A 144,179-nucleotide genomic window follows, 5' to 3' on the forward strand; every position below is an offset into this window, starting at 1 on the left:
CATGAAGAGACAGTCCCTGCTCGTCAGAGTTTACAATCTAATTATGTCAGACAAACAGGACAAACAAGAGATAAGGGAATATTAAAGTCCCAGGCACATTCGAACGTTGGAGGTGAGAATTATTATATAGGATATCTAAATCTGCACTACCCAAGCTGCAAAGGCCTCAAATACAAATCAACCTACGCATCCAGCTTTTCCTACATAAGCACACAACTCTGGAACACATTACCAAAAGCCTTGAAAATGACGCACGACCACCTAAACTTCCGGAAATCACTAAAAACTAACCTATTCAAAAAGGCATACCCTGCCGCTCCAACCTAAATGCCTGACCTCTGTGACACAATAAAACTAAAGTACGTAATGGACATAACTCTTCCGTTGTATGATTCCCTAATTGTGGCTATACCACACGATTTTTATCCTACCACACCACCACTTTGTATTTGTTCTCATCGGAGCCAGCAAACGCCTCTCCGATACTATGTAAGCCATATTGAGCCTACAATATGTGGGAAAATGTGGGATACAAATGTAATAAATAAATATGCAAGGAGCTCAACGTATTTGAAGAGTTGTCTGGCTTTAAAGTAAATTCGAGGAAACGCTAGACAATTTCTCCTTTAAAATGGCGAAGAACAGTTTTCAATATCTGGGCATACAGCTTCCCCGGGATCTTGCACAAATATATGGGCTAAATTATGTTCCAGTGTTTAGAGAGCTTCGGAAAGGTATGAGCAGGTGGAAAAGTGGATGGCTATCACGGTGGGGTAGAATAGCAGTGGTCAAAATGAATATAGTACCTAGGATGCTGTTCCTCTTCCAAACCCTCCCGGTGGGTATTCCCGCAGGTGAAATAAACAGAATGCAATCAGATATATCAAAGTTCACATGGGGGGGTGGGGGGAAACAGGCTAGGATATCGAAAAAGATTATGTGTGGAGGGGTGGAACAGGGAGGGAGAGGAATACCGAACATTACTTGGTATTTTCAGGCAGCGCAATTAAAACAGGTAGCCAAATGGAGTAAAGGGAAGGAATCACAAGTGGTGGTCTTAGAACAAAATTTTGAATTACAATGTAACTTAGAAGGCGGTTTGTGGGCGTCCAGACCAATGTACAATCCCAAACGTAGGACAGAGAATCCTTTTGTAGCTCACTTAGAAAGATTGTGAAATGCAAACTTAGGAGAGGTCGAGGGCCATCTACATTAGCACATATCACACAGGAATCTGAATTCCCAGCGGGGAAAGGGTTAGAAGGTAAAGTTTGCCTATTTGCGGATGATACTACTACTACTACTTCTTAACATTTCTAAAGCGCTACTAGGGTTACGCAGCGCTGTACAGTTTAAGAAAGAAGGACAGTCCCTGCTCAAAGGAGCTTACAATCTAAAGGACGAAATGTCAAGTTGGGGCAGTCTAGATTTCCTGAATAGAGGTATAATGGTTAGGTGCCGAATGCGACATTGAAGAGGTGTGCCTTGAGCAAGGATTTGAAGATGGGCAGGGAGGGGGCTTGGCGTATGGGCTCAGGAAGTTTATTCCAAGCATAGGGTGAGGCGAGGCGGAAAGGGCGGAGCCTCGGGTTGGCAATGGTGGAGAAAGGTACTGAGAGTAGGGATTTGACCTGTGAGCGGAGGTTTCGGGTAGGAATGTAAGGGGAGATGAGGGTAGAGAGGTAATGAGGGGCTGCAGATCGAGTGCATTTGTAGGTAAGTAGGAGAAGCTTGAACTGTATGCGGTACCTGATCGGAAGCCAGTGAAGTGACTTGAGGAGAGGGGTGATATGGGCATATCGGTCCTGACGGAAGATAAGACATGCAGCAGAGTTCTGAACGGACTGAAGGGGGGATAGATGGCTAAGTGGGAGGCCAGTAAGGAGTAGGTTGCAGTAGTCAAGGCGAGAGGTAATGAGAGAGTGGACGAGTGTTCGGGTGGTGTGCTCAGAAAGGAAAGGGCGAATTTTGCTGATGTTATACAGAAAGAAGCGACAGGTCTTGGCTATCTGCTGGATATGTGCAGAGAAGGAGAGGGAGGAGTCGAAGATAACTCTGAGGTTGCGGGCAGATGAGACGGGGTCGATGAGGGTGTTATCAACTGAGATAGAGAGTGGAGGGAGAGAAGTGGGTTTGGGTGGAAAGATAATAAGCTCAGTCTTGGTCATGTTCAGTTTCAGGTGGCGGTTGGACATCCAGGCAGCAATATCAGATAAGCAGGCCGATATTTTGGCCTGGGCTTCCGCAGTGATGTCTGATGTGGAGAGATAAAGCTGGGTGTCGTCAGCATAAAGATGATATTGGAAACTATGAGATGAGATCAGCGAGCCCAAGGAAGAGGTGTAGATTGAGAAAAGAAGGGGTCCAAGGACAGATCCCTGAGGAACTCCAACAGAGAGCGGGATGGGGGTGGAGGAAGATCCATGAGAATGTACTCTGAAGGTACGGTGGAGAGAGATAAGAGGAGAACCAGGAGAGAACAGAGCCCTGGAACCCAAATGAGGACAGTGTGGCAAGAAGTAGGTTGTGATTGGCAATGTCAAAAGCGGCGGATAGGTTGAGGAGGATGAGGATGGAGTAGTGACCTTTGGATTTGGCAAGGAACAGATCATTACAGACTTTAGATAGTGCCGTTTCTGTCGAGTGTAGAGGGCGAAAGCCGGATTGAAGCGGATCGAGGATGGCATGAGAGGAGAGAAAATCAAGGCAACGGCTGTGAACGTTCAAGTATCTTGGAGAGGAAGGGTAGGAGGGAAATGGGGCGGTAATTGGAGGGACAGGTAGGGTCTAGTGAAGGTATTTTGAGGAGTGGTGTGACTACAGCATGCTTGAAGGTGTCAGGGACAGTTGCAGTACAGAGAGAGAGAGGTTGAGGATATGACAGATGGGGGGGGGGGTGACAGTAGGAGAGATGGTGTTAAGTAAGTTGGTGGGGATGGGGTCTGAAGAACAGGTGGTGCATTTCGAGGAGGAGAGAAGATGGGCAGTTTCCTCTTCGGTGATATCAGGAAAAGAGGAGAAGGAGGCCAACCGGGCGAGGAGTATGGGAGAAAAGATAACCTCCATGGCACAGGGCCGCGACTGAAGCAGAGTCTTCAGGGTAAAGCCAAGGTTCAGTTAGGGCAAGCAGATGGCGAGTATGAGAGATAAAGAGGTGATGGATGTAAGAAAGTTTGTTACAGACAGAGCGGGCATTCCACAGAGTGCAAGAGAAAGGCAGTGAAGGAGGGGGGAGGAAAGGAACAGAAATTAGATTGAAGATATCACGGTGTGACCTGCACAAATAGGATGACAGCTAATGTGGAGGACCAGGATTGGGATTAATGTCCCCAGCGGAGAGCAGGAGAAGGAGCAAGAGAGTACGGAGAAGAGTAGGAGAGGTACGACGACAGCGACGAAGGAGATGGATGAATGGAAGGAAGGAAATGTTGAAGGGTGAGAGCTGAGAAAAAGGGCTAAAGCAGGGAATGGATTGAGCAGTGCCAGGCTCATGTCTTCTGTGTGTGGCATTGCCTGGCACTGCATCCCCTGCTGCCCACCTCCTGCCAGTGAGGGGAGGAGAATGAGGAAGAAGAGCCTGAGGGGCTACAGCAGGGAATGGATTGAGCAGTGCCAGGCTCATTTCTTCTTGTGTGTGTGTGGCATTGCCTGGCACTGCATCCCCTGCTGCCCACCTCCTGCCAGTGAGGGGAGGAGAATCAGGAAGAAGAGCAGCAGCTGCTGTGTGAGGGGAGGAGAATGAGGAAGAAGAGTCTGAGGGGCTACAGGAGGGAATGGATTGAGCAGTGCCAGGCTCATTTCTTCTGTGTGTGGCACTGCATCCCCTGCTGCCCACCTCCTGCCAGTGAGGGAAGGAGAATGAGGAAGAAGAACCTGAGGGGCTACAGCAGGGAATGGATTGAGCAGTGCCAGGCTCATTTCTTCTTGTGTGTGTGTGGCATTGCCTGGCACTGCAGCCCCTGCTGCCCACCTCCTGCCAGTGAGGGAAGGAGAATGAGGAAGAAGAGCCTGAGGGGCTACAGCAGGGAATGGATTGAGCAGTGCCAGGCTCATTTCTTCTGTGTGTGGCATTGCCTGGCACTGCATCCCCTGCTGCCCACCTCCTGCTCAGCACAAACCCCAAGAGCCATTCTCCTGCCCTTCTCCACACCTCCAGCTCCAGAAGGGAAGGGGAGAGGGAGAGAGGAAGGAGAATGTAAAGAGATGTCAGGAAGCAGAAAGTGACAGAGGGAGAGGGAGAATGTAAAGCAGAAAGTGAGAGTCTGGTAAAGCAGGAGGAGCAGCTGCTGTGTGAGGGGAGGAGAATCAGGAAGAAGAGCCTGAGGGGCTACAGCAGGGAATGGACTGAGCAGTGCCAGGCTCATTTCTTCTTCTGTGTGTGTGGCATTGCCTGGCACTGCATCCCCTGCTGCCCACCTCCTGCCAGTGAGGGGAGGAGAATGAGGAAGAAGAACCTGAGGGGCTACAGCAGGGAATAAAGAGCCCCAGGAATGGATTGAGCAGTGCCAGGCTCATTTCTTCTTGTGTGTGTGTGGCATTGCCTGGCACTGCATCCCCTGCTGCCCACCTCCTGCCAGTGAGGGGAGGAGAATGAGGAAGAAGAGCCTGAGGGGCTACAGCAGGGAATGGATTGAGCAGTGCCAGGCTCATTTCTTCTTGTGTGTGTGTGGCATTGCCTGGCACTGCATCCCCTGCTGCCCACCTCCTGCCAGTCTCCTACCTGCTCCATCCTCTTGCCCTTCTCCACACCTCCACCTCCAGTCCAGCTCCCTCCTTGCAGCCACTCCAGGGACAGGTCTGGAATGGATTATGCTGCACTGCTGGTGGGTCAATGAAGTGCTTGGAAAGAAAGAGAAGAGGGAAGTGAAACTCCGCCCCTTCACTCCACCCCAGGAACATTCTGACCAATCCCTAGGTGAGGCTCAGTTTGAAAGGGGCGGGATCTTGTTGCTTTTCCCTCCCTATTGTTTTGCGTCAACTAAATTGACGCCAAGCTCCGCCCACTGGCTTCAGCTCTTTCCAGCCTCCTTGTCTCATGTCATAGAGTCACTAACTGGCACATTGCAGACAGCCCATGAGAGCAGAGAGAGGAAGCACCGACTGAGACAAAAACAGGTGCTGCCACCTCTGGCCGGATGTTTCTGCAGCTTTCAGTTCTGAGTGGTGGTGGGCTTAAATGCTACAAAATCTGAACACAAAATACATAAACCCACACATAGCAATAAGGAAAGAATCCTGAATATATAAACAAGTCAATAATAAAGCACAATGAAAGGGAGGGGGGAGAGTAAGTACCAGGCAAGGAGTATGAAAAAGTAGCTGAATATATAGATAAACAAAATCTATGCAATAAGGTAAACCAAATTGTAAACACCAATGAAATAGCATAGGTATAATGTGCTTCAAAGGTACAACACAATGAACAGAACATGAGCCCTCCAGGGACAGGGAAAGACCCAGAGTACCTGAATGCAACATAGTAAATGACGGCAGATAAAGACCTGAACAGTCCATCCAGTCTGCCCCATAAGATAAACTCATTTTACATGGTATGTGATCAGTGGCGATTCTTGTTCGGCTGCCACCCGGCAGTGGCGTACCAAGGGGGGGTGCATGCCGCTGGGGGGGTGCCGCGTGCCGGTCAGCTTCGTTCGGTTTCATGCTCCCTCTGCCACGGAACAGGTTACTTCCTGTTCCGGGGCAGAGGGAGCATGGAAGCAAACGAAGCTGAGCGGCGCGCGGCACCCCCCCCCCCCACCAGCGGCGTGCACCCGGGGGGTTCTTTCGCCGGGAGGGAGTTGCGCTGTACCGGGAGGGGGGGCGCTGCACCCGGGGGGGTTCTTTCGCCGGGAGGGAGTTGCGCTGCAACAGGAGGGGGGGGGGGGGGGCGCTGCACCCGGGGGGCGGGGCGCATCGGTGATCCGCCCCGGGTGTCAGCCCCCCTAGAAACGCCACGGCCACCCGGGGCAGATCGCCACTGCGCAAACCTCCAACGGGTGCAGCGGTGTCCCCCCCTGTTGCATTCTTACCTGCTGGCAGCATCCGCGCGGCTGTCGGATCCACTGGTTCCCTGCTCCCTCTGCCCTAGAACAGGAAGCAACCTGTTCCAAGGCAGAGGGGGCAGGGAACCAGCGGAGCCGACAGCCACACGGCGGACCGCCCCATGCTCGGGAAGCCACTGTATGTGATACGAGTTTGATTTCTCCTTGCATTTTTCAGGGCACAGACCGTAAAAGTCTGTCCTGCACTGTTCTTGTACTAAAAGTTCTGAAGCTAACATCGAAGCCCCTTAAAATTTACACTCCAGCCCACCCATCTCTATTCAGTTACAATCAGGGCATAGACCATAGTCTTCACCTTGACCTACCTACTGAAAAAGATGTGAGCAAAATCAAAATAAACCCAATAAAACATCTGAGCATCAATTACATAGATTCATTGATGAATAAACAGATAAATATTGATCTAATTTACCCCACTTGCATTTACGTGTACCAGGAAACTGTAATGAAATATCCTCATATCTCTTAAATAATAAAACTGTGTTCCACCAGATAAAAATGGATAAACTGGAATTATCCTTCCAATGTTGAATGGTCAATCTAAGAGCAATGGAAATTAAAACATCAAATAAAGAAGCAACTTCATCAGAAAGAAAGAGAGTTTGTAAGGGCAAATACATTTCCAAACTAAGGGGTCCTTTTACTAAGCTGCGGGACGAGGGGCCCAGCGGTAGCAGCACGCTAAGCCCGATTACCACCAAGCAAGCCATTTCTGAGGGTTTTCTTTCCCCTCTCGCCCCCCAGAAATGGTGTGCCCTCAGGGTAGAGCTACTGTTGGGCTGGTGGTAGTCCCTGAAGGGTGAGCAGTAAGCCCGCACTGGGCTTACCCCGCTCTTAAAAAGGACCCCTAAATGCTTAAAAGATACAGGAAATGAGTTAGAAAGTTGTATGATATCTAATATTTTAGGCCAAATATCCAGCCAAAATGTATAGACATTATTGTACCTTTCTGATAGAGCAAGACCAACATAAATCATTGAGAGATAATTTACTTTTAAAGGATTTAGTAGGAGTCCAATGAGCTCTGTGTTGTAAAAAAAACAGGAGAGGGAGGATCTCGGGCTATTTAACCAGGACAGAGACCAATCTTTATTTGACAAATGTTCACCAGTATCTTTTTCCCATGCTTTTTGAGAAGAAATACTACATTGTTTTGACAGAGTTGGAAAACATTCACAAAATGAAGAGGCCAAAGGTGCAGGAGTAGAAAACAGATTTAAAAATGGTTGTAATGGAAGGGAATTTGAAACAATTTTAATGTTGAGGTGTAGGAGAGGAAAGGGAATGGGATTTGATATACTGCCTTTCTGTGGTTACTCTTTTATAATTGCGAATGCAGGTCAGAACTGTACAGGGTTCTTGACACTTTTCAAGAGCACTGTCTTTATCATAATACAGACTCTGTGAGTTTTGTGAGCAAGGAGGGTGAGTGGAACCCTCCTTTAGATGACTATTTAGATTAATTAAAAAGTGAGATCCCTAAGGGTGAGCATATCTCGGAATCTGTCTCAGGTTATCCAGTGGGGAGACCCACCTGAAGGTAAAAGGAATCACACGATCCAAGGGTGCTAGTGGGTGAACAAACCAAAATATCCATCCAGCAAAAAGGGATAGTCAGAAACAAGGCCTGGTGGTTTCACCCAGGAGAATCCCCCACAGTGGCTGCTGAAGATGTGGCATCTTTCTTCGGAGTCCTCACAGCCTCCTCCATGGTGTTGTCAAAGTGGTGGAGCAACCTGGTCTGAGGGGTCAAAGATGTCCCTCCCAAAAGCTGGGACTCTCCCTTTGTCCAACGCCGAGCTGGGATCTTATCCTCATTTCCTGCCGGCTACGGAAGCACAAATGAATCCAACTTCTGTTGACCAAGAGGAGTAGAGGTTTCTACTAGCTCATCTCGTACGTTCCTGAATCTACATTATCCCAACTGTAAAGGACTAAAATATACACTAACATATGCATCTAATTTCTCCTACATAGCCACGCAAATCTGGAATGAACTACCAAAAACCATAAAAACAACCCACGACATAATAAATTTCTGTAAATTATTGAAGACCAATTTATTCAAGAAAGCTTACCATAATAACACACCCTAATTGTCAATTAACAAGATGTACACTGGACTTTCACAGTATCTAATTATTTATTTGTTTTGTTACATTTGTACCCCATGCTTTCCCACTCATGGCAGGCTCAATGCGGCTTACATATTGTGTACAGGTACTTATTTGTACCTGGGGCAATGGAGGGTTAAGTGACTTGCCCAGAGTCACAAGGAGCTGCCTGTGCCTGAAGTGGGAATTGAACTCAGTTCCTCAGGATCAAAAGCCACCACCCTAACCACTAGGCCACTCCTCCACTCCTATTTTGACGTTTAATATTCTTGATGGTTTCAAGCTAAGTTATCCCGATTTTTATTATAAGACTGGTCCATCAAACAAGCGAATGTGCACTTAGTTTAAAAGTCTACTCCGTGCTGCTGGCTGCAATGTGTCCCAGAAGTTCGCCCAGATTTTTTCCAAACGTTTACCCTCTGTAGAGGAGAAGTCTTTGACCCCGCATCGCTCCAGCTTCAATAATTCAATCATATGCGTCCACCAGGCACCAATGGACGGGACCGTGTGTTCTCGCCAGTTCAGTAATATGATCTTCTTCCCCACCATTATCGCTCTCCGCAGGAAGGCGTTGAAGCCCGGCAAAGTAGGCCTCCCCGCTTTGTAGACTCCAAAGAGCATCAATGGTTGTCTCTGTACTGTTCGACCCCAATAGCTCTTAACCGCCTCCAAAATTGTAGACCAAAAACGCATCACTCTGGGGCATTTCCAGAACATATGACTGAGCCCTGCAGGGGACTGTCTGCACTTAGGGCACTCCCCGGATCCACCAAACCCTGCCCGATGGGCCCGCGCTGGAGAGATGTACAGCCGCAGGGCAAACTTATATTGTATTTCCCAATAACGAGTGAAGACAGAGGTGCGTTGAATGGAGGACAAGAAGTTACAAAGCGACTCTTCTGACAGTTCCACCCCGAGTTCTCTGGACCAGACCTGTGCTCTGCTGCGAAAGTCCAGATCCTCAGTTGTGTCCTGTAAAAATCGGTGATGATAACGGAGAGGTACTGCATTTTGGCCCCCCAGTGTCAGGGCCGTGCTCAGTGTATCTTGTACATCCTCGCTTAGATTGATCCATCCCAAGGCAGTCAAATAATGTTGTATTTGTAAGTATGCAAATTGGTCCACCCCTGTCAGTTGAAATTCCTGCTGTAGTTCCAAAAACGGCCTTGCTCGACCGTCATCAGTCACCAGTTGGCAAAGGAAACGGATTCCTTTTTTCCTCCATCGAGCAAAGGCCGCTGAGGAGGACCCCTCTGGGAAGTCCGGATTTCGATACAACGGTAGGAAAGGGGTCGCCTTCCAATCAAAAGAGTGTCTTTTACAGAGCCATCTCCACGCTGCTTTAGCCGAGATAAGCAAAGGATTCCCCCCCAACCTAGACTCTGTGCCCCCGCCCGATGCATGTAACCACCATCCCAAATGTGCAGTGGGGAAGGCTGCCATCTCTATTGGAGTATTAGAGAAATCCTGTTGCCCTGTTATCCAATCTCTAATGTGGCGCATGGAACATGCCACCGTTAAGTATCTTAAATTGAGGAGGCCCATTCCTCCATGAGTCCTGGGCTTCTGTATGATATCAATTGGGAGCCTGGGTCTTTTCCCATTCCACAGAAATATTTGTGTCATTCGATTAAGGGCCAGCTCTTCCTTCCTTCTTAAGTATAGTGGCAGCATCTGAAACAGATATAGCCACCGAGGGGCCACCATCATATTAAATAGACCGACCCGTCCCGACAATGACAGGGGGCAAGCAGTCCAAAGCTGTAATGTGCGTTTGGTCTGCGCCAATAGCGGTAACACGTTTGTCTCATATAGAAGCTCTATCTCAGAGGGAATGATAACCCCTAGATATTTAATCTGGCCCACTGCCCACTGTACCGGGAATGGACCTCTCCAATTAGGCCGCAAATTCTCCTCTAAAGGCAGCGCCAACGACTTGGAGAGGTTCAGTTTGAAACCAGAGATCCTGCCAAACTTAGTGATAGTGTCAAGTAAATATTCTAAGGACCTCTGGGGACTGCTCAGCAGCAGCAGCAGATCGTCAGCATAAGCCAACACCTTAATTTCGTGATTCTGAATTCTAATCCCCTGTATTCCCTCATGTGCACGTATCTCGCATAAAAGGGGTTCCAGTGTCAGCAGAAACAGTAGTGGGGACAGCGGGCAGCCCTGGCGTGTTCCTTTCATGATGTCAAACTCCTCTGTCTTAATTCCATTAACAAGAAGCATGGCGCGCGACCCAGAATACAATGTCTCTATTGCCTCCAAAAGCCACCCCCCCCAGACCCACCCAGCTCAGGGTTTCAAACAAAAAGGGCCACAAAACTCTGTCAAAAGCGCGCTCAGCGTTGAGGTTCACCACCAACCGCTGAGACTCCATACCAGATTGCGAAAGCATGGCCAGGAGGAGCTTACGAACATTTATGACCGACTGACGCCCCCTCACAAAGCCAGTCTGCTCTCCCTTCACTAGTCCCGGCAAGAGAGGCGCCAGCCGGTCTGCCAAAATCCTGGAGAGGAGCTTGATCTCCACGTTTATCAAGGAGATAGGTCTATATGAGGCAGGAACCAGCAAGTCCCTCTCCTTCTTTGGGAGCAAACTTATAAGGGCCGTGTTTGCATGCGGTGGAAATTGTCCTGTCTCTACAACAGTGTTAAGGTATTCTGTTAAGGGCCCCAGTATCTGTGGGCTCAACAATTTGTAAAATTCCCCTGTAAGGCCGTCAGGTCCCGGTGCCGAGTGAAGCTTGAGTGCACCTACAGCTTTTTGAAGTTCCTTAGCCCCAATCGGGTTATCCAAGGAAGCCTTGCATTCTAATGGAACTGACCCCATGTTCACTTTATTCAAATACGTCCTGATGGCGTCCCGTAGCTCCGGCCCCTCCCGGTCCCCTGCATAGAGAGCAGCAAAGTGAGAGTGAAAAATCTGTGATATTTCTTGAAGATTTGTGGTTACCTCCCCTGTGTTTTTCCGGATGGCTGGAATAAAATGAGGTTTACGCGTGCCTTTTATCAGCCTGGCCAGCATCCCTCCTGCTTTGTCTCCGTGCCTATATAACCTATATTTCCTATAAAGAAGTGAACGGGACGTGCGCTCGTGTATTAGACTACTGACAGCTGTACGTGTGGCCATAAGAAGCTCATATTGAATCTGAGATGGTCTTTTACTATATTGCCTTTTTGCGGTTCTCAGCTTTCTCTCTAAATCTATTATTCCTTGAATTATTTGCTTGTTCCGTTTGCTAACATATGCTATGATCTCGCCCCTTAAAACAGCTTTTGCCTTGGACCAAAATAACAGGGGATCCTCTGTGTGTTCTTGGTTGTGTGTATAGAACTCCTCCCATTTTTTCTGCAAATAAACTTTAAACTCTGTCGAAGAGAACAGATATGCGGGGAACCGCCATCCTCGTGATTGGTGGAAATACGCCGGCATCTCCACGTCCACCCAGATAAGAGAGTGATCAGAGATCTCCTCTGGGCCTATTGTAGCTTCTAGCACCCCCTGAAACCATTCTTGTGATGTAAAAATGTAATCTAGGCGAGACTGGGTGCGATGAGCTCTGGACACGTGTGTAAAATCCCTCTCTTCACCATGGAGAATCCTCCACGGGTCCAAGAGTCCCAACTTCTGACAAAACGATCCCAGGAGGGATATGTCAGGCTCTGTCCCGGAGTATTGTGCCCAAGATTTGTCTAATTCTGGGTCTATCACCTGGTTCATGTCCCCAGCTAAGACCAGGGGGAGGGCTGGATATTCCTGGCAGCGTGCCAGAAGCCGGGAATAAAATTTAGTGGAGTGTGTATTAGGGCCGTAAACCGATACCAAAAGCATCTCTTTCCCTTGCAAATTCAGCTGAACCCCCAAGAATCTTCCTTCCCCATCTTTAAAGGCCAATTTGGACTTGCACATAAGGGATTTATGGATCAAGATTGCTGTCCCCCCCCCCCGTCTGCCTGCCGCCGCTGAGCAATACACCTCTCCAACCCACCCCCTCCTCAGTTTCTCATGCTCCTCTTGGGACAATCTGGTCTCCTGAAGACACGCTATTCCCGCGCCATGGCACTTCAGGGCAGCTAATATCTTTGTTCTCTTAACCGGGGATGATATATACCACAGACGTTCCAGGATACAATTCGCACCTTGCCTATCACACTACTGAAACATCTTGTACGTTCTGCGTGGCACATTCCCCATTTGCTACCACCCCCGGGGCTCCCAGCCATACCCCAGAGATGTCTCTCCCCCACTGCACACATCCCTTCCGCCCATGCTCATGTGAACATTCCCTTGTCTTGTGTTTTATATTACCCTGACACTCATCCCTTCTCCCACATCCCGCCCTCCCCTGCTGCCCCCCCTTACCTCCCGCCCCTTCCCATCTCTTAATCTTAGTCCCCTAAACCACAACATTCCCTAGGCAGAAAAATATGAGAGCCTCTACCATGCTCGAGGCCCCCCCACCCTGTCCTAGTAACAGTGTCTTTATAAACCTCTGTAATTATTCCCCAGTGATCTCTTTACCACCAACAATCTTGCCTCTAGCAGCATCTCTCATTCTCCCGAATGTTGGCCAGACTTCTCCATCTTCTTTTGTTCCAAGCTTGTTATGTACTCATTTGCAGCGGATTCCGTGTCAAATGATCTCCACTTGCCATCCTGAGAGATCTTAAGCACTGCTGGGTAGATGAGCATAAACTTGGTCTGTAGCACATGCAGGCGCCGGCATAGCGGAGTAAATTTCCTTCTGCGCTCCTGCAAAGTGTTGATTTACACCCTATATGTGTGTAAACAAAGAAACTGACACCTGTTATAAAAAGAATAATCAAAATTTTTTTATTTTTTTCAACTGTTCTCCGTCGAACAGAGGCAGGGGGGGAACACCACCCTGGGAGCAAAGTCTGCTTATATAATATATTTTTAGCAATAATACAGAGATATATATTTGCTTAGCAGTAATACAGAGATATATGCTTGCTCAGCTTGGCTCTTGCTTTGCTCAAGATAATTATCTTCTCCTCAGTTTAAATACACTTACATTCACACTGCACCCAATGTGTGCACGTCACCAACCCTCTCTCTTTGAAGCTTGTTCTCACATTCATTCCTTATCTACAAATGTCTGCAATCAACATTCCATTCTGTTCCCAGCACAAACTTTCTCTGCTTTACACCAGGCTGCTCAGCTCTATGACTCCCCCATTGCTTTCACAGGTTTGTGACTCATATCTCTTTCTTTGCCTTGCACTTCACTGACCATAGGAACTTTATACTGTTCTCATTATACTGTTGCTTTATACTGTTTCTCATTATATTTCTGTAGCATGTTCATTATTATTAACAAATCCTCCCTTGAACCTTGTAGAACAAGGTTCACCAAAAATTTCATGGTTATAGTTTTCATCACTGTTAGACTGGGCATCATCCTATAAATAGGTAACACCTCAGGCCGTCCTGGCAATGACAAACATTTTCTATCAAACCATAGAACTTTCGGGAGTCATCAGTAACCCAGGACAGTTTGGTTCATATTCACTGGTGTCAGGCATTATATTTTGTATCTGAGTTACCATGGTCATTTTCAATGAATCTTGACATGTTCGTCTCCAGCAACTAAGTAAACAAGGCAAACAACATAATAAGAGTCCTGCAACACATATGAAAACAATACATCCAGTCACAATCCCTCTTAACCATGGACCTAATCCTCCAAACCAATTTTTTATGGTATCCCACCATGACGTGTCCAATATCCCTTCATAATCACTTACTTGAATTCTTGCTAGAGAAAGAATGCGCTGCATTGCATTTTTCACAATTATTGATTGATTTCTAACAACTGAACAACATGATGTATCATTCACTATTCCGCATACTCCTCCAGATTGGGCTAACATGAAATCAACTGCCATGCGTGTGTGCATTGCATATCTCGCTGTATCATCAATTTCCTCTTGAATTGCTGTTATAGCTATGTCTAATTCATGTGTTACAACATGTAGTAGTGACTGTAAGCGTCTGATTGACATACCCATTTCAGCTGCAATGGCAGATCCTGCAAATGGAATCCATCCAGTGGCTGACAAGGCATCTAGACGTTTCTTGGTCATAGGATAGGTACTGTTAATATAATCTAATGCTAATTGTAAAGCTTGATCATCTCCTGTTAAAGCACTAAAGGAGGTACTGGAAACATCTCTTTTACGTCGTTTCTGACTATTAGAACCATGTGATGTGGCATTTAATGGAATGATCAAATCAAATAAATTTAGTTGAACAAGAGTGCAGAACTTATAACATGAAGGAAGATAAGTGTACAGGATATTATCACATAACAAATAATCCCCTAACCGTAAAGACTGTAGAGAAGTTAGGTTATGATATAAAGCATATGTTTGAGAAAAAGGAAAAATAGGATTATTTGGTTCCTTAACTGAAGAACAAGCAGTAGGCACAGCAGTAATGGCTTGCATGGAAGAGGCATTAAATTGACATAATGAAAAGAAGAAAGTCAAATTTGTGAGAGTAAGGTTAGTAGAGGTAACATAAGAGGTTGTCAGTGTCCGGTTACAAGTTGTTTTGTTAGCACAGGCCATAGATGTTGCAGTCTGATTTATGACATAGGATCCCTGTAACACAGTCCAATTCCGGGATTGTATGTCATAAGTATAATTACATAAAACATTAGGTTTCTCACCCTGAAGTGAACTAGAATTTATCAGACACCAATAGTTTAATGCAGGAATAGTATGAGCAAATAAGGAAGGCAGGCGTTGACCAGTAACATTGATCCAATATTGCCTGTGCTCATGACCCAGACCCAAATAGCAGGTACCATTACTGAAACAGTTATGAATACCTTGCAACTTAATCATAGAATAAGGGTGAACATGTGCTGGAATGGTAGTTACAGAAGTGACAAGTGGAGTGCAAACAATACAGTTAGTCAGATTAAGAGTCTTTAAGGCATGTTGAATTCTTTCAACATATGTATTGAGTCCATAAATAAGTCCTACCAGCAAACAGATTACAAAAACCTTCATAATTCTTCTGCACTGATAATGTTATTAATCAATGCCTTCTGGGGGTACAATGGTGGTTTCTATTTGCTCAGGTGGTCCTGGATCAGGAGCCTTGCGTAAATCAGATAGATGTATCCAGGTGGTATGGTCTGACAACTTTGCTGCTGTGCGAGTTAAATCAGTGATAGTGAATGGTCCCACATAAACTGGATCCTTCCAGGTTTTGTGAGTGAAGTTTTTTCTTAAGACCTGCTGTCCTATGGAAAAGGAAAGAGAGAGATCATCACCTCTGTTCCAACGAGACTGTTTCTGAGTTGGGTTAGCTAAAGACTGAACCAGTTCCATAACAGATTGCAATTGCTGCCAGTAGACTTGAGGCGAATGCAACGGAGTAACAACAGGCGTTCTCATATGTCTGCCTGTTTGTAATTGAAAAGGTGAAATTTTTAATTTACTCAGTGGCGAGCTACGTATAGACATTAGAGCCACTGGAAGTAGATCATACCAATTGTACTTATTATGTGGAGCCACAGACTCCAAGTCATGCAACAATGTTCTCAATTTAGTTTTCAGTATACCATTGTATCGTTCAACCAGACCATTAGAGGTCGGGCTATATACTGACACCTTGCGGTGAGTAATATTCAAGACAGTCTGCAATTCCTGCATAAGTACATTGTTAAAATGTGAACCATTATCTGAAACAATTTTATGTGGACAACCATGTGCTGGCATGATATGTCGAATTAAAGATTGTACAACCACATGAGCTGTCTCCTTAGTACAGGGAAATGCTTCCACCCATCTTGAGAAAGCATCGACCCATAAAAGGATATAGCGTTTACCTTGTATGGGGTGAATCATATCAGTAAAGTCAATATGCCATTCAATACCTGGTCCTGTTGGAGTAGGCAAACATCCCGTGGGTATGGCTGGACCTCTACGGGGAATGGTCACAGCACAAGAAAGACATGTTTTAACAATAGATTCCGCCAATTCTCTAAGATTGGGGTTCCAATACAGTAAAGATAAAGAATCAACCAAAGCTGAAATAGAGTCATGGTGCTCACCATGTATTGCAGTAAGTTTAGTAATAGCTTCAGCTGTGGACAAACAAGCTTTTCCGGAAGGATGTATCCATCCGGTAGAAGTAGAGATACACCCTGTATTTTTCCAGATTGCTTGCTCCAATGGTGTGGGGGGTAAAATAGTCTGGGCAGTACTTTTACCAGTGCGTGTAACAACCATGCATAAGGGAATAGCCTGAGAACTAACAACTTCCGTAGCCGCTGTACCAGCAAGCTGATTACCACGGGCTTCAAAACTGTTAGCACCTGTATGTGCGGGGACCCAAATAAAAGCTGTCTTAACCCCTAAAGCCTCACGAGCCTGAAGTAAATCAAAAAGCAATTCCCAATAACGGAGGTGCTGTAAAGTTTTACCATTAGATGTAATAAAACCTCTACGTTGCCATTTCAGGAGATGGTACTGCAATGAGCTAATAACATAAGAACTGTCAGAATATATTGTAGCTGACGTTTGCCGCAGCGTGTGTTGTATGGCGGTTATAACTGCTAGTAATTCTGCATGCTGTGCTGTGTGCTGATGTGGGCACAATAGTTGGTGTTTCTGTATTGTTTTTAAATCAGTGTTGACTTGTAATGCTGCAAGTGCAGAAATACCTTCATGGCTGGCACCATCTGTAAACCATATAAATCCTCCCTCCACCGGGGTAAACTGTAAAGTGAGCCACGGTGGCTTAGAGTCGGGATGAGTTAACAGTACTGAGAGGGGAAACAACAATGCTAATTGTTTGGACTGTTGCTCTGTTACTGGCTTTGTAGTAATATCTTGACCTAGTAAAATAGCCTGATATTTTCCATACCGGGTACTAGTGAGTGCGGCCTGACTAGCAGACATCATATGATGAACTGAATGTTGAGTGTGAAGAATGATAGATGAATGTGGCATAATAGATCTCCATTTGGAAATTGCAGCACAAACCGCAACTAGATGTTTGGAAAAGGGAGGAAAACCCCTTTCAACTGCTGAGAAAGTCCCTGACAAAAAGCAGACTGGGAAAGTCAGATCATTTTCTTGATTGATAAAAGCAGCCCAAGTATTTGTATGGTCAGTAACCCAGACATGCACGGGCTGAGATGGATCAACAGTGGATAAGGGATCACAAGCAGAAATAGTAGCAATGATGGAGGATAACAGAGATTGGTGTTCAGGGGTAAGAACAATTGGGGTATGTGAGCAGGAACCGGCAGGTACTTGGAGATAAGAGTAAAGAGGCATAATTTGTGCTGAATAATTTGGTATCCAATGTCTGCAATAGTTTAGTAAACCAAGAATGGATCTTAGGGATTTAAGACAAGTGGGCATTGTGACAGCCTGTACATTAGTTAACAATTCTTTGTCTAACATATGTCTATCTTTGCCAATTTGTTGACCGAGGAAAGTAATTACTGGAGAGGCTAGCTGACATTTAGATCTGTTGCACTTATACCCGAGAGAATACAGTAAAAGAAAAAGATCAAGTGTATATTTGATACACAATTCTCGAGTTGGCGCAGATAATAAAATGTCATCAACATAGACAAACAGGGAAACATTTGAAGGTAAAAGTGAAATGAAGTCAGTGAGATCAGACATGAGCTGTTTTGAAAAGACAGTAGGGCTATCAGTAAAACCCTGAGGCATACGCGTCCAGCGGTATGCTTGATTTTGAAAAACAAAAGGAGGTAAGATCACGAGAATCCTCATGTAAAGGGATAGAAAAGATGTGTAGTCAGCGAAGTTTGATAAGGTGGGGGCAGCTTATGGCTGTCCTCGTTTGCCTGCATGCGTGCGGTTTCACGTGCTTGTGTATCTATTTTCATTTTATCAGAGTGAAACAAATCTGCTGTTACCATAAAGAGATTAAGGACATGCAGATGTTTCTGAAGGGATTTACCCTTTTTGTGCTGTTGAATGTACTTTTGAACTGACAATATTTGGGGACGAGCAAAAGAACCCGTGCCTGGCCATGCCAGGAATGGGTCTTTAGTTGCATATCCTGCCCATTTCTCACAGACCTTTTGAATAACGGGTGCCTCAAAGGGAAAAGTATCCTTAACATGCACAAGGGGTGAGCAATTCTTTCGGCTATCTACATACAAAACATAAGGAGTGATAGATGTTTCTCCCTGACCCTCTGCAGCGGGTTTAGGGGAAGGTTCGTTCTTAGACTGAAAAGGTCTCATGATATAATAACAAACAATGCCTAAGCTAGCAAAATACACAGCAAACAATAATATAAATAATGAAAGATACAAGAATAAAAATAAAGAAGCAATTTTTCAAAAGACTTTGCTTCAAGATATACTCACGGTTCAACTGATTGACAGTCTATAACCTACTCAGTCCAGGCTGGCCATTTCTGGAAATCATAGGAAAGAAAGTCACACGATAACAAATCCAAAAACTTAATCCAAACGACGGCAGCCGCGTCCTGCCGCGGTCGCCAATTTGTTGATTTACACCCTATATGTGTGTAAACAAAGAAACTGACACCTGTTATAAAAAGAATAATCAAAATATTTTTATTTTTTTCAACTGTTCTCCGTCGAACAGAGGCAGGGGGGGAACACCACCCTGGGAGCAAAGTCTGCTTATATAATATATTTTTAGCAATAATACAGAGATATATATTTGCTTAGCAGTAATACAGAGATATATGCTTGCTCAGCTTGGCTCTTGCTTTGCTCAAGATAATTATCTTCTCCTCAGTTTAAATACACTTACATTCACACTGCACCCAATGTGTGCACGTCACCAACCCTCTCTCTTTGAAGCTTGTTCTCACATTCATTCTTTATCTACAAATGTCTGCAATCAACATTCCATTCTGTTCCCAGCACAAACTTTCTCTGCTTTACACCAGGCTGCTCAGCTCTATGACTCCCCCATTGCTTTCACAGGTTTGTGACTCATATCTCTTTCTTTGCCTTGCACTTCACTGACCATAGGAACTTTATACTGTTCAACAGTTTCTCATTATATTTCTGTAGCATGTTCATTATTATTAACAAAAGACACTGAAAAGTCCTGGAAAATGCGAACCAGGTGGCCGTCATATTTAGTGTCCTCTCTTTGAGGCGATAGCCCCTCAAAATTTCCATCTTGTGCAGGTAATTATGCACTTTCAGTATTACCGCACGCGGAGCCTGGCGGCCATCTTGGATCCGGCCCACCCGATGGACTCTCTCCAAACACAGCGCCCCTGCATGATCAGAGAGGGTGAATTCTGAGGCCAGCCATTTCTCCACCACTGTTGCTAACGCCCCGTCGCTCACCGACTCCGGTATGCCCAGAATGCGCAAATTGCTGCGTCTGGCCCGGTTCTCGAGGTCGTCCACTTTGTTATTCAGGGCCTCCATGGTGGCTTGAAGTTTTTCCATGCGCTGCTGTGCTGGGGTATTCTCGTCCTCAAGATTGGACATCCGCTGCTCGAGCTCCCCTGTCCGATGGATCGTGTCTGTCAGCCGCGTCTCAAAATCCGCGATCTGTGTGGAGATCTTTTCAAGCCGCGGTTCCAAGGCCTTTGTCACTGCCTCTGTCACCACCTCCGTCAGCTGTGATAATTGTTCCGCCGTGAAGACCCGCTGTGCGGCCCGCTCTTCGTTGACTTCCGCCCCCCGCGGTTTTTCTTTTTCTTTTTTGGAGCCTCTTACCGGCATCGTTTTCAGCGGGGTTTCGATGAATCTGTCCATGGACCCTTCACTAAGTAAGTAATAGGCTGCTTCTCACCGACAGACGGTTTTACTGAGGTTTTAATAGCGATATCGGGTGTTGGGGCCTCGAAGAGCAGAGACACACGTCTTGCTCTCTCAGTGCATCACGTGACCCTCTCTCAAATGTTTATAAAGTCTCATTACTTTTTGTGTATAATTTGGTATCCATTGTCTGCAGTAATTTAACATTCCCAAAACAGCACGTAACTGGGTAACTGTTTGCGGTACCGGGGTCTCATTTAAAATAGATATAACTTCCGGTATAATGACCTTATGTTCTGCTGAAACATTTTGTCCTAAAAAGGTGACAGTAGACTGAGCTACAACACATTTCTCCTTGTTACACTTATATCCGAACTCTCCTAACAACAAAAATAATTTTCTAGTCCATTCTAGGCAGTCTCAGCAGACAGTAGAATATCATCTACATAGACAAACAATGACACCGTGTCAGGCAATCGACTCATGAAATCCTTTAAATCCATCATTAGTTGTTTTGAGAATACCGATGGACTATCAGTAAAGCCTTGCGGCATCCTAGTCCACCGGTATGCCTCATTCTGTACTATAAATGACGTCAAATCCCTAGACTCTGGATGAAGAGGTATTGAAAAGAATGCATTAGACAAATCAATGACAGTGTTGTGCGCATATATATTCTGGGTATGCAAAAGAGTAGCGGGGTTCGCACAAATCGGAAATTGATTTTTTGTAACCTCATTTAGCTCTCTTAAATCATGTACTATCCTTACATTGTTTTCCCCTTTCGGGACCGGAAACAATGGGGTATTGTACGGGGATACTGAAGGTTCAATAATACCACATTTCAATAATTTACCAATGTGTTCCAGGGTTTTGGATACTAATTTAGGTCGTATGGGGTAAGGGTCTTGCTTCGGCCCCTGTGCCCCTTCTATTAATTCTATCTTATGGGGTTTTGCATTTACGGCTAGTCCATATGGTGACTCACTTGTACTCCAAATATGTTGCGGTAATTCTTCCATAACCCTTACTTTATTTTCATTATTCAACTGTTGGACCATGGTGAGCAAACTTGGTATTTCTTTATCTCCAAAATCTAAACACAGTCCTAATCGAGACAACAAGTCTCTACCACACAAATTTACTGGGCAGTCGGGTGCCACTAAGAAGGGTACCACAACCTCCCTTGAACCGTGCGGTTGGCATTCCAGGCGCACCAGAGTCGGCTCCGTTAGCCTTTTTCTTTGTTCTATCCCCGTAAATCCCACTGTTGTTCTATACTGATTTGAAAGCTTAACTCCCTGCGGTTTTGCACATAACACAGAGGTACTTGCCCCTGTATCTATCAAAAATCTCACAGGAGTTCCATATTTTCCAATTGTCAATGTAATAAAGGGCTCCCTTGTGTCTAACCTGAAAATCATTCCCTCTTCCTGACACGGGTCCGCTTCCAGTCAATAGCACTGGTCTGGAGGAGTATTCTGCCAAGTTGGAAAGGCATTCACAGAGCCCAGTCCCTGTACTGCCGCTCCTGGTCCCTGTGATTGCGTCGCCGGCTGCTGTATTGCAGTCTGCGGGGCACTCGCAGGTATCCCTACTACTTGGGGCATCAATCCTTGCTGCGTCTGCATTTGTACTTGGGGCATTCCTGTATTCTGATAACATTCTGAGGCATAGTGACCATTTTGCTGACATCCCCAACATTGTACATGTGCCCTTCTATTAGGTGATGGTCCTGATCCTTGCATCCCTCGACCTCTACCCCTTCCTCTAACCATGCCTCGTCCCCTTGGTTGGTACGGCCGGCTATATCCCGGTTGTACATAGTAAATGACCTGTGGAGGTGGAGCAGAGGGCGTCACAATTGTTTCTTGTTTTTTGTTTCTATCCTGTTCCTTGCTTTCCAAATCCTTTAACTGCATAGTCATTAACTTAGAAGTTAATTTAGCATGTTCTTTCTGAGGGGTCTCTATCATTTTACGATGCACATTGCTAAAATGCATCAACGTCTCTCTTATTTCTGGCCACGGCTTTGAGGACAGGGCAATGACAGCGTCTAAATTCTTACGCATATTATCAGGCAGTGTGGACATGAATAGGTGTAAAAATACTGCTACATTATGGTCCACATCCGCATCTTGCCCTGTTTGAGCCTTATACAAATTTATACATTTTGTCAAATGCGCCGAAAAATCAGTTTTAGGGTCCCATTTATTTGCCGTTATGGCTGAAAAATCAATCGGGGTTGGATACATCACATGCAGGGCTGCAGAAAGAGCAGCCTTGATATCTCCTACATATACATCCCCATCTGCTGTGTGTGACATCAAACGCTGATACCCGCATTGTACCGCAAGCTGAGGTATACTGACGCCCGATGCCGCACACAGAGCTTTAAAGTCTCCTATAGTCAGTTGAGTCCCTGCAGTTGCCTGTTCTATCCCATCTAACCACATACGAGCTCCTTTCACTATACTGGGAATTTTTGCAACTAACGTTGTAACATCTACGGGGGTGTATGGTTTGTAATGGCGTATTCGGTTGCCAGCCGCGTCCACCCGTGTCATAACTGGCATGACCTGTTCACTGAAGCTGGAGGCCATCGCCCCACAGACTTCCTGCTTTTGTTCTTCTTCCAAATCACATTTTATTTTGTGGAACCAATTATCCCAGAATTCTAATCCCTCTTTTACAAATGTTCCACTCCCTATACCCGGGCAACATTTGTTGACAACCTTTAATAATTCCTGAATGTCCTCATGTGTACTAGGACCATTTTCATCGCACGGCAAGGGGAGCCGTTTTACATTTAACAAGTGTCTAGTAGCCCCCCACCATTCCTCACCATATTTAGTATTATTCAGTCTCATAAGTTCTGCAGCCACATGCATGCCTCGAAAAATTGGCCTGGGGGGCCCTGGGGTTAAAGATGTTGGCATAGTTTTTGTTCGCTTATGAGTTGGGGTTGACGTGGTCATGGGAGGCTCGGAGTACATCCGCAGTCGTCCCTCAATTTCAAATTGGGTGGCCAAATCATACATTTCAGACGTAGCCAGAGTTTTCAAATCAGGATATTTGCCTTCCTCTGTGCTACCTTTCCCCTTTTCTTTTTGTCTTACTCGTTTTGCTTCTCTTTTCTGTTCCCTAGTCCCCACATCGCTGTCCTCATTATCCCCTCCCTTTGAACCATCTTCATCACTGGAGGGGTCGTCTAAAGCAGAAAATCCCTCACACGGTTTAGGGCGCTTCTGCTCTCCTTTCAATCCTTTGTCCCTTATTGGGCAAAGGGTTTCTCGTGTAATTCCACCTGACTCATAAGGAGGTGGCCGTTTTTTATAATTTTCCTGTTCTTGCTGTATTTTTTCTACATCTGCATGGAATAAATCAGACGCGACTGAAGGTAAAATTATGTATCATACCTGATAATTTTCTTTCCATTAATCATAGCTGATCAATCCATAGACTGGTGGTTGTGTCCATCTACCAGCAGGTGGAGATAGAGAGCAATCCTTTTGCCTCCCTATATGTGGTCATGTGCTGCCGGAAACTCCTCAGTATGTCGATATCAAAGCTCCATCCGCAGGACTCAGCACTTAAGAGAATTACACTCACAAAGGGACACTCTGCCCAGCTCACCACCGCCGAAACGGGGGAGGGGAATTAACCCAGCTCATCCCCACACAAGTGGGGGAGGGGAATCCGTCCAGCTCATCCCCGCGGAGCGGGAGAGGGACACCACACCCGCCGATGCGGGGGGATCTGGCTTATCCTGCAACCGCAACCGCGGGAGGAGCTGACTGACCCTAACACCGCCGAAGCGGGAGGGGTACAAAGCTGCCCTACAGCCGCACGAAGCGGGAGGGAGTGCCGGCAGAATTTAAATCTCAATCCAGCCCCGAAAAACGGAGGGGAGAGGAATGCAGCAGCCCACTGTAACACAAACTCGTCTCAACTCTTGAAGAATCCAAGTGAAAAAATAACTTGAACACGAAGTCTTCCTGAACAGGAACTGAAGACTAAACTTGAATCTGAAATGCAACCAGAATATAAACAGTACAGATATCTGGGAGGGACTATGGATTGATCAGCTATGATTAATGGAAAGAAAATTATCAGGTATGATACATAATTTTACCTTCCATATCATCAAGCTGATCAATCCATAGACTGGTGGGATGTACCGAAGCAGTACTCACCCAGGGCGGGACATAGAAATCCCTGACCGCAACACTGAAGCTCCAAACCGGGCCTCCGCCCAAGCAGCCACAGTCAAGCGGTAATGCTTGGAGAATGTATGGGCCGAAGCCCAAGTTGCCGCCTTGCATATCTCTTCCAAGGAGACGGAACCGGCCTCTGCCATCGAGGCCGCCTGACTCTTGTGGAGTGAGCCTTCAGCTGGATAGGCGGCACCTTCCCCGCGGACACATAAGCCGCTGCAATGGCTTCCTTGACCCATCTTGCCACTGTAGGCTTAGCAGCCTGCAGACCCCTACGAGGACCTGCAAACAGGATAAACAGATGATCCGATTTCCGGAAATCATTGGTCACTTCCAAGTATCTGATGATGACTCGTCTCACATCCAGACATTTGAGAGCAGAGTATTCCTCTGGGTAGTCCTCCCTACGAAAGGAAGGGAGACAGAGCTGCTGATTCACATGGAAGCGAGAAACAATCTTGGGCAGGAAGGAAGGCACTGTGCGAATAGTCACTCCTGCCTCAGTGAACTGCAGAAAAGGCTCTCGACATGAGAGCGCCTGGAGCTCGGAAACTCTTCTGGCTGAAGTGATAGCCACCAAAAAGACTGCTTTCAACGTCAGGTCTTTCAGAGATGCCCTCGACAAGGGTTCAAAAGGCGGCTTCTGCAATGCTCTTAGCACCAGATTGAGATTCCATGCAGGCACCACAGAGTGCAGAGGAGGGCGCAGGTGATTAACTCCCTTGAGAAAGCGCACCACATCTGGCTGTGAAGCCAGGGAAACACCCTTCAGGCGGCCCCTGAAGCAAGTCAGAGCCGCTACCTGGACTTTAAGGGAACTGAGCGACAGGCCTTTCTCCAGACCTTCTTGCAGGAACGCCAACACTGAAGAAATTGGAGCAGTGAAGGGAGAAAGTGAGCCTGCTTCACACCACGCTGCAAAGGTACGCCAAACCCTGGCGTAAGCAGTAGAAGTAGAGCGCTTCCTCGCTCTCAGCATAGTGGCGATGACCTTGTCTGAGAAGCCCTTCTTTCTCAGACGCTGCCGCTCAATAGCCAGGCCGTAAGACCAAAGGGGGAGGGATCCTCCATCACCACGGGACCCTGATGTAACAGGCCCTGCTCCACAGGCAGTCGCAGAGGATCGTCGACTGAGAGCCTGATCAAGTCCGCATACCAGGGACGTCTGGGCCAGTCCGGACCCACCAGGATTATCCGGCCCGGATGCTTTGCCACCCGGTCTAGCACCCTGCCCAACATGGGCCAGGGCGGGAACACATAGAGAAGCTCTTGTGTCGGCCACTGTTGGAGAAGAGCATCTACTCCCAGGGATCGAGGGTCCCGTCCTCTGCTGAAAAAGCGCGGCACTTGGCAATTGGCCGATGACGCCATCAGATCTAGGCTCGGCTGGCCCCAGCGCTTCGTGATGTCCAAGAACGCCTGAGCAGATAGCTGCCACTCTCTGGGCTCCAAGGTATGGCGACTGAGAAAGTCCGCCTTGACATTCATGACTCTGGCAATGTGGGCCGCTGACAGCTGTTCCAGGTTCGCTTCCGCCCACTGGCATAGATTCATGGCCTCCTTGGCTAGAGGGGCGCTCTTGGTACCTCCCTGGCGGTTGACATAGGCCACAGCAGTGGCATTGTCCGACAGGACCCGTACTGGCTTCAACGCCAGTACCGGGATGAACTCCAAAAGCGCCAACCGAATGGCTCTGAGTTCCAGGAGGTTGATAGACCACTTTGCCTCTGCAGGAGACCAGAGCCCCTGCGCTGTCCTTCCCAAGCAGTGGGCTCCCCAGCCCGTCAACGAGGCGTCCGTCGTGACGACAATCCACTCTGGGGTCACCAGAGGCATTCCTGCAGACAACTTGTCTGTCTGCAGCCACCAGCTCAGCGCCTTGCGCACTGCTGGGTCCAAGGGAAGGCGCACAGCATAATCCTCCGACACCGGAGTCCAGCGCTGCAACAGAGAGTGTTGTAGTGGTCTCATATGAGCCCTGGCCCAGGGCACTACTTCCATCGTGGCCGTCATAGAGCCCAACAGCTGCACATAGTCCCAAGCCCGAAGAGGAGAGGCTACTCGGAACTGGTCCACCTGAGCCTGAAGTTTGACAATCCGATTGTCCGGCAGGAACACTCTGCCCACTTGGGTGTCGAATCGAACTCCCAGATACTCCAGGGACTGAGTCGGGCGCAGCTGGCTCTTCTCCCAGTTGATGATCCACCCCAGGGAGCTCAAAGAGCAACCACTCTGCATAAGAGGGGGCTCGGATCAACCAGTCGTCCAGATAAGGATGGACTTGTACTCCTTTCTTTCGCAGGAAGGCCGCGATGACCACCATTACTTTGGAAAAGGTCCGCGGAGCAGTAGCCAACCCGAAAGGGAGGGCTCTGAACTGGAAGTGTCGGCCCAGGACTGCAAAACGCAGGAAGCGTTGATGAGGAGGCCAGATGGGAATATGCAGGTACGCTTCCTTGATGTCCAAAGAAGCCAAGAACTCTCCTGCCTTCACTGCCGCTATAACAGAGCGGAGAGTCTCCATGCGAAAGTGCCGCACTTTCAAGGCCCGATTGACCCCTTTGAGGTCGAGGATAGGCCGGACAGAACCTCCTTTCTTTGGTACCATAAAGTAAATGGAGTAACGTCCCTTGCCAATCTGATTTTCTGGCACCGGAACGACCGCACCCAGGCGGATCAGGTTGTCCAAGGTCTGCTGCACTGCCACAGCTTTGACCGGAGACTTGCAGGGAGAGAGTACAAACCCGTCTCTTAAGGGTCGGCAGAACTCTAGCTTGTAGCCGTCTCTGATGACTTCCAGCACCCAAGCGTCTGAAGTTATTGTGGTCCACTCGCCCAGAAACTAGGACAGCCGTCCTCCAATCTGCACTGGGGCGTGGACCAAGGCCCCGTCATTGGGTACGAGACCCTGGGGGAGGACCGGAGGGAGCACCTCCGGGACGGCGGTCTCTGCGAAAGGAATGCTGCTTGGGGGAGAAAGTCCTCTTGAAGGAAGAGGGGGCAGAGGAGCCCGACCTGCCCGGGCGGTACCGATGGGCTTCCTGAAACCGTCCTCTGGAGGTACCGGAACGAGTACTAGCCCGAGCCCTGACCTCTGGTAACTTCTTGCCCTTAGACGTGCCGAGATCAGTCACGATTTTGTCCAGCTCGACCCCAAAGAGCAGCTTGCCTTTAAAAGGCAATCTAGCCAGGCGGGATTTAGAGGCGTGGTCAGCAGACCAATGTTTCAGCCAAAGCCACCGCCGCGCAGAGACTGTCTGAGCCATGCCTTTAGCTGAGGCTCTCAAGACATCATACAGCAAGTCTGCCAAATAGGCTAAGCCCGATTCCAGGGCCGGCCAATCAGCCCTCAAGGAATGATCCGAGGGGGAAGCCCGCTGCACCATAGACAGGCACGCCCTGGCCACATAGGAACCGCAAACCGAGGCCTGCAAACTTAAAGCAGTCGCCTCAAAGGACGACCTTAAGGCCGCCTCCAATCTTCTGTCTTGGGCGTCCTTTAGGGCCGTGCCACCTTCCACCGGCAAAGCCATTTTCTTAGTTACCGCAGTGATTAAAGAATCCACGGTAGGCCACAGATAGGCCTCACGTTCACTTTCAGGCAAAGGATAGAGGCGGGACATAGCCCTAGCCACTTTGAGGCTCGCTTCGGGGACATCCCATTGAGCCGAAATTAAGGTGTGCATGGCATCATGCACGTGGAAGGTTCTAGGCGGGCGTTTCGTCCCCAGCATAATGGCAGAGCCAACAGGGGCTGAGGGAGAGACGTCCTCCGGAGAGGAAATCTTCAAAATGCCCATGGCCTGCACTAACAGTTTGGGCAAATCCTCTGAGCTAAAAAGCCGCGCTGCAGAGGGGTCATCCGCTCCAACCGAGCGGGGATCCGTCTCCTCAAAGGAATCCGCAAAGGACCGTTGGGAGAACTCAGATACGCTGCCCTCATCTACATCGGAAGAGACAAGGTCCTCCAAGGCCTGGGAATCAACCCGAGGGCGTTTACCTCCGGGGACCTCAACCTCCTTACCAAACGAGGGAGCAGGGGCAGCATTTTGCATAAGGAAGGCCTGATGCAGCAGCACAACAAACTCGGGGGAGAAACCCCCCAGACTGTGCACTTCCGCAGCCTGGGCTACAGCCCTAGACGCACCCTCAACCAGCGCTCGCAAGAGCGGGGGAGAGACATGCTGCGCATCCAAAATGGCGTCCGGCGTGACACTCCGCGAAGGAGCCGCGCGGGAAAAACGGCGCTTAACTTTAGCCGCTTTGGTGCCGTCCCCCAAATTAAGGGCGTCCATGGCATTAATGTCTCCCTCAAGGGCGGCCCACGAAGAAGCCGTCCGAGCCGCGTGGCCGGCCAAGATGGCGGAGGCGAGCAGCGGGGGATGGGCATTTATGGCGGGAAAAACCGCCACGCCGGAGGAAGGACTGGGACACTCATCGGTCACGAAACTGTCACCCAACAAGGGCGAATCAGACTTTAAGACCCCCGCATCCCCTCTAGAAGCGCCTAAGCGATCCGGGGAGCGACTCTTTGCGCCCTCGCCCTCCGACGCCATATGCCACGTGGAGATCAATCGGGGAACCCCCTGCCTGCTATAAAAAGGTAAAAATTACCTGCTTTCCGCTCCGAGCTGTAACGACCTGGTGTCCCAGTGAGTAGCTGCAATAAATGTTTAAATAAACGTCGAGATAAACGCCTTTAAGGACGTTCAAAATTTTTTTTTTTTTTTTTAACGGAGCCAGCGGGAGGGGGGAGAAAAGGAGGGACCTGGCGCCACCAGGTTTGCACTTGCTCAAGAAGAGCCCTCAACCCCAGGCACTCAACAAAACCTAAAAATTAGGCTTGGAGGCCTAGCCAGAGCTGCTGCTGTGTGTGACCACCACCTGCTGAGAACATACAGAGGAGTTTCCGGCAGCACATGACCACATATAGGGAGGCAAAAGGATTGCTCTCTATCTCCACCTGCTGGTAGATGGACACAACCACCAGTCTATGGATTGATCAGCTTGATGATATGGAAAATAAATTCCAAATAGTAAGATGTTTTTCTAAACTTTTCTGCTTTTTCTTATTTTCTTGTATGTATCTCAGTAGAGACAACAATTTTGGGCGATCAAACGATCCATACTGAGACCAGCTCAAAAAAGAATCTTTTGCATCATATTTGACCCATTTCTCATGTGTTTTTTCAATCTGTTTTTTGTCTAACGGGAATAATTCTATGACGTGCTGCAAAGGGGTGCATTTTTTTGAACTATCTAAATCTAAATACGAAGTGTATACAGAGGGCTTTTCTTTCTTATCTGCCCCTTTCCCTTCCATTTTATTCTGACTATTACAATTTCTCCGATATAACCACAACCTACAAAAATATCCTAAGGTACTTAAACAAAGAATATATACAAAAAAGAGAACTACAAAAGAAAACAAATATACAAAAAGAAAAGTCAGTGTGCACTATTACTCACGCGTCTTCTTATTTCTTTTTAAGCAAGCCCAGGAGTATGTCCACGTCAGTAGGTTGATCACTCCCACGACAGTGGTGCACAGAAGTCAGGCTAGACAACGCTTGCTCTCAAAATCCTGTAAAACTTTCGTTAACAACAAACACTTAATTTGTCATTCGTCTCGCCCTTTCGTTCCATGTGCGGCATAAGTCCTGCCGCGGTCGCCACTTTGAAGAAAAGGCTAGACGAATTTTACATTTAATATAAAATGTTTATTCACCTCTTAGTTTACAATTTACTGTATAGCATCAGTGGTCTATACAGGAAGCATATCTGCACAAACAAGCAATGTACAGGCAAAGAAGTCAGAATGCTTGCTACATATTTATTCTATCCTGCTTATATACTGTTTGTCTTTGCTATATGACTAATCTTTTCCTGACATCACGTGCATGCTGTACCATACCATAAATCTTTGATCTTGAGCAGAACATGCTGCGTCTGTTCCCCTCACCACTCCCCCCTCCTTTTCTCACAGACAGTCAGGCGCCTTGCCCATTTTCCTTCATACTTCAGCACATTCTTTCTCAAGACATGGGGGGGGAGGTTGCATTAATCACTGTCAGCACTTCCTGCTGCTGTGAACTTTTCAACTCTTTCCACTTTATATTTCTTACAGGAGCAACAGCATCAACACACGAATCCTGAAGTTTTTTTTATAAAGGACAGATGCTTTCTTCTTACCAGTTACAATACTGAGACAGAGGGCAACAAAATCTGAAGGAGTAGTGAGCAGAGAATTAGAGACCTGAAAGGTCGAGAGAAAGGCAGAGATATCCTTCCACACGGGAGAGGCCAGCAAAGAAACATCGTATAGTGCAGCCAAAGCATCCGGTGACAACAACGTACCTGCAATATAAAGGTGTGATAACAACCATATACCTTTACCAGACCATTCAGCTTTTTGGGACTGCAGGTGAACAGACTGCAAGCTAGAGTTATACAAGAGGGAGACATCCTCCAGGGAGGCAGCGCTAACTCCAAGACCAGCCCTAAACGGATATTAGAGGCAGAGGCCTTCAACAACCACAAGTGCTTGGTATATGGATACAAATCTGCAGAGGGTAAAAGATATAAGGGGCAAGGGCGCACCAAGGCGGCCTAAAAAATCAGCCACCTAGGCGTCAGATGAGAGAATTCCCTTTGGAACCACATTAAAGACTGTGATAGGCGAAAAGCCATGTGATAATTTTTAAAATCAGGGACATTAAGACCTCCCGAATGAGTCGGCATCTTAAGCTTCTTCAGTGCATTGCGAGGTGGTTTTTGTCTCCAAAGAAACTTAAGTAACAAGGAGTCAATCTTGGCGTAGAAAGAATTTGGGTAAGAGAAGGGAGTCATACTAAATATATAATTCAACTTCGGAGCCAGAACCATCTTGATAGCCCCAATCCGTCCCCACCACGTCAAATAAAGCGGAGACCATAAACCCAGGAGTGAAGTGGTTAAATTCAAAATTTGGGGAGGAAGTGAGGTCAGCTCCAGGAGATGGCTGCTTAATGCTAGAGCTCAGCTAGCTCCGGAGCGAAATTAAGAACGCTTTCCGTTTAAATCGAGCGATTTTTTCTCCCAAACACTCCCAAAAGTGCAGATGGCGGCTAGGAAGAAGCTGGCCAAATTTAAATTTACATCAGATGCCGCGAGCAAGGGCCAGGGATCGGGTCATCGGGCGGTGACACGAGGCGCCAAAATGGCCGCCGAAGATTCTGAATCTGACCCGGACCCCGAGGAGCCCGTCGGCAGCGATGCGGAGATAAGTAAAAATGATCTCGCTCGATGGTTTAAGGAACTGAAGGCAGAGATGGTGGCGACCAGGCGTAGCATCCACACTGCGGTGGCGGAATTACATGATGAAATGCGGGAAATTGGTAACCAGCTCACGGAAGCTGAAGAAAAGACTGAGGGGATAACGGAGGAAGTGCGGGACCTCAGGGCAGCCCTCAAAACGGAACAACAAGCGAAAATAGAAATGGACCTGATGATGGAGGATTTGGAGAATCGCTCCCGTCGGTGCAATCTGCGTTTTTTTTTTTTTTTTATTTATTAGTATTTCAATAATCACAAGCCAATACCACTTGAGAAGGAAAAAAGCATCCAAAGAGTACTAATTTACAAAGGAAAATAACACAATTTTCTTCAGAAAAAAAAAAAAAAAAGAGAAAACATCTCCTTTTTAGATGCTTTAAAGTCCACAAATAGGGAGTCCAAGTATTCAAAATACTGGAGATATAAGGAAAAGAAATTAAACATTTCAAGTAAATTGTTACCAAAACTAAGACATCAGCATTCCAGACAAGGTATATATTCATTTACAGAGCTTTCTTAGATGTTAAAAAGGAACTTAAATGGGAAGGGTCAAAATACACATATTTGACATTCTGATAATTAACCAAACATTTGCAAGGATATTTTAAATAAAACGTTGCTCCTAATTGGAGAGTCTCTTGTTTCAACTGCAAAAACTTTTGCCTACGCTTCTGCGTATCTCTCGACAAATCCGGGAAAATCCGTGTTTGTAACCCTCTAAAGGTTTTTTCTTTCTTTAGGAAAAATTTCTTTAATATCCATGATTTGTCAGAGGTCAACGCCACAGTAGCAAGTAAAGTTGAAGCTGTAATTATTTCATTATCTGATCTTTCTAACAATGCAGATACATCTATTGCCTGATTACTTGGAAGTTGTTCATCTTTTTTACCCGGGATATAAAAAACCTGGGAAATAGGAGGGAGTTGATCTTCACCAATTTCCAAGACCTCTCTGAAGTAATTTCTTAACATTTCCCGTGGGGAAATCAGAGGCTGAGCAGGAAAATTTATAAAACGTAAATTATTATTTTTAAGATTGTTTTCAAGAAACTCCGATTTCCTCCTTTGGTTTACCAAATCTTTAACAATTGTTGTTTGCACAGATTGTATATATTGTAATTCTTTCTCAAAATTTTCAGTTTGTGAGGCCACAGTATTAAGTTTAATTTCTACTTCCTTCAATTTCCCATCCAATAAAACAATTTCTTCTGACATTTTTTTTGTCTGAGGGCATAAAGCCCTACCAAGTTCCACAATTAGATGCCAAAGATTGTCTAAAGTTACTTCAGTAGGTTTTTTGAAAGGAAATATATCTTCTGTCTCAGTGTGTATCGGACTTACATTCCCATTTGTTCCTACGGTCTCCTCAGTGGTTCTTCTCTGTATGGGAGCAGTTAAGGTGGGAGTTAACAAACTTCCCAAACCTTCCATCGAGGATAGAATAGCCTCCCGTTCCTCTCCGCTACCTGACCCTCCGGTCTTCGCGTCTGAGTGCGCACTCATCGGGGAACTGCTTCCAATTGGCTGAGGAGGCGGTTCTCTGCCGTCTGGGCTCAACGAAACTTCCAGCCCTGTGTTCGCTTCACTTTCTCCAGCTAGTGTGCGAACAAGCGGGCCACCCATTGACGGAACAACCATGCCTGCGGCTCTCTGCAAAAATGGTTCGATAGAACCAAGAGAAGGTACATTCCTCGGCTGCTGGGAGGCAGTCGCCGCAGCCCTTCCCCTCCTCTTAGGCATAACAACGATATTTTTTTTTCAGGAAAAGGAGAGACGAAAAAACGCGTCCGTCCTAATCGGCGGCCATCTTGGACTCCGCAATCTGCGTTTTAAGGGGATCCCCGAGGAGGAGGAGTATAAGGACTCAGTGAAAACAGTGCAGGAGATCTGTGCTCATTTGCTTCAGCAAGATCAGAGTGAAGGAGAGCAAATTACAATGGATCTGATAGAACTCGAAAGGGCACACAGAAGCCTGGGACCACAGCGGGGAGGAGTGCCCAGAGATATAGTGGCGTGTTTTCACCAATATACCATAAAGGAAAAGGTGTGGAAAAAAGCAAGAGCCTTGGGTGACATTGAATGGAAATCTGGCAAAATTAAAATATTCCAAGATCTTGCTAGAAAGACGCTGCAAAGAAGGAGAGACTTTAAGGAAATTACCACCTATCTTCAAAAGGCGGGGCTTCGCTATAGGTGGCTCCATCCATTTGGAATACAAATAACAGTGGGTAACACAACGCGCAAGCTCAATTCACACCAGGGAGCCTGGAAGGTCCTGCGTGAAATGGGATGTACCGATGTTCCAAGAGAGGACAACGAGACTCAGCTTCCTCAGCGAAGTCCGGGAAGGAAGAATCAGAATGGCTGGAAGAAAGTAGAAAGGGGGAAAGGCCACATATCCCCTCATGCAGCGAGACCTGGGTCAGAGAATGGAGATGCAACCTGATTTGGACTGAGTAAATACTGCATATTGATCAGAGGGATGAGGGTGAGAGAAGGAAAATTGTTGTATGTTTAAACTGGTGAATGTTTTGGGAAAATGTTTCAGGAGGGTTGAACAGGGGGGAGTTAAATTTAAAGTTAAAGGCTTGTTTAGCTTGATTCTGGGGAGGGCGTACTTCCTTAGGGGCAAACTGGCAGGAAAAGGAGCAAGCCAGTTGCAAGGGAGGTTTGGGGGGAAAGGGGGGGATGGAGGGGGGAATGTATTGGGGGGGAGGGGGGGAGGTGGGCTGAGGGTGGGATCATGGAACGTTAATGGGTTAAACAGTCCGGGTAAGAGAAGTATTATCTTCAAAGAACTGCGCAGAATGAACTGGGACATTGTAATGCTCCAGGAGACCCATGTTCGGAAACGTGATGTATCATTAATCCTGAATAAGGGTCTTGGAGAAGGTTATGCATTAGCGGACCCTAAGGGAAGTAAAACGGGAGGGCTGATAATCTATGTGAAAGAAAATCTGCAATTCACCTGCGAGGCCAAATATTGCGAGGATGATGGTAGATGCCTGGCGATTAAGGGTAGGATAAACAATCAGCTAATCACACTAGTTAACATATATGCCCCCAATGTCGGGCAAGGCAGGTTTTATGACAAGATTAGGGCAGAATTGATTCCTTTCGTGGGTGGGATGGTAGTATTGGGGGGAGATTTTAATTACCCAGTGGGGGAGATAGACGGGAAGGACGGGAGGGGGAGGGTACCCTAGGAGGCTGCTACTTAGATTGATGAGGGAACTAGATCTGATAGATGTGTGGCGTTTGCAGCATCTGAATCAAAAACAATATACTCACTACTCCCACACACAGGGAACGTACGCAAGAATCGATGCTATCTGGTGCAGCAGAACATGGTGGGGTGAAATTCATAAAGCAGAGATTGAAAGTATGCATGCATCAGACCATTCCCCAGTATGGATTTCCATGCGGGGGGTGGGGAAAAGAAGAATGGGAGTAGTATGGAGACTTAATGAATCACTTCTTGATAGTGAGGCTGATTGCCAGGAAATCCGGGGATCCATAAAAGATTATTTGGCCTTAAATGACAACGGGGAAGTCACAGAGGGGATCCTGTGGGATGCTATGAAGGCAGTTATAAGGGGTAAGCTTATACAAAAGGGGGCACAAAAGAAAAAGGAGAGGGAAGCCCACGAGTTAGAGGTTCGAAGGCAACTAGTTCGAATGGAAGCCTTACACCAAAGAGAGGGAGGAACATTACATCTACAGGAGCTTAAAAAGTGGAGAGCCGCTTTACAACAGATACAGGTGAAGCGGATGGAGTTCCACAGAAGTTTAATGCAGCAGAAATTCTATGAGTTTAGTAATAAAGCGGGAAGTATGTTGGCCAGGGGGCTTAGGGAGAGAAGGATAAAAAATACCATTACAAAAATAAAAGGGCCAAAAGATACAATGTATCACCAGGATGAGGAGATCAGAGAACAATTTGTGGAATACTATAAAAAATTGTATTCCTCAGAATCAGTAGCTCCTAGGGAGGAGACTCGAAACTTTTTACGGGATTTAGAATTGCCACGGGTCACGGCCAAGCAAAGATGGGAGCTGGAAGCCCCGATTTCTTTGAAGGAGGTTTTAGGAGTTATAAGAGGATTACCGGGGGGGAAATCTCCTGGGCTAGATGGGTACACAGCTAAATTTTACAAAATTTTCCAACAAGAGCTGGGACCCTTGTTAGTGCGGATAGGAAATGCCTGCTTTATGGAAAAAGGTTTACCTCCTAGTATGCAGGAAGCGGGAATATCAATATTGTTAAAATCAGGGAGGGATCCGACGGTTTGTGGGTCTTACCACCCGATATCGCTGTTAAACATTGATGTCAAAATCTTAGCCAAAATTATGGCAAATAGATTAAAATCGATATTGCCATCCCTTATACATGAAGACCAATCAGGCTTCATAGCACAACATCAGGTGGCAGACAATATAAGGCGCACTTTAAATATTTCTTGGGGCACACAGAGGCGAGGGGACTCGCTAACCCTCCTAACGGTCGACGCAGAGAAGGCATTCGACAGGGTGGAGTGGGACTATTTGTGGGAGGTTATGTTAGAGCAGGGAATGGGGAGGCCCTTTGTAGGTTGGGTGAAGGGGTTATATGCGGATCCGGTAGCACGTAGTAAGGTTAATGGGGGGTGGTCGGATCAATTTAGTATTCGAAGGGGAACCAGGCAGGGTTGCCCTCTTTCCCCATTATGGTTTGCTTTATCAATAGAGCCATTAGCCCAGCGGATCCGGTTGCTAAAGGATATTAAAGGGGTTAGAATAGGGGGTAGGGAGCATAAAATGGCATTATTCGCTGATGACATTCTATTCTATGTGGGGTCCCCGCAGATGACATTACCGGTTCTTGTAAGGGAACTTAACTCCTTTGGTAAGCTGTCAGGGTTCCGAGTGAATTTTGATAAATCGGAACTAATGGGGATAACAGAAACGAGTCAAGAACTGGAGCAATTGAGGAGGACTTTCTCATTTCGTATAGTAGATACCAGCTTTCGTTATTTGGGAATCCACATACCTCGAGACCTCAGTATTTTGTACCAGCTGAATTATGCACCACTCATTAGAGAAATAAGGAGGGATTTAAACAGATGGAGGACAGGTTGGCTGTCATGGTGGGGGAAAATAGCAGTTGTAAAGATGAACATTCTTCCCAGGTTGCTATTCCTATTTCAAACGCTACCAATTCCTATTCCAAAGGGGGAGCTATTAAAAATTCAAGCTGAGTTGGGGCAGTTTGTTTGGGGGGGACAAACAGCGAGATTATCTAGGCAGGTTATGTGGAGGGCCGTAGAACAAGGAGGGCGGGGTATGCCAAATATAACTTGGTACTACTGGGCAGCCCAACTTAAACAGATTGGGTTGTGGAGTAAAGTGGATTATTCTCATGTGACACGGTTGGAACAGATTTTTGTCCAGGAGGGGAGGCTGGATGCACTGTTGTGGGGTTCCACTATAGAGACCAATTACAAACGTATGTCAGTAAATCCATTTGTATCTCATCTACTCACTTAAACAGAAGCTAAGGGGTACACAGAACCGATCCTCATATGCTTGGATCACTCAAGAACCGGGGTTCCCAGGGGGTGGGGAGAATAAGGTATTCAAATCTTGGTTCCAAAAAGGATTGATTCGGTTTAGAGAATGTATGGATGGAGGAACCATTAAAAGCTTTGAAGTACTTCAAAAAGAGTCTGATTTGCCAGACACAGATCTATATGCATATCTCCAAATTAAAAATTATATTCTGAAAGAAAGGTGGTTAAAGGAAAGCCCAAAGGAAAGTGAAAAACTTGAAAACTTATGGGGGGAGATAGACGTGGGAGGGAAAGGGATTTCAAAATTGTATGACCATATTAGGGGTAGGAACTTCGTAAAATTAGCGTATATGAAAACCTGGGAGCGGGATCTTAATAAAGTACTTAGTGAGGCAGACTGGAAGAAGGTATGCCTTGAGGTGAAAAAAGCTTCTTTATGTGTGTTACTCAAAGAAAACGCATATAAAATATTAAGTCGCTGGTACTATACGCCGGATAAAGTAAAAGCTATGTACCCTCACTCATCGGATCTCTGCTGGCGGTGTGAGAGGGAGAAGGGCACATTTATTCACATATGGTGGAACTGCCCGGTAATAAGAGTCTATTGGGAGGAGGTAACGAACTCTTTAACTAAAGCGGTGGGGCAACTATTTCCGTGCGATCCTACCTGGTGTTTATTGGGTTTGGGGAATAAGGGAGGGAAGAAGTGGCAATGCCGTATTAAGAGAATGGGTCTGGCTGCGGCAAAATCTACTATAGCCTTGAAATGGAAACAGACAAAGGGCCCGGTGGGGCAGGATTGGATAGAGAGACTTAAAGTGGTGGTCACAATGGAGAAATTAACAGATAGGCGCAGAGGGCGATATCGCCCTACAGCAGAGGAATGGATACATTTGGATGGAGTAATGGGAAGAGTATAGGAATATGGACTGTAGAAAACTGAGGAGTGGGGAAAGGGGGGGAGGTTGGGGGGAGGTATGGGGGTGGGTAAAGGGAGGGGGAGGATACAAGGGGATTGATGTACGGGAGAAAATGCAAGGATGTAATGTGTTGTTTAAGTTGGATTGATGGATAGAATTGGAGTCTGCGGACTCAAATTGTTGTTATTTTGGCTGTTTAATAAAAAATCAAAAATTGAAAACAAATTCAAAATTTGATTCTGAATAAGAGACATGGTCTGATCCACCGACCTGGAATACCAAACTCCCAAATATTTAAGTTTAGAAGGTTCCCAGGCAAATGGATATTGAGATATCTGAGATCTATACACCAGGGAATTTAACGGCATGATGGCTGATTTAGACCAATTTATTTTATAGCCAGACAGAGAGGAGAAGGAATTGATTACATTCAAAATAATTGGCAGGGAGTTTGGGGTGGTATAGAGTAAAATAGCATCAGCATAAATAGAAAGTTTGAATACCTCTCCTCCCACAGACACCCCAGAGATATTGGAATGAGCCCGGATAGCCAGAGCCAATGGCTCTAAGGCAATATTAAAAAGGAGAGGAGACAATGGACAGCCTTGTTTAGTACCCCGCCGGAGAGGAAAAAGTTGAGAATTTGTACCATTCACTGAGATTGAAGCCATCGGATCAGTATATAAAACTTTGACCATTTTAATAAAAGATGGACCAAAATTAAACCAAGCCAAAGTGTGAAACAAGTAATCCCATTCAATTCTGTCAAAGGCTTTCTCAGTGTCAAGTGAGACCGCTATAAACGGCTCACTTGAGCCCTCAACATGTGCAAGGACATTCCAAAAGAGTCTAGAGTTATCGCTAGCCAACCTGCCTATCGTAAACCCATTTTGATCTCTATGGATGATATCCGGCACAATATGTTGAAGGCGCAAGGCCAAGATTTTGGCATAGATTTTGTTATCAATGTTAATCAAAGAAATAGGCCTATAATTCTCAACTTTAGACGGGTCCCTATCTGGCTTGGGTATAACAATGATCTTAGATTGATAGAAAGAGCCAGTTTGACCTTCATAATGTAAGAGCGAATTATAGATAATATGTAACTTGGGCACCAGAAGATCTGCAAACATCCGGTAAAATTCCACAGGGAGACCATCATTACCTGGTGATTTACCTTTAGAGAGGGAATGAATAGCCTCCAATATTTCCTGTTGGGAGAAGGGTTGTTCCAAAGCGTGCTGTTGAGACCCATCAAGTAGAGGCCTATCAAGATGGTTCCCAAAGTCCCCAAAGGATCCTGATGAAAAATGTACCTCAGAGTCATATAATTTGTGGTAGTACGATTGGAATTGCTGGGCAATATCTTCATCCGAGGTATATATGACCTGTGCGCAGTCAACTATTTGCGAGACCCTAATCCTATTTCTCTTAGTTTTAAGGTATTGCACAAGAAGATGGCTGGCCTTATTACTCTCAGCGTAGAATGTTGACTTATGAGCATGAATTAATTCCAGCGCCTCTTTAGAAAGAGTGGTATTAAAATCGTACTTCAAATTCTGCAAGCACAAAAGAGTCATTGAATCATTATCAACGACAAACTGGTCTTCCAATAGCTTAAGTTGAGCAGTTTTAAACTCCAGGTCTCGTCTACGCTGACGAGCGTGCATGGCAGAATAACGAATTATATGCCCTCTAATTGTAGCTTTAAAAGCATCCCACCACAAGAGTGCTTTACGCTCCTCCAATGGGTTAAAATGAAAAAATTCATCCATCTTGGATTTAATAAATTGAACAAAGCGATCATCCTGCAGCAGCAGAGAATTAAATCTCCAAGGTGGTGCACTCCGACTAGGCAATACTGCAGTTAAACTAAGACACACTGGCGAGTGATCTGAGAGAACCTTACTCAGTATTTCTGAATTACATATATGTGGCAATAAATTCGAGGAGATTAAAAAGTAGTCATTCCTTGAAAAACTCTCATGCGGAGGAGAGTAAAAAGTAAAGTCTTTCTCTGTGGGATGAAAAAGACACCAGGGGTCCACCAATCCCAGAGAGGTCTTAAGATCCCGGATCCTATCCAATGATTTCAACAGCCTGGGAGGACAGGTAGATTTCCTATCCAGGAAAACATCCTGCACTTGATTAAAGTCACCACCCAGTAGAATATTGCTGGCTCCAAAGGAAACAATCTCAGTAATTATATTATGAAAAAACGAGGGAGAGTCAGAATTCGGTGCATACAAGGTCCCTACTAACCAATTAGAATCGTGCAGTTTTAAGCTCACTAATATCCATCTCCCCTCAGTATCGGAGCACTGTTTTATAATGGAAAGTGGAAGGGAGGTGCGAGCAAGAATTGCAACTCCATTCTTTTTATGCACCGCAGAGGAGGCAGCAACAAGAGAATAGAACTGGTCTTGGAATCCCGCCACATCAGATGCAAGAAGATGCGTCTCCTGAACTAGAATAATATCAACCTGCAGCCCTCTAAAATACATCAAAACCTTCTTACGTTTTATAGGATTATTTAAACCTTGTACATTAACAGAGACTATTTTCATCTAAAGACAATATAAGTACAGGTTAGGTTCATAGGAACCAATCATGGAAAATGGCATCACAGGCATGGAATATCGTTGGAAAACTGCGAAGGAGACTATGCAAAAAGAAGAGAGACCAGAAGAGGTACCTAGGAGAGAAATAAAACCCTGGAAACTGCAAACCCCTCCACAGAGAAAGCAGGAACTGCACTGCCACAAAACCAGAGACCTTCAGGGTAGCAGACTGCCAGAAATGACAAGAACCCTCAGAGAGTATCAGTGAGCCGGCAGACTGCAGTGTGAGAGAACAACAGGAGCAGTAACAGGAGGAGTGATACCCCCGGTAGTACAGGCATCTGGAGAAAACGACTGCCAACAAACGTAATGCCCCCCTGGGACCAAAGCTGCAAGAGAGAAAGTCCGTTGTGATATGCAGAATTTTTAATCTATTCAATTCAAGAATCTTCCTTAACATACAGTGCTATAACTCCACTAATTTAATCCACCCTATCACTGCAATATAATTTGAACTCTGGTATGACATTATCCCATTTGTTGTTTCTCCCCTGCTAATCCAATTCCTTGAAAAGTTTTGTTCTCTTCACAAATTCTGTTGCTTCCATCCCTTTTGGCACCGATAGATTTTCACCCACTCCTTCTACTTGTCAAAAGGATTCTGGAGGTTTTCTTTCATATTTTAATACCCTTTGTGAACTGGGATCTGTTGATGCCATTAAGTAAACCTGGAGGACTATGGAAAAAGAAGCCAGCAGATCAATATAACATCATTGAAGATACCGCATGTAAACAAATTGCCCGACACAGGCCGTGTTTCGCCCACCAAGGGTTGCGTCAGGGGCTACAGTAAACAAACACCATCTAGCAGGTGAGGGGGGGAGAGAGCTGGGGGAGGCCCCAGAGAAGAGCAGGTCGGAGAAGGAGAGGGAGGAGAGAAAAGAGGTAATGGAGATCTGGTGTCAGAGGAGGAGGACAGTGACTCTTCAGAGGAGGAAGATTTTCACGGACTATTTCAGGATCCAGAGGACCTGACCAGTGGCCTGATTAAAAGGGTGAGGAAGATAAAAAGTACAGAAAAGGAGGTGGTGGAGTTGGGGAAGCAGGTTAAGATGGCAAAAGCCCTGTGCAAACTAGCCCCAGTGGAGCACCACAAGACCTATACAAAGGAGGTAACCCATTTACTTAAGCTTCTTCAAAAGAAAGAACATTTGCTGGAGGTGTTACTGGAAATGTTACAGTTCCAAAATGATGTTTAAGATTAGAGGGGAAGTAAATACACTAAATTTGAATTAATTACATTAACCTGCATTGTACGTTTAGGAACATGTGCTTAAAGCATTTGGAGCTTGCACATGTGAGGACATGTGCTTTTCACCAATACAAAGGCCAGATAGTTAACTTTAAAAAGAAAATGTTTATTTCTAATATAGGCAAGATAACAAATTTACAATAGAGAGGCAATTTTAGAGAGGATCTTTTACCAATGGAAGTATGCTACAAAATAACAGGTTTGATTGTAAATGAAGCTGGATAACTCACATTGATGGAGGCTGCTATGGAGAGTGATGCAGGAGATCCTTGCTGGAACAGGAAGTTTCTTTGTAGATTTGCTGTCTGATGGAGCTTGAAGCCGTTTCTTTCAGGTGGATGTGATGTCCAGCTTGAGAAGTCAGGATTCCAGGAGATTCTAGCTTGCTTTTAGATTTAATCACTTCAGGGCAGCGGCGACTAGGACAGGAGCATCAGGAACAGCCAGGAAGAACTCTCCTTCTAAAGAAAGAGCCCCTGCTTTTAAAGTGTCTGAACTGGGCATTTATCGTCAGGTGGTTGCCCTTGGTCCAATTAGAAAGCTCCTGGGTAGCTGAATTCTGGGCATCTGGCTTTGAGATGGAGCATGGCAACAGGTCAAATGCTCAATGACATCACAAGACTTCCTGCCTGGACATCTGCTAGTCCATTGTCTGAGAGTGATTGAGCTTAGATGGGCTTAGGACATGGAAATAGCTTCTCACCTGTGTGGATTCTCTGGTGTCTGGTCAGTGTTTCCTTCGCAATAAAGCTTTTACCACACTCAGTACATGTAAACGGCTTCTCACCTGTGTGGATTCTCTGGTGTCTGGTCAGTGTATTCTTCTCAGTAAAGCTTTTACCACACTCAGTACATGTAAACGGCTTCTCACCTGTGTGGATTCTATGGTGTATGGTCAGTGTTTCCTTCGCAATAAAGCTTTTACCACACTCAGTACATGTAAACGGCTTCTCACCTGTGTGGATTCTCTGGTGTCTGGTCAGTGTATTCTTCTCAGTAAAGCTTTTACCACACTCACTACATGTAAATGGCTTCTCTCCTGTGTGTCTTCTCTGATGTCTGGTCAGTTTACTCTTCTCAGTAAAGCTTTTACCACACTCACTACATGTAAATGGATTCTCTCCAGTGTGTCTTCTCTGGTGTGTGGTCAGTGTTTCCTTCGTAATAAAGCTTTTACCACAGTCAGTACATGTAAACGGCTTCTCACCTGTGTGCATTCTCTGGTGTATGGTCAGTGTTTCCTTCGTAATAAAGCTTTTACCACACTCAGTACATGTAAATGGCTTCTCACCTGTGTGGATTCTATGGTGTATGGTCAGTGTTTGCTTTTTACTAAAGCTTTTACCACAGTCAGTACATGTAAACGGCTTCTCACCTGTGTGGAGTCTCTGGTGTCTGGTCAGTCTTTTCTGCTCAGTAAAGCTTTTACCACACTCAGTACATGTAAACGGCTTCTCACCTGTGTGGATTCTCTGGTGTGTGGTCAGTGTTTTCTTCTCAGTAAAGCTTTTACCACACTCACTACATGTAAACAGATTCACCCCTGTGTGGATTCTCTGGTGTATGGTCAGTGTTTTCGTCTCAGTAAAGCTTTTATAACACTCAGTACATGTAAACGGCTTCTCTCCTGTGTGAATTCTCTGGTGTCTGGTCAGTCTTTTCTTCTCAGTAAAGCTTTTACCACACTCACTACATGTAAATGGCTTTTCTCCTGTGTGGATTTTCTGATGTATAGTCAGATTTCCCATTACGCTAAATCTTTTTCCACACTCAGTACATGTAAATGGCTTTTCTCCTGTGTGGATTCTCTGATGTATGGTCAGTGTTTTCTTCTCAGTAAAGCTTTTACCACACTCAGTACATGTAAACGGCTTCTCACCTGTGTGGATTCTCTGGTGTTTGGTCAGTGTTTGCTTCTCAGTAAAGCTTTTACCACACTCAGTACATGTAAACGGCTTCTCACCTGTGTGGATTCTCTGGTGTACGATCAGATTTCCCATTATGCTAAAGCTTTTACCACACTCAGTACATGTAAATGGCTTCTCTCCTGTATGGATTTTCTGGTGTCTGATTAGTTTTCTCTTCGTACTTAAGCTTTTACCACACTCACTACATGGAAATCGCTCAATGCTGTGGATTCTCTTGTGTTTTGTGAGGTGTTCTTTTTGACTGAAGCTTTTATTACAGTCAGTACAGGTAAATGTTTTCATTCCAGTGTCAGTTTTTGGGTGGTCTCGGAGACTGTCTGTAGTGAAGCTTTTACCACACATAGTAGAGGCAAATGGTTTCAATACTGAATTAAGCCTCTTGGGCATTGTGAGGTTTCCTTCCCAACAAGCACTTTTACCACTGTCAGCAGAAGTATATAATCTCTCATTTTTTTCGATTTCTTGGCATTTTGAGAGTGTTGCCTTCCTGAAAAATATGTGTTCAGATTTAGTAGAAGTGTCCGATTCCCCGGCAGTTTGAGCTTTTTGGTGATCTATGACTGCTTCCTCTTGACTAAAGCTTTTCTGACATTCTGCACTTGAAACTGATCTCTGTCCTTGGTGGAAATTTTCTTCCTTGTTGGAGCTTTTCTCACATCCAGGACATGAAGATATTCTCTCATCAGTGATGTTTTTCTTATGTTTTATAATGTCTGCTTTGTTCGTAAAGCTTTTCCCATATTCTGTAAATGTACACATTGTAGTTTCTTTATTAGTTTTCTTGTGTTGCATTAGCTTTTCCTTCCTATTGAAACCTTTCCCACATTCAGAACCTGTAAAATGTTTCTCTTTTAGGACTGTTTTCTGTTGTCCTTCTAGTTCTCTCTTTAGACTGACATTTCCCCCATTGTCCGTACATGTAGATGGTCTCTCTTCAGTATCAGATCTAAGAAGTGATTTTAGAACAAAATAATTGCTGAGGAATATCTGACAAATATCACAGGAACAGCTTTGATCTCTCATCTGGTTTCTCTCCTCTTCCCCTGCCTGTTTGAGATTACTGATACTGTTTTCACACAGAGCTGAGCCTCCTGGTGAAGGTTTTTGTTTATTTTGATTCTTTTCCTTTTCTCCCCAGTCAGAACTGGAAGAAGTTTTCTCTTTGTCTCTTTCTGATAACATCTTTTCCCCTTCAGGCTTCTCACTGAGCTTCCAGTTATGTGTCTCTGTATTACTGTTTTTAGGGTCCTCTTTTTCTTAAAAGGAAAAAAAAAGAGCATTGTGTATTATTGTAGGAAAAGACATAAAAACAATCTTACAATCCAAACGTATCACAGGCACAAAACAGCAATGATGAGCCAGTAATTATTACATTGTAAAATGGACAAACAATCCACCTAAAGCCACCTAGATAAACTTTTTTTTATATATTTTTAAGGGAGGGGTTTGTGGGGTGCTATGTGTTTTTTATTCTTAGTTATTTGTGTTTATCTTTAGGGGGTTTGTTTGTCCATTTTACAATTTTACCCCTGAATGCCGAAACATGTTGGGCTGACGAACTAATAGAAAAAGTACTTTGGACTTAGATTTTCCACTACTTATAAGGCTGTTTTGATTCCTTAAAGGATTTTAAGAAATAATTACCGGCTTCTCATTGCTGGTTTGTTATTGTAAGAGAAGAACAATTTAACAAGGTTAAGGGTCATAGGGTTGCCATGTGGAAATCAGCACTACCGTCCGGCATACACAAAGTTTGCCGTGTGCCATTTTCCATGTCAGAAAACATTTTTCTACTTTGTAGCGTGGGTTCATGGTGTAGGTGCGTCTGGCGGTAATTGCGCACTGACCGATTACCGCTGCGTTAAAATGTGAACCTGCTCAGGCATTAAATGGCTGCAAAAAACAGATAGGCAACCGATCCACAAAATCCAACGTGGAAACAAACACAGCAGATCAGTCAATGATATGGTTCAAAACTTTATTCTAGAGTCATTGCCCAACACAGACTGTGTTTCGCCCACCAGGGCTGCGTCAGGGGCTTTAAATTGAAACCAAGTTTCAAACCGAAGCAAAAAAACAGTGTGATGCCTTCTTCCAAGGTGAACCCAAGAAATTCACTCCGTGGACCGCGTGTATATGCTGCAGGTCCACGGAGTGCATTTATTGGGTTCACCTTGGAAGAAGGCATCACGCTGGTTTTTTGCTTCAGTTTTGAACTCATTAAATGGCTGCATGCAGATTTCTGTTTTAGCAGACGGCTATTTAGGCTTCCATTTAAAACAAAGGCAATTCCACACGCCCACACTACCAAGCGCCACATACACGTGCGGAGGAGTGGCCTAGTGGTTAGGGTGGTGGACTTTGGTCCTGAGGAACTGAATTCGATTCCCGGCACAGGCAGCTCCTTGTGACTCTGGGCAAGTCACTTAACCCTCCATTGCCCCATGGAAGCCGCATTGAGCCTGCCATGAGTGGGAAAGCGCGGGGTACAAATGTAATACACAGACCCCTTTACATTCCCTCGAAGCAGAAAATACAACATATCCATGCTGACGATTACCAGAGATGCAGATAGAACAGATGATGTCACTCAAGCTGATATTTAAAAGCTCCTTGTTGGTCTTCCCACATCGATATAACAGCCATCAGAGTCTTGATCCTGTCTCCAATGGTGGCCAGTCTGGTCACAAATGCCTGTCAGAGCCCAAAAAGTAGATCTATTTCTCATGGTTCATTTTCACTGACGAGCAATGGCTCTGCGAAGGGGCAGACTCAAGAAGAATGTCAGGAAGTATTTTTCACGGAGAGAGTAGTGGATGCTTGGAATGCCCTCCCGCGGGAGGTGGTGGAGATGAAAAGGGTAACGGAATTCAAACATGCGTGGGATAAACATAAAGGAATCCTGTGCAGAAGGAAGGGATCCTCAGGAGCTTAGCCTAGAATGGGTGGCAGAGCTGGTGATTGGGAGGCGGGGCTAGTGCTGGGCAGACTTATACGGTCTGTGCCGGGGCTGGTGGTTGGGCGGCGGGGATACTGGTGGCCAGACTTATAAGGTCTGTGCCGAAGCCGGTGGTGGGAGGCAGGGATAGTGCTGGGCAGACTTATACGGTCTGTGCCAGAGCCGGTGGTGGGAGGCGGGGCTGGTGGTTGGGAGGCGGTGATAGTGCTGGGCAGACTTATAGGGTCTGTGCCAGAGCTGGTGGTGGGATGAATTTATCTTCTTGGGCAGACTGGATGGACCGTACAGGTCTTTTTCTACCGTCATCTACTATGTTACTATGAGGCTTATTTTCAAAGCACTTAGCCTCCCAAAGTTCCATAGAAACATATGGAACTTAGCCTCCCAAAGTGCTTTGAAAATATGCCTCTATGTTACCTGACTACAAATATTTTTATGGATTTTCCTCTTTGAACCCTCTATCGTAGTTCCTTTGACCACATCCTCTGGTACAACGAACAGCTTAATTATGCACTGCAGGTAAACAACCTTTCTACATTCTCTTAGGCTTCCGTGGCAGGCGTCATGTTGTGGTTGTTCGTGTCTTGCCTTGTCTGAGTAAACGTAATCAATGTTTCATTTATTGTACTGTGATTTTCTTCTTCTTCTTTTGTTTTTTTTTTATATTTTTATTGAGAGAAGTTGAACCATCTTAATAAATTGAGGGCTAAAATGGAACCATTTTAACACATGAAAAATATAAGGCCATTCAATTCTATCAATTGCTTTTTTGGCATCAAGTGAAACAGCTACATAAGGTTCTTTGATATTTTCTGTAAATGCGAGAATATTCCAACAGTCTTGAGTTATCATTAGCCAATCTATTAGGAGTGAAACCGTTCTGGTCTCTATGTATAAGCTCAGGGAGTGTGTTTTGTAGGCGTAGAGCCAGGATTTTTGCATATATTTTGTTGTCAATATTTATTAATGAAGTAGGGCGATAGTTCGCAACTTTACTTAAATCTCTATCGAGTTTTGGAATGACAATTATAGTGAATTGGAAAAAGGAACCAGATTGCTGATTATCAGAGATTAAAGATTTATAGATAATATCCAATTTGGGGATCAATAAATCTGCAAATTTTGGTAAAATTCGGCAGTAAAGCCATCATTCCCAGGAGATTTCCCTTTGGGAAGAGATTTACGTTGGGTGAAGAAAAATTTTCTCCGATTTGTTTTAAATTTACTACACTGTAGTTTCATCGCATGCCCCCTAGTCAGGCCAGAAACAGAGCCAAACCTGAACCAAACTCACACCAGAAATAGTACCTGGCAATTAAAGTCTGAATATACTTAAATAACAATCATCAGCTGCAAGAAAGTAACATTCAAAACAACAGCTCCTGGCAATAACTATAAACAGGGCGGGTTCTTGACCGGTCTGGAGGGTCTAGAGGAAAGAAAATTAGCAGGTAAGATCTAATTTCACCTTCCTCAGTGACCCTCCAGACCGGTCAAGACTTGGGACGTACCAAAGCAGTAAACATCTATGGGCAGGACCCCCGAAGGACAGAGGTCAAAACTGCTGCACCAAAACTTGCCTCTTCCTTGCATGCACATCAATCCTATAATGTTTCACAAAGGAATGTAAGGAAGAACAAACAGCCGCCCGACAAATATCCAGCGGAGGGATCATACTATTTTCCGCCCAGGAGGCCCCCACTCCCCTAGTGGAGTGAGCTGTAAATACCTGAGGTACCTCACGACCCTTCAATAAATAAGCAGATGCAATCGCCTTCTTTAACCACCGGGCTATAGTTGCCTTGGAAGCGGCTGCACCCTTCCTGGCCCCTCCATACAGAACAAACAACCGATCCGAAGTCCTGAACTCCTGAGTTCTCTTTAGATAACAACGTAATACCTGCCGAACATCAAGCTTTGCGAGACGACGTTGCTCTGGATCTCCTGCCGGATCCCCTAGAACTGGCAAAGAAATCGCCTGATTCACATGAAAACTGGAAACCAACTTAGGCAAAAATGAAGGCACTGGTCGTAAAGAAACCTTTTCCTTGGAAAAAGACAAGAAAGGGACCCTACAGACAAAGCATGAAGCTCCGACACCCTCCGTGCTGACGTAATGGCCACCAAAAACACAGCCTTCAAGGAAAGATCTTTAACAGAAGCCGAAACCAAAGGCTCAAAAGGAGGCCGAACCAAAGCATCCAAAACAAGATTCAGATCCCATGGAGGAACCAATCAACAGTGAGGAGGACAAAGCAACTTGACCCCTTTCAGGAAACTAATCACATCAGGCGAAGAGGCTAAGGACTTGCCCTGAATCCTTCCCCAGAAAAAAGACAAGGCCGCCACCTGCACCTTCAAAGCAGACAAGGCCAAACCCCTGTCCAACCCATCCTGCAAAAAATCCAAGACTTCCGCAATTGAAGCACGACGAGGAACAAAATCCCGATCTTGACACCAGTGCTCAAAAAGTTTCCAGACACGAACATACGCCCGAGAAGTGGACAGCTTGCGAGAACTCAACATCGTAGCGATTAACTCTAGAAAGAAAACCCTTTCTTTCTCAGCATTTGCCTCTCTAGAGCCAAGCCATAAGAGAGAAAGGAGACGGATCTGGCATTACAACTGGACCTTGACACAAAAGAACCTCCTCTGTCAAAGAAATCGGATCCACTTCAGCTGGAAGCACCAGATCTCCGTACCACAAAAATTTGGAGCAACCAACATCACCAGACCCGAGTGACACTCGATGAGCTGAACCACTCAACCGACTAGGGGCCACGGCAGAAAAACATACAGTAACTCCTGCGACTGAAAAACCGATGGACTTGTGCATTGCCTGCTGTCACCATGAGATCCATCACTGGAAGACCCCATTCCAACACAATACGACTGAACACTGACCAATGGAGAGCCCACTCTCCAGGATCCAGAGTATGCCTGCTCAGAAAATCTACGTCCACATTGTCCACCCCAGCTACATGTCCTGCCGAAAGAGCCTGAAGATGAAGTTCTGCCCAGAGAAACAAAAGCACCGCCTCTTCTGTGACCGCTCGGCTCTCTGTGCCCCCTTGATGGTTGACATAAGCCACGGCCATGGCATTGTCGCAAAGAACTCTGACCACCTTGCCGAGAAGGAAAACCTGGAAGAACTGAAGAGCCAAGCGAATGGCCCGAGTCTCCAACCGGTTGATGGACCACTGAGCTTCCTCCCAAGACCACCGACTTTGGGCTACCTGACCGAGACAATGAGTTCCCCAGCCTGTCAGACTGGCATCTGTAGTGAGTACTATCCATGCTGGGGATTATAAAGGCATTCCCTTTTTCAAGTTGCCTATGTGGAGCCACCAGCGCAAGCTGCAACAAGGAATTCTGGACAATGGCAAACGCATCTCCAACTCCTGCGTTTGAGGAGCCCAACGGCTCAAAAGATCTGACTGCAACTGTTGCATATGCGCCCTGGCCCACGGAACTACTTCTATGGCTGCCACCATCATACCCAGAACTTGAAGGTAAGCACGGGCCGTCGGCATTCGCTCCGCAAGAAATCAACAAATCTGATCCTGCAGCTTGAGAATCCAAAGGGGCGGTAAAAATACCCGGCCCTTTACCGTATCGAACAGAACCCCCAGATATTCCAGAGACTGCGACGGACTGAGATGACTCTTGGACAGATTCACCACCCAACCGAGGGACTCCAAAAAATGCATCGCTCGGCTGTAGCTATTTCGCACTCCATCTTGGACTTGACCCGAATCAACAATCGTCGAGATAAGGGTGCACCAAAATGCCCTGCCTCCGCAATGCCGCCACCACCACTACCATAATCTTGGAAAAGGTGCGGGGAGCTGTCGCAAGACCGAAAGGCAGCGCACAAAATTGAAAATGCTTGCCTAAGACGGAAAAACGAAGAATGGTAGGCCTTCCTCCCAAAGGAGTCTAAGGTTCTAGAGTCCTTGCCCGGGGGCGCCGAAGAATGCTCCCTAGAACTCTTAGCCTTCTTTAGGGCCAAATCCACAACTCCAGAGTCAAGAGGCAACTGAATGCGCATCAGCTCTGGGTCCCCATGGATCCGGTACTGGGACTCGATCTTCTTGGGAATGTGGGGATTACTTAAAGGCTTGGTCCAGTTCGCCAGCAATGTCTTTTTGAGGACATGATGCATGGGTACTGTGGACGCTTCCTTAGGTGGAGAAGGATAGTCCAGGAGCTCAAACATTTCAGCCCTGGGCTCGTCCTCCACAACCACCGGGAAGGGGATGGCCGTAGACATCTCCCGGACAAAGGCCGCAAAAGACAGACTCTCGGGAGGAGAAAGCTGCCTTTCAGGGGAGGGAGTGGGATCAGAAGGCAGGCCATCAGACTCCTCGTCAGAGAAATATCTGATGTCCTCCTCCTCCTCCCACGAGGCCTCACCATCAGTATCAGACACAAGTTCTTGAACCTGTGTCTGAAGCCGTGCCCGGCTCGACTCCGTGGAAACACGGCCACGGTGTGAGTGTCGAGAGGTAGACTCCCTCGCCCGCACCGGCGAAGCTCCCTCCGCCGACGTCGGGGAGCCTTTCTGGGAGGCGACCGCAGTCGGCACCGCAAGCGGCACCGATGTCGGAGACCTCACCCTGGGCAAGGGGCCAGCCGGCGCATCACTCGACGGTACCGGTGATGCAAGCACCCCCCCGGTACCGGAGGGGAAGGGCGCAACAGCTCTCCCAGGATCTCTGGGAGAACGGCCCGGAGACTCTCGTGCAGGGCGGCTGTGGAAAAAGACATGGAAGCCGATGCAGGTGTCGAAGTCAGAGTCTGTTCCGGGCGTGGAGGCTGTTCCGGGCTGTCCAAGGTGGAGCGCATCGACACCTCCTGAACAGAGGGTGAGCGGTCCTCCCGGTGCCAATGCCTACTGGGTGCCGACTCCCTCGGCGACCCGGAGCTCTCGGTACCGACGCGGGAAGGAGACCGGTGTCGATGCATCTTTGACTTTTTCAAACGAAGCATGTCACCGGAGCTTCCCGGTACCGACGAGAAGGACGTAGAATCCAGCTGTCGCTTCCTCAGGGCCGAGGCCGAAGAAGGTCAGTCTCGGGGGGGGGGGCTGTACCGCAGGAGCCCTCAGGGTAGGGGGAGACCCACCCGAAGGCTCACCGCCACCAGCAGGGGAATGGACAGCCCTCACCTGCACTCCAGTCGAAGCACCACCGTCCGACGACATCAGCACTAGTGGAGGTCCCGGTACCACAGACGCCGACGCAGCCTTCCGATGTCTCGGCCCCGACGATGCAGAGGGTCGATGCCTCGATGCAATCGATACCGTCGCAGCCGAGGGCGGAGGTCTTGACGCACTCGATACTCCTGGTGCCGATGCCGACGAAGAGCCCGAGAACAAAACGTTCCACTGGGCCAATCTCGCTACCTGAGTCCTTTTCTGTAAAAGGGCGCAAAGACTACAGGCCTGCGGGCGGTGCCCAGGCCCCAGACACTGAAGACACGACGCGTGCCTACCAGTGAGCGAGATTACCCGGGCGCACTGGGTGCACTTCTTGAAGCCGCTGGGAGACTTCGATGACATGGGCGGAAAAATCACGCCGGCGAAATCAAAACTTGTAATTGCAGTAAGGCACCAAAAGAGGGGTAGAAAAAACTCGACCCGAGGCCTCAAAAGGGCCTACCCCGAAAACGAAAGAAAACTTAACGGGGCCAAAAACTGGAAATACTGGAAGGGGAAAAAGACCGAAAGGCCCTTCTCCGAAATCCCTTTTTTTTTTTTTTTTTAAATCGAAAGTCAAAAGACGCACGAGGGTCAACTTAAGGTGTGCGAACGGCGCAAACACGACCGTACCGAGCGCGGACGAAAAGAAGACTGACGAACACGAGCCGGTTCGGGCGGGAAGACAGCCGCGCATGCGCTGTGCGAATGGGCACGCGAGGACTAGCAAAGGCCTTTGCTAGTGAAGTTTCCGATTGGAGGGGCTGCCGTGGACGTCACCCATCAGTGAGAACAAGCAGCCTGCTTGTCCTCGGAGAATGCTACCTCACCTTGCGTACTGTGTTCAATTCCGGTCACCCTATCTCAAAAAAGATATAGTGGAATTAGAAAAGGTTCAAACAAGAGCGACCAAAATGATAAAGGGGATGGAATTCCTTTCATATGAGGAAAGGCTAAAGAGGTTTGGGCTCTTCAGCTTAGAAAAGAGACAGATAAGGGGGGATACGATTGAGGTCCTTAAAATCCTGAATGGTGTAGAATGGGTAAAAGTGAATCAATTTTTCACTCTTTCAAACGTACAAAGACTAGGGGACACTCAATGAAGTTTCATGGACATACTTTTAAAATAAATAGGAGGAAATATTTTTTCATTGAAAGAATAGTTAAGCTCTGGAACTCACAGCCAGGGGATGTGGTAACGGTGGTTAGCATATCTGGGTTTAAAAAAAGGTTTGGACAAGTTCCTGATGGAAAAGTCTATAGTCTGTTATTAAGATGTTATGTTCTTCACTGAATAGGTAATTAAACTCTGGAATTGATTGCCAGAAAACACGGTAAAAGCAGTTAGCGTAGCCCCTCCCTAGATTGAGCATAAGATCAAACATAAGAACCGCCATACTGGGTCGGACCAATGATTCATCTAGCCCGGTATCCTTCTTCCAGCAGTGGCCAATCCAGGTCACAAGTACCTGGCAGAAACCCAAATCTTACTTCCGCAAGGACGGGCCTTGGCAGAGAGAAGGTCCCAGCCAGCAGCAGACAGGATGTGCCAGGACCCTGTACGAAGAAAGGAACGTTTGAGGTAAATGCGCTGGGGTTGGGGGAGGAGTGTCAGTGACGGAAAATGCCAGAGCGGGAGAGGGGGTAAGAGAGAGGGAGTTCCAGACCTGAGGACAGAGAGATTTGTGGAGGAAGTATTCCCCCCCCCCCCCCCCCCACTGCTCTGGGCCCTCAGGCACTGCCCAGTTGCCCGATACGTCAATCTGCCCCTGATGTTATGCTGTGAGAACATCGTATGGTTTCTGTACACTTTTTTACAATTATGTTTTTATTTTTTACAATTAATTTGTATGTTTTTACTATATAATTTATATTGTCTGTACTAATAGTTTTAATGCTTTATTTGTATGTAAAGTGTTGGGTCCTTCAATAAACTTTGCTTCCTTCAGCCTAATACCTCGACTCTGAGGTCCATCCATGGTTCACTAGACTTCTTCTGTTGTGTTGTTTGGTTTCTGTTGCTGATTCCCTCTTTCTTTCTTGCTTGCATTGTATATGGAATGGGTCATCTCGTCATCATTCATTATCAGTCACCCAGGCTTCTTGCACTGAGCCTCACCCACTGCCAATGTGCCTGAGAAGAGATTTTAAGAATAACGGGAAACTCTTACCTAGAGACATCAGGATCTCATAGTTGTCCTTCATCACCTCCCTCCAAAGCTCCTTCTGCTCCTCATCTAAATACTCCCACTCCTCCTGGGAGAAAGAGACAAAGACGTCCTCAAATGTCACCTGCATCTGAAACACAAACCAGAAACACAGTCAGGGACACGGGGAGGTACTCAGAATACATTTGAAATCAGCTCCTATCTTTGTTTTTGGGGTTGTAACTGTGCAGATTTTTAAACAATTCAGATTTAGAGCATAAGCATAAGAGCATAAGAATAGCCATACTGAGACAGACCAGTGGTCCATCTAGCCCAGTATTCTATTTCCAATAGTGGCCAAGCCAGGTCACAAGTACCCAGCAGAAACCCAAATAGTAGCAACATTCCATTCTACCAATTCCAGGGTAAGCAGTGGCTTCCCCATGTCTATCTCAATAGCACACTGTTGACTTTTCCTCCAGGAACTTGTCTAAACCTTTTTTTAAATCCAGATACACTAACTGTTGTTACCACATCCTGTGGAAATGAGTTCCAAAGCTTAACTATTCGTTGAGTGAAACAATACTTCCTCCTATTTGTTTAAGGGAAAATTAGGTTCACACCTTGATAATTTTCTTTCCTTTAGTCACAGCAGATGAATCCATTAACTGATGGGTTGTATCCGCCTACCAGCAGGTGGAGATATGGAACACTGAAAGCACATGGTGTTCCTGGATGCCCAACTCCCTCTGCCTTCAGTATATGAAGTTTCCAAAGCAGAGTGAATAAGAAAGGCAAAATAACATAAACTTTCCTCAAGAGAACAAACACCCCTGAACCGGAGCAATAACCAAAGGAGGGACGTTATCAACCTCCTGCAATAAAAACAGCAAGTAGTAACTCTGACAGCTTGTCTTCAAGTACTCCTGATTAGACACAATGTCTGTATGCAACATCTGTAGAAAAAACTAAAGTCAGACAGGGAGGGATCATGGATTCATCTGCTGTGACTAAAGGAAAGAAAATTATCAAGGTAAGAACCAAATTTTCCCTTCCTTGTCATCAACAGCAGATGAATCCATTAACTGATGGGATGTACCAAAGCACTCCCTAAGTAGGGTGGGAACAGGCAACTCCGCGAGCAAGCCCTTGCGCTCCAAAATACGCATCCTGCCGTGCTGCCACATCCAGCCTGTAATGCCGTACAAAAGAGAGCTGAGAAGCCCAGGTAGCCACATGACAGATCTCTTGAAGAGAAAAGACACCCGTTTCAGCCCACGAAGAGGACATTGCCCTCGTAGAGTGCGCTTTAAACGCTTCAGGCAGCAACCGCCCTGAAAGCAGATAAGCAGAAAAAAATGAGTTCCTTAAGCCAGCGGGCTATAGTGGCCTTAGACGCTGGAAACCCCCGTCGGGGACCTGCCAACAGAACAAATAAATGATCAGAATTCCTAAACTCATTTGACATCTGCAGACATCTGGAGCCCTGCGGACATCCAAAAGGCGCAATTGCCCACAGAAGTCCGGAAACTCCTCCTTACAAAAGAAAGGAAGAAAAATGTGCTGATTCAGGTGAAAAGCTGAAACCACCTTAGGCAGAAAAGAAGGCACAGCACGAACAGTTACCCCGGATTTCGAGAACAGTAGAAAAGGATCCTGACAGGAAAGAGCCTGAAGCTCAGACACTCTTCTCGCCGACGTCATTGCCACTAAAAAGACTGTCTTGAGAGTCACACCCTTCTCAGAAGCCTGTTTAAGAGACTCAAACAGAGATCGCTGGAGCGCCTTCAACACGAGCCACAGGTTCCAAGTCGGACAGGGCGACCGCAAAGGAGGACGGAGACGAAGCGCTCCTCTGAGAAATCGGACAATATCCGAATGAGCAGCAAGGGACAATCCGGAGACTTTCCCCCGGAAGCAGGCCAACGCTGCCACTTGAACTCAAAGAGAATTGTAGGCCAGGCCCTTTTGTAGCCCGTCCTGCAAAAAGTCCAGCAAAAGCGAGACAGACTTTGTAGTATACCACGCCTCAAAAGTGTGCCAGATTCGAGCATAAGTCACAGAGGTAGACCGTGTGCGAGCCTGCAAGAGCGGGGCAATAAACTTATTAAAATAGCCCTTGTCCCTCAATTGCGCCCTCTCAAGAGCCAGGCGTAAGACCACAGCAGCAAGGATCACCGGACCCTGAACTAACAAGTTCGGAACCCAAGTCAAAGGAAGAGGCGCGTCCACCAGCATCTGCCGGAGATCTGCGTACCACCACGGACGCCTTGGACAATCCGGGGCGATGAGGATCACCAATCCTCAGTGCAGGTGAATCCGAAGTAGCACTCACCCTACCAAGGGCCAAGGAGGGAACACATATAGGAGGCCCGAGCGCCAAGTTTGAGCCAGGGCATCCAACCCCGCCGAGCGAGGATCTCTCCTTCTGCTGAAAAAGCGAGGGACTTTGGCGTTTACGCTTGACGCCATGAGGTCCAAGCCTGGAGTCCCCCATTTGGCACAAATCTGAAGAAAAACTTCTTCTGCCAGTTCTCATTCCGCTGAATCGATTTGATGTCTGCTGAGGAAATCGGCTTGTACGTTGCTCTGACCGGCTATGTGAGCCGCGGACAGCAGCTCTCAGTGGCGCTTGGCCCAGTCGCAAATCTGAGACGCCTCCGCAGCAAGGGCCCTGCACTGAGTGCCGCCCTGACGAAAGATGTAGGCCACTGCTGTTGTGTTGTCCAACAGAACTCGGACAGGAAGACCCTTCAGTGTCCTGTGGAAGGCCAGAAGAGCCTGAAATATCACTCTCAGTTCCAAGCGATTGATGGACCATCCCGCTTCTGCGGTGGACCACAGACCCTGAGCATAGTGTCCCCGGCAATGAGCTCCCCAGCCCGAAAGGCTAGCATCCGTTATCACCAGACACCAAAAAGGAAGAGCCAGTGGCATCCCCTGCCGCAGCATGCTGTCGGAAAGCCACCAATCCATACTGCGCTGGGCCGCAGGAAGCCACTTTAGTCTGCGTTGGTATTCCTGGGAAATCGGAGACCATTACTGGAGCAGAGCAAGCTGCAGCGGCCTCATGTGAGCTCTCACCCAGGGAACCACCTCTATGGTGGCCGTCATCGATCCCAGGAGCTGAACAAAGTCCCAAGCTCGAGGGCGAGGCATCCGCAGCAGCAGGCGTACCTGATACTGAAGATTGAGATGCCTGTTGTCGGGAAGAAAAACGAACCCCAAAGCTGTGTCGAACTGGACTCCCAAATACTTGAGAGACTGAGAGGGGGGGTCACGTGACTTTTGGGCATATTTACTACCCAGCCCAGAGTCTGAAGAACTGTAACAACTCTGGCTGTGGCAAGTCGGCTTTCATCTGCCGAATCCGCTCTGATGAGCCAGTCGTCGAGATAAGGGTGAACTCTGATACCCTCTCACCTAAGAAAGGCAGCCACCACTACCATTACCTTGAAAAATGTCCAAGAAGCAGTTGCCAGGCCAAAAGGCAAGGTGCAAAACTGTAAATGTTGGCTCAATACCGTAAACCAGAGAAACCGCTGATGCGGCGGCCAGATGGGAATATGCAAATACGCTTCCTTGAGGTCCAGTGACGTGAGAAACTCTCCTGGCTGTATTGCCGCAATGACAGAGCGCAGGATTTCCATGCGGAAGTGTTGCACTCCTAAGCCCTCGTTGACTCTGCGTAAGTCGAGGATAGGTCTGAATGACCCGCCTTTTTGAGGCACCACAAAATAGATGGAGTAGCGACTGCAGCTGCGTTTGGCGGGAGGAACCGGAACCACCGCTCCGAGTTTCAGCAACACCTGCAAGGTCTCGTTTACTGCTGCCTGCTTGGCGGCAGTGCCGCATCGGGACTCCAAAAACGCGTCTCCCACCGGGGCAGCGAATTCTAGTTGGTAACCTTCTCTGATCAGGTCCAGGACCCACTGATCCGAAGTAATCTTGGTCCACTCCTCGAGAAAGAGGAAGAGACGACCACCTACTGTGGGAACCGACGAGTGGCCGGCGCCCCATCATTATGGAGGACGCCCCTGAACTCCTGGACATTGCCCGGACGCTGCAGCGCATTTGTCTGAACCAAAGGAGTTCCTCTGCTGGAAATGGGTACGTTGAACAAACCCCGCAGAGCGCCCCGGGTGATACCTGCGAGCTTTGCGAAAACGTGGCCTGGAAGAGGAGGGAAAAGAAGGACTTTTGGAAGAAGGCCTCGGCCTATCCTCAGGCAACCGTTGGGACTTAGAGTCCCCTAGGTCCTTAACAATCTTCTCCAAATCCTCCCCAAATAAAAGAAGGCCCCGAAAGGGTAACCTCACCAGCCTTTGTTTAGAGGCCATGTCAGCCGCCCAATGCCGGAGCCAAAGAAGGCGGCGGGCAGCAACCGCCACCGACATCTGCTTAGCCGAAGCTCTGACCAGATCAAACAGGGTATCAGCCAAAACAAAATAGAGTAGACTCCATACGCGGCCGACCTCAGCGAGGGAACCCGCTCCATCGGCGGGCTGCTCAATCACCTGCTGCAACCAGGAAAGGCAGCCCCGGGCTGCATAGGAACTGCAAATAGCCGCCCGTAAGGAAAGGCCCGAGATTTCAAAGGACCGCTTCAGCGCAGATTCAAGCCACCGGTCTTGCATATCTTTCAAAGCGACCCCTCCCTCCACCGGGAGAGTAGTCTTTTTAGTCACAGCTGTGACTAACACATCCAACTTTAGGCATCCCAAAGAGGGCCAACTGACTTTCACTCAGAGGGTAAAGGTGACACATAGCCCTGGCTATCTTCAAGGGACCATCAAGGTCAGACCATTGAGCTGAAATAAGCTCTTGGACGGAAGCATGGACGGGAAAAGCCCGAGAAGGCTTCTTAGTACTAGCCATCCTAGGATTAACAGAAGAGGCAGCGCACTCGTCAGGATCTTCAATACAAAGGGCCTGTAAGGCATCAGAAACAAGAGCTGGCAGCTCGTCGCGGTGGAAAATCCGAACTGCTTTAGGGTCATCCAACTCCTATGGCAAGCAGCCACCCTCATCTGGATCATCAGTCCGTGAGGGCCCGCCAGACCCCTCAGACTCCCCGAAACTAGACCACGGGGGAGAACAGGGTGAAGAGTCCCCCTCAGATGGGGTATTCACTCGTCTACACTTAGCATCAGCCAAAAGCTCAGGGGAAGAAATAAAGTCTCCAGCAGGTGCTGGGCTATCAAGAACTGGAGGCAACTGTTATGAATTAAGGCAACCCAGTCCGCAAGGAATTGTCAGGAGCCTCAGGCAGTGCTCTTTTTAACATAAAGGCCTTATGCATCAGCTCCTCTAGAAAACTCGAAACGAGGCGTCCCCCTGCACTCAGACTCCTCCGAAACCGCGAGGATCGAGTAACGTGGCGCCTCCAGCACAGCATCTAGGCAGCATGTGCTGCAAAGCCCCGCTGCTAATCTGCGTTTCCCACAGTGGGAGCAGCGCTTAACCCCTTCAGCAGCCATCAAATACAGAAAATAAAATGGTGCCTTCGCACCAAAACTTACCCCGCACATAGCGCTGTCAGTGGGAACCTCCCCGGAGGAGCTGGGCACCACTCTCAACTCAGGAATCAAACAAGCTTCGGTCAAGCTGCACCGTACCAGGAGCTCTGGAGAAAGCCTCAGAAATCGCCACGCGGTGAAAGTGAGCCTCTCTCTCTTTTTTTTTTTTTAACTGTGAGGAAAGTTAGAGGCAGGCAGCCACAGAGGAACTCCGGGAGGAGAGGGAATGGGGTAAGGCAGGGACAGGGAAAACCAAGTATGCCTTTAAAGTGGGCACCAGCAGCCACAACACCCCCCGCTCTACTGGCAAAGCATAGGAGCCACCCCAGGCAGAAATCCAGGAGCTGAGAAAGCGACGTCCACACCTGCTGGGAGATAGAGATATACTGAAGGCAGAGGGAGTTGGGCGTCCAGGAACACCATGTGCTTTCAGTGTTCTCTATCTCCACCTGCTGATAGGCGGATACAACCCATCAGTTAATGGATTCATCTGCTGTTGATGACAAGGAAAAGTATTTCCATGTAATTTCATTGAGTGTTCCCTAGTCTATGTACCTTTTGAAAGAGTAAAAAAAAATCAATTCACTTCTACTCATAGTAACATAGTAGATGACGGCAGAAAAAGACCTGCACGGTCCATCTAGTCTGCCCACGATAAACTCATATGTGTATACCTTACCTTGATTTGTACCTGTCTTTTTCAGGGCACAGACCGTATAAGTCTGTCCAGCAGTATTTCCCGCCTCCCAACCACCAGTCCCGCCTCCCATCACCGGCTCTGGCACAGACCCCGTATAAGTCTGCCCTCCCCTATCCTAGCCTCTCAACCACCAACCCCTCTTCCCCCCGCCACCCAATTTCAGCTAAGCTTCTGTGGATCCATTCCTTCTGCACAGGATTCCTTTATGCCTATCCCACGCATGTTTGAATTCCGTTACCGTTTTCATGTCCACCACCTCCCGCGGGAGGGCATTCCAAGCGTTCACCACCCTCTCCGTGAAGAAATACTTCCTGACATCTTTCCTGAGTCTGCCCCCCTTCAATCTCATTTCATGTCCTCTCGTTCTACCGCCATCTCCGGAAAAGATTCGTTTGCGGATTAATACCTTTCAAATATTTGAACGTCTGTATCATATCACCCCTGTTCCTCTTTTCCTCCAGAGTATACATGTTCAGGTCAGCAAGTCTCTCTTCATACGTCTTGGAACGCAACTCCCATACCATCCTCGTAGCTTTTCTTTGTACCGCTTCCATTTTTTTAACATCCTTCGCAAGGTACGGCCTCCAAAACTGAACACAATACTCCAGGTGGGGCCTCACCAACGTCTTATACAGGGTTATCAACACTTCCTTTCTTCTGCTGATCACACCTCTCTCTATACAGCCTAGCAACCTTCTCGCTACGGCCACCGCCTTGTCACACTGTTTCGTCGCCTTCAGATCCTCGGATACTATCAACCCAAGATCCCTATCCCCCTTCACCCCAAGATCCCACTTGGGGGGGGGGAGGGGGCAGCGGCGACCCGTCCCACGTGGCAGCCAACCAAGGAACGCCACTGGTATATCCTGAAACTACAGCTCGCTGTGGGGCGCCCAGGACAGGTTTGGGAAGCACTGCGTTAGGGGGCATGAATGGGACATTGCTGTGTTCTCTATCTCCACCTGCTGATAGGCGGATACAACCCATCAGTTAATGGATTCATCTGCTGTTGATGACAAGGAAAAGTATTTCCATGTAATTTCATTGAGTGTTCCCTAGTCTATGTACCTTTTGAAAGAGTAAAAAAAAATCGATTCTACACCACTTAGGATTTTGTATACCTCAATCATATCTCCCCTCAGCTGTCTCTTTTACTACTACTACTTATCATTTCTATTGCGCTACTAAACGTACGCAGTACACTTGAACATGAAGAGACAGTCCCTGCTCGTCAGAGTTTACAATCTAATTAGAACAGACAAACAGGACAAACAAGAGATAAGGGAATATTAAAGTCCCAGGCACATTCGAACGTTGGAGGTGAGAATTATTATATAGGATATCTAAATCTGCACTACCCAAGCTGCAAAGGCCTCAAATACAAATCAACCTCCACGGCCAACCGGGCGAGGAGTATGGGAGAAAAGATAACCTCCATGGCTTAGGGCCACGACTGAAGCAGAGTCTTCAGGGTAAAGCCAAGGTTCAGTTAGGGCAAGCAGATGGCGAGTACGAGAGATAAAGAGGTGATGGATGTAAGAAAGTTTGTTACAGACAGAGCGGGCATTCCACAGAGTGCAAGAGAAAGGCAGGGAAGGAGGGGAAAGGAACAGAAATTAGATTGAAGATATCACGGTGTGACCTGCACAAATAGGATGACAGCTAATGTGGAGGACCAGGATTGGGATTAATGTCCCCAGCAGAGAGCAGGAGAAGGAGCAAGAGAGTACGGAGAAGAGTAGGAGAGGTACGACGACAGCGACGAAGGAGATGGATGAATGGAAGGAAGGAAATGTTGAAGGGTGAGAACTGAGAAAAAGTCACGGAGATCCCTACTAGATATGGGGAGGGAACCGCCCAAGCGAGAAAAGGGGAAGTGAAAAAATGTCGCAGTAAAAAAAAGAAAAGGGACTACGCAGGAGAAATAGAGATAAGATTTAGTATCGAGAACTCCTCTATTAAGGGAAAAGAAGCAAACTTTTTAAACTTCATAACCACATTGTGGAACACGATAAGATCTACCAGGCTGTTTCTTGCAGCATAAAAACAAAAAAAAAATTCTGAAAGTCTAAAAAACAGTTTTAGAAAGCAAAAATAAAACAGCAGTCTATAAATTCAGCCAAAAATTATGCTATGCAGCGAAAATTAAACCCGGAAGTGCAGCTAAAGTGACTACGGGGAACAGAGACGGAATACAGACCGGGACTTCTCAAGTGGAGATTTATAATATCATGAAAGTTTCAGACGGGGGTTTCCAAAGCAGGCAGGCATAGAAATAAGTGTGGTTTATCAAGTACAAAGCTGATTGACAGGAAGGAAAAGGGGGGGGGGGGGGAAAGAGTGCCCATAGAGCCTGGCAGTAACAGAAAAATAAGGAAGCAAGACTTACTACGCAGTTTTAAATGTGAAGCAGGAAATGCCAACGTACAGCTAGAAAGCTGGCAAAGAATTGTAAGATTTAAACAGAATCAGAGAGCAAAACAATCCCCTGCTGCCCACCTCCTGCTCAGCACAAACCCCAAGAGCCATTCTCCTGCCCTTCTCCACACCTCCAGCTCCAGAAGGGAAGGGGAGAGGGAGAGAGGAAGGAGAATGTAAAGAGATGTCAGGAAGCAGAAAGTGACAGAGGGAGAGGGAGAATGTAAAGCAGAAAGTGAGAGTCTGGTAAAGCAGGAGGAGAATGAGGAAGAAGAACCTGAGGGGCTACAACAGGGAATAAAGAGCCCCAGGAATGGATTGAGCAGTGCCAGTCTCATTTCTTCTTGTGTGTGTGGCATTACCTGGCACTGCATCCCCTGCTGCCCACCCCCTGCCAGTGAGGGAAGGAGAATGAGGAAGAAGAGCCTGAGGGGCTACAGCAGGGAATGGATTGAGCAATGCCAGGCTCATTTCTTCTTGTGTGTGTGTGTGGCATTGCCTGGTACTGCATCCCCTGCTGCACACCTCCTGCCAGTGTGAGGGGAGGAGAATGAGGAAGAAGAGCCTGAGGGGCTAAAGCAGGGAATGGATTGAGCAGTGCCAGGCTCATTTCTTCTTGTATGTGTGTGGCATTACCTGGCACTGCATCCCCTGCTGCCCACCCCCTGCCAGTGAGGGAAGGAGAATGAGGAAGAAGAGCCTGAGGGGCTACAGCAGGGAATGGATTGAGCAGTGCCAGGCTCATTTCCTCTTCTGTGTGTGTTGCATTGCCTGGCACTGCATCCCCTGCTGTCCACCTCCTGCCAGTGAGGGGAGGAGAATGAGGAAGAAGAGCCTGAGGAGCTACAGCAGGGAATGGATTGAGCAGTGCCAGGCTCATTTCTTCTGTGTGTGGCATTGCCTGACACTGCATCCCCTGCTGTCCACCTCCTGCCAGTGTGAGGGGAGGAGAATGAGGAAGAAGAACCTGAGGGGCTACAACAGGGAATAAAGAGCCCCAGAAATGGATTGAGCAGTGCCAGGCTCATTTCTTCTTCTGTGTGTGTGGCATTGCCTGGCACTGCATCCCCTGCTGCCCACCTCCTGCCAGTGAGGGGAGGAGAATCAGGAAGAAGAGCAGCAGCTGCTGTGTGAGGGGAGGAGAATGAGGAAGAAGAGTCTGAGGGGCTACAGGAGGGAGTGGATTGAGCAGTGCCAGGCTCATTTCTTCTTCTGTGTGTGTGGCATTGCCTGACACTGCATCCCCTGCTGCCCACCTCCTGCCAGTCTCCTACCTGCTCAGCACAAACCCCAAGAGCCATTCTCCTGCCCTTCTCCACACCTCCAGCTCCAGAAGGGAAGGGGAGAGGGAGAGAGGAAGGAGAATGTAAAGAGATGTCAGGAAGCAGAAAGTGACAGAGGGAGAGGGAGAATGTAAAGCAGAAAGTGAGAGTCTGGTAAAGCAGGAGGAGCAGCTGCTGTGTGAGGGGAGGAGAATCAGGAGGAAGAGCCTGAGGGGCTACAGCAGGGAATGGATTGAGCAGTGCCAGGCTCATTTCTTCTTGTGTGTGTGTGGCATTGCCTGGCACTGCATCCCCTACTGCCCACCTCCTGCCAGTGTGAGGGGAGGAGAATAAGGAAGAAGAGCAGCAGCTGCTGTGTGAGGGGAGGAGAATGAGGAAGAAGAGCCTGAGGGGCTATAGCAGGGAATGGATTGAGCAGTGCCAGGCTCATTTCTTCTTGTGTGTGTGTGGCATTGCCTGGCACTGCATCCCCTGCTGCCCACCTCCTGCCAGTGAGGAGAGGAGAATCAGGAAGAAGAGTCTGAGGGGCTACAGGAGGGAATGGATTGAGCAGTGCCAGGCTCATTTCTTCTTGTGTGTGTGTGGCATTGCCTGGCACTGCATCCCCTGCTGCCCACCTCCTGCTCAGCACAAATCCCAAGAGCCATTCTCCTGCCCTTCTCCACACCTCCAGCTCCAGAAGGGAAGGGGAGAGGGAGAGAGAAAGGAGAATGTAAAGAGATGTCAGGAAGCAGAAAGTGACAGAGGGAGAGGGAGAATGTAAAGCAGAAAGTGAGAGTCTGGTAAAGCAGGAGGAGAATGAGGAAGAAGAACCTGAGGGGCTACAGCAGGGAATGGATTGAGCAGTGCCAGGCTCATTTCTTCTTGTGTGTGTGTGGCATTGCCTGGCACTGCATCCCCTGCTGCCCACCTCCTGCCAGTGTGAGGGGAGGAGAATGAGGAAGAAGAACCTGAGGGGCTACAACAGGGAATAAAGAGCCCCAGGAATGGATTGAGCAGTGCCAGGCTCATTTCTTCTTGTGTGTGTGTGGCATTGCCTGGCACTGCATCCCCTGCTGCCCACCTCCTGCCAGTGAGGGGAGGAGAATAAGGAAGAAGAGCCTGAGGGGCTACAGCAGGGAATGGATTGAGCAGTGCCAGGCTCATTTCTTCTGTGTGTGGCATTGCCTGGCACTGCATCCCCTGCTGCCCACCTCCTGCCAGTGAGGAGAGGAGAATGAGGAAGTAGAGTCTGAGGGGCTACAGCAGGGAATGGATTGAGCAGTGCCAGGCTCATTTCCTCTTCTGTGTGTGTGGCATTGCCTGGCACTGCATCCCCTGCTGCCCACCTCCTGCCAGTGAGGGGAGGAGAATGAGGAAGAAGAGCCTGAGGGGCTGCAGCAGGGAATGGACTGAGCAGTGCCAGGCTCATTTCTTCTTGTGTGTGTGTGGCATTGCCTGGCACTGCATCCCCTGCTGCCCACCTCCTGCCAGTGTGAGGGGAGGAGAATGAGGAAGAAGAGCCTGAGGGGCTATAGCAGGGAATGGATTGAGCAGTGCCAGGCTCATTTCTTCTTGTGTGTGTGTGGCATTGCCTGGCACTGCATCCCCTGCTGCCCACCTCCTGCCAGTGTGAGAGGAGGAGAATGAGGAAGAAGAGCTTGAGGGGCTACAGGAGGGAATGGATTGTGCAGTGCCAGGCTCATCTCTTCTTCTGAGTGTGTGGCATTGCCTGGCACTGCATCCCCTGCTTGTTGGATTATTTGTAGTAAATAATTAGCAGATTTTAGTACACACAGCTTCAGCTTTAGAAATGTTAATTTCTTTCTTCATCTCTCTCTCATTCACCCCAGAATAATTCACTGCTGAGTCACTTTAAAGTTGAAGTAACAAAACATCTGTTTACTCACAGTTTGTAGTTTGATTATAATCAGACAGGCTTATATATACATATTACTATACATTTGTATTATCAGCTCCTTCCATGTGCTTAGATGGTAATGGATGCTCACACCACCATAGATCCTCTCAGGTTAGGAGAGATCATGAGCTCCATGTGCTCCATGTGCTGCATCTGCTGCATCTGCCCCCACAGGAAGTTGCATAGCAGTGTGACCTCTCTAAGTAATTCACATCAGAGGTCACAGAGTAATCACAGAGAAATAATAGGTGACAGGCAATGCATGTAAAATACAATTACATTCCAACAAACCCCTTCTCATGCATAACTGTCATGCAATTATTCATTCATACAAAGTCCAAGCTTTATACGCAGATTCACAAAATGTTCTCTGGGTAACGGTTTGGTCATGATGTCAGCTGTCATCTCACTGGTGTGACAATAGTGTAGACTGATGACCCCTTCTTTCGCCAACTCTCGCACGTTGTGGTATTTCGTTGCGATGTGCTTGGTGCGTGACTGAACCTTGTCATTCTGTGACAGTCGGATGCAGCTCTGATTATCTTCCATTAACTGGATTGGTCTCTTTTCAGCTATACCAAAATCCAGCATAAGTTTTTCAATCCACATCAGTTCTCTGCACGCTTCCGATACAGCCACGTATTCAGCTTCTGTAGAAGACAAACTCACAATACTTTGTTTATGACTGGCCCATGAAATTTGTACATTTCCATACATAAACACATATCCACTTGTGGATTTATAATTAGAATGATCCCCTGCCCAATCTGAATCACAGTAACATATTAGTTTTGGATTACTATTGGCTGAAATCTTTAATTTACAATCAATGGTACCCTTTAAATACCTTACCATCCTTTTAACTGCAGTCCAATCTGATTTGGTAGGTGAGCTGACCCTTCTGCTCAAAATTCCTACTGCATTTGCTATATCAGCCCTGTATGTGGTAGTTAGATATAAAAGCTTACCTATGGCTGATCTATATTGGATGTTATCTGGTAAAGGTTCTCTTACTGTTTCATCCTTCAGAAAATCAGTGATCATGGGAGTGCTTACAACTTGGGCATCTTGCATACCTAAACTTTCAATAAGCTCATTTATTTTCTGCTTCTGGCTTAGAAGATAAGAACCATCATTTTGTTTCTCAATTTCTATACCAAGATAGTATGACACATTACCCAGTTCTTTTATCTCAACATTGTGGTTTAAACATTTTACAATGTCCTTGTACTCTTGCTCACTTTTGCTTGCAATGAGCAGATCATCAACAAAAGCTAAAATGTATGCATATTGTCCATTTCTGCACCTAGTGTACAAGCATTTATCTGCTTCACCTTGCTTAAATCCTAAATTTGTCAATATTTCATGCAATTTATCATTCCAACATTTTGCACTTTGCTTTAATCCATAAAGACCTTTGTTTAATTTACACACTAGCTGTCTTTGTTTTGTATTTATGAAACCTGTTGGCTGTTCCATGTACAAGTCTTCAGTTATATCTCCGTGAAGAAACGCTGTTTTCACATCAATGTGGTTGACTTGCATGCCTTTTGAGACTGCAATGCTCAGAAGTGTTCTGATTGTCGTGTGTTTCACTACAGGTGCAAACACTTCATCAAAATCTTCTCCATAATTTTGAAGATATCCCTTTGCCACTAATCTGGCTTTATACCTTTCCACTTTTCCTTGTGCATTCCTTTTTAACTTGAATACCCATTTGCATCCTATAGCTTTCTTGCCAGGAGGTAATTTTGTAAGAATCCAAGTATTATTTTTATCCAATGCATCAATTTCTTCTTGTGCAGCTTTATGCCATTCAGCAGCTTCTTCTGCTGGCATTTTCTCAATCTCATCCCATGTTGAGGGCTCTTGAGCTTCTGCTGACTTTGTTAGGTAAGACAGTCTTGGGGGTGGAACACCTTTGTTTTCCCTGGATGAGCGTCTGACAACAGGTTGGTCTGACCTTTCCGCATCCTCTAAATCTGAGAGTTCTTCTCCAATTGATTCCCCTTCTCCAACTGTACTGTCTTCTTCAATGATCCTTTCTGTGTCTGCTTCCTCTGCCTGTTCCTCGTTAGATACAGGTGAGTTGCTTTCAGACATCTGCCTTGGTATGGCATTTATATACACTGGCATGTCTATTATGGTTCTAGTTTCATATTCTGGATGATAAGGCTCATCTGGGATAATCCAGCCTTTATCAACCCTTTTGTTTTCATCAAAATATGTAACATGTCTTATGCCAACAATGCCAGTTTTCAGATTCAAAATTCTATATCCTTTGTGTCCTGGAGTATAGCCAACTAAAATGCCCCTTTCTGTTGTGGAATCCAGCTTATGCCTTCTTTGCTTTGGTACATGAGCATATGCTGTACTTCCAAATGTTCTTATGTGTGACAGGTTTGGCTTCCTACCATGCCATGTCTCATGTGGTGTGCGCTCAGCGCCTTTAGTTGGCATTCTGTTTTGTAGGTACACTGCTGTGAGAATGGCTTCCCCCCATAGTCTTTTAGGGAGATTGCTATCTGACAGCATACATCTGGTCATTTCCACAAGTGACCTAAATTTTCTCTCTGCAACAGAATTTTGCTCTGGTGTATAAGCTACTGTTGTGATATGCTGAATGCCTTCTTGTTCTAGAAATGTGCGCATGCTTTGTGAAATGAACTCACCACCATTGTCGGTCTGAAGAACCTTTGGTTTTCTTTCAAATTTATTGCTCACCATGGCTACGTATTTCTTCAGCATGTCTGTGACTTGACTTTTTTCTTTCAGCAAATAGGCCACACAATATCTAGAGAAATCATCCAAGAATATTAGCACAAATCTGTTATTTCCCAATGATGGGATATTAAACGGTCCACATAAGTCACTGTGTATTAAGTCCAGCACTTTATTACTCCTATTTCCTGTGTATGCAGGAAATGAGGGTCTCACACCCTTTTGAGTAACACAGTCTATGCATTTCTCCATTTTACCAGCATCTGCACTTATCTGAATGCCGGTGGCCAGTTGCTTACTGTAAAGATCCTGGATCACCTTAAAATCACGATGTCCCAGGCGGCGGTGCCAGATTTCCAGACTACATTTACCATCATTCTTCCTTACTTGCGCCATATGTGAGGCTTCACCTGAAATGCTCAGTTTATAAACATCATTATGCATAAAAGCTTCAGCATACACTTCATCATTTTTAGAGATTGTGCACTTACTGTTTTCAAAATGAATCACAAATCCCTTCTTATCTAATGTAGATACACTAAGCATATTGCAAACTGCTTGGGGAATATACAAGACATCACTTACAGGAATTTCTTTAACTTCATTAGACACTTTGCATTTTAAGAATCCAATACCTTTTGCTTGGATCTTAGCAGTTCCTGCGTTTGCAGTTTTAAGAATACCTTCCTCTGGACACATTTCCTGAAAGAAATCTTTACAATTGGTTAAATGGCATGTGCTCCCTGAATCCAAAATCCAAGTACTTTCATTTGAATTATTATTTACCATAGTCAAAGATTTTTCTGCCATTAGAAAACCCTTGTGTTTATCTTTGTCCTTCATACATTTCCTGGTTTGAAAATTCTTTAGTTCCATTGGCTTAGGTGAGCTAGAGGGAGTGTTTTGTGTTTCCTTACACCATTTAGATACATGTCCCTCCTTTCCACATGAGTAGCAAATCAGCTTGCCCTTGGGTGGAGTTTTCCCATAGCTCCGCCTTCCTCTGTTCTTTGCCAAGAAATTTGTTTCATTTCTCTCTGACTGACTTTGAGAACACATCTCCTCAGAATCATTTATTATGCATTCCTGCCTTAGTTTTGATGTTGCCTGTTCAAAAGATTGCCCTTCAATGGCCTCATTTACAGACCTAAAAACATCAAACTTCTTTGATAGTGAGGTAAAAAGAAATGCTCTTTTCAATGCATCACACATGGGAATTCCAGAAAGTTCTAACTTTTGAAATGAAGACATAAGATACATAATGTGATCATTACATTTACTTTTATCCCTTAATTTGGTTTCATTCAACTCTGCCAGCCAAATTGGTTGCTGCTTTGCATATGTAGTTGCATACATAGTTCTCAGTTTATATAAAATGTCCTTTGGTGTATCTTTTTCCTCCACTAATATGGCTTGTTTCTCTGAGAGAGCTTCCAAAAGCATGCACTTCACATAATAGTTTGCATTGTCCCATTCAGCCATATTTTCAGCTGTTCTGTCTTGGTCTAAGCATATATTTAATCCTTTTGCTCGAAGGAGACATATGAATCTTAGTTCCCACTGCTGATAATTAAACTCAGTTAATTTAGGCACCTTGAGAGAATAGAAAAATGGTGAATTTCTTCCCTCAGCCATTTTCTTAGCCTTCTGTCTGCTGTGTGGGGGGAGAGAGAGACAGACTGAATCTTTCCTTTAAAACTTAAGAGAAAAATGTGGCTTTTTTTTCTGCCTGGTAATATTTCTCTTCTTTTTCAATTCCTGGCCCTGGGCCCATAACCCTTTTGTTGGATTATTTGTAGTAAATAATTAGCAGATTTTAGTACACACAGCTTCAGCTTTAGAAATGTTAATTTCTTTCTTCATCTCTCTCTCATTCACCCCAGAATAATTCACTGCTGAGTCACTTTAAAGTTGAAGTAACAAAACATCTGTTTACTCACAGTTTGTAGTTTGATTATAATCAGACAGGCTTATATATACATATTACTATACATTTGTATTATCAGCTCCTTCCATGTGCTTAGATGGTAATGGATGCTCACACCACCATAGATCCTCTCAGGTTAGGAGAGATCATGAGCTCCATGTGCTCCATGTGCTGCATCTGCTGCATCTGCCCCCACAGGAAGTTGCATAGCAGTGTGACCTCTCTAAGTAATTCACATCAGAGGTCACAGAGTAATCACAGAGAAATAATAGGTGACAGGCAATGCATGTAAAATACAATTACATTCCAACACTGCTGCCCACCTCCTGCCAGTCTCCTACCTGCTCCATCCTCTTGCCCTTCTCCACACCTCCACCTCCAGTCCAGCTCCCTCCTTGCAGCCACTCCAGGGACAGGTCTGGATTATGCTGCACTGCTGGTGGGTCAATGAAGTGCTGGGAAAGAAAGAGAAGAGGGAAGTGAAACTCCGCCCCTTCACTCCACCCCAGGAACATTCTGACCAATCCCTAGGTAGATGGTAGGTGAGGTTATTTGAAAGGGGCGGGATCTTGTTGCTTTTCCCTCCCTATTGTTTTGCGTGAACTAAATTGACGCCAAGCTCCGCCCACTGGCTTCAGCTCTTTCCAGCCTCCTTGTCTCATGTCATAGAGTCACTAACTGGCACATTGCAGACAGCCCATGAGAGCAGAGAGAGGAAGCACCGACTGAGACAAAAACAGGTGCTGCCACCTCTGGCCGGATGTTTCTGCAGCTTTCAGTTCTGAGTGGTGGTGGGCTTAAATGCTACAAAATCTGAACACAAAATACATAAACCCACACATAGCAATAAGGAAAGAATCCTGAATATATAAACAAGTCAATAATAAAGCACAATGAAAGGGAGGGGGGAGAGTAAGTACCAGGCAAGGAGTATGAAAAAGTAGCTGAATATATAGATAAACAAAATCTATGCAATAAGGTAAACCAAATTGTAAACACCAATGAAATAGCATAGGTATAATGTGCTTCAAAGGTACAACACAATGAACAGAACATGAGCCCTCCAGGGACAGGGAAAGACCCAGAGTACCTGAATGCAACATAGTAAATGACGGCAGATAAAGACCTGAACAGTCCATCCAGTCTGCCCCATAAGATAAACTCATTTTACATGGTATGTGATCAGTGGCGATTCTTGTTCGGCTGCCACCCGGCAGTGGCGTACCAAGGGGGGGTGCATGCCGCTGGGGGGGTGCCGTGCGCCGGTCAGCTTCCTGTTCCGGGGCAGAGGGAGCATGGAAACAAACGAAGCTGAGCGGTGCGCGGCACCCCCCCCCCTCCAGCGGGGGGGGGGGTTCTTTCGCCGGGAGGGAGTTGCGCTGCACCGGGAGGGGTGGGCGGGGCGCATCGGTGATCTGCCCCGGGTGTCAGCCCCCCTAGAAACGCCACGGCCACCCGGGGCAGATCGCCACTGCGCAAACCCCCAACGGGTGCAGCGGTGTCCCCCCCTGTTGCATTCTTACCTGCTGGCAGCATCCGCGCGGCTGTCGGATCCACTGGTTCCCTGCTCCCTCTGCCCTAGAACAGGAAGCAACCTGTTCCAAGGCAGAGGGGGCAGGGAACCAGCGGAGCCGACAGCCACACGGCGGACCGCCCCGTGCTCGGTAAGCCACTGTATGTGATACGAGTTTGATTTCTCCTTGCATTTCTCAGGGCACAGACCGTAAAAGTCTGTCCTGCACTGTTCTTGTACTAAAAGTTCTGAAGCTAACATCGAAGCCTCTTAAAATTTACACTCCAGCCCACCCATCTCTATTCAGTTACAATCAGGGCATAGACCATAGTCTGCCCAGCACCGGTTTTGCTTCCCAATTACCGCCCTCACCTTGACCTACCTACTGAAAAAGGTGTGAACAAAATCAAAATAAACCCAATAAAACATCTGAGCATCAATTACAAAGATTCATTAATGAATAAAGAAACAGATAAATATCGATCTTATTTACCCCACTTGCATTTACGTGTAGCAGGAAATTGTAATGAAATATCCTCATATCTCTTAAATAATAAAACTGTGTTCCACCAGATGAAAATGGATAAACTGGAATTATCCTTCCAATGTTGAATGGTCAATTTAAGAGCAATGCAAATTAAAACATCAAATAAAGAAGCAACTTCATCAGAAAGAAAGAGAGTTTGTAAGGGCAATACATTTCCAAACTAAGGGGTCCTTTTACTAAGCTGCGGGACGAGGGGCCCAGCGGTAGCAGCGCGCTAAGCCCGATTACCACCAAGCAAGCCATTTCTGAGGGTCTTCTTTCCCCTCTCCCCCCAAGAAATGGTGTGCCCTCAGGGTAGAGCTACTGTTGGGCTGGTGGTAGTCCCTGAAGGGTGAGCAGTAAGCCCGCACTGGGATTACCCCGCTCTGAAAAAGGACCCCTAAATGCTTAAAAGATACAGGAAATGAGTTAGAAAGTTGTACGATATCTAATATTTTAGGCCAAATATCCAGCCAAAATGTATAGACATTATTGTACCTTTCTGATAGAGCAAGACCAACATAAATCATTGAGAGATAATTTACTTTTAAAGGATTTAGTAGGAGTCCAATGAGCTCTGTGTTGTAAAAAAAACAGGAGAGGGAGGATCTCGGGCTATTTAACCAGGAGAGAGACCATTCTTTCTTTGACAAATGTTCACCAGTACCTTTTTCCCATGCTTTTTGAGAAGAAATACTACATTGTTTTGACAGAGTTTGAAAACATTCACAAAATGAAGAGGCCAAAGGTGCAGGAGTAGAAAACAGATTTAAAAATGGTTGTAATGGAAGGGAATTTGAAACAATTTTAATGTTGAGGTGTAGGAGAGGAAAGGGAATGGGATTTGATATACTGCCTTTCTGTGGTTACTCTTTTATAATTGCGAATACAGGTCAGAACTGTACAGGGTTCTTGACACTTTTCAAGAGCACTGTCTTTATCATAATACAGACTCTGTGAGTTTTGTGAGCAAGGAGGGTGAGTGGAACCCTCCTTTAGATGACTATTTAGATTAATTAAAAAGTGAGATCCCTAAGGGTGAGCATATCTCGGAATCTGTCTCAGGTTATCCAGTGGGGAGACCCACCTGAAGGTAAAAGGAATCACACGATCCAAGGGTGCTAGTGGGTGAACAAACCAAAATATCCATCCAGCAAAAAGGGATAGTCAGAAACAAGGCCTGGTGGTTTCACCCAGGAGAATCCCCCACAGTGGCTGCTGAAGATGTGGCATCTTTCTTCGGAGTCCTCACAGCCTCCTCCATGGTGTTGTCAAAGTGGTGGAGCAACCTGGTTTGAGGGGTCAAAGATGTCCCTCCCAAAAGCTGGGACTCTCCCTTTGTCCAACGCCGAGCTGGGATCTTATCCTCATTTCCTGCCGGCTACGGAAGCACAAATGAATCCAACTTCTGTTGACCAAGAGGAGTAGAGGTTTCTACTAGCTCATCTCGTACATTCCTGAATCTACATTATCCCAACTGTAAAGGACTAAAATATACACTAACATATGCATCTAATTTCTCCTACATAGCCACGCAAATCTGGAATGAACTACCAAAAACCATAAAAACAACCCACAACATAATAAATTTCTGTAAATTATTGAAGACCAATTTATTCAAGAAAGCTTACCATAATAACACACCCTAATTGTCAATTAACAAGATGTACACTGCACTTTCACAGTATCTAATTCTTTTTTTGTTTTGTTACATTTGTACCCCATGCTTTCCCACTCATGGCAGGCTCAATGTGGCTTACATATTGTGTACAGGTACTTATTTGTACCTGGGGCAATGGAGGGTTAAGTGACTTGCCCAGAGTCACAAGGAGCTGCCTGTGCCTGAAGTGGGAATTGAACTCAGTTCCTCAGGATCAAAAGCCACCACCCTAACCACTAGGCCACTCCTCCACTCCTATTTTGACATTTAATATTCATGATTGTTTCAAGCTAAGTTATCCCGATTTTTATTATAAGACTAGTAAAAAAGCCCCGTTTCTGATGCAAATGAAACGGGGGCTAGCAAGGTTTTCTTCAGAGTGTGCATGTGGGAGTGTGTGTGTCCCTGCCCTCCCCCTCCCCCCTCCGAGTCCAGTGTTAAGTTTCCTGCTGTTCTCTGTTTGTGTTACAGAGAGAGTGAGGGCATCTCTCTCCCCTCCCCCCTCTGAGTCCTTCACTGTTACAGAGAGAGGGATTTCGTGCTGTGCTGTTTTCCTTCACTCATGGGGAAACCGGATGTCTCTGGCGCTTCACACTTCCGGCTGGAGGCTTCATTAGAACGTTGGTGGTGCCTTTTATATATAGAGATGAACTTTCCTTCCTGAATACTTACTCCATTCTGTCTGCTCTACCTTAACTGTGTATTTCTTTTTTTCCGGAACTGGTAACCACCATTACGGAAATATGTAAGCCACATTGAGCCTGCAAATAGGTGGGAAAATGTGGGATACAAATGTTGTAAATAAGTAAATAAAAGGTCACCTAACCCTTACACTTAGAAGGCATGAAAGAGAGAGGAACAAGGTAAGCACAGAGCAGATTCTCAGGTGTCTTCTCAATCAGCCATTTTGCCTTGCTCCCCCCCCCCCCCCCCCCCCCCCCATTGTAATGTTTTGACCTTTGCAGCTGCTCCTTTTTCGCCCTTTTTCTCATTTTATCATAGTCTCCTTTTTGAAAGTTAAATGCTAACATATTGGATTTCCTGCGTGTACTTACTCCAGAGCTTATATCAAATCTGATCATGTTATGATCGCTGTTATCAAGTGGAGCCAGCACCATTACTTCCTGCATGAGATCATGCGCACCACTCAGGACCAGGTCTAGAATTGTTCCCTCCTCTTGTTGGTTCCTGAACCAGCTGCTCCATAAAGCAGTGCTTGACTTCATCAAGGAATTTTACCTCTCTAGCATTCCCTGATGATACATTTACCCAGTCAATATCGGGTTAATTTAAATCATCCTTTATTATTTGGCTCCCCAGTTTGTTAGCCTCCCTAATTTCTGATAACATGATGGATGGTAGTACACTCCTATACAATCCTTTTTCTCTTTATACATGGAATTTCTATCCATGGGTATTCTAAAATGTTTTGTGTCCTGCAGAATTTTTTTTTTTTCATATTTTTATTAAGGTTTTTCAAGTATAACATAAAACAAACAAACAAAAAAAAGTTACAATAATCCATGGCAAAGTTAATAACAAAAATGAAAAGACAGAACAACATACCATGACAATACCCATAGCAAATCAGCAATTATACAATTATCAGGTAGTGCTATTAGGAGTCCGACAAAATGAATCTAAACGAGCCCAGGTCTTCAAGACAGATTGAACACAACGGTGCTTATGGGCTAGAATAGTTTCATATTTCCTAATCACACTGAGGCAGTGGACAAAAGAAATGATATTAAAAGTGGTGTTTGAATTCTTATTTCAACTTTTGCAAGCAAAGAGAAGGAATGCCAGATGGTTTAGATTAGAAATCTAGCTGTGCTAAGCTAAAGGTTAGAAAGGTCAGGGAGAGAAATTTCTTTGATTCTTTTGTGAATGATGAAGGCTAGTTCAACATCTGTATATTATTAGGCATGCTGAATAGTTTTGTAAGTAAGCATGAGCCAGACATATGACATATTGTAGTTTAAGAATAGGCTGAAATACTGTTTAGAGAGAAAGTAGTTAGGTTTTACAAGTTCTTGATATTTAGAATATGTCTTATAAGGATGCTTATTTTAGAATATGTTATATTCTCTGTAAATTAACATGTAGAATGTCTGTTCAACTCTTTGTCTGGCGTTCTAAGTAAGGCTGCAGTGAGGGGGGGTCAGCATGTGGTTTGAATTATCTCAAGTTCTGTGTATGAGGCTGATAGGTGAAAAAGGTCAGGAAAAGTCTTGATTAATTATAGGTAAATGTAGGACTGGGCTTTCTGAAAGAAATAACAAATCACGTATGTGCGCCATTAAGTAAGACTGGCCCTTGACCCTTTAATGAATGCCAGAGTCCAGTTAGCAGTTAAAGCTATAGCTGAGAAATTAATCATAATGAAATGCAAGAGTTCTGGTGCCCAAATGTCTGGCTTGAGGGGCCCCAGGTCAGAGGTCAGTTTGAGAAATATCAAACCTATGTAACTGATATTTTAAAAGTAATGATTGGTTGAGGGGGATAGAACAGTATTTAAGTAAGAGCAGAAGCAGCTTACGTCAGAAGAACAGACAGAAGAAAGAAGGAGAGAAAAGAAACAGACAACAGGAGAAGAGAGCTGGAAGGAGAGACAACAGAAGAGAAGAAACTGAGACAGAAGCCACCAGAAAAAGAGCTAAGAAAGAGAAGAGAGCTAGAGCTGATGTTCTACTTTGTTTGCTGGCAAATAAAGAAGATTTCTCTCTCATTCTGGTGTGTGCTGTCTGACTCCTGAAGCATCACAGATTCCACTAACAATAGGGGTAATTCCTACCTCAATTCCTGCAACAACACACACATTACTCCACCATTCATTATAATTGAGATGTACATTATTTTTCCAGTTTGAAACAATTAAGTGTAAAGCAACAGCCAACAATATATTAAACAATTTCTTATCGGATTCTAAGAGAGAGAGGTTAGGAGAAGAGGCCCTTAAAAGCACAACATCATAAGAAATCACGGTTGACGCAGGCAACTGAAAAATAAGGCGCAACTGAGCCCAAATGAGTCGCCAGTATGCTCTTACGTTCTTACAGTAAAAAACCATATGGGAAAGGGATCCATCTGATTCTTGACAGGACCAGCATTTGTAATCAAGACTCTTAGTAATCCTGGCCACTCTAGCAGGTGTCCAATAGGCCCTGTGAAAAAGAAAATAGGAGGATTGGGAAATTGCTGCCGATTTAGTTGGACGCATCGAATGGACCCAAAAGGTGTACCAGTCAAAATCAGACGCATCAATCAGACGAGATCCCTTTCGCAAGACACCCGTAATGGAGTGAAGAAAAGGCTAGACGAATTTTATATTTAATATAAAATGTTTATTCACCTCTTAGTTTACAATTTACTGTATAGCATCAATGGTCTATACAGGAAGCATATCTGCACAAACAAGCAATGTACAGGCAAAGAAGTCAGAATGCTTGCTACATATTTATTCTATCCTGCTTATATACTGTTTGTCTTTGCTATATGACTAATCTTTTCCTGACATCACGTGCATGCTGTACCATACCATAAATCTTTGATCTTGAGCAGAACATGCTGCGTCTGTTCCCCTCACCACTCCCCCCTCCTTTTCTCACAGACAGTCAGGCGCCTTGCCCATTTTCCTTCATACTTCAGCACATTCTTTCTCAAGACATGGGGGGGGGGAGGTTGCATTAATCACTGTCAGCACTCCCTGCTGCTGTGAACTTTTCAACTCTTTCCACTTTATATTTCTTACAATCCTCCCTTGAGACCTGCTCTGTCAGGTCTCACACTCTCTTATGTGCGTGCAAGTATTTTATTTCATTCTTTTGGGTCTGGTACTGGCTTCCTTTTGTCTGCGAGATAAAAAAATATGGGACATTCATACACACACCTCCTCTAATCCGCCCCCTCATTATTTGTGGTATGCTATGCCTGCAAGCTCTGTCTTTCCATCATCTTTATCATACGTCTTTCAATATTTTCTGCTGACATATTAAAGTTCTGTTCATTTTTGATTTAAGTTACAATCAATGCCTTGTGTTCTTAGTTTTCATACACGAGCAATTATAAGGGTAATGACCAATTGCATTAGCTGAGGTGGCATTAAAATTACACAAATTAAAAGCATATTCCAAGGTGTTAACATTCATTGAATCAGTTGTTACATACCATTGAGTTAAAGTCTTATTGCAGCTTGTTTTATTGCCACACTTTTCTTTGGTGGCTGTGACATTTATAATCACTGTACTTCCTCCGATAGACCAATTACCTGTTACAACATCGTGCGTGTAATTGCACTTTATCGGGGGGATGTTTCCAGTCGCCGTACTATTAATCAGACACCAAAATGATGTCTGTGGATACTTGTCCGTAAGCAAGGCTTGCTTATAAATAGTCTCATTTGTCCAATCATCCCTTATACAGGTATTATTGGGATAACAGACATGGTGCCCACCCAACTTTATCATTGTAGTCCCATACATCATAGCTGGCAAGGACAAGGATGATGTCAGTCGGTGGGCACATATGATACAATCAGTCAAATTCAACATCTTGGCTGCTGTAACAAGTCTATTCTCATATGTGTTCATTGTCCACCCCGCTGAAATTAACAAACAACAACATCCCAATACCATCATGTTTAGGGACATGGTGTTTGTTTTATTCTTTGTCCACTTCAATATTATTAGTTCGTCGAATATCTGATAAATGTATCCAAGAAGTATGACCTTCCAGACGGGCAGCGGTCTGAGTAAGGGCCGTGATAGCAAAAGGCCCTACATACACAGGATCCTTCCACGTTTTATGTGTAAAGTTCTTTCGTAGTACTAGATCACCTACTTTAAAAGCACAAACATCATTATTCCCTACCTGATGTGACACATTGGTACGAATCATGTCACTGGTCAAATTTAGCATTGGTTGTAGTTTTTGCCAATACTGCGTAGTGTTTTCCACATCTACAGTTTGCATGGGAAAACATTGACGCCCCGTCTGTATCTGGAATGGGGACAATTTTGTACGCCCATTGGGTTGGGCCCTTATTGTCATTAATGCTAATGGCAATACATCAAGCCATGTATATAATTTTCCCACCATTTCTTTATTGAGAGATTTTAGTAAGACTCTCAACTTTGTTTTTAAAATGCCATTGTAGCGCTCCACCAAACCATTGGAGGTGGGGCGATACACTGATACTTTTCTGTGTGTTAAACCCATAATCGTTTCCATTTCTTTCAAAACACTGTTATTGAAATGTGTCCCGTTATCAGAAATTATTCTAGACGGACACCCATGTCTTGGCATAATGTGAGTTACCAGGCATTGTACCACCTCATGTGCTGTCTCCCTTTTACATGGAAATGCTTCTATCCACCTTGAGAAAGCATCCACCCAAACTAACAAATATCTTTTTCCCTGCACTGGAACAATCATATCAGTGAAATCAATGTACCATTCCTTAGCTGGGCCTTCTGGTATTGGAAGTGTCCCAGGCGATATTTTAGGACCTCGTTTAGGTATGTTAATATTACATACCATGCAATTCTGCACCACCTGTTGAATCAAGTTATCAATTTTCAAAGTCCAAAATCTTTGCTCAAATTGTTGTTTCATAGTTTCTTTGTTCCAATGCATGGTTGCATGCCACTCAGTCAATACCTTAATCACTTGGCTCATTGGCATGCAAGGTAATCCTTCTTCCTCATTAAACCATTCACTTCCCAATTGCATACATCCCTTCTTCAACCATTTTTCACTTTCCTGTTCCTCTGGCTGCCACATTTCAATCTTATCTACATTCGTAAGTGGCCCTTCCTGTGTCTGTCTAGTATTATACAAGATCTTTTCACTTTGCTTAACCACCTCCGTTGCTGCTGCATCAGCCATTGCATTACCTAGTGCCTCAAAGGTTGGCCTTTCAGTGTGGGCCGGGGTCCACACAACTGCTGTTTTCCTACCTTCTCGTTCCCTTCTCGACAAAATTTCAAACAGCAAATTCCAATATGTGTAATGTTGTAGATTTTTACCTGCACTGGTTATCATCCCCCTACGTTGCCATTTTAATATATGATACTGTAGTGAACTTGCAACGTAACCACTATCAGTATATATGGTAACATTTTGAGTCATATCAGTTTGTTGTAAGGCAGTAATAACGGCCAAAGGTTCAGCATGCTGTGCAGTATGGTCAGGAGGGGTTTTATATTGTACTTGTGTTATCTTTGTTAGATTCTCATCCACCTGCACGCAGGCAAAGCCTGCAACAGTCCTTTCACAAGCGCCATCTGTAAACCATATCAACCCATCAGACAAGGGTTCAAAAGCAAGACAGTGAAATGTAGGGATTTCTATAGTATCGATCTCAACCTCTTGATCGACAGGAAAAAGCAGATCTATCTTATTTCTCTGTTCTTTGGTTAATGGTATTATTCTTATATCTTGTCCTAAAAGTACTGCTTGATATTTTCCAAATCTAGTGGCTGTCAATGCCGTCTGGCTAGGGCTCAACAGCGTTTTAATCGTGTGGTTGGTATGTATTACAATAGGAACAAAAGGCATTTGTGCCCTCCATTTGCCTACCGCAGCCACAATAGCTGTCAATAACTTTGGTATTTCTTTCTTTCCCTTTTCCACATGATTAAAAGAGCCTGATAAAAAAGCTACTGGTGTATTTACTTCATTATTTTGATTAATCATGGCTGCCCAACTGTTTCCCATGTCTTTTACCCATAGATGCACAGGTGATTGGATATCTATTACTGCTAAGGGTCCTGGGGATAACAAATCCCTCACAATCTTAGCCAGTACTATCTTATCCTGCTCTTCCAACACAATTAGTGTATTCTTTGGTGTGGCTGCGGGCAGTTTCAAATGTTTATAAAGTCTCATTACTTTTTGTGTATAATTTGGTATCCATTGTCTGCAGTAATTTAACATTCCCAAAACAGCACGTAACTGGGTAACTGTTTCCGGTACCGGGGTCTCATTTAAAATAGATATAACTTCCGGTATAATGATCTTATGTTCTGCTGAAACATTTTGTCCTAAAAAGGTGACAGTAGACTGAGCTACAACACATTTCTCCTTGTTACACTTATATCCTAACTCTCCTAACAACAAAAATAATTTTCTAGTCCATTCTAGGCAGTCTCAGCAGACAGTAGAATATCATCTACATAGACAAACAATGACACCGTGTCAGGCAATCGACTCATGAAATCCTTTAAATCCATCATTAGTTGTTTTGAGAATACCGATGGACTATCAGTAAAGCCTTGCGGCATCCTAGTCCACCGGTATGCCTCATTCTGTACTATAAATGATGTCAAATCACTAGACTCTGGATGAAGAGGTATTGAAAAGAATGCATTAGACAAATCAATGACAGTGTTGTGCGCATATATATTCTGGGTATGCAAAAGAGTAGCGGGGTTCGCACAAATCGGAAATTGATTTTTTGTAACCTCATTTAGCTCTCTTAAATCATGTACTATCCTTACATTGTTTTCCCCTTTCGGGACCGGAAACAATGGGGTATTGTACGGGGATACTGAAGGTTCAATAATACCACATTTCAATAATTTACCAATGTGTTCCAGGGTTTTGGATACTAATTTAGGTCGTATGGGGTAAGGGTTTTGCTTCGGCCCCTGTGCCTATCTTATGGGGTTTTGCATTTACGGCTAGTCCATATGGAGGGGCATAATCGAACAGAAACGCCTATCTCCATGGGCGTTAATCTCCGAGAACGGGTCCGTGAAGGGGCGGAGTGAACCGTATTTTCCAAAAAAAATAGACGCCCATGTTTTATTCGCCAAGGTGTGAGCTGGGCGTTTTTGCTTTTCAGCGATAATGGAAAATGAAATCGCCCAGCTCAAAAACGAATACATCCAAGGCATTTGTTCGTGGGAGGGGCCAGGATTCATAGTGCACTGGTCCCCCTCACATGCCAGGACACCAACCGGGCACCCTTTTACAAAAACAAAAAAAAGGTAAAAGAGCTCCCAGGTACATAGCACCCTTCCCTTGTGTGTTGAGCCCCCCAAATCCCCCTCAAAACCCACTGCCCACAAGTCTACACCATTACTATAGCCCTAAGGGGTGAAGGGGGGCACCTACATGTGGGTACAGTGGGTTTGGGGGGGGTTGGACGACTAAGCATTAAGCAGCACAATTGTAACAGGTAGGTGGGGGGATGGGCCTGGGTCCACCTGCCTGACGTCCACTGCACCCCCTAACAACTGCTCCAGGGACCTGCATACTGCTGCTTGGGAGGAGGGTATGACATTTGAGGGTGAAAATAAAAAGTTGTGAAACATCATTTTTTGTGGTGGGAGGGGGTTAGTGACCACTGGGGGAGTCAGGGGATGTCATCCCCGACTCCCTCTGGGGGTCATCTGGTCATTTAGGGCACTTTTTGGGGCCTTATTCGTGAAAAAAACAGGGTCCAGGAAAAGTGCCCTAAATTCTAGCTACAAACGCATCCATTATCGGCGAAAGGCGCCCATCTCTGTTCGGGTGATAACCACGCCCCAGTTCCACCTTCACCACGCCTCCGACACGCCCCCGTCCACTTTGTCCGCATCCGCGACGGAGTCCAGTTGAAAGCGTCCAAAGTTCGGCTTTCGATTATACCGCTTTATTTGTTTTTGTGAGAAAGACGCCCATCTCCCGATTTAGGTTGGAACTTGGGCGTTTTTCTCGTTCGATTATAAGCTGGATGGTGACTCACTTGTACTCCAAATATGTTGCGGTAATTCTTCCATAACCCTTACTTTATTTTCATTATTCAACTGTTGGACCATGGTGAGCAAACTTGGTATTTCTTTATCTCCAAAATCTAAACACAGTCCTAATCGAGACAACAAGTCTCTACCACACAAATTTACTGGGCAATCGGATGCCACTAAGAAGGGTACCACAACCTCCCTTGAACCGTGCGGTTGGCATTCCAGGCGCACCGGAGTCGGCTCCGTTAGCCTTTTTCTTTGTTCTACCTCCGTAAATCCCACTGTTGTTCTATACTGATTTGAAAGCTTAACTCCCTGCGGTTTTGCACATAACACAGAGGTACTCGCCCCTGTATCTATCACAAATCTCACAGGAGTTCCATATTTTCCAATTGTCAATGTAATAAAGGGCTCCCTTGTGTCTAACCTGAAAATCATTCCCTCTTCCTGACACGGGTCCGCTTCCAGTCAATAGCACTGGTCTGGAGTATTCTGCCAAGTTGGAAAGGCATTCACAGTGCCCAGTCCCTGTACTGCCGCTCCTGGTCCCTGTGATTGCGTCGCCGGCTGCTGTATTGCAGTCTGCGGGGCACTCGCAGGTATCCCTACTACTTGGGGCATCAACCCTTGCTGCGTCTGCATTTGTACTTGGGGCATTCCTGTATTCTGATAACATTCTGAGGCATAGTGACCATATTGCTGACATCCCCAACATTGTACATGTGCCCTTCTATTAGGTGATGGTCCTGATCCTTGCATCCCTCGACCTCTACCCCTTCCTCTAACCATGCCTCGTCCCCTTGGTTGGTACAGCCGGCTATATCCCGGTTGTACATAGTAAATGACCTGTGGAGGTGGAGCAGAGGGCGTCACAATTGTTTCTTGTTTTTTGTTTCTATCCTGTTCCTTGCTTTCCAAATCCTTTAACTGCATAGTCATTAACTTAGAAGTTAATTTAGCATGTTCTTTCTGAGGGGTCTCTATCATTTTACGATGCACATTGCTAAAATGCATCAACGTCTCTCTTATTTCTGGCCACGGCTTTGAGGACAGGGCAATGACAGCGTCTAAATTCTTACGCATATTATCAGGCAGTGTGGACATGAATAGGTGTAAAAATACTGCTACATTATGGTCCACATCCGCATCTTGCCCTGTTTGAGCCTTATACAAATTTATACATTTTGTCAAATGCGCCGAAAAATCAGTTTTAGGGTCCCATTTATTTGCCGTTATGGCTGAAAAATCAATCGGGGTTGGATACATCACATGCAGGGCTGCAGAAAGAGCAGCCTTGATATCTCCTACATATACATCCCCATCTGCTGTGTGTGACATCAAACGCTGATACCCGCATTGTACCGCAAGCTGAGGTATACTGACGCCCGATGCCGCACACAGAGCTTTAAAGTCTCCTATAGTCAGTTGAGTCCCTGCAGTTGCCTGTTCTATCCCATCTAACCACATATGAGCTCCTTTCACTATACTGGGAATTTTTGCAACTAACGTTGTAACATCTACGGGGGTGTATGGTTTGTAATGGCGTATTCGGTTGCCAGCCGCGTCCACCCGTGTCATAACTGGCATGACCTGTTCACTGAAGCTGGAGGCCATCGCCCCACAGACTTCCTGCTTTTGTTCTTCTTCCAAATCACATTTTATTTTGTGGAACCAATTATCCCAGAATTCTAATCCCTCTTTTACAAATGTTCCACTCCCTATACCCGGGCAATATTTGTTGACAACCTTTAATAATTCCTGAATGTCCTCATGTGTACTAGGACCATTTTCATCGCACGGCAAGGGGAGCCCTTTTACATTTAACAAGTGTCTAGTAGCCCCCCACCATTCCTCACCATATTTAGTATTATTCAGTCTCATAAGTTCTGCAGCTACATGCATGCCTCGAAAAATTGGCCTGGGGGGCCCTGGGGTTAAAGATGTTGGCATAGTTTTTGTTCGCTTATGAGTTGGGGTTGACGTGGTCATGGGAGGCTCGGAGTACATCCGCAGTCGTCCCTCAATTTCAAATTGGGTGGCCAAATCATACATTTCAGACGTAGCCAGAGTTTTCAAATCAGGATATTTGCCTTCCTCTGTGCTACCTTTCCCCTTTTCTTTTTGTCTTACTCGTTTTGCTTCTCTTTTCTGTTCCCTAGTCCCCACATCGCTGTCCTCATTATCCCCTCCCTTTGAACCATCTTCATCACTGGAGGGGTCGTCTAAAGCAGAAAATCCCTCACACGGTTTAGGGCGCTTCTGCTCTCCTTTCAATCCTTTGTCCCTTATTGGGCAAAGGGTTTCTCGTGTAATTCCACCTGACTCATAAGGAGGTGGCCGTTTTTTATAATTTTCCTGTTCTTGCTGTATTTTTTCTACATCTGCATGGAATAAATCAGACGCGACTGAAAATAAATTCCAAATAGTAAGATGTTTTTCTAAACTTTTCTGCTTTTTCTTATTTTCTTGTATGTATCTCAGTAGAGACAACAATTTTGGGCGATCAAACGATCCATACTGAGACCAGCTCAAAAAAGAATCTTTTGCATCATATTTGACCCATTTCTCATGTGTTTTTTCAATCTGTTTTTTGTCTAACGGGAATAATTCTATGACGTGCTGCAAAGGGGTGCATTTTTTTGAACTATCTAAATCTAAATACAAAGTGTATACAGAGGGCTTTTCTTTCTTATCTGCCCCTTTCCCTTCCATTTTATTCTGACTATTACAATTTCTCCGATATAACCACAACCCACAAAAATATACTAAGGTACTTAAACAAAGAATATATACAAAAAAGAGAACTACAAAAGAAAACAAATATACAAAAAGAAAAGTCAGTGTGCACTATTACTCACGCGTCTTCTTATTTCTTTTTAAGCAAGCCCAGGAGTATGTCCACGTCAGTAGATTGATCACTCCCACGTCAGTGGTGCACAGAAGTCAGGCTAGACAACGCTTGCTCTCAAAATCCTGTAAAACTTTCGTTAACAACAAACACTTAATTTGTCATTCGTCTCGCCCTTTCGTTCCATGTGCGGCATAAGTCCTGCCGCGGTCGCCACTTTGAAGAAAAGGCTAGACGAATTTTACATTTAATATAAAATGTTTATTCACCTCTTAGTTTACAATTTACTGTATAGCATCAATGGTCTATACAGGAAGCATATCTGCACAAACAAGCAATGTACAGGCAAAGAAGTCAGAATGCTTGCTACATATTTATTCTATCCTGCTTATATACTGTTTGTCTTTGCTATATGACTAATCTTTTCCTGACATCACGTGCATGCTGTACCATACCATAAATCTTTGATCTTGAGCAGAACATGCTGCCTCTGTTCCCCTCACCACTCCCCCATCCTTTTCTCACAGACAGTCAGGCGCCTTGCCCATTTTCCTTCATATTTCAGCACATTCTTTCTCAAGACATGGGGGGGGAGGTTGCATTAATCACTGTCAGCACTTCCTGCTGCTGTGAACTTTTCAACTCTTTCCACTTTATATTTCTTACAGGAGCAACAGCATCAACACACGAATCCTGAAGTTTTTTTATAAAGGACAGATGCTTTCTTCTTACCAGTTACAATACTGAGACAGAGGGCAACAAAATCTGAAGGAGTAGTGAGCAGAGAATTAGAGACCTGAAAGGTCGAGAGAAAGGCAGAGATATCCTTCCACATGGGAGAGGCCAGCAAAGAAACATCGTATAGTGCAGCCAAAGCATCCGGTGACAACAACGTACCTGCAATATAAAGGTGTGATAACAGCCATATACCTTTACCAGACCATTCAGCTTTTTGGGACTGCAGGTGAACAGACTGCAAGCTAGAGTTATACAAGAGGGAGACATCCTCCAGGGAGGCAGCGCTAACTCCAAGACCAGCCCTAAACGGATATTAGAGGCAGAGGCAGAGGCCTTCAACAACCACAAGTGCTTGGTATATGGATACTAATCTGCAGAGGGTAAAAGATATAAGGGGCAAGGGAGCACCAAGGCGGCCTCAAAAATCAGCCACCTAGGCGTCAGATGAGAGAATTCCCTTTGGAACCACATTAAAGACTGTGATAGGCGAAAAGCCATGTGATAATTTTTTAAATCAGGGACATTAAGACCTCCCGAATGAGTCGGCATCTTAAGCTTCTTCAGTGCATTGCGAGGTGGTTTTTGTCTCCAAAGAAACTTAAGTAACAAGGAGTCAATCTTGGCGTAGAAAGAATTTGGAAAAGAGAAGGGAGTCATACTAAATATATAATTCAACTTCGGAGCCAGAACCATCTTGATAGCCCCAATCCGTCCCCACCACGTCAAATAAAGCGGAGACCATAAACCCAGGAGTGAAGTGGTTAAATTCAAAATTTGATTCTGAATAAGAGGCATGGTCTGATCCACCGACCTGGAATACCAAACTCCCAAATATTTAAGTTTAGAAGGTTCCCAGGCAAATGGATATTGAGATATCTGAGATCTATACACCAGGGAATTTAACGGCATGATGGCTGATTTAGACCAATTTATTTTATAGCCAGACAGGGAGGAGAAGGAATTGATTACATCCAAAATAATTGGCAGGGAGTTTGGGGTGGTATAGAGTAAAATAGCATCAGCATAAATAGAAAGTTTGAATACCTCTCCTCCCACAGGCACCCCAGAGATATTGGAATGAGCCCGGATAGCCAGAGCCAATGGCTCTAAGGCAATATTAAAAAGGAGAGGAGACAATGGACAGCCTTGTTTAGTACCCCGCCGGAGAGGAAAAAGTTGAGAATTTGTACCATTCACTGAGATTGAAGCCATCGGATCAGTATATAAAACTTTGACCATTTTAATAAAAGATGGACCAAAATTAAACCAAGCCAAAGTGTGAAACAAGTAATCCCATTCAATTCTGTCAAAGGCTTTCTCAGCGTCAAGTGAGACCGCTATAAACGGCTCACTTGAGCCCTCAACATGTGCAAGGACATTCCAAAAGAGTCTAGAGTTATCGCTAGCCAACCTGCCTATCGTAAACCCATTTTGATCTCTATGGATGATATCCGGCACAATATGTTGAAGGCGCAAGGCCAAGATTTTGGCATAGATTTTGTTATCAATGTTAATCAAAGAAATAGGCCTATAATTCTCAACTTTAGACGGGTCCCTATCTGGCTTGGGTATAACAATGATCTTAGATTGATAGAAAGAGCCAGTTTGACCTTCATAATGTAAGAGCGAATTATAGATAATATGTAACTTGGGCACCAGAAGATCTGCAAACATCCGGTAAAATTCCACAGGGAGACCATCATTACCTGGTGATTTACCTTTAGAGAAGGAATGAATAGCCTCCAATATTTCCTGTTGGGAGAAGGGTTGTTCCAAAGCGTGCTGTTGAGACCCATCAAGTAGAGGCCTATCAAGATGGTTCCCAAAGTCCCCAAAGGATCCTGATGAAAAATGTACCTCAGAGTCATATAATTTGTGGTAGTACGATTGGAATTGCTGGGCAATATCTTCATCCGAGGTATATATGACCTGTGCGCAGTCAACTATTTGTGAGACCCTAATCCTATTTCTCTTAGTTTTAAGGTATTGCGCAAGAAGATGGCTGGCCTTATTACTCTCAGGGTAGAATGTCGACTTATGAGCATGAATTAATTCCAGCGCATCTTTAGAAAGAGTGGTATTAAAATCGTACCTCAAATTCTGCAAGCACAAAAGAGTCGTTGAATCATTATCAATGACAAACTGGTCTTCCAATAGCTTAAGTTGAGCAGTTTTAACCTCCAGGTCTCGTCTATGCTGACGAGCGTGCATGGCAGAATAACTAATTATATGCCCTCTAATTGTAGCTTTAAAAGCATCCCACCACAAGAGTGCTTTACCCTCCTCCAATGGGTTAAAAGGAAAAAATTCATCCATCTTGGATTTAATAAATTGAACAAAGCGATCATCCTGCAGCAGCAGAGAATTAAATCTCCAAGGTGGTGCACTCCGACTAAGCAATACCGCAGTTAAACTAAGACACACTGGCGAGTGATCTGAGAGAACCTTACTCAGTATTTCTGAATTACATATATGTGGCAATAAATTCGAGGAGATTAAAAAGTAGTCAATCCTTGAAAAACTCCCATGCGGAGGAGAGTAAAAAGTAAAGTCTTTCTCTGTGGGATGAAAAAGACGCCAGGGGTCCACCAATCCCAGAGAGGTCTTAAGATCCTGGATCCTATCCAATGATTTTGACAACCTGGGAGGACAGGTGGATTTCCTATCCAGGATAACATCCTGCACTTGATTAAAGTCACCACCCAGTAGAATATTGCTGGCTCCAAAGGAAACAATCTCAGTAATTATATTATGAAAAAACGAGGGAGAGTCAGAATTCGGTGCATACAAGGTCCCTACTAACCAATTAGAATCGTGCAGTTTTAAGCTCACTAATATCCATCTCCCCTCAGTATCGGAGCACTGTTTTATAATGGAAAGTGGAAGGGAGGTGCGAGCAAGAATTGCAACTCCATTCTTTTTATGCACCGCAGAGGAGGCAGCAACAAGAGAATAGAACTGGTCTTGGAATCCCGCCACATCAGATGCAAGAAGATGCGTCTCCTGAACTAGAATAATATCAACCTGCAGCCCTCTAAAATACATCAAAACCTTCTTACGTTTTATAGGATTATTTAAACCTTGTACATTAACAGAGACTATTTTCATCTAAAGACAATATAAGTACAGGTTAGGTTCATAGGAACCAATCATGGAAAATGGCATCACAGGCATGGAATATCGTTGGAAAACTGCGAAGGAGACTATGCAAAAAGAAGAGAGACCAGAAGAGGTACCTAGTGTCCCGTCTCGGGTCCTTACCGGTGCTCCCGCGGCTCACCTCTACCCAGACCGGACACCTAGGAGAGAAATAAAACCCTGGAAACTGCAAACCCCTCCACAGAGAAAGCAGGAACTGCACTGCCACAAAACCAGAGACCTTCAGGGTAGCAGAATGCCAGAAATGACAAGAACCCTCAGAGAGTATCAGTGAGCCGGCAGACTGCAGTGTGAGAGAACAACAGGAGCAGTAACAGGAGGAGTGATACCCCCGGTAGTACAGGCATCTGGAGAAAACGACTGCCAACAAAACGTAATGCCCCCCTGGGACCAAAGCTGCAAGAGAGAAAGTCCGTTGTGATATGCAGAATTTTTAATCTATTCAAGAATCTTCCTTAACATACAGTGCTATAACTCCACCAATTTAATCCGCCCTATCACTGCAATATAATTTGAACTCTGGTATGACATTATCCCATTTGTTGTTTCTCCCCTGCTGATCCAATTCCTTGAAAAGTTTTGTTCTCTTCACAAATTCTGTTGCTTCCATCCCTTTTGGCACCGATAGATTTTCACCCACTCCTTCTACTTGTCAAAAGGATTCTGGAGGGTTTTTTTTCATATTTTAATACCCTTTGTGAACTGGGATCTGTTGATGCCATTAAGTAAACCTGGAGGACTATGGAAAAAGAAGCCAGCAGATCAATATAACATCAGAAAGATACCGCATGTAAACAAATTGCCCGACACAGGCCGTGTTTCGCCCACCAAGGGTTGCGTCAGGGGCTACAGTAAACAAACACCATCTAGCAGGTGAGGGGGGGAGAGAGCTGGGGGAGGCCCCAGAGAAGAGCAGGTCGGAGAAGGAGAGGGAGGAGAGAAAAGAGGTAATGGAGATCTGGTGTCAGAGGAGGAGGACAGTGACTCTTCAGAGGAGGAAGATTTCACGGACTATTTCAGGATCCAGGTTTGATTGTAAATGAAGCTGGATAACTCACATTGATGGAGGCTGCTATGGAGAGTGATGCAGGAGATCCTTGCTGGAACAGGAAGTTTCTTTGTAGATTTGCTGTCTGATGGAGCTTGAAGCCGTTTCTTTCAGGTGGATGTGATGTCCAGCTTGAGAAGTCAGGATTCCAGGAGATTCTAGCTTGCTTTTAGATTTAATCACTTCAGGGCAGCGGCGACTAGGACAGGAGCATCAGGAACAGCCAGGAAGAACTCTCCTTCTAAAGAAAGAGCCCCTGCTTTTAAAGTGTCTGAACTGGGCATTTATCGTCAGGTGGTTGCCCTTGGTCCAATTAGAAAGCTCCTGGGTAGCTGAATTCTGGGCATCTGGCTTTGAGATGGAGCATGGCAACAGGTCACATTCTCAATGACATCACAAGACTTCCTGCCTGGACATCTGCTAGTCCATTGTCTGAGAGTGATTGAGCTTAGATGGGCTTAGGACATGGAAATAGCTTCTCACCTGTGTGGATTCTCTGGTGTATGGTCAGTGTTCCCTTTTTACTAAAGCTTTTACCACATTGATTACATATAAATGGCTTCTCTCCTGTATGGATTTTCTGATGTGTGGTCAGTTTTTCCTTTTTATGAAAGCTTTTATCACACTCACTACATTTATATGGCTTTTCTACTGTGTGGATTCTCTGGTGTCTGGTCAGTCTTTTCTTCTCAGTAAAGCTTTTACCACACTCACTACATGTAAACGGCTTCTCACCTGTGTGGATTCTCTGATGTGTGGTCAGTGTTTGCTTTTTACTAAAGCGTTTACCACAGTCAGTACATGTAAACGGCTTCTCACCTGTGTGGATTCTCTGATGTATGGTCAGTGTTTGCTTTTTACTAAAGCTTTTACCACACTCAGTACATGTAAATGGCTTCTCACCTGTGTGGATTCTATGGTGTATGGTCAGTGTTTTCTTCTCAGTAAAGCTTTTACCACACTCACTACATGTAAACAGATTCTCACCTGTGTGGATTCTCTGGTGTGTGGTCAGTGTTTCCTTCGCAATAAAGCTTTTACCACACTCAGTACATGTAAATGGCTTTTCTCCTGTGTGGATTCTCTGATGTCTGGTCAGTTTACTCTTCTCAGTAAAGCTTTTACCACACTCAGTACATGTAAATGGCTTTTCTCCTGTGTGGATTCTCTGGTGTATGGTCAGTCTTTTCTTCTCAGTAAAGCTTTTACCACACTCAGTACATGTAAATGGCTTCTCACCTGTGTGGATTCTCTGATGTCTGGTCAGTTTACTCTTCTCAGTAAAGCTTTTACCACACTCACTACATGTAAATGGCTTCTCTCCTGTGTGTCTTCTCTGGTGTTTGGTCAGTGTTTGCTTCTCAGTAAAGCTTTTACTACACTCAGTACATGTAAACGGCTTCTCACCTGTGTGGATTCTCTGGTGTATGGTCAGTGTTTCCTTCGCAATAAAGCTTTTACCACACTCAGTACATGTAAATGGCTTCTCACCTGTGTGTCTTCTCTGGTGTTTGGTCAGTGTTTGCTTCTCAGTAAAGCTTTTACTACACTCAGTACATGTAAACGGCTTCTCACCTGTGTGGATTCTCTGGTGTATGGTCAGTGTTTGCTTTTTACTAAAGCTTTTACCACAGTCAGTACATGTAAACGGCTTCTCACCTGTGTGCATTCTCTGGTGTATGGTCAGTGTTTGCTTTTTACTAAAGCTTTTACCACAGTCAGTACATGTAAACGGCTTCTCACCTGTGTGCATTCTCTGGTGTATGGTCAGTGTTTTCTTCTCAGTAAAGCTTTTACCACACTCACTACATGTAAACAGATTCACCCCTGTGTGGACTCTCTGGTGTCTGGTCAGTCTTTTCTTCTCAGTAAAGCTTTTACCACACTCACTACATGTAAACAGATTCACCCCTGTGTGGATTCTCTGGTGTATGGTCAGTGTTTCCTTCGCAATAAAGCTTTTACCACAGTCAGTACATGTAAATGGCTTCTCACCTGTGTGGATTCTCTGATGTATGGTCAGTGTTTGCTTTTTACTAAAGCTTTTACCACAGTCAGTACATGTAAACGGCTTCTCACCTGTGTGGATTCTCTGGTGTATGGTCAGTGTTTCCTTCGTAATAAAGCTTTTACCACACTCACTACATGTAAACAGATTCTCACCTGTGTGGATTCTCTGGTGTATGGTCAGTGTTTTCTTCTCAGTAAAGCTTTTACCACACTCACTACATGTAAACAGATTCACCCCTGTGTGGACTCTCTGGTGTCTGGTCAGTCTTTTCTTCTCAGTAAAGCTTTTACCACACTCAATACATGTAAATGGCTTCTCACCTGTGTGGATTGTCTGATGTATGGTCAGTGTTTGCTTCGTAATAAAGCTTTTACCACACTCAGTACATGTAAATGGCTTCTCTCCTGTGTGTCTTCTCTGGTGTATGGTCAGTGTTTGCTTCGTAATAAAGCTTTTACCACACTCAGTACATGTAAACGGCTTCTCACCTGTATGAATTCTCTGGTGTATGGTCAGTGTTTCCTTCGCAATAAAGCTTTTACCACACTCAGTACATGTAAATGGCTTCTCACCTGTGTGGATTGTCTGATGTATGGTCAGTGTTTGCTTCGTAATAAAGCTTTTACCACACTCAGTACATGTAAATGGCTTCTCTCCTGTGTGTCTTCTCTGGTGTATGGTCAGTGTTTGCTTCGTAATAAAGCTTTTACCACACTCAGTACATGTAAACGGCTTCTCACCTGTATGAATTCTCTGGTGTATGGTCAGTGTTTCCTTCGCAATAAAGCTTTTACCACACTCAGTACATGTAAATGGCTTCTCACCTGTGTGGATTGTCTGATGTATGGTCAGTGTTTGCTTCGTAATAAAGCTTTTACCACACTCAGTACATGTAAATGGCTTCTCTCCTGTGTGTCTTCTCTGGTGTATGGTCAGTGTTTGCTTCGTAATAAAGCTTTTACCACACTCAGTACATGTAAACGGCTTCTCACCTGTATGAATTCTCTGGTGTATGGTCAGTGTTTCCTTCGCAATAAAGCTTTTACCACAGTCAGTACATGTAAATGGCTTCTCACCTGTGTGGATTCTCTGATGTATGGTCAGTGTTTGCTTTTTACTAAAGCTTTTACCACAGTCAGTACAAGTAAATGGGTTCATTCCAGTGTCAGTTTTCGGGTGGTCTCTGAGACTGTCTGTAGTGAAGCTTTTACCACACATAGTAGAGGTAAATGGTTTCACTACTGAATTAAGTCTCTTGGGCATTGTGAGGTTTCCTTTCCAACAAGCACTTATTCCACTGTCAGCAGAAGTATATAATCTCTCATTTTTCTTGATTTTCTGGTATTTTGAGAGTGTTGCCTTCCTGCAAAATATTTGTTCAGATTTAGTAGAAGTGTCCGGTTCCCCAACAGTTTGAGCTTTTTGGTGATCTATGACTGCTTCCTCTTGACTAAAGCTTTTCTGACATTCTGCACTTGAAACTGAGCTCTGTCCTTGGTGGAAATTTTCTTCCTTGTTGGAGCTTTTCTCACATCCAGGACATGAAGATATTCTCTCATCAGTGATGTTTTTCTTATATTTTATAATGTCTGCTTTGTTCGTAAAGCTTTTCCCATATTCTGTAAATGTATACATTGTAGTTTCTTTATAAGTTTTCTTGTGTTGCATTAGCTTTTTCTTCCTATTGAAACCTTTCCCACATTCAGAACCTGTAAAATGTTTCTCTTTTAGGACTGTTTTCTGTTGTCCTTCTAGTTCTCTCTTTAGACTGACATTTTCCCCATTGTCCGTACATGTAGATGGTCTCTCTTCAGTATCAGATCTAAGAAGTGATTTTAGAACAAAATGATTGCTGAGGAATATCTGACAAATATCACAGGAACAGCTTTGATCTCTCATCTGGTTTCTCTCCTCTTCCCCTGCCTGTTTGAGATTACTGATACTGTTTTCACACAGAGCTGAGCCTCCTGGTGAAGGTTTTTGTTTATTTTGATCCTTTTCCTTTTCTCCCCAGTCAGAACTGGAAGAAGTTTTCTCTTTGTCTCTTTCTGATAACATCTTTTCCCCTTCAGGCTTCTCACTGAGCTTCCAGTTATGTGTCTCTGTATTACTGTTTTTAGGGTCCTCTTTTTCTTGAAAGTAAAAAAAAAGAGCATTGTGTATTATTGTAGGAAAAGACATAAAAACAATCTTACAATCCAAACGTATAACAGGCACAAAACAGCAATGATGAGCCAGTAATTATTACATTGTAAAATGGACAAACAATCCACCTAAAGTCGCCTAGATAAACTTTTTTTATATATATTTTTAAGGGAGGGGTTTGTGGGGTGCTATGTGTTTTTTATTCTTAGTTATTTGTGTTTATCTTTAGGGGGTTTGTTTGTCCATTTTACAATTTATAATTTTACCCCTGAATGCCGAAACATGTTGGGCTGACGAACTAATAGAAAAAGTACTTTGGACTTAGATTTTCCACTACTTATAAGGCTGTTTTGATTCCTTAAAGGATTTTAAGAAATAATTACCGGCTTCTCATTGCTGGTTTGTTATTGTAAGAGAAGAACAATTTAACAAGTTTAAGGGTCATAGGGTTGCCATGTGGAAATCAGCACTACCGTCCGGCATACACAAAGTTTGCCGTGTGCCATTTTCCATGTCAGAAAACATTTTTCTACTTTGTAGCGTGGGTTCATGGTGTAGGTGCGTCTGGCGGTAATTGCGCACTGACCGATTACCGCTGCGTTAAAATGTGAACCTGCTCAGGCATTAAATGGCTGCAAAAAACAGATAGGCAACCGATCCACAAAATCCAACGTGGAAACAAACACAGCAGATCAGTCAATGATATGGTTCAAAACTTTATTCTAGAGTCATTGCCCAACACAGACTGTGTTTCGCCCACCAGGGCTGCGTCAGGGGCTTTAAATTGAAACCAAGTTTCAAACCGAAGCAAAAAAAACAGTGTGATGCCTTCTTCCAAGGTGAACCCAAGAAATTCACTCCGTGGACCGCGTGTATATGCTGCAGGTCCACGGTGTGCATTTATTGGGTTCACCTTGGAAGAAGGCATCACGCTGGTTTTTTGCTTCAGTTTTGAACTCATTAAATGGCTGCATGCAGATTTCTGTTTTAGCAGACGGCTATTTAGGCCTCCATTTAAAACAAAGGCAATTCCACACGCCCACTCTACCAAGCACCACTTACATGTGCGGAGGAGTGGCCTTGTGGTTAGGGTGGTGGACTTTGGTCCTGAGGAACTGAGTTCGATTCCCGGCACAGGCAGCTCCTTGTGACTCTGGGCAAGTCACTTAACCCTCCATTGCCCCATGGAAGCCGCATTGAGCCTGCCATGAGTGGGAAAGTGCGGGGTACAAATGTAATACACAGACCCCTTTACATTCCCTCGAAGCAGAAAATACAACATATCCATGCTGACGATTACCAGAGATGCAGATAGAACAGATGATGTCACTCAAGCTGATATTTAAAAGCTCCTTGTTGGTCTTCCCACATCGATATAACAGCCATCAGAGTCCTGATCCTGTCTCCAATGGTGGCCAGTCTGGTCACAAATGCCTGTCAGAGCCCAAAAAGTAGATCTATTTCTCATGGTTCATTTTTCACTGACGAGCAATGGCTCTGCGAAGGGGCAGACTCAAGAAGAATGTCAGGAAGTATTTTTTCACGGAGAGAGTAGTGGATGCTTGGAATGCCCTCCCGCGGGAGGTGGTGGAGATGAAAACGGTAACGGAATTCAAACATGCGTGGGATAAACATAAAGGAATCCTGTGCAGAAGGAAGGGATCCTCAGGAGCTTAGCCTAGAATGGGTGGCAGAGCTGGTGATTGGGAGGCGGGGCTAGTGCTGGGCAGACTTATACGGTCTGTGCTGGAGCTGGTGGTTGGGAGGCGGGACTAGTGCTGGGCAGAGTTATACGGTCTGTGCCGGGGCTGGTGGTTGGGCGGCGGGGATACTGGTGGGCAGACTTGTAAGGTCTGTGCCAGAGCCGGTGGTGGGAGGCAGGGATAGTGCTGGGCAGACTTATACGGTCTGTGCCAGAGCTGGTGGTGGGAGGCTGGACTGGTAGTTGGGAGGCGAGGATAGTGCTGGGCAGACTTATACGGTCTGTGCCAGAGCTGGTGGTGGGAGGTGGGACTGGAGGTTGGGAGGCAGGGATAATGCTGGGCAGACTTATACGGTCTGTGCCAGAGCCGGTGGTGGGAGGCGGGGCTGGTGGTTGGGAGGCGGTGATAGTGCTGGGCAGACTTATAGGGTCTGTGCCACAGCTGGTGGTTGGGAGGCGGGGTTGGTGGTTGGGAGGCAGGGATAGTGCTGGGCAGACTTATAGGGTCTGTGCCACAGCTGGTGGTTGGGAGGCGGAGTTGGTGGTTGGGAGGCGGGGATAGGGCTGGCCAGACTTATACGGTCTGTGCCCTGAAGAGGACAGTACAAATAAAAAAGTAGCACATATGAATTTCTCTTCTTGGGCAGACTGGATGGACCGTACAGGTCTTTTTCTGCCGTCATCTACTATGTTACTATGTTACCTGACTACAAATATTTTTATGGATTTTCCTCTTTTGGTCTGCCGGAAACGGTGAAAGATCAGAATCTGTACGACTTCTTCGCCACGTGGCTTCCAGAGCAGCTGGGCCTGGCAGGGAGAGGAGGCCCTATCTGCTGTGACAGAGCTCATCGCATCGGAGCACGCGATGAAGGGAATAATAGACCTCGCACGGCGATAGCGCACTTCACGAATTGGCTGATGGAGGAGAGGATTTTAAAAGCTGCAAGGGCTAAAGAGGCGCTACTGTATGAAGGACACCGGTTGCTACTATTTAATGACTATTCCACACGAGTGGCCCTCTTGAGAAAGGCGATGGCGCCTACCTGCTCGGCCCTATACAAAAAGGGGGTGAGGTGCGCATTATTATACCCAGCTAAGTTGAGAGTTTGGGTGGATGGGAAATCCACCATCATCACCGATGTTGCAGCAGCGAAAGATTTTTTGGCGAACTGCAATGTGAGGGCGAGTGCGAGACAAGGTGAACGGGAATAACTGGCAATTGAGGAATGAGAAGGTGTGACCTGAGGCAGTAACTGAGGCGTCTTTACTGCACCGAGCTCTAGGGATTACAATCTGGTTTCCAGAGGCAAGACAGAGACAGCATAGGATAAGGCTGGGTGTAGTGGATCGACATAACGACAACACTAAAGATGGACGGTAAAGTGGTGGAAGAGCCAGAACATCGCTGACAACTGTCTGCCCCCTTTCGTTATCTGGGTGGCGATTTCAACACCAGTATTATAAACTGTTCATGAAGGTTTGAGCAACGGATAATGGTTTTAGATGTTACACTATATAGTCTTGTAATGTTATACACTTGTTTTGTTATGGCAGGGGGGACGGGAAGCTTCTCCTTTAGCTGTATTTGGGTAGGCGAAGGATGAGGGTCGGTATTTTGGGGGGGGGGGGGGGGGGGGAAAGGTCAAAGGGAAGGGGGAGGAGGATGGGTATATCTGGGATTGAATGAATGGATGACAGTGGTGTGTATGTGGGAGAAAGAAGGAGTTGGATGGGGAGGGGGAGGGGTCAGTATATGGAGTGTTGGATACTTGGGGGATATCTGGATATGCAGGGGAACAGGATAAAGATCAAAGGATACTATGTGAAAACAGTTTTTGGTACTCGCCGGTTTGGCTGGGAGACCGGTGAGGGACAAATACAAGTAATATGCGCTTGGGAAGCCAAATGTTTAATCTATGGCTAACTTAAAAATAATCACTCTCAATGTTGATGGTATCCACTCCCCCATAAAACGCAATAAGATTTTGACATGGTTAAATAAAGAGGGGGTGGATATTGCGTACCTTCAAGAGACACATTTGTCGGTAGCTGAACATCAAAAGTTGAGAAGGGGATGGGTAGGTGAAATAGGGTTTTCCTCGTATAATTCAAGACAGAGGGGAGTTGCCATTCTAATTCATAAAAGATTGCCCTTTAATATCCACAAAATGGTACACGACCAAGAGGGGAGATATATTTTAATACTGGGAGAGCTGTGGGGACAGCAGATATTGCTCTGTAATGTCTATGGGCCCAATATATATTCCCATAAATTTTTCTCTGACTTGGTGGCCAGAGTGGTCGCTTATGCAGACTATCAGCTCATTTTGGGGGGAGATTTCAATGTGGTAGCAGACCCTACAATAGATTGCAAACCGCCCAGACATAAGGGGGGGAATTGGGAGAGTAAAGGGGTTAATTTTGTACTTGACCAGTTGGGGCTGGTAGATATCTGGCGGCTTCTTAACCCGCAGGGGGAGGAATTCACGTTTTACTCTCACCCCCATGGAGTCTACTCCAGATTGGATTATCTGCTGGTCCCCCCCTCTATGACTGCCAGGATTTCCAGAGTGCAAATAGTGGACCCGATATTGAGTGACCATCAGGCCGTCGAGATGGTGATTCCATGGACTGCAGAGCCAAGCGAGCGCATGTGGAGGCTTTCTCCTGCGCTAATTACTGATAGGGAGTTTCAGGCGTATTTAAGGCTCAAATGGCTGGAATATCAGCAGTATAATCAGACACCAGAGGTCACACCGGAAATATATTGGGCAGCCTCTAAGGCTGTCATGAGAGGGCATATTATTGCATACACAGCAGGGAAACGGAAGCAGAGGGAGGCAGAGCTCTTGCGGTTGTCTCGAGAGTACCATCAGCTGCGCCGACAACACATAGCACACATGACTAATACTTACAGGATAGAATTAAAAATGGTTAAGACAAAGATAATGGAGCTACTGACGCAACGAGCAGAAAGAGATATATATTTCCGGCGGCTCCAGTTGTTTCGCTGGGGGAGCAGAGCGGGCAGGCTGTTGGCCAATCTAGTTAGGCCATCTCGTAAGACACAAATTATTTCGGTTATCAAGGATGGTAAGGGAGGAGTGCACACTACGGAAGCACAGATCCGACAGCAATTTGTCAATTTTTACAGCTCATTGTATCAGGCCACAGAATATGACAACGCCAAGAGTGAAGCCTTTTTCCAGCAATTGCAGGTGCCACGTCTTTCAGCAGAACAAGTGATACATCTGAATGCGCCTATCTTAGAGAAGGAAATTCAGTTGGGGATTAAGGACATGAAGCTGGCGAAGGCACCAGGCCCTGATGGGTTTGGACCCGAGTATTACCGTATGCTGCCTGATTTGGTGGCGTCACCATTGACAGGCTGGTTTAATGACTTGGTAGGGGGGGGAGATCACATGCATTCTAATTTGGCACATATAGTACTATTACCAAAACCGGGCAAGGATGCTGGACAGGTGGGCTCGAATCGTCCTATCTCCCTGTTGAATCAAGATGTTAAGTTATTGGCCGCTATTTTGGCGCGGCGCTTAAACCAGGTCATTCATACTTTAATTCATGAGGACCAGGTGGGCTTTGTACCAGGGAGATACGCATCCATGAACATCATGCAGGCGCTAATGGCCATCCATGAGCGGAAAGGGAAGGGAGGAATGGAAGCCATTGTAGGTCTTGACATGGAAAAGGCCTTTGATAGTATTTCCTGGCCACATTTATTTGGGGTACTGGAGAGGTTTGGCATCACAGGGGCTTATGTATCTTGGATACGGGCTCTCTACACAAATCCATCGGCCAGGTTGCTGGTCAATGGAAAACTGACTGATAGCTTTTCAATTCAAAGGGGGACCAGGCAGGGCTGCCCACTCTCGCCACTTCTGTTTTTACTAGCGATTGAACCGCTGGCTTTAAAGATTCGAACCAGTGGAGACTTCCGAGGTATCCGGGTGGGTAGCAAGGAGCTTCGCGTAAATCTATATGCGGATGATATTTTATTATATGTGGCTAATGCACCTAGAGATTTGCAGGGGGTTCTAGATATAGTACGGGATTTTGGAGACCTGTCAGGGCTGAAGGTGAACTACGATAAATCGGAATTACTACCGCTTTCGGGGATAAGGGGGGACCCTGGGATGGGAGGGCTCCCTATAAGACCGGTAGGGGGGGCAATGAAATACTTGGGGATCTTCCTGAGCACTAATACATCAGTATTTTATAAGCGTAATGTGGTGGAAGTATTGGATAAAATAAAAAGGCTGTGTGATAAATGGAAAGATCTGCCCCTCTCGTAGATGGGAAGGATAGCCCTCACTAAGATGGTCTTCTTGCCCAAGATTTTATACCCATTGCAGGTGGCTCCGATATGGGTTCTCAGGAGAGAAGAGCGTTTGTTTAGGTCCCTTATTGGCACGTTCATTTGGCGGGGTAAAGGGGCACGCATAGGGTATGCAAAATTATCCCTATCCAAAGCTCAGGGGGGTCTGGGGTTACCGGATCTACGGATATATAATGTAGTGGCAATGATACGGCTTATTTATGAGGGAGTAGGAGGTTGTCCACGATTTCTCCCTAGAGAGGGGTTCGAGGATTGGAGCCATTCAAGGAATTTTCTTACTTTACTGCATTTAGGCTCCAGTGGGACTCCCCGGCTCTCTCACAGATTGGAATTTCTGAGACCGATAAGGAGAGCATGGATATGGTGGAGGCGGCAACAACAGCGTTCTCCAGATGCCTCCCCGTATCTTAGCCTGACAGGTAACGTAGCATTTCCGGCGGGCATGGGATATTCGGTGTTCTCTAGGTGGGGAGATAGGGGATGTAGGATATTGGGCCAACTTGTGGATGAAAAGCAGTCGGTCTTCTTTACATTTGACCAGGTAAAGGAGAAATGGGCAGTCCCAAATAGCAATTTGTTACAATATTTGCAGGTTCGGCACTATTGGTCATCAATTAGGGGGCAACACGGGGATGGATGGACATGGGGCCCGCTAGATAAAATCTTATTGCAGATGCCCAGTAAGGCCAACAGCCTGTCCACTTGGTATAAGGTATTAACATTGAAAGGGTCTAAGGGTGGTATGGAGAAATTGGTGAACCGCTGGAATGAGGACCTAGGGACTGCATACACGGGACCGGGTTTCGAAAAACTTTTTTCTACACTATATAATATGGTCAAAGCAGTGGATCTGCAAGAGACACAATATAAGATTTTGCACAGAGCGTACATTTCTAAAGCTAAAGGGACCATTATGGGACTCTGGGACAATGATAGATGCAGTAAATGCAATAGGGAAGGGGGAAACCTCATTCATTCCTTTTTGGAATGTCCGGCTCTGGTGGTCTGGAATGAGGCACTTCAACTCTTGAATATTGTATTACATACAGTTTTGGAGTGGGATTATGCGACCTTTTTGTTGGGGGATCAATCCCTGTTGGTGAGTCAGGGACTTCGACAACCACAACGACGATTCCTGTATGTCTCGTTACTGCTGGTCCGGAAGACTATATTGCACTGCTGGACTTCCTCGGAGTTGGTATTGGGGGAACTATGGAGAATTCGTATGCGAGAGGTGGGTAAATACGAGATTCAGGTCTACCGCGGCTCTCCCAGATTGAATAACCGACAATATGCTTATCTGTGGGCCTCCTGCTTAAATACGATGGGTTGGGGGGGGAGGGGAACATAGGTTGGGAGAGTGTATGGGGGTGTATGTTGTGGTATGACATATAAGGTTTGAGAGGTGGTCTGAGTGTGAATGGTGGACAGGGGTAATACAAAATGCAATGCAGGGTGTTGGGGATGGTTCTTTGCATTGGATGTTACAATGTATAAAGTTCGCATGTGTTAATATATGGAATTGCAGAGATCTTTGTATAAATCAGACGTGACTGTTTATTTCTAATTGGACACTGGCACTGTGTATTGCAATAAAAACAATATTAAAAAAAAAAAAAAAAAGAACAAACAACCGATCCGAAGTCCTGAACTCCTGAGTTCTCTTTAGATAACAATGTAATACCTGCCGAACATCAAGCTTTGCGAGACGACGTTGCTCTGGATCTCCTGCCGGATCCCCTAGAACTGGCAAAGAAATCGCCTGATTCACATGAAAACTGGAAACCAACTTAGGCAAAAATGAAGGCACTGGTCGTAAAGAAACCTTTTCCTTGGAAAAAGACAAGAAAGGGACCCTACAGACAAAGCATGAAGCTCCGACACCCTCCGTGGTGACGTAATGGCCACCAAAAACACAGCCTTCAAGGAAAGATCTTTAACAGAAGCCGAAACCAAAGGCTCAAAAGGAGGCCCAACCAAAGCATCCAAAACAAGATTCAGATCCCATGGAGGAACCAATCAACAGTGAGGAGGACAAAGCAACTTGACCCCTTTCAGGAAACGAATCACATCAGGCGAAGAGGCTAAGGACTTGCCCTGAATCCTTCCCCAGAAACAAGACAAGGCCGCCACCTGCACCTTCAAAGTAGACAAGGCCAAACCCCTGTCCAACCCATCCTGCAAAAAATCCAAGACTTCCGCAATTGAAGCACGACGAGGAACAAAATCCCGATCTTGACACCAGTGCTCAAAAAGTTTCCAGACACGAACATACGCCCGAGAAGTGGACAGCTTGCGAGAACTCAACATCGTAGCGATAACTCTAGAAGAAAACCCTTTCTTTCTCAGCATTTGCCTCTCTAGAGCCAAGCCATAAGAGAGAAAGGAGACGGATCTGGCATTACAATTGGACCTTGACACAAAAGAACCTCCTCTGTCAAAGAAATCGGATCCACTTCAGCTGGAAGCACCAGATCTCCGTACCACGAAAATTTGGAGCAACCAACATCACCAGACCCGAGTGACACTTGATGAGCTGAACCACTCAACCGACTAGGGGCCATGGCAGAAAAACATACAGTAACTCCTGCGACTGAAAAACCGATGGACTTGTGCATTGCCTGCTGTCACCATGAGATCCATCACTGGAAGACCCCATTCCAACACAATACGACTGAACACTGACCAATGGAGAGCCCACTCTCCAGGATCCAGAGTATGCCTGCTCAGAAAATCTACGTCCACATTGTCCACCCCAGCTACATGTCCTGCCGAAAGAGCCTGAAGATGAAGTTCTGCCCAGAGAAACAAAAGCGCCGCCTCTTCTGCGACCGCTCGGCTCTCTGTGCCCCCTTGATGGTTGACATAAGCCACGGCCATGGCATTGTCGCAAAGAACTCTGACCACCTTGCCGAGAAGGAGAACCTGGAAGAACTGAAGAGCCAAGCGAATGGCCCGAGTCTCCAACCGGTTGATGGACCACTGAGCTTCCTCCCAAGACCACCGACTTTGGGCTACCTGACCGAGACAATGAGTTCCCCAGCCTGTCAGACTGGCATCTGTAGTGAGTACTATCCATGCTGGGGATTATAAAGGCATTCCCTTTTTCAAGTTGCCTATGTGGAGCCACCAGCGCAAGCTGCAACGAGGAATTCTGGACAATGGCAAACGCATCTCCAACTCCTGCGTTTGAGGAGCCCAACGGCTCAAAAGATCTGACTGCAACTGTTGCATATGCGCCCTGGCCCACGGAACTACTTCTATGGCCGCCACCATCATACCCAGAACTTGAAGGTAAGCACGGGCCGTCGGCATTCGCTCCGCAAGAAATCAACAAATCTGATCCTGCAGCTTGAGAATCCGAAGGGGCGGTAAAAATACCCGGCCCTTTACCGTATCAAATAGAACCCCCAGATATTCCAGAGACTGCGACGGACTGAGATGACTCTTGGACAGATTCACCACCCAACCGAGGGAGTCCAAAAAATGCATCGCTCGGCTGTAGCTACTTCGCTCTCCGTCTTGGACTTGACCCGAATCAACAATCGTTGAGATAAGGGTGCACCAAAATGCCCTGCCTCCGCAATGCCGCCGCCACCACTACCATAATCTTGGAAAAGGTGCGGGGAACTGTCGCAAGACCGAAAGGCAGCGCACAAAACTGAAAATGCTTGCCTATGACGGAAAAACGAAGAAAACGCTGATGGGAATCCAATGTGCAGATAAGCCTCTGTCAAATCTAGTGACGTGAGGAACTCCCCACTCCGAACTGCTACAATGACCGAATGCAACGTCTCCATGCGAAAGGAGGGAACCTTTAGCACTGAATTGACCCTTTTGAGATCTAAAATAGGCCAAAAGGACCCTCCTTTTTGGGACCACAAAATAAATCGAATAGCAACCTGTTCCTTGCTGCCCAGGGGGAACAGGAACCGCTGCTCCGAGACTGATCAAACGAAGCAAGGTGTCACGAACTGCCGCCCTCTTGACAGGAGACCAACACGGGGACTCCAGATAGAACTTGGGAAGCAAACCTTCGAACTCCAACACGTAACCGTTTCGAACCACCTCTAGGACCCACTGGTCTGGCGTGATCTGGACCCAACTCTGGTAAAACTGTCTCAGCCGAGCACCTACCCGCACCAGAGGCTGGGCCCCCACACCTTCATTGGGGATTGCGCCCTGAACTAGGACCTCCCGAGGAGAAATCACGCGCTCCACGACGGTCCCCTCGAAAGGACTGGGTGCGCTGAAAAAAACGACCCACTAGATCTACCCGGTCTATGTTTCAATCATTTTTATTAAGTGAACATAATCAGCTGTAACATTTCACATTACATAAGCAAGTTCCATAACAGCAATTGGCATATCTTCACATTTTGTATTTTTATTGATATTAGTATTTCCCCCCCTAAACTACTCCCCCTCCCCTCCCTGTTCCCTACCCCCCTTCCCTCCAGAAAGCCTCCCCCCCCCCCTTTTTCCCTTATATATCCAATAACAAGCAGAGGTTACAGGAACAGCAGCAACGGGGATTATAGATTCAATATCTGGCTCCGGACCATTGGGGTCAAGGTTTCCCAAAAGGGTGCCCATCTGCATTCAAATTGTTGTCTTCTTATCCGTGGCTGGTTCCGCATTGCCAGATGTTCTGTACGTAAAAGTATAAGCATTTGAGTTCGCCAATATTGCAGTGATGGTGGTTTGTTCCCCAGCCACTCCTGCAGGATTGCTTTTTTCGCTACTACTGTAGCTCTTTTTACAAAGTCTGTGAATCCCTTCGGCGTTGGCTTGCTTAGCCTTGGGTGTCCAAAAAGCAACTTTGGATCATATGTCCATCTTCGGGACCAGAGTTCTGTCACTTGTTGCAGTATACTTTTCCAAAACCAAACCACTCTTGGGCATGTCCAAAACATGTGAGCCAATGTAGCCCCTTCTTGATGGCATTTCCCACATGCTCCATCCGGTGATGCTCCCATATAGAAAGCTCTTCTAGGCGCCACATATATCCTTAGTGCAAATTTATATTGTATTTCCCAGTGCTCTGCCAGTTTTGTGGTCTGCCAGAGCGACCGCACATGGTCCTTAAACATAGTCTCACTTATCTGGCTTCCCAGATCTTGGCTCCATTTTGCCGCGTAGCCCCTGTAATCCAATTCTGGCATTGTATCTCGGATGTGGCGATGATGGTAGGCCATGGGCACTTTCAATTGCGCCCCCAGCGACATAGCAGCAGCCAGTTCTTCCCTCACGTCCTCGGTGAGGTCTGTCCAAGTCAGACTGGACACATAGTGCCTCAGCTGGTAATAATGGAAATAGTCCGCTGAATTTATTTAGAACTGAGCTCTCAGTTCTGGAAACGTTCTGATACGCCCTTCGTCTGTGAGCACATGATATAGGTATTCTATCCCCTTTTCCTTCCATCTGTTGAATACAGTATAACTTGTCCCAGGCTCGAACCCCGGGTTGCCACAAATCGACAGGTAGGGGGTAGTTTTAGGCGAAAAGCCATGCATGCGGCAGATCCATTTCCACACCGCTTTCATCGTAGGCAAAATATGTGACTTCTGTAGGACTGCTGGGGGATGTTGCTTGCTACCATGCAGAAATCCTGTAAAGTTGTCTGGGCCAAACAAGCCTAATTCCATAGTGGTAGCATTCACTTGTCTTTCGAAACCAGTCATTTAGGTGCCTGATTCCACAGGCTACCGTTAAGTATCGCAAACTCAGGAGGCCCAGGCCCCCGTATTCTCTTGGGATCTGCAGAATCCGCAGAGCAATTTTTGCTTTCTTTCCTTTCCAAAGGAATTTCTGCAATATTTTGTTTATTTGCCGTTCCACTTTCCTTGGAAGATAAAGTGGGAGCGTTTGGAACACATATAACCATCTGGGTACAATCATCATGTTGTATAGCGCTATTCTGCCAAGCAAAGAGAGCGGGAGGGATTGCCACAGCTTCAACTTGTCCGCCATATCCTCCACATTTTGGGAACACACTTGAGCCAGGTTCTGGGGGATTTGGACTCCTAAGTACTTGATTGCCTCTTCAGCTTCTTCCAGTTCCTCTAACCCTGTGCCTCCCACCCCAGGAGAGATGGTGAGCCAATGTGATTTGTGTGCATTTATTTTAAACCCTGAAAGAGCACTGTATTGTTCTATCCGTGCCCAGAGCTGCCTCAATGAATTCTGGGGGTCCCTCATCACCACCAACAAATCATCCGCAAATGCCAAAGTCTGCACTACCTCTCCACCCACCTCTAGCCCCTTTATCTGCTCATCCGTCTTCAACGTGCGGAGCAGTGGCTCAATAGACAGCAAGAACAATAAGGGTGAGAGGGGGCACCCCTGACGAGTACCCCGTTCTATGACTATAGGGTCTGTTCGCACTCCATTAATTAATACAGAGGCCGTCGGCTTAGTGTATAATGTCTGTACGGCCTGAAGGTACCAGCCATGCATGCCCATATACTTTAACACCCCAAACAAAAATTCCCATCCTATTTTATCAAATGCCTTTTCGGCGTCGAGACTGAGGAGGACTGCAGGTACATGATTTACTTGGCTGTAGCTCATTGCCATCAGCAATTTACGCACATTAGTAGAAGAATGTCTGCCCTTCACGAAGCCCACTTGTTCAGGCCCAATTATATCTGGTAAGTATTGAGCCAACCTGGTGGCCAAGATTTTTGCTAATATTTTTATATCTACATTCAATAATGAAATTGGTCGGTAGGCCTCCGGTTTGTCCCTTTCTTTACCTGGTTTGGGTAATAATGATATTAATGCCATATTATTGTGAATGGGAAACCTTCCTGTCTCCACTGCGTCCTCTAGATAGTCATGCAGTGCCAATAACGCTTTCTGGGGTATCATATTGTAAAATTCTCCCGTGAATCCATCGGGGCCCGGGGCAGAGTGATGTGGCAATGACTTTATGGTGGCTTGGAGCTCTTTACCAGTGATTGGGCCATTCAGTGTCTGTAATGCTAGTGCAGAGAGTTTTGGCAACTTGGAGGCGTCTAAATAACTCATGAGGGATTCTTTATCTATGTCTTTATATTTTTGATATATTTGGCTGAAATGTGCTCGGAATATATTTGCTATTTTTTCGCTTTTCGTATGTATTTTACCTTTCTCATCCTTTATGGCTGATAGCACTCTATTTCCTCCCCATGTTTTCACCACTCGGGCAAGCAGGGTCCCAGTTCTATTGCCAAACCTGTGCAGCCTGTATTTGTAATATATGGCCCCCTTAAGTGCCCTTTCTTGCAGCAGGGAATTAAGTGCCACTTGTGCTTCTTGCAGTTGCTCCCTATGCTCTTTATTTGGTGTTTGGGTGTACTTGCTTTTGGCCCTCCTCGCCTTTGCCTCTAACCTCACTATAGCTGCGGTTAGTTTTCTTTTCCGCGTACAGGCAAATGCTATTACATCTCCTCTCAGCACCGCTTTTGCAGTCGGCCAGTACAACTCTGGATTTTGTTCATGTTGCTTATTATGACTGGCAAACTCCTCCCACTTTTTGTTCACATATGCTTTAAAATTTGCATCAGTCGCCAAATAAGTTGGGAATCTCCACCCCGCTTGCCCCTGGTAAAACTTTCCCGCCTCTAAATCGAGCCATACCATGGCATGATCTGTTATTTCTTCAGGCCCTATTTCAGCTGCATAAACTTTTTGAAATAGTTTTTGCCCGACTAGAATATAGTCTATTCGAGATTGGGTGCCATGTGCTCTCGAGACATGTGTAAAGTCTTTTTCACCGGAATGCAGGACACGCCAAACATCCACTGTATTTGTTGCTATCATGAGGCGGGATAGCGCTCTAGCTAGGGCCCCCCCTATGGGCTTTCCGTGGGTGTGAGCAGTCTAACTGGGGGTCTGCTACCATATTCAAATCTCCCAGTATCAACCGTTGGAGTCCCGAATATTGATTACAGTGCTGGATTAATTCATGGTAAAATTTTTGGTTATATGTGTTGGGGCCATATACTGCCGCAACTAACATATCCAGGCCCTGGAGCCACATGCGCACCAACACGTAACGGCCCTGAGGATCTTGTACCAGCAGTTTCGTTTTGGCTGCCAGGCCTTTGCGCACTAAAATAGCTACTCCCCCATATCTCCCTTCTGAAGAAGCTGCATACACCTCTCCCACCCAGTCTCTAGCTAACTTTTGGTGCTCTTCCGCTGTTAGTCGTGTCTCTTGCAGACAAGCTACGTCCGCCTTATGTCTTTTAAGTGCGTTTAAAATTTTTTTCCTTTTAATTGGTGATGAGAAACCCCCAACGTTCCATGTTATGAATCTCGTTGTGTTAGGTTGGGTCATAATGTTGTAAGGTTACTCTCCTTCCATGTTCAAATTTAACAGTATGGGGTCTAGGCGCCCAGCTCCACCCAGTCCCCCCACTCTTCCTTCTGCCTCTACTCCTTCCCCTCCACTTATGTACTCTCTGCAGTGTTATGTCCTTCTCCCATCCCCCCCTCTCACTTCCCCTCCCATCCCTCCCCATTCTTCCCCATCCCCCACCTAAACCCTTGCATTTATCCATCTCCGAACAAGATAGATACTGAGATCACATACAATTTGCCAGGGACCCTCGCGCCCTACAAATAACATTCTAAATTCAACATACTTTCAAACCCAACATGTCTATAAACCAATCTTTACATATAATAACTTTGTCATTGTAGCGACACTCACAAGTTACCTTCTACCCTCACTGTGCATGTCCCGATTCAGCCTTTTGCCTGAGCATCCGGCAAACTTTGTAAAATTTTTGCCACGCCAGCCTTTGCAGTCTCTGCACAATCATAAAGTTGCCAGTGTCCATTCTGCATTATTTTTAGTGTGGCCGGGTATAACAACATGCACCTGATGTTTTTCTCATACAGCTGACGGCATAGTGGTGTAAACTGCCTCCGTTTCTCCTGCACAGCAAACGAGTAATCTTGGAAAATGCGAACTTGGTGTTCTTCATATTGTAAGGTGTCCTTCTTTACTCTGTAGCCACGTAATATTTCCACTTTATGGACATAGTTATGTAGTTTAATAAGCACTGCTCTTGGTGCTCTGCGGCCATCTTGCTTCTTGCCCACTCGGTGTGCCCTTTCCAGACATAGCGGCCCCGCACTGTCGGATAAGGCAAACTCTTTCTTCAGCCAAGCTTCCAACAGAGTAGGAAGCACCGCATCTCCGATCGATTCTGGTATTCCAATAAGCCTTAAATTCGACCTCCGGGAGCGATTTTCAAGATCGTCCACCTTTTCTGATAACATCCTCACTGTGCTGGCCAGCTTGCTTCTTTCTTCCGCAGCTGAAGGCCCTGCATCTTCCAGAGAAGAGACCCTCCGCTCTAGGTCTCCTGTCCGGTTTCCCATTGCAGCCAAAAGTGTCTCAAATGAAGCAAGCTGCTCTGTCAGTTTTCTCACCTGAGGCTCCAAAACCTTCGACATTAGCCCTTCTTGTTGTTTTTTCGCCTCCATATTTCCGGTTTGCTTTGCTTTCTTTTTCTCTCCTTGATTTCCTTTCCCTACCATACTGCTCGGGGAGGCTGCCAAGTATCTGTCCATTGAGTTGCAAATTTACAGCAATAAAATGCTGATTAGGTGTTAAAGGCAATTACTTTAATGATGTTAAGGAGCGAGGGTCCCGGAGAGCAAAGGAAACAGGTCTTGCTCCCTCAAGGCATCACGTGATCCTCTACCCGGTCTATAACGATGAGCTTCCCTAAAGTGGCCACGCAAGGACGATCCTCTAGACCCCGATTTGGGACGAAATTCCGGAAGCCGAGCAAGTTTAGTCTCACTAAGACCACGTACCAGTTTATCTAAATCCTCACCAAATACCAAAGATCCTTTAAAGGGCAGAGAACACAATTTAGCCTTGGAGGCTGCATCTGCGACCCAACCTCGCAAAGAGCCCTATGCGCTCCAACTAACAGCGCCATATTCTTGGCTGAAGCCCGCAACAAATCATAAAGCGCATCAGACAAAAAGGACGAACCCATTTCTAAGTTGGCTAACTCTTGGACCCCAGAAACCCTGATATCCACCGAATCATCAAAGAGTTTCTCGGCCCAGCGAAAACAAGCTCGAGCTACCAAACCCCCGCAAACCGAAGCCTGGAGGGCTAGAGCAGATAAATCAAAGCTTCGTTAAGAAAAGATTCTAACTTCCTATCCTGGTCACCGCCGTAACTACTGCATCCACCGTGGGAGCTTTCAAAGAATCCCTATCCTCCTGAGGGAGAGGATAAAGCCTCACCACTGCCCTAGACACTTTACACGGGGAATCAGGCGATAGCCACTCCTGAGAAATCATCTCCCGGAGATCTTTATTCATAGGAAAGGACCGCGCCTTATGCTGAATACCTTTAACCAAAGGATCCACTTGCTTCGCCTCTGCCATTGGAATCTCAGCATGCTCAAACTTAAGAGTAGCAGAAACCTGATCTACAAGTTCCGCCAGTTCGTCTCTATTAAAAATTCGGACCACTGAGGGATCCTCCCCAGGGAGAACGCACTCCGGTTCCTGAGAACCCTCAAAACAGAGGACCCTCAGAACCTAACGGTGAATAATAAAAATCCACGTCTTCTGTGTCCTCTAAACGGGGTCTTTTAGAAATAACGGGACTACCCCCTCCTGTAACCTCCAGCTGGGGGGGGGGGTCCCGATTTCCAGGCCTGATATAGAGTTCAAACGAAATCCGGAGGAAAAGAAACCCCCCCCTCCTAGACCTTCATTTACCACAGCCTGACTAACAAAAGGAGCAACAAGCCCAAAACCCCCAGGTTCCGCCGGGCGAGCTGAATTCAAAATGGCGGCTGTTCCCGCCGAAACAGCACCCGCCTCCGACGCTACTGTCTGCGAGCCCGATGCACCCGGGGCCGCAGACGCTATCAGGGCCTCTGCTACCAACTCGGAAGGGGGGGGTGCGGATAACTGCTTCTGCTGTCCGCAGTACTTACACTGACCTCCCGGCGTTTCGATGATTCGGAGATGAGGGAGAGAGCAGCACAGGGGGAGGGACCCGACTAGCAGGTGTAATACCCCAAGGGGGAAAAAAGTGGGCCCCACCGGCCCCACAACCCCAAAAGTACACTTTATTTTTTTAAACCACGCACAGGCTTCTGAAATAGGAGAAAAATCCCAATTATAAAATATCTCCCCTTTCTTTGTTGTTTTTTTTTTTTTCTTTACCTCACCAGACTAGGAAGACTGCACAGACTGTACTTCTACCTCTGCTGAGACTGAGAAAATACTGGCTAGTTGGGGGTCTGCACAGGTTATATATACAGTACCCAAAGCTCAGTGTTTCTCAGTCTCCCTCTGCTGGTAGGAGTGCATAACCCAAGCGTCTTGACCGGTCTGGAGGGTCGCTGAGGAAAGAGAAAATTTTCATAATGGGAGATTCTGACAATAAAGGAGCTGACAGGTATTTTAATGAGAACAGCTATCAATTTATGAGTTAACAAGAGAATATACATAGTGATGCATGGTATGTTAAAATTGAAAGCCAACATTAAATGCTAGAAAACAAAGCACAAAAGCGCTAAGTAATCAGCAGGCAAGCCTGCTGAGGTGAAATATAATCTGGGAAGTGGAAGCAGCCGAGTCTCCCAAGCATATATTATACAGTGAGTTTACATCAATTCAGACAGAAGGCAAAATACATTTAAATATATTTTAGGGAGATCTATAAATGCTTGTAGGACAGTGAATGAGAACATAATGCATAGATATGCAGTACCAGAGGAAGCTTGAGTAGAAAACTACACCTGAATCATCATTTTACTTTTTGAAGGAGTCCAAAAAGATCCTCAGTTGGTCGGGATCATCAAAGTTACGAGTCATGTTGTGTACAGTCACTCGCATTCTGGCCGGATAGAAAAGCTTGAATTGAGCGTCAATATTGTCACAGACGATCTCTGAAGCTGAGGAAGACTTTTCTTCTTTGTACTGTGGGTTTGTTAAGATCCGGGTAAATGGAGAATTTCATTCCTTTGAAAAGACGAGGAGCCTTCAACTTAGCCCTTTGTAGGATAGTTAAAGTCAGTGGATAACGCAAAAGTCTGAAGATCACAGGTCTTGGAGATTTTTGATTTGCGGGCTTAAAAGATGGTGCTCTGTGCGCCCGTTCAATTTCAATTTCCTGAGTGGGATCAAGACGAGAGCAGCATTGCAATGAAGTCGCTCGGGTTTGAGCCTTCAGATCCTTCAGTCAGACCGATTAGGCGAATATTAGTTCTTCTGGATCTATTATTCAGATCTTCCAACTCTTTCTTCAGAGTATCTATTTCTTTTGTGGGGGGGGGGGGGGGGGGGGGGGTTGTAGACTTACAATCAGATTTTCTTGCTCTTCGTACTTGTTTTCTAAAGCTTCTGTTTGAACGTCTGTTGTAGCAAGGTGAGTTTTGATGTCAGATATTTATATCTGACAGTGAGTTTTGGGTGTCCTGCAAGAGACTTTTTATAGAGAAGAGTTTTTCCATAATAGTGTGCAATGAAATTTCTGAATCGGGTTCCGTCGCTATCTTGGTGGGTGAGCGAGGATCTTGTTTATGTCATTTAGACGCTGGGAGTGGGATTGTGGTCGGATCGATCTTGGAGTGTCGTCCAGCCATAGAGTCCAAGAGTAGATAATATAATCCAACCAAAGAAAGATCGTAAAAATGTCTGAAAAGGGAAGGGAAAGGGAAATGGGACTTGATATACCACCTTTCTGAGGTTTTTACATTCAAAGTGGTTTACATATATTCAGGTACTTATTTTGTACCAGGGGCAATGGAGGGTTAAGTGACTTGCCCAGAGTCACAAGGAGCTGCAGTGGGAATTGAACTCAGTTCCCCAGGATCAAAGTCCACTGCACTAACCACTAGGCTACTCCTCCACTCATTCCACCAATAAGAGCCAACCTCACCAGTGATGTCACAATGGCTTGATTGCCCGATACTTGGCTCACTTCTCACATTGTGATGTCATAAGGAAAAGGGACTTGATATACCGCCTTTCTGAGGTTTTTGCAACTACATTCAAAGCGGTTTACATATATTCAGGTACTTATTTTGTACCAGGGGCAATGGAGGGTTAAGTGACTTGCCCAGAGTCACAAGGAGCTGCAGTGGGAATTGAACTTAGTTCCCCAGGATCAAAGTCCACTGCACTAACCACTAGGCTACTCCTCCACTCATTCCACCAATAAGAGCCAACCTCATCAGTGATGTCACAATGGCTTGATTGCCCGATACTTGGCTCACTTCTGATATTGTGATGTCATAAGGGAAAGGGGGGAAGGGAAATGAGACTTGATATACCACCTTTCTGAGGTTTTTACATTCAAAGTGGTTTACATATATTCAGGTACTTATTTTGTACCAGGGGCAATGGAGGGTTAAGTGACTTGCCCAGAGTCACAAGGAGCTGCAGTGGGAATTGAACTCAGTTCCCCAGGATCAAAGTCCACTGCACTAACCACTAGGCTACTCCTCCACTCATTCCACCAATAAGAGCCAACCTCACCAGTGATGTCACAATGGTTTGATTGCCCGATACTTGGCTCACTTCTCACATTGTGATGTCATAAGGAAAAGGGACTTGATATACCGCCTTTCTGAGGTTTTTGCAACTACATTCAAAGCGGTTTACATATATTCAGGTACTTATTTTGTACCAGGGGCAATGGAGGGTTAAGTGACTTGCCCAGAGTCACAAGGAGCTGCAGTGGGAATTGAACTTAGTTCCCCAGGATCAAAGTCCACTGCGCTAACCACTAGGCTACTCCTCCACTCCACTGAAAAGATGTTAAACTCAGGATTCTGGCTCGAAAAACTGGGAGCTGTGAAATCAGGCTGCCACGCTTCTCGAGGCTCACCAGCGCCCCTCCCTGTGACTTTCTTCTTGATAGCTAAGGCGTCTGTTTGACGTAGACGCGGCAAGATCAGGACAACCGGAATTCTCAACCTGCTGCTCTTTAATTGCACGGAGAGTCCTCTTTTTGTATTGTTTGAAAAGTTAAGTAACTGTTCGACCCCACTCATCATTTTATAAAATCACATTCCCTCTGTCATCCTTTCATAAATTACATCTAAGCGCTAACTATCTGTGTGTCTGGTATGTCAGAGATTACTTTCAACCGAAGCAGTGGAGATAACCAGCCGGACCCGAAGGAAGGGAGGGAGAGCTCAGCTGCCTGACTGCGGGGACAGGGAGCACATGGAGCATGAGGAAGCAAAAAACCGCCTGGCTGGCCACTATTGTTGGGGGTGGGGCTGAGCCCCAGAGGCCCCCCCGTAGCTACGCCACTGGAACAAGCCACAGGAGAGGAGGAGGAGGAGGACAACGATGCCGAGAAGGGACCTGAGCCTAAATTTTGGAAGCTGGTTGTCCCAAAATTCTTAAAAAATTAACAAACAGCTCGTGCAAGCCAGCTCCAGCACACCACTGCCTGGCTGCATAAGGTACAGTTACTGCGGGAGGGAGGGAGGAAGGCAGACCCGAAGACGCTGGACTGGGAACGGTTTTGCTCCCACGGTAAATAGCCAGGTTTTTTCCTTTTACCGCGGATTTACCGCACATTATTGCAGATCCCCCATCCCTGTGTCATTCTCTAAATTCAAACATGAAATTGATGATCTGTATCCTGTTAAAATCATCCTTAGTGTATGAAGACTGGAGGGTAGCCAGTGTAATACCGATTTTTAAAAAGGGATCCAGGGGTGATCCGAGAAATTACAGACCGGGAAGCCTGACTTCAGTGCTGGGCAAAACAGTGGAAACTATTATAAAGAATAAAATTATGGAGCATATAGATAAACATGGTTTAATGGGACAGAGTCAGCATGGGTTCCGCCAAGGGAAGTCTTGCCTCAACAATTTGCTTCATTTCTTTGAAGTCATGAATAAACATGTGGATAAAGGTATAAAGTTGAGCCGGTTGATGTAGTGTACCTAGATTTTCAGAAAGCTTTTGACAAAGTTCCTGATGAGAGACTCCTGAGAAATTTAAAGAGCCATGAGATAGGAGGCAAGCTTCTGGTGTGGATTAGGAATTGGTTATTGGACAGAAAACAGAGGGTTAAATGGTCAGGTCATTTCTCTCAATGGAGGAGGGTGAATAGTGGAGTGCCGCAGGGATCTGTACTGGGACAGGTGCTATTTAATATATCCTATATAATAATTTGTACCTCCAACATTCCATGGCTGGCTGGCTGGCTGGCTGGCTGGGTTCGTAACATGTCCTGACGTCAGCCAGCCTCCAGCGTTCCATTCCCCCTCACTGTCCCACCCTCACGTCAAGACGTAATGACGTCAGAGGGTGGAACAGTGAGAGGGATGGAACGCTGAGGCGAGCTGACATCAGGGGATGTTACGAACGGAACGCAACGGAACGAAGCCAGCCAGCCAGAGAACGTTCAGGTACAAAGAACAACAGAATCGAGGGGAGGGAAGGGAGGGGAGTGGATGGGAGTGGATGGGAGGGGAGGGGAGGAGAGAATTGCGACACACGGATAGGAGGGCAGGGAAGAGGAGAATCGCTGAACATGGAGGGAAGGGAAGAATCGCTGGACATGGAGGGGAGGGCAGGCGAGAGAGAAATAAAATCGTTTACAAGACAGCCTTCCTAGGGCCCGTTTCTTTGTTGAAGAAACGGGCTTCGTTCCACTAGTTTATAAATAATCTGGAAATCAAAATGACGAGTGAAGTAATTAAATTTGCAGATGACACAAAACTATTCAAAGCTGTCAAAACATGTGGATTGTGAAATCTGCAGGAAAACCTTAGGAAACTGGATGGCAGATGAAATTTAATGTAGATAAATGGAAAATGATGCACATTGCAAAGAAAAATCCAAATCACAGTTACTTGATGCTGGGCTCCATCTTAGGAGTCAACACTCAAGAAAAATAATACGCTAAAATCTTCTGCCTAGTGTGCGGTTGAAGCCAAAAAAAGAGAAGATACTAGGAATTATTCAGAAAGGGATGCAAAATAAGACCAAGATTATTATAATGTCTCTGTATCCTATATAATAATTTGCACCTCCAACGTTCCATGGCTGGCTGGCTGGCTGGGTTCGTAACATGTCCTGACGTCAGCCAGCCTCCAGCGTTCCATTCCCCCTCACTAACCCCACCCTCGAGTCAAGATGTAATGACGTCAGAGGGTGGAACAGTGAAAGGGATGGAACGCTGAGGCGAGCTGACATCAGGGGATGTTACGAACGGAATGCAATAGAACAAAGCCAGAGAACGTTCAGGTACAAAGAACAACAGAATCGAGGGACATCGAGGGCAGGGAAGGGAGGAGAGTGGAGGGGAGGGGAGGAGAGAATCGCGGCACACAGATAGGAGGGCAGGGAAGAGGAGAATCGCTGGACATGGAGGGGAGGGGAGGGAAGAATCACTGGACATGGAGGGGAGGGCTGGGGAGAGAGGAAAAAATCGTTTACAAGACAGCCTTCCTAGGGCCCGTTTCTTTGTTGAGGAAACGGGCTTCGTTCCACTAGTTTATAAATAATCTGGAAATCAAAATGACGAGTGAAGTAATTAAATTTGCAGATGACACAAAACTATTCAAAGCTGTCAAAACATGTGGATTGTGAAATCTGCAGGAAGAGCTTAGGAAACTGGATGGCAGATGAAATTTAATGTAGATAAATGGAAAATGATGCACATTGCAAAGAAAAATCCAAATCACAGTTACTTGATGCTGGGCTCCATCTTAGGAGTCAACACTCAAGAAAAATAATACGCTAAAATCTTCTGCCTAGTGTGCGGTTGAAGCCAAAAAAAAAAGAGAAGATGCTAGGAATTATTCAGAAAGGGATGCAAAATAAGACCAAGATTATTATAATGTCTCTGTATCCTATATAATAATTTGCACCTCCAACGTTCCATCGCTGTCTGGCTGCCTGGGTTCGTAACATCTGATGATGTCAGCCAGCCTCCAGCGTTCCATTCCCCCTCACTGCCCCTTCCTCGCGTCAAAACGTAATGATGTCAGAGGGCAGAACAGTGAGAGGGAAGGGAACGCTGGAGGCGAGCTGACGTCAGGAAGGATGTTACGAACGGAACGGAAGCCAGCACCAGCCTGCCAGAGAACGTTCAGGTACAAATCGAGGGGAGAAGAGAATCACGGGACATCGAGGGGAGGAAGGGAAGGGGAGGGCAGAGGAGAATTGATGGACATGGATGGGATGGGAGGACAGTAGAGAATCGCGGGACACAGATGGGAAGGCAGGAAAGAGGAGAATCGAGGACATGGAGGGGAGGGGAGGAGAGGGAAGAGAAGAATCGCTGGACATGGAGGAAAGGGCAGGGAAGAGGAGAATCACTGGACATGGAGGGGAGGGGAGGGAAGGGAAGAATCGCTGGACATGGAGGGGAGGGCAGGGCAGGGGAGAGTCAACAAAAATGCTTACAAGACAGCCTTTCTAGGGCCCGTTTCATTGTTGAGGAAACAGGCTGGGTTCCACTAGTCATTCCATAATGCTACCTCACCTTGCGTACTGTGTTCAATTCCGGTCACCGTATCTCAAAAAAGATATAGTGGAATTAGAAAAGGTTCAAACAAGAGCGACCAAAATGATAAAGGGGATGGAATTCCTTTCACATGAGGAAAGGCTAAAGAGGTTTGGGCTCTTCAGCTTAGAAAAGAGACAGATAAGGGGGAATACAATTGAGGTCCTTAAAATCCTGAATGGTGTAGAATGGGTAAAAGTGAATCAATTTTTCACTCTTTCAAAAGTACAAAGACTAGGGGACACTCAATGAAGTTTCATGGAAATACTTTTAAAATAAATAGGAGGAAATATTTTTTCATTGAAAGAATAGTTAAGCTCTGGAACTCACAGCCAGGGGATGTGGTAACGGTGGTTAGCATATCTGGGTTTAAAAAAAGGTTTGGACAAGTTCCTGACGGAAAAGTCTATAGTCTGTTATTAAGATGTTATGTTCTTCACTGAATAGGTAATTAAACTCTGGAATTGATTGCCAGAAAACACGGTAAAAGCAGTTAGCGTAGCCCCTCCCTAGATTGAGCATAAGATCAAACATAAGAACCACCATACTGGGTCGGACCAATGATTCATCTAGCCCAGTATCCTTCTTCCAGCAGTGGCCAATCCAGGTCACAAGTACCTGGCAGAAACCCAAATCTTACTTCCGCAAGGACGGGCCTTGGCAGAGAGAAGGTCCCAGCCAGCAGCAGACAGGATGTGCCAGGACCCTGTACGAAGAAAGGAATGTTTGAGGTAAATGCGCTGGGGTCGGGGGAGGAGTGTCAGAGACGGAAAATGCCAGAGCGGGAGAGGGGGTAAGAGAGAGGGAGTTCCAGACCTGAGGACAGAGAGATTTGTGGAGGAAGTATCCCCCCCCCCCCCCAACTGCTCTGGGCCCTCAGGCACTGCCCAGTTGCCCGATACGTCAATCTGCCCCTGATGTTATGCTGTGAGAACATCGTATGGTTTCTGTACACTTTTTTACAATTATGTTTTTATTTTTTGCAATTAATTTGTATGTTTTTACTATATAATTTATATTGTCTGTACTAATAGTTTTAATGCTTTATTTGTATGTAAAGTGTTGGGTCCTTCAATAAACTTTGCTTCCTTCAGCCTAAGACCTCGCCTCTGAGGTCCATCCATGGTTCACTAGACTTCTTCTGTTGTGTTGTTTGGTTTCTGTTGCTGATTCCCTCTTTCTTTCTTGCTTGCATTGTATATGGAATGGGTCATCTCGTCATCATTCATTATCAGTCACCCAGGCTTCTTGCACTGAGCCTCACCCACTGCCAATGTGCCTGAGAAGAGAATTTAAGAATAACGGGAAACTCTTACCTAGAGACATCAGGATCTCATAGTTGTCCTTCATCACCTCCCTCCAAAGCTCCTTCTGCTCCTCATCTAAATACTCCCACTCCTCCTGGGAGAAAGAGACAGAGACGTCCTCAAATGTCACCCGCATCTGAAACACAAACCAGAAACACAGTCAGGGACACGGGGAGGTACTCAGAATGCATTTGAAATCAGCTCCTATCTTTGTTTTTGGGGTTGTAACTGTGCAGATTTTTAAACAATTCAGCTTTAGAGCATAAGCTTAAGAGCATAAGAATAGCCATACTGAGACGGACCAGTGGTCCATCTAGCCCAGTATTCTATTTCCAATAGTGGCCAAGCCAGGTCACAAGTACCCAGCAGAAACCCAAATAGTAGCAACATTCCATTCTACCAATTCCAGGGTAAGCAGTGGCTTCCCCATGTCTATCTCAATAGCACACTGTGGACTTTTCCTCCAGGAACTTGTCTAAACCTTTTTTTAAATCCAGATACACTAACTGTTGCTACCACATCCTCTGGAAATGAGTTCCAGAGCTTAACTATTCGTTGAGTGAAACAATACTTCCTCCTATTTGTTTTAAGGGAAAATTAGGTTCACACCTTGATAATTTTCTTTCCTTTAGTCACAGCAGATGAATCCATTAACTGATGGGTTGTATCCGCCTACCAGCAGGTGGAGATATGGAACACTGAAAGCACATGGTGTTCCTGGATGCCCAACTCCCTCTGCCTTCAGTATATGAAATCTCCAAAGCAGAGTGAATAAGAAAGGCAAAATAACATAAACTTTCCTCAAGAGAACAAACACCCCTGAACCAGAGCAATAACCAAAGGAGGAACGTTATCAACCTCCTGCAATAAAAACAGCATGTAGTAACTCTGACAGCTTGTCTTCAAGTACTCCTGATGAGGCACAATGTCTGTATGCAATATATGTACAAAAACTAAAGCCAGTCAGGGAGGGATCATGGATTCATCTGCTGTGACTAAAGGAAAGAAAATTATCAAGGTAAGAACCTAACTTTCCCTTCCTTGTCATCAACAGCAGATGAATCCATTAACTGATGGGATGTACCAAAGCATTCCCTAAGTAGGGTGGGAACAGGCAACTCCACGAGCAAGCCCTTGCACTCCAAAATACGCATCCTGCCGCACTGCCACATCCAGCCTGTAATGCCTACAAAAGAGAGCTGAGAAGCCCAGGTAGCCACATGACAGATCTCTTGAAGAGAAAAGACACCCGTTTCAGCCCACGAAGAGGACATTGCCCTCGTAGAGTGCGCTTTAAACGCTTCAGGCAGCAACCGCCCTGAAAGAAGATAAGCAGAAAAAATGAGTTCCTTAAGCCAGCGGGCTATAGTGGCCTTAGACGCTGGAAACCCCCGTCGGGGACCTGCCAACAGAACAAATAAATGATCATAATTCCTAAACTCATCTGACATCTGCAGATACTGCCACAGAGCCCTGCGGACATCCAAAAGGCGCAATTGCCCACAGAAGTCCGGAAACTCCTCCTTACAAAAGAAAGGAAGAAAAATGTGCTGATTCAGGTGAAAAGCTGAAACCACCTTAGGCAGAAAGGAAGGCACAGTACGAACAGTTACCCCGGATTTTGAGAACTGTAGAAAAGGATCCCAAGAGGAAAGAGCCTGAAGCTCAGACACTCTTCTCGCCGACGTCATTGCCACTAAAAGGACTGTCTGAGAGTCACACCCTTTTCAGAAGCCCGTTTAAGAGACTCAAACGGAGATCGCTGGAGTGCCTTCAACATGAGCCACAACTTCCAAGCCGGACAGGGCGACCGCAAAGGAGGACGGAGACGAAGTGCCGCATCGGGACTCCAAAAACGCGTCTCCCACCGGGGCAGCGAATTCTAGTCAGTAACCTTCTCTGATCAGGTCCAGGACCCACTGATCCGAAGTAATCTTGGTCCACTCCTCGAGAAAGAGGGAGAGACGACCCCCTACTGTGGGAACCGACGAGTGGCCGGCGCCCCATCATTATGGAGGACGCCCCTGAACTCCTGGATGTTGCCCGGACGCTGCAGCGCATTTGTCTGAATGAAAGGAGTTCCTCTGCTGAAAACGGGTACGTTGAATAAACTCCGCAGAGCGCCCCGGGCGATACCTGCGAGCTTTGCGAAAACGTGGCCTTGAAGAGGAGGGAAAAGAAGGACTTTTGGAAGAAGGCCTCGGCCTATCCTCAGGCAACCGTTGGGAGTTAGAGTCCCCTAGGTCCTTAACAATCTTCTCCAAATCCTCCCCAAATAAAAGAAGGCCCCGAAAGGGTAACCTCACCAGCCTTTGTTTAGAGGCCATGTCAGCCGCCCAATGCCGGAGCCAAAGAAGGCGGCGGGCAGCAACCGCCACCGACATCTGCTTAGCCGAAGCTCTGACCAGATCAAACAGGGTATCAGCCCAAAAAAATAGAGCAGACTCCATACGCGGCCGACCTCAGCGAGGGAACACGCTCCATCGGCGGGCTGCTCAATCGCCTGCTGCAACCAGGAAAGGCAGGCCCAGGCTGCATAGGAACTACAAATAGCCGCCCGTAAGGAAAGGCCCGAGATTTCAAAGGACCGCTTCAGCGCAGATTCAAGCCACCGGTCCTGCATATCTTTCAAAGCGACCCCTCCCTCCACCGGGAGAGTAGTCTTTTTAGTCACAGCTGTGACTAACGCATCCAACTTTAGGCATCCCAAAGAGGGCCAACTGACTTTCACTCAGAGGGTAAATGTGACACATAGCCCTGGCCATCTTCAAGGGACCATCAGGGTCAGACCATTGAGCTGAAATAAGCTCTTGGACGGAAGCATGCACGGGAAAAGCCCGAGAAGGCTTCTTAGTACTAGCCATCCTAGGATTAACAGAAGAAGCGGCGCACTCATCAGGATCTTCAATACAAAGGGCCTGTAAGGCATCAGAAATGAGAGCTGGCAGCTCGTCACGGTGGAAAATCCGAACCGCTTTAGGGTCATCCAATTCCTGTGGCAAGCAGCCACCCTCATCTGGATCATCAGTCCGTGAGGGCCTACCAGACCCCTCAGACTCCCCGAAACTAGACCACAGGGGAGAACAGAGTGAAGAGTCTCCCTCAGACGGGGTATTCACTCGTCTACTTTTAGCATCAGCCAAAAGCTCAGGGGAAGAAATAAAGTCTCCAGCAGATGCTGGGTTATCAAGAACTGGAGGCAACCCAGTACGCAAGGAATTGTCAGGAGCCTCAGGCAGTGCTGTTTTTAACATAAAGGCCTTATGCATCAGCAGCACAAATTCAGGGGAAAAACTCACCCTGTACATCCGCCCCCACATTGGGGGAAGTGGAGACAATAGCTCCTCTAGAAAACTCGAAACGAGGCGTCCCCCTGCACTCAGACTCCTCCGAAACTGCGAGGATCGAGTAACGTGGCGCCTCCAGCACAGCATCTAGGCAGCATGTGCTGCAAAGCCCCGCTGCTGATCTGCGTTTCCCACAGTGGGAGCAGCGCTTAACCCCTTCAGCAGCCATCAAATACAGAAAACAAAATGGCGCCTTCGCACCAAAACTTACCCCGCACAGAGCGCTGTCAGTGGGAACCTCCCCGGAGGAGCTGGGCACCACTCTCACCTCAGGAATCAAACAAGCTTCGGTCAAGCTGCACCGTACCAGGAGCTCTGGAGAAAGTCTCAGAAATCGCCACACGGTGAAAGTGAGCCTCTCTCTCTTTTTTTTTTTTAACTGTGAGGAAAGTTAGAGGGATTCTACACCACTTAGGATTTTGTATACCTCAATCATATCTCCCCTCAGCTGTCTCTTTTACTACTACTACTTATCATTTCTATTGCGCTACTAAACGTACGCAGTACACTTGAACATGAAGAGACAGTCCCTGCTCGTCAGAGTTTACAATCTAATTATGACAGACAAACAGGACAAACAAGAGATAAGGGAATATTAAAGTCCCAGGCACATTCGAAACGTTGGAGGTGAGAATTATTATATAGGATATCTAAATCTGCACTACCCAAGCTGCAAAGGCCTCAAATACAAATCAACCTACGCATCCAGCTTTTCCTACATAAGAACACAACTCTGGAACACATTACCAAAAGCCTTGAAAATGACGCACAACCACCTAAACTTCCGGAAATCATTAAAAACTAACCTATTCAAAAAGGCATACCCTGCCGCTCCAACCTAAATGCCTGACCTCTGTGACACAATAAAACTAAAGTACGTAATGGACATAACTCTTCACGGAGAGAGTGGTGGATGCTTGGAATGCCCTCCCGCGGGAGGTGGTGGAGAGGAAAACGGTAACGGAATTCAAACATGCGTGGGATAAAGATAAAGGAATCCTGTTCAGAAGGAAAGGATCCTCAGGAGCTTAACCGAGATTGGATAGTAGAGCCGGTAGTGGGAGGCGGGGCTGGAGGTTGGGAGGCAGGGATAGCGCTGGGCAGACTTATACGGTCTGTGCCAGAGCCGGTGGTGGGAGGCGGGAATAGTGCTGGGCAGATTTATACGGTCTGTGCCCTGAAGAGCACAGGTACAAATCAAAGTAGGGTATACACAAAAGTAGCACACATGAGTTGTCTTGTTGGGCAGACTGGATGGACCGTGCAGGTCTTTTTCTGCCGTCATCTACTATGTTACTATGTTACTATGTTGTATGATTCCCTAATTGTGGCTATACCACATGATCTTTATCCTACCACACCACCACTTTGTATTTGTTCTCATCGGAGCCAGCAAACGCCTCTCCGATACTATGTAAGCCACATTGAGCCTACAATATGTGGGAAAATGTGGGATACAAATGTAATAAATAAATATGCAAGGAGCTCAACGTAGTTGAAGAGTTGTCTGGCTTTAAAGTAAATTATAAGTCAGAATAACGGGGATAACGATATCCAATCCAGATTCAAGGAAACGCTACACAATTTCTCCTTTAAATGGCGAAGAACAGAGCCTAGACTTTTAGACCACCTGATCCCTCAAGAGTCCATTCGGTGGGGTGACACCTTTGCATACTGTCAGCTGAAACATTATGTTCACTCTCTCGACAAGGTGGCACTTCAGTTTCGCTTAGGAGAGAGAATTCTAACCCTATTTGCCGAAGTCTCTAGTGAGGCCCCCTCCATTTCTAATCTACAGAAGAAACTTTGGGCATTAGTGCCTGAAAAGGAGCTGGTTCAGCTTAAGAGACGCTGGGAGGTAGATGTAGGTCAAGATCTAGCATCTTGGGATATTACAGCGCATCTTAAGAACATTACACAATTAATTAATGGTGCAGGATATAGAGAGTGTGCATACAGAGTTATACACAGAGCATACTTCTCACAAGTTCAGTTATTCCGAGCAGGTGGAATAAAGACACCCACTTGCTTGAAGGCAACTTAGCTGATAATTCTTTATATCATGGGTTTTGGGGATGTCCGCTTATAAGATGTTTTTGGAAGAGGGTGGTGGCATTTCTTTCTCTTATGATGCCGAAATGTGTACAGGGTACGCCTGCCCAGGTGGTGCTTGATTGTCCGGACACATTTAGAGGGCTTAGAGCGGGTGAAGCCTTGCTGTGTCGCAAGCTTTGCTTGATAGCAAGAAAGTGCATCTTGCAAAAATGGGCTTCACAAGACAAGCCAGAATACTGGCACTGGCGAAATCAAGTACATCAGGTAATTACTTGGGAAGCACAAGAAGCTAGAGGTTCTTATAAACGTAAGCTTCGATTTCTTGAGATTTGGAACCCCTACCTGGCCAAGATAACACAACGGGGAAGAAGTCTAATTCTTAATAAATTATGATTGATATTATACTTAATGCTGGTGCACGGTGGGGAAAACATTATATGGGAATAAAGGGAGGGTGGAGGGTGTAGAGGAAGGGAGGAGAATATATGGGTCCAAATACAATGAAAATGATTTATGTTGTCAGGGTGATATACCAGCAGAATATACTGTGAATATGTTATTTTGGTGTTAGTGGTTTTGTAATTTGTTGTCACTAAAAAACTGTTGAATATTAATGGGGGGGAGGGGAAGGGGTATGGAATGGGGAGTTCAAATAGGGGGGGGGGGGGGAACTTGATGGCGTTTTGTATTATACAGGAACACTCGATGGGTTGTTACTAAGTTATATATTTTGTATCACCAGATGGCTGTATGTTTCTTTGCTTAGTCAAGTCATCAATAAAAATCGTTGAAATATAAAATGGCGAAGAACAGTTTTCAATATCTGGGCATACAGCTTCCCCGGGATCTTGCACAAATATATGGGCTAAATTATGTTCCAGTGTTTAGAGAGCTTCGGAAAGGTATGAGCAGGTGGAAAAGTGGATGGCTATCATGGTGGGGCAGAATAGCAGTGGTCTAAATGAATATAGTACCTAGGATGCTGTTCCTCTTCCAAACCCTCCCGGTGGGTATTCCCGCAGGTGAAATAAACAGAATGCAATCAGATATATCAAAGTTCACATGGGGGGGGGAAACAGGCTAGGATATCGAAAAAGATTATGTGGGGAGGGGTGGAACAGGGAGGGAGAGGATTACCGAACATTACTTAGTATTTTCAGGCAACGCAATTAAAACAGGTAGCCGAATGGAGTAAAGGGAAGGAATCACAAGTGGTGGTCTTAGAACAAAATTTTGAATTACAATGTAACTTAGAAGGGGGCTTGTGGGCGTCCAGACCAATGTACAATCCCAAACATAGGACAGAGAATCCTTTTGTAGCTCACTTAGAAAGATTGTGAAATGCAAACTTATGAGAGGTCGAGGGACATCTACATTAGCACATATCACACAGGAATCTGAATTCCCAGCGGGAAAAGGGTTAGAAGGTAAAGTTTGCCTATTTGCGGATGATACTACTACTACTACTTCTTAACATTTCTAAAGCGCTACTAGGGTTACGCATCGCTGTACAGTTTAAGAAAGAAGGACAGTCCCTGCTCAAAGGAGCTTACAATCTAACAACGAAATGTCAAGTTGGGGCAGTCTAGATTTCCTGAATAGAGGTATAATGGTTAGGTGCCGAATGCGACATTGAAGAGGTGTGCCTTGAGCAAGGATTTGAAGATGGGCAGGGAGGGGCTTGGCATATGGGCTCAGGAAGTTTATTCCAAGCATAGGGTGAGGCGAGGCGCAAAGGGCGGAGCCTCGGGTTGGCGGTGGTGGAGAAGGGTACTGAGAGTAGGGATTTGACCTGTGAGCGGAGGTTTCGGGTAAGAATGTAAGGGGAGATGAGGGTAGAGAGGTAATGAGGGGCTGCAGATCGAGTGCATTGTAGGTAAGTAGGGGAAGCTTGAACTGTAATGCGGTAACTGATCGGAAGCCAGTGAAGTGACTTGAGGAGAGGGGTGATATGGGCATATCGGTCCTGACGGAAGATAAGAAAATGCAGCAGACTTCTGAACGGATTGAAGGGGGGATAGATGGTTAAGTGGGAGGCCAGTGAGGAGTAGGTTGCAGTAGTCAAGGCGAGAGGTAATGAAGAGTGGACGAGTGTTTCGGGGTGGTGTGCTCAGAGAGGAAAGGGCGAATTTTGCTGATGTTATACAGAAAGAAGCGACAGGTCTTGGCTATCTGCTGGATATGTGCAGAGAAGGAGAGGGAGGAGTCGAAGATAACTCTGAGGTTGCGGGCAGATGAGACGGGGTCGATGAGGGTGTTATCAACTGAGATAGAGAGTGGAGGGAGAGGAGAAGTGGGTTTGGGTGGAAAGATAATAAGCTCAGTCTTGGTCATGTTCAGTTTCAGGTGGCGGTTGGACATCCAGGCAGCAATATCAGATAAGCAGGCCGATATTTTGGCCTGGGCTTCCGCAGTGATGTCTGATGTGGAGAGATAAAGCTGGGTGTCGTCAGCATAAAGATGATATTGGAAACTATGAGATGAGATCAGCGAGCCCAAGGAAGAGGTGTAGATTGAGAAAAGAAGGGGTCCAAGGACAGATCCCTGAGGAACTCCAACAGAGAGCGGGATGGGGGTGGAGGAAGATCCATGAGAATGTACTCTGAAGGTACGGTGGAGAGAGATAAGAGGAGAACCAGGAGACAACAGAGCCCTGGAACCCAAATGAGGACAGTGTGGCAAGAAGTAGGTTGTGATTGGCAGTGTCAAAAGCGGCGGATAGGTTGAGGAGGATGAGGTTGAGGAGGATGAGTAACCTTTGGATTTGGCAAGGAACAGATCATTACAGACTTTAGATAGTGCCGTTTCTGGTCGAGTGTAGAGGGCGAAAGCCGGATTGAAGCGGATCGAGGATGGCATGAGAGGAGAGAAAATCAAGGCAACGGCTGTGAACGGCGCATTCAAGTATCTTGGAGAGGAAGGGTAGGAGGGATATGGGGCGGTAATTGGAGGGACAGGTAGGGTCTAGTGAAGGTATTTTGAGGAGTGGTGTGACTACAGCATGCTTGAAGGTGTCAGGGACAGTTGCAGTGAAGAGAGAGAGAGGTTGAGGATATGACAGATGGGGGGAGGGTGACAGTAGGAGAGATGGTGTTAAGTAAGTTGGTGGGGATGGGGTCTGAGGAACAGGTGGTGCATTTCGAGGAGGAGAGAAGATGGCAGTTTCCTCTTCGGTGGATATCACGAATAGAGGAGAAGGAGGCCAACCGGGCGAGGAGTATGGGAGAAAAGATAACCTCCAGGCACAGGGCCGCGACTGAAGCAGAGTCTTCAGGGTAAAGCCAAGTTTCAGTTACGGCAAGCAGATGGCGAGTACAAGAGATAAAGAGGTGATGGATGTAAGAAAGTTTGTTAAAGACAGAGCGGGCATTCCACAGAGTGTAACAGAAAGGCAGGGAAGGAGGGGAAAGGAACAGAAATTAGATTGAAGATATCACGGTGTGACCTGCACAAATAGGATGACAGCTAATGTGGAGGACCAGGATTGGGATTAATGTCCCCAGCGGAGAGCAGGAGAAGGAGCAAGAGAGTACGGAGAAGAGTAGGAGAAGTACGACGACAGCAACGAAGGAGATGGATGAATGGAAGGAAGGAAATGTTGAAGGGTGAGAGCTGAGAAAAAGGGCTAAAGCAGGGAATGGATTGAGCAGTGCCAGGCTCATTTCTTCTTGTGTGTGTGTGGCATTGCCTGGCACTGCATCCCCTGCTGCCCACCTCCTGCCAATGAGGGGAGGAGAATCAGGAAGAAGAGCAGCAGCTGCTGTGTGAGGGGAGGAGAATGAGGAAGAAGAGCCTGAGGGGCTACAGCAGGGAATGGATTGAGCAGTGCCAGGCTCATTTCTTATGTGTGTGGCATTGCCTGGCACTGCATCCCCTGCTGCCCACCTCCTGCCAGTGTGAGGGGAGGAGAATGAGGAAGAAGAGCTTGAGGGCTACAGAGGGAATGGATTGAGCAGTGCCAGGCTCATTTCTTCTTGTGTGTGTGTGGCATTGCCTGGCACTGCATCCCCTGCTGCCCACCTCCTGCCAGTCTCCTACCTGCTCCATCCTCTTGCCCTTCTCCACACCTCCACCTCCAGTCCAGCTCCCTCCTTGCAGCCACTCCAGGGACAGGTCTGGAATCTGGATTATGCTGCACTGCTGGTGGCTCAATTCAGGACTGAACACAATGCAAGGAAAGAAAGAGAAGAGGGAAGTGAAACTCCGCCCCTTCACTCCACCCCAGGAACATTCTGACCAATCCCTAGGTAGGTGGTAGGTGAGGCTGTTTGAAAGGGGCGGGATCTTGTTGCTTTTCCCTCCCTATTGTTTTGCGTGTACTAAATTGACGCCAAGCTCCGCCCTCTGGCTTCAGCTCTTTCCAGCCTCTTTGTCTCATGTCATAGAGTCACTAACTGGCACATTGCAGACAGCCCATGAGAGCAGAGAGAGGAAGCACCGACTGAGACAAAAACAGGTGCTGCCACCTCTGGCCGGATGTTTCTGCAGCTTTCAGTTCTGAGTGGTGGTGGGCTTAAATGCTACAAAATCTGAAACAAAATACATAAACCCACACATAGCAATAAGGAAAGAATCCTGAATATATAAACAAGTCAATAATAAAGCACAATGAAAGGGAGGGGGGAGAGTAAGTACCAGGCAAGGAGTTCTACCATTTAGTACCTTGGTATGAAAAAGTAGCTGAATATATAGACATGACATTAAATAAACAAAATCTATAAACCAAATTGTAAACACCAATGAAATAGCATAGGTATAATGTGCTTCAAAGGTACAATACAATGAACAGAACATGAGCCCTCCAGGGACAGGGAAAGACGCAGAGTACCTGAATGCAACATAGTAAATGACGGCAGATAAAGACCTGACAGTCCATCCAGTCTGCCCCATAAGATAAACTCATTTTACATGGTATGTGATCAGTGGCGATTCTTGTTCGGCTGCCACCCGGCAGTGGCGTACCAAGGGGGGGTGCATGCCGCTGGGGGGGGTGCCGCGTGCCGGTCAGCTTCATTTGTTTTCATGCTCCCTCTGCCACGGAACAGGTTACTTCCTGTTCCGGGGCAGAGGGAGCATGGAAACAAACGAAGCTGAGCGGCGCGCAGCACCCCCCCTCCACAAGCAGCGTGCACCCGGGGGGGGGGGTTCTTTCGCCGGGAGGGAGTTGTGCTGCACCGGGAGGGGTGGGCGGGGCACATCGGTGATCCGCCCCGGGTGTCAGCCCCCCTAGAAACGCCACGGCCACCCGGGGCAGATCGCCACTGCGCAAACCCCCAACGGGTGCAGCGGTTTCCCCCCTCTTGCATTCTTACCTGCTGGCAGCATCCGCGCGGCTGTCGGATCCACTGGTTCCCTGCTCCCTCTGCCCTAGAACAGGAAGCAACCTGTTCCAAGGCAGAGGGAGCACGGAACCAGCGGAGCCGACAGCCACACAGCTAGGATTACCATATGGCTCCAGAAAAAGGAGGACAGATTGAGCCAAGGGTGCTAGTGGGTGAACAAACCAAAATATCCATCCAGCAAAAAGGGATAGTGGATAGTCAGAAACAAGACCTGGTGGTTTGACCCAGGAGAATACCCCACAGTGGCTGCTGAAGATGTCGCATCTAACTTCGGAGTCCTCACAGCCTCCTCCATGGTGTTGTCAAAGTGGTGGAGCAACCTGATCTGAGGGGTCAAAGATGCCCCTCTCAAAAGCTGGGACTCTCCCTTTGTCCAACGCCAAGCCGGGATCTTACCCTCATTTCCTGCCGGCTACGGAAGCACAAACGAATCCAAGTTCTGTTGACCAAGAGGAGTAGAGGTTTCTACTAGCTCATCTCGTACATTCCTGAATCTACATTATCCCAACTGTAAGGACTAAAATATACACTAACATATGCATCTAATTTCTCCTACATAGCCACGCAAATCTGGAATGAACTACCAAAAACCATAAAAACAACCCACGACATAATAAATTTCTGTAAATTATTGAAGACCAATTTATTCAAGAAAGCTTACCATAATAACACACCCTAATTGTCAATTAACAAGATGTACACTGGACTTTCACAGTATCTAATTCTTTTTTTGTTTTGTTACATTTGTACCCCATGCTTTCCCACTCATGGCAGGCTCAATGCGGCTTACATATTGTGTACAGGTACTTATTTGTACCTGGGGGCAATGGAGGGTTAAGTGCTTGCCCAGAGTCACAAGGAGCTGCCTGTGCCTGAAGTGGGAATTGAACTCAGTTCCTCAGGATCAAAGCCACCACCCTAACCACTAGGCCACTCCTCCACTCCTATTTTGACGTTTAATATTCATGATTGTTTCAAGCTAAGTTATCCCGATTTTTATTATAAGACTAGTAAAAAAGCCCCGTTTCTGATGCAAATGAAACGGGGGCTAGCAAGGTTTTCTTCAGAGTGTGCATGTGGGAGTGTGTGTGTCCCTGCCCTCTGCCCTCCCCCCTCCGAGTCCAGTGTTAAGTTTCCTGCTGTTCTCTGTTTGTGTTACAGAGAGAGTGAGGCATCTCTCTCCCCTCCCCCCTCTGAGTCCTTCACTGTTACAGAGAGAGGGATTTCGTGCTGTGCTGTTTTCCTTCACTCATGGGAAACTGGATGTCTCTGGCGCTTCACACTTCCGCTGGAGGCTTCATTAGAACGTTGGTGGTGCCTTTTATATATAGAGATGAACTTTCCTTCCTGAACACTTACTCCATTCTGTCTGCTCTACCTTAAGTATGTATTTCTTTTCTTCCGGAACTGGTAACCACCATAACGGAAATATGTAAGCCACATTGAGCCTGCAAATAGGTGGGAAAATGTGGGCTACAAATGTTGTAAATAAGTAAATAAAAGGTCACCTAACCCTTACACTTAGAAGGCATGAAAGAGAGAGGAACAAGGTAAGCCAGAGCAGATTCTCAGGTGTCTTCTCAATCAGCCGTTTTGCCCTGCTCCCCCCCCCCCCCCCATTGTAATGTTTTGACCTTTGCAGCTGCTCCTTTTTCGCCCTTTTCTCATTTTATCATAGTCTCCTTTTTGAAAGTAAATGCTAACATATTGATTTCCTGCGTGTACTTACTCCAGAGCTTATCCACACTGACAACCTTCCGTTCGTATGTTTCTCAGTTCCTCGCTCTTACCTCCTCCTTCAACCTTCAACTGAGCCCACCACCCCTACTAACAAATCTGGCCACTGTCTTGATCTCGTCCTCTCTTCTACTTGCTCACCCTCCACTTTCTGCGTTTCACCTCTTTCCCCTCTCCGACCACCACCTTATCACATTCACACTTCAGCACCCTCCCCCTCAATCTCGCCCAACACTAACTACTACGTCCAGAAATCTCCAGGTCTGTCGACCCCCCCACCTTATCCTCTACTATCTCTGATCTCCTCCCTTCCATCTTGTCCTCCAGCATCCGTTGACAAAGCTGTCTCCACTTACATGCCACTCTTTCCTCTGCTCTTGACACCCTTGCACCGTCCACCTCCCGGCCCACAAGACGTACCAATCCCCAGCCCTGCTGACCCCTTGCACCCGATACCTCCGCTCCTGCGCCCGTTCGGCTGAACCGCCTCTGGAGGAAATCTCGCACCCTTACTGACTTCATTCACTTCAAATTCATGCTATCCTCCTTCCAATCCTCCCTATTCCTCGCTAAGCAGGACTACTATATCCAATTGACCAATTCCCTCAGCTCTACCCTCGTCGTCTATTCGCCACCCTCAACTCCCTCCTCAAAGTGCCCTCTGCTCCCACCCCCCCTTCACTCTCTCCCTCAATCTCTAGCCCACTACTTCCGTGACAAGGTCCAGAAGATCAACCTCGAATTCTCCACTACTCCCTCTCCTCCTCTTCAGCCTATATCTCACTCTGTCATCCAACCTACCCAGGCCTCCTTCTCCTCCTTTCCTGCTATCACCGAAGAGGAAATCACCCATCTCCTCTCCTCCTCGAAAGCCACCACTTGTTCCTCTGACCCCATCCCCACCAACCTACTCAACACCATCACTCTACCATCACCCCCACCATCTGTCATATCCTTAACCTCTCTCTCTCCACTGCCATCGGTCCCGGACACCTTCAAGCATGCTGTGGTCACTCCACTCCTCAAAAAAACCATCACTTGACCCTACCTGTCCCTCCAACTACCGCCCCATTTCCCCTCCTACCCTTCCTCTCCAAGATACTTGAACGCGCCGTTCACAGCCGCTGTATTGATTTTCTCTCCTCTCATGCCATCCTTGATCCGCTTCAATCCGGCTTTCGCCCCCTACACTCAACAGAAACAGCACTATCTAAAGTCTGCAATGACCTATTCCTCGCCAAATCCAAAGGTCACTACTCCATCCTCATCCTCCTCGACCTCTCCGCCGCCTTTGACACTGTCAATCACAACCTACTTCTTGACACACTGTCCTCCCTTGGGTTCCAGGGCTCTGTCCTCTCCTGGTTTCTCCTCTTATCTCTCCCATCGTACCTTCAGAGTAACACTCTCATGGTGCGTCCTCCTCCCCTATCCCGCTCTCTGTTGGAGTTCCTCAGGGATCTGTCCTTGGGCCCTTCTTTTCTCAATCTACACCTCTCTCCCTAGGCTCCCTAATTTCTTCTCATGGTTTCCACCTATCATCTTTATGCCGACGACACCCAGCTTTATCTCTCCACACCACAAATCACTGCGGATACCCAGGCCAAAGTCTCGGCCTGCTTATCCGACATTGCTGCCTGGATGTCCAACCGCCACCTGAAACTGAATATGTCTAAGACTGAACTTATTGTTTTCCCACCCAAACCCACTTCCCCTCTCCCTTCACTCTCTATCTCAGTTGATAACACCGTCATCGTCCCCGTCTCATCTGCCCGCAACCTCGGTGTCATCTTCGACTCCTCCCTCTCCTTTTCTGCGCACATCCAGCAGATAGTCAAGACCTGTCGCTTCTTCCTCTACAACATTAGCAAAATTCGCCCCTTCCTCTCTGAGCACACCACCCGAACTCTCATCCACTCTCTCATTACCTCTCGCCTTGACTACTGCAACCTACTCCTGACCGGCCTCCCACGTAGCCATCTATCTCCCCTTCAGTCCATCCAGAACTCTGCCGCACGTCTTATCTTCCGCCTTAACCGATATACTCATGTCACCCCTCTCCTCAAGTCACTTCACTGGCTCCCAATCGGATACCGCATACAGTTCAAGTTTCTCTTACTCACCTACAAATGCACTCGATCTGCGGCCCCTCCGTACCTCTCTACCCTCATCTCCCCTTACGTCCCTACCCGTAACCTCCGCTCTCAAGACAAATCCCTCCTTCCAGTACCCTTCTCCCCCCCCTCCAACTCCAGCCTCCCGCCCCTTCTGTCTCGCCTCACCCCACGCCTGGAACAAACTCCCCTGAGCCCATACGCCGTGCCCCCTCCCTACCCATCTTCAAATCAATGCTCAAAGCCCACCTCTTCAATATCGCCTTCGGCACCTAACCACTTCACCTCTTCTCAGGAAAACTTATCTACCCCAACTTGACATTTCGTCCTTTAGATTGTAAGCTCTTCCGAGCAGGGACCGTCCTTGTTAATTTGTACAGCGCTGCGTAACCCTAGTAGCGCTCTAGAAATGTTAAGTAGTAGTAGTAGTAGTAGTAGTAGCTTATATCAAATCTGATCATGTTATGATCGCTGTTATCAAGTGGAGCCAGCACCATTACTTCCTGCATGAGATCATGCGCACCACTCAGGACCAGGTCTAGAATTGTTCCCTCCTCTTGTTGGTTCCTGAACCACCTGCTCCATAAAGCAGTGCTTGACTTCATCAAGGATTTTACCTCTCTAGCATTCCCTGATGAATACATTTACCCAGTCAATATCGGGTTAATTTAAATCACCCTTTATTATTTGACTCCCCAGTTTGTTAGCATCCCTAATTTCTGATAACATGATGGATGGTCGTACACTCCTATACAATCCTTTTTCTCTTTATACATGGAATTTCTATCCATGGGTATTCTAAAATGTTTTGTGTCCTGCAGAATTTTTTTTTTCATATTTTTATTAAGGTTTTTCAAGTATAACACAAACAAACAAACAAAAAAAAGTTACAATAATCCATGGCAAAGTTAATAACAAAAATGAAAAGACAGAACAACATACCATGACAATACCCATAGCAAATCAGCAATTATACAATTATCAGGTAGTGCTATTAGGAGTCTGACAAAATGAATCTAAACGAGCCCAGGTCTTCAAGACAGATTGAACACAACGGTGCTTATGGGCTAGAATAGTTTCATATTTCTAATCACACACACGTTACTCCACCATTCATTATAATTGAGATGTACATTATTTTTCCAGTTTGAAACAATTAAGTGTAAAGCAACAGCCAACAATATATTAAACAATTTCTTATCGGATTCTAAGAGAGAGAGGTTAGGAGAAGAGGCCCTAAAAGCACAACATCATAAGAAATCACGGTTGACGCAGGCAACTGAAAAATAAGGCGCAACTTAGCCCAAATGAGTCGCCAGTATGCTCTTACGTTCTTACAGTAAAAAAACCATATGGGAAAGGGATCCATCTGATTCTTGACAGGACCAGCATTTGTAATCAAGACTCTTAGTAATCCTGGCCACTCTAGCAGGTGTCCAATAGCCCTGTGAAAAAAGAAAATAGGAGGATTGGGAAATTGCTGCCGATTTAGTTGGACGCATCGAATGGACCCAAAAGGTTGTACCAGTCAAAATCAGACGCATCAATCAGACGAGATCCTTTCCCAAGACACCCGTAATGGAGTGAAGAAAAGGCTAGACGAATTTTACATTTAATATAAAATGTTATTCACCTCTTAGTTTACAATTTACTGTATAGCATCAATGGTCTATACAGGAAGCATATCTGCACAAACAAGCAATGTACAGGCAAAGAAGTCAGAATGCTTGCTACATATTTATTCTATCCTGCTTATATACTGTTTGTCTTTGCTATATGACTAATCTTTTCCTGACATCACGTGCATGCTGTACCATACCATAAATCTTTTATCTTGAGCAGAACATGCTGCGTCTGTTCCCCTCACCACTCCCCCCTCCTTTTCTCACAGACAGTCAGGCGCCTTGCCCATTTTCCTTCATACTCAGCACATTCTTCTCAAGACATGGGGGGGGGAGGTTGCATTAATCACTGTCAGCCACTTCCTGCTGCTGTGAACTTTTCAACTCTTTCCACTTATAGTTCTTACAATCCTCCCTTGAGACCTGCTCTGTCAGGTCTCACACTCTCTTATGTGCGTGCAAGTATTTTATTTCATTCTTTGGGTCTGGTACTGGCTTCCTTTTGTCTGCGAGATAAAAAAATATGGGACATTCATACACACACCTCCTCTAATCCGCCCCCATCATTATTTGTGGTATGCTATGCCTGCAAGCTCTGTCTTTCCATCATCTTTATCATACGTCTTTCAATATTTTCTGCTGACATATTCAAGTTCTGTTCATTTTTGATTTAAGTTACAATCAATGCCTGGTTCTTAGTTTCATACACGAGCAATTGTAAGGGTAATGACGCAATTGCATTAGCTGAGGTGGCATTAAAATTACACAAATAAAAGCATATTCCAGGTGTTAACAATTCATGAATCAGTTGTTACATACCATTGAGTTAAGTCTTATTGCAGCTTGTTTTTATGCCACACTTTTCTTTGGTGGCTGTGACATTTATAATCACTGTACTTCCTCCGATAGACCAATTACCTGTTACAACATCGTGCGTGTAATTGCACTTTATCGGGGGGATGTTTCCAGTCGCCGTACTATTAATCAGACACCAAATGATGTCTGTGGATACTGTCCATAACAAGGCTTGCTTATAAATAGTCTCATTGTCCAATCATCCCATTACACAGGTATTATTGGGATAACAGACATGGTGCCCACCCAACTTTATCATTGTAGTCCCATACATCTAGCTGGCAAGGACAAGGATGATGTCAGTCGGTGGGGACATATGATACAATCACTCAAATTCACATCTTGGCTGCTGTAACAAGTCTATTCTCATATGTGTTCATTGTCCACCCCGCTGAAATTAACAAACAACACATCCCATACCATCATGTTTAGGGACATGGTGTTGTTTTATTCTTTGTCCACTTCAATATTATTAGTTCGTTGAATATCTGATAAATGTATCCAAGAAGTATGACCTTCCAGACGGGCAGCGGTCTGAGTAAGGGCCGTGTAGCAAAAGGCCCTACATACACAGGATCCTTCCACGTTTTATGTGTAAAGTTCTTTCGTAGTACTAGAGCACCTACTTTAAAAGCACAAACATCATTATTCCCTACCTGGATGTGACACATTGGTACGAATCATGTCACTGGTCAAATTAGCATTGGTTGTAGGTTTTTGCCAATACTGCGTAGTGTTTTCCACATCTAACAGTTTGCATGGGAAAAAATTGACGCCCCGTCTGTATCTGGATGGGGACAATTTTTTACGCCCATTGGGTTGGGCCCTTATTGTCATTAATGCTAATGGCAATACATCAAGCCATGTATATAATTTTCCACCATTTCTTTATTGAGAGATTTTAGTAAGACTCTCAACTTTGTTTTTAAAATGCCATTGTAGCGCTCCACCAAACCATTGGAGGTGGGGCGATACACTGATACTTTTCTGTGTGTTAAACCCATAATCGTTTCCATTTCTTTCAAAACACTGTTATTGAAATGTGTCCCGTTATCAGAAATTATTCTAGACGGACACCCATGTCTTGGCATAATGTGAGTTACCAGGCATTGTACCACCTCATGTGCTGTCTCCCTTTTACATGGAAATGCTTCTATCCACCTTGAGAAAGCATCCACCCAAATTAACAAATATCTTTTTCCCTGCACTGGAACAATCATATCAGTGAAATCAATGTACCATTCCTTAGCTGGGCCTTCTGGTATTGGAAGTGTCCCAGGCGATATTTTAGGACCTGCACGACCTATTGAATCAAGTTATCAATTTTCAAAGTCCAAAATCTTTGCTCAAATTGTTGTTTCATAGTTTCTTTATTCCAATGCATGGTTGCATGCCACTCAGTCAATACCTTAATCACTTGGCTCATTGGCATGCAAGGTAATCCTTCCTCCTCATTAAACCATTCACTTCCCAATTGCATACATCCCTTCTTAACTTTTTCACTTTCCTGTTCCTCTGGCTGCCACATTTCAATCTATCTACATTCGTAAGTGGCCCTTCCTGTGTCTGTCTAGTATTATACAAGATCTTTTCACTTTGCTTAACCACCTCCGTTGCTGCTGCATCAGCCTTGTATTACCTAGTGCCTCAAAGGTTGGCCTTTCAGTGTGGCCGGGGTCCACACAACTGCCGTTTTCCTACCTTCTCGCCAAAATTTCAAACAGCAATTCCAATATGTGTAATGTTGTAGATTTTTACCTGCACTGGTTATCATCCCCCTACGTTGCCATTTTAATATATGATACTGTTGAACTTGCAACGTAACCACTATCAGTATATATGGTGACATTTTGAGTCATATCAGTTTGTTGTAAGGCAGTAATAACGGCCAAAGGTTCAGCATGCTGTGCAGTATGGTCCAGGAGGGGTTTTATATTGTACTTGTGTTATCTTTGTTAGATTCTCATCCACCCTGCACGCAGGCAAAGCCTGCAACAGTCCTTTCACAAGCTCCATCTGTAAACCATATCAACCATCAGACAAGGGTTCAAAAGCAAGACAGTGAAATGTAGGGATTTCTATAGTATCGATCTCAACCTCTTGATCGACAGGAAAAAGCAGATCTATCTTATTTCTCCTGTTCTTTGGTTAATGGTATTATTCTTATATCTTGTCCTAAAAGTACTGCTTGATATTTTTCCAATCTAGTGGCTGTCAATGCCGTCTGGCTAGGGCTCAACAGCGTTTTAATCGTGTGGTTGGTATGTATTATAATAGGAACAAAAGGCATTTGTGCCCTCCATTTGCCTACCGCAGCCACAATAGCGGTCAATAACTTTGGTATTTCTTTCATTCCCTTTTCCACATGATTAAAAGAGCCTGATAAAAAAGCTACTGGTGTATTTACTTCATTATTTTGATTAATCATGGCTGCCCAACTGTTTCCCATGTCTTTTACCCATAGATGCACAGGTGATTGGATATCTATTACTGCTAAGGGTCCTGGGGATAACAAATCCCTCACAGTCTTAGCCAGTACTATCTTATCCTGCTCTTCCAACACAATTAGTGTATTCTTTGGTGTGGCTGCGGGCAGTTTCAAATGTTTATAAAGTCTCATTACTTTTTGTGTATAATTTGGTATCCATTGTCTGCAGTAATTTAACATTCCCAAAACAGCACATAACTGGGTAACTGTTTGCGGTACCGGGGTCTCATTTAAAATAGATATAACTTCCGGTATAATGACCTTATGTTCTGCTGAAACATTTTGTCCTAAAAAGGTGACAGTAGACTGAGCTACAACACATTTCTCCTTGTTACACTTATATCCTAACTCTCCTAACAACAAAAATAATTTTCTAGTCCATTCTAGGCAGTCTCAGCAGACAGTAGAATATCATCTACATAGACAAACAATGACACCGTGTCAGGCAAGTGACTCCTGAAATCCTTTAAATCCATCATTAGTTGTTTTGAGAATACCGATGGACTATCAGTAAAGCCTTGCGGCATCCTAGTCCACCGGTATGCCTCATTCTGTACTATAAATGACGTCAAATCCCTAGACTCTGGATGAAGAGGTATTGAAAAGAATGCATTAGACAAATCAATGACAGTGTTGTGTGCATATATATTCTGGGTATGCAAAAGAGTAGCGGGGTTCGCACAAATCGGAAATTGATTTTTTTGTAACCTCATTTAGCTGTCTTAAATCATGTACTATCCTTACATTGTTTTCCCCTTTCGGGACCGGAAACAATGGGGTATTGTACGGGGATACTGAAGGTTCAATAATACCACATTTCAATAATTTACCAATGTGTTCCAGGGTTTTGGATACTAATTTAGGTCGTATGGGGTAAGGGTCTTGCTTCGGCCCCTGTGCCCCGTCTATTAATTCTATCTTATGGGGTTTTGCATTTACGGCTAGTCCATATGGTGACTCACTTGTACTCCAAATATGTTGCGGTAATTCTTCCATAACCCTTACTTTATTTTCATTATTCAACTGTTGGACCATGGTGAGCAAACTTGGTATTTCTTTATCTCCAAAATCTAAACACAGTCCTAATCGAGACAACAAGTCTCTACACAAATTTACTGGGCAATCGGGTGCCACTAAGAAGGGTACCACAACCTCCCTTGAACCGTGCGGTTGGCATTCCAGGCGCACCAGAGTTGGCTCCGTTAGCCTTTTACTTTGTTCTATCCCCGTAAATCCCACTGTTGTTCTATACTGATTTGAAAGCTTAACTCCCTGCGGTTTTGCACATAACACAGAGGTACTCGCCCCTGTATCTATCAAAAATCTCACAGGAGTTCCATATTTTCCAATTGTCAATGTAATAAAGGGCTCCCTTGTGTCTAACCTGAAAATCATTCCCTCTTCCTGACACGGGTCCGCTTCCAGTCAATAGCATTGGTCTGGAGTATTCTGCCAAGTTGGAAAGGCATTCACAGTGCCTTGTCCCTGTACTGCTGCCCCTGGTCCCTGTGATTGCGTCGCCGGCTGCTGTATTGCAGTCTGCGGGGCACTCGCAGGTATCCCTACTACTTGGGGCATCAATCCTTGCTGCGTCTGCATTTGTACTTGGGGCATTCCGGTATTCTGATAACATTCTGAGGCATAGTGACCATATTGTTGACATCCCCAACATTGTACATGTGCCCTTCTATTAGGTGATGGTCCTGATCCTTGCATCCCTCGGCTCTACCCCTTCCTCTAACCATGCCTCGCCCTTGGTTGGTACGGCCGGCTATATCCTGGTTGTACATAGTAAATGACCTGTGGAGGTGGAGCAGAGGGCGTCACAATTGTTTCTTGTTTTTTGTTTCTATCCTGTTCCTTGCTTTCCAAATCCTTTAACTGCATAGTCATTAACTTAGAAGTTAATTTAGCATGTTCTTTCTGAGGGGTCTCTATCATTTTACGATGCACATTGCTAAAATGCATCAACGTCTCTTATTTCTGGCCACGGCTTTGAGGACAGGGCAATGACAGCGTCTAAATTCTTACGCATATTATCAGGCAGTGTGGACATGAATAGGTGTAAAACTACTGCTACATTATGGTCCACATCCGCATCTTGCCCTGTTTGAGCCTTATACAAATTTATACATTTTGTCAAATGCGCCGAAAAATCAGTTTTAGGGTCCCATTTATTTGCCGTTATGGCTGAAAAATCAATCGGGGTTGGATACATCACATGCAGGGCTGCAGAAAGAGCAGCCTTGATATCTCCTACATATACATCCCAATCTGCTGTGTGTGACATCAAACGCTGATACCCGCATTGTACCGCAAGCTGAGGTATACTGACGCCCGATGCCGCACACAGAGCTTTAAAGTCTCCTATAGTCAGTTGAGTCCCTGCAGTTGCCTCTTCTATCCCATCTAACCACATACGAGCTCCTTTCACTATACTGGGAATTTTTGCAACTAACGTTGTAACATCTACGGGGGTGTATGGTTTGTAATGGCGTATTCGGTTGCCAGCCGCGTCCACCCGTGTATAACTGGCATGACCTGTTCACTGAAGCTGGAGGCCATCGCCCCACAGACTTCCTGCTTTTGTTCTTCTTCCAAATCACATTTTATTTTGTGGAACCAATTATCCCAGAATTCTAATCCCTCTTTTACAAATGTTCCACTCCCTATACCCGGGCAATATATGTTGACAACCTTTAATAATTCCTGAATGTCCTCATGTGTACTAGGACCATTTTCATCGCACGGCAAGGGGAGCCGTTTTACATTTAACAAGTGTCTAGTAGCCCCCCACCATTCCTCACCATATTTAGTATTATTCAGTCTCATAAGTTCTGCAGCCACATGCATGCCTCAAAATCTGAAGGAGTAGTGAGCAGAGAATTAGAGACCTGAAAGGTCGAGAGAAAGGCAGAGATATCCTTCCACACGGGAGAGGCCAGCAAAGAAACATCATATAGTGCAGCCAAAGCATCCGGTGACAACAACGTACCTGCAATATAAAGGTGTGATAACAGCCATATACCTTTACCAGACCATTCAGCTTTTTGGGACTGCAGGTGAACAGACTGCAAGCTAGAGTTATACAAGAGGGAGACATCCTCCAGGGAGGCAGCGCTAACTCCAAGACCAGCCCTAAATGGATATTAGAGGCAGAGGCCTTCAACAACCACAAGTGCTTGGTATATGGATACAAATCTGCAGAGGGTAAAAGATATAAGGGGCAAGGGCGCACCAAGGCGGCCTCAAAAATCAGCCACCTAGGCGTCAGATGAGAGAATTCCCTTTGGAACCACATTAAAGACTGTGATAGGCGAAAAGCCATGTGATAATTTTTTAAATCAGGGACATTGAATGAGTCGGCATCTTAAGCTTCTTCAGTGCATTGCGAGGTGGTTTTTGTCTCCAAAGAAACTTAAGTAACAAGGAGTCAATCTTGGCGTACAAAGAATTTGGAAAAGAGAAGGGAGTCATACTAAATATATAATTCAACTTCGGAGCCAGAACCATCTTGATAGCCCCAATCCGTCCCCACCACGTCAAATAAAGCGGAGACCATAAACCCAGGAGTGAAGTGGTTAAATTCAAAATTTGATTCTGAATAAGAGACATGGTCTGATCCACCGACCTGGAATACCAAACTCCCAAATATTTAAGTTTAGAAGGTTCCCAGGCAAATGGATATTGAGATATCTGAGATCTATACACCAGGGAATTTAACGGCATGATGGCTGATTTAGACCAATTTATTTTATAGCCAGACAGAGAGGAGAAGGAATTGATTACATCCAAAATAATTGGCAGGGAGTTTGGGGTGGTATAGAGTAAAATAGCATCAGCATAAATAGAAAGTTTGAATACCTCTCCTCCCACAGACACCCCAGAGATATTGGAATGAGCCGGATAGCCAGAGCCAATGGCTCTAAGGCAATATTAAAAAGGAGAGGACAATGGACAGCCTTGTTTAGTACCCCGCCGGAGAGGAAAAAGTTGAGAATTTGTACCATTCACTGAGATTGAAGCCATCGGATCAGTATATAAAACTTTGACCATTTTAATAAAAGATGGACCAAAATTAAACCAAGCCAAAGTGTGAAACAAGTAATCCCATTCAATTCTGTCAAAGGCTTTCTCAGCATCAAGTGAGACCGCTATAAACGGCTCACTTGAGCCCTCAACATGTGCAAGGACATTCCAAAAGAGTCTAGAGTTATCGCTAGCCAACCTGCCTACCGTAAACCCATTTTGATCTCTATGGATGATATCCGGCACAATATGTTGAAGGCGCAAGGCCAAGATTTTGGCATAGATTTTGTTATCAATGTTAATCAAAGAAATAGGCCTATAATTCTCAACTTTAGACGGGTCCTGTAGGAAAGAAAAGGCTGGACAGTAAAATCTAATGAAGCAATGATAGTTTATTATAGCTTGTACAAGTTATACTGTGCAAAAGCAATGGTTTACACAGGAAGCAGACACATACCGGCAAGTCAAAAAGAATGCTTACAATACATAGTTCACATCCCGCTTTATACACTGTTTTTCTGTGTCTATGACTCATACTCTCATGATACGGCCCACTAGCTACACTCTGCCACAAATCTTTTTTTTTATAATCTTGCACAGAACCTGCTGCATCTGTTTCCCTTTGTTCCCCTTTCCTCTCTCACAGACAGTCAGGCGCCTTGCCCATGTGTTACTCATACTTCTGCACAATCTTTCTTTGTCCCATGAGAGGTTGTATTACTTACTGTCAGCAGTTCCTGCTTCAACAGTTTTTCTGTATTTTTCACTTTATTTCTACAATCCTCCCTTGAG

At 45.8% G+C, this 144,179-nt stretch overlaps 1 protein-coding gene across 1 annotated transcript; it reads right to left on the minus strand.

Moving 5' to 3' along the window:
• Window positions 1–42,529: 42,529 nt before the first annotated feature.
• Window positions 42,530–94,884, minus strand: LOC115458773 (zinc finger protein 850-like; the record flags this gene model as incomplete). Its single annotated transcript, XM_030188590.1, has 2 exons — window positions 91,238–94,884; window positions 42,530–43,878 (listed from the first exon to the last, which is right to left on the minus strand). Coding segments are annotated over exons 1-2 (4,935 nt in total), but the record flags the coding sequence as incomplete, so codon positions are not given.
• Between the last annotated feature and the right edge of the window lie 49,295 nt (window positions 94,885–144,179).

The sequence above is a fragment of the Microcaecilia unicolor genome, unplaced genomic scaffold (genome assembly GCF_901765095.1).
Source record: "Microcaecilia unicolor unplaced genomic scaffold, aMicUni1.1, whole genome shotgun sequence".
NCBI lineage: Eukaryota > Metazoa > Chordata > Amphibia > Gymnophiona > Siphonopidae > Microcaecilia > Microcaecilia unicolor.